This window comes from Hydractinia symbiolongicarpus, chromosome 2 (assembly GCF_029227915.1).
Source record: "Hydractinia symbiolongicarpus strain clone_291-10 chromosome 2, HSymV2.1, whole genome shotgun sequence".
In the NCBI taxonomy this organism is placed as follows: Eukaryota; Metazoa; Cnidaria; class Hydrozoa; order Anthoathecata; family Hydractiniidae; genus Hydractinia; species Hydractinia symbiolongicarpus.
This window is the reverse complement of record NC_079876.1, coordinates 6,276,210-6,417,202: the sequence shown is the minus strand read 5'-3', so window position 1 is coordinate 6,417,202 and position 140,993 is coordinate 6,276,210. Positions and strand designations below refer to the sequence as shown.

General features: G+C 33.4%; 6 protein-coding genes and 3 long non-coding RNA genes across 20 annotated transcripts in view; 3 read left to right on the top strand and 6 right to left on the bottom strand.

Moving 5' to 3' along the window:
• The first annotated feature begins 22,834 nt into the window (after positions 1 to 22,834).
• Positions 22,835 to 37,837, top strand: LOC130628854 (splicing regulatory glutamine/lysine-rich protein 1-like). 4 transcript variants are annotated; one of them, XM_057441901.1, is made up of 18 exons: positions 22,835 to 22,937; positions 23,209 to 23,322; positions 23,520 to 23,602; positions 25,094 to 25,180; positions 25,272 to 25,381; positions 25,878 to 25,893; positions 26,349 to 26,426; positions 27,257 to 27,292; positions 27,929 to 27,961; positions 28,587 to 28,634; positions 28,918 to 28,944; positions 29,474 to 29,521; positions 30,320 to 30,355; positions 30,631 to 30,696; positions 30,878 to 30,964; positions 32,706 to 32,824; positions 36,703 to 36,744; positions 37,602 to 37,837. In XM_057441901.1, exons 1-18 carry the CDS (start codon positions 22,893 to 22,895, stop codon positions 37,685 to 37,687), a joined length of 1,161 nt encoding a protein of 386 aa, XP_057297884.1. In that variant the 5' UTR covers positions 22,835 to 22,892; the 3' UTR covers positions 37,688 to 37,837. The 4 variants fall into 4 exon arrangements, with proteins under 4 accessions (XP_057297884.1, XP_057297869.1, XP_057297893.1 ...); XM_057441886.1 differs by having other exon boundaries at positions 26,301 to 26,426; XM_057441910.1 differs by having other exon boundaries at positions 26,301 to 26,426; positions 36,703 to 36,772.
• Positions 37,838 to 40,097: 2,260 nt separating this feature from the next.
• On the bottom strand, positions 40,098 to 65,336 carry LOC130628738 (uncharacterized). Of its 9 annotated transcripts, none has more exons than XM_057441744.1 (12): positions 62,385 to 63,076; positions 60,380 to 60,508; positions 60,192 to 60,271; positions 52,418 to 59,362; positions 51,322 to 52,225; positions 50,514 to 50,782; positions 47,454 to 50,028; positions 46,774 to 47,040; positions 46,644 to 46,675; positions 41,791 to 42,266; positions 40,780 to 40,840; positions 40,098 to 40,691 (listed from the first exon to the last, which is right to left on the bottom strand). In XM_057441744.1, the coding sequence occupies exons 5-11, from the start codon at positions 52,212 to 52,214 to the stop codon at positions 40,826 to 40,828; spliced, it is 4,527 nt and encodes a 1,508-aa protein (XP_057297727.1). In that variant the 5' UTR covers positions 52,215 to 52,225; positions 52,418 to 59,362; positions 60,192 to 60,271; positions 60,380 to 60,508; positions 62,385 to 63,076; the 3' UTR covers positions 40,098 to 40,691; positions 40,780 to 40,825. The 9 variants fall into 9 exon arrangements, with proteins under 9 accessions (XP_057297727.1, XP_057297735.1, XP_057297718.1 ...); XM_057441752.1 differs by having other exon boundaries at positions 52,418 to 52,509; XM_057441735.1 differs by lacking the exon at positions 52,418 to 59,362.
• Positions 60,469 to 62,799, top strand: LOC130628937 (uncharacterized). The gene is made up of 2 exons (XR_008981880.1): positions 60,469 to 60,625; positions 60,772 to 62,799. It is a non-coding gene; the product is annotated as an uncharacterized LOC130628937 (long non-coding RNA).
• A 2,736-nt stretch (positions 65,337 to 68,072) lies between the features above and the next one.
• On the bottom strand, positions 68,073 to 68,511 carry LOC130628949 (uncharacterized). Its single transcript, XR_008981882.1, has 2 exons — positions 68,434 to 68,511; positions 68,073 to 68,287 (listed from the first exon to the last, which is right to left on the bottom strand). It is a non-coding gene; the product is annotated as an uncharacterized LOC130628949 (long non-coding RNA).
• A 14,881-nt stretch (positions 68,512 to 83,392) lies between these two features.
• On the bottom strand, positions 83,393 to 84,112 carry LOC130628930 (uncharacterized). Its single transcript, XM_057441994.1, has one exon. It carries the CDS (start codon positions 83,812 to 83,814, stop codon positions 83,566 to 83,568), a length of 249 nt encoding a protein of 82 aa, XP_057297977.1. The 5' UTR covers positions 83,815 to 84,112; the 3' UTR covers positions 83,393 to 83,565.
• Positions 84,113 to 89,188: 5,076 nt separating this feature from the next.
• On the bottom strand, positions 89,189 to 90,835 carry LOC130628906 (uncharacterized). The gene is made up of 2 exons (XM_057441963.1): positions 90,135 to 90,835; positions 89,189 to 90,044 (listed from the first exon to the last, which is right to left on the bottom strand). The coding sequence occupies exons 1-2, from the start codon at positions 90,243 to 90,245 to the stop codon at positions 89,535 to 89,537; spliced, it is 621 nt and encodes a 206-aa protein (XP_057297946.1). The 5' UTR covers positions 90,246 to 90,835; the 3' UTR covers positions 89,189 to 89,534.
• Positions 90,836 to 105,338: 14,503 nt separating this feature from the next.
• On the bottom strand, positions 105,339 to 110,412 carry LOC130628944 (uncharacterized). Its single transcript, XR_008981881.1, has 3 exons — positions 107,488 to 110,412; positions 106,048 to 106,484; positions 105,339 to 105,862 (listed from the first exon to the last, which is right to left on the bottom strand). It is a non-coding gene; the product is annotated as an uncharacterized LOC130628944 (long non-coding RNA).
• A 2,378-nt stretch (positions 110,413 to 112,790) lies between these two features.
• LOC130629740 (dual specificity testis-specific protein kinase 1-like) lies at positions 112,791 to 113,964 on the top strand. The gene is made up of 2 exons (XM_057443078.1): positions 112,791 to 113,742; positions 113,891 to 113,964. The coding sequence occupies exons 1-2, from the start codon at positions 112,791 to 112,793 to the stop codon at positions 113,962 to 113,964; spliced, it is 1,026 nt and encodes a 341-aa protein (XP_057299061.1).
• A 24,980-nt stretch (positions 113,965 to 138,944) lies between these two features.
• Positions 138,945 to 140,993, bottom strand: part of LOC130628731 (uncharacterized) — a 19,622-nt gene continuing 17,573 nt past the window's right edge. The window contains exons 9-11 of the mRNA XM_057441723.1: positions 140,163 to 140,641; positions 139,613 to 139,673; positions 138,945 to 139,524 (exon numbers count right to left, since the gene is read on the bottom strand). Coding sequence (XP_057297706.1) covers positions 139,659 to 139,673; positions 140,163 to 140,641 — 494 coding nt within the window. The 3' untranslated portion in view covers positions 138,945 to 139,524; positions 139,613 to 139,658. The remainder of the gene's footprint in view (positions 139,525 to 139,612; positions 139,674 to 140,162; positions 140,642 to 140,993) is intronic.

The window sequence follows — 140,993 nt, the reverse complement described above, 5'->3', positions numbered from 1 at the left end:
GATCAAAATGGAACAACTTGATTTGCTGAAATAAATTTAACGGCTTTCTTTACAAAAATGGTGTCCCCCGACACCGAAAAAAACAACAACAAAAGAACGTCTTTTTCTTTTAAAAAACAATCATTTCCGTATATTATTATAGTAAAAATAGCCTCACTTAATATATTGTATTAAGTGAGGCTACTTTTCAACGTGATTTGTTCGTACTTTGTTCTTGATATAAAAACACAACTTAACTTCATTAGCCCTATTATCTTTGAATTTTCCTCCTATATATTTTGAAGATATTATGACCAGTTGAGGACTGATACCGTCTCTTCTTCATAACTTTTGATAGGCTTTTTCAGTCTTATTACGTCATTTATGAAAAAAGTCATTTATTATTAATATTAATATTATTCCGAATATTTATACAGGATATAGCCACTTCAGTGTGGGTCCTGTGTTCGGAATGTATATAATAAGTATACACCGGAATTACCAACCCAATTTCTCTCACATGGCATGGGTTGAACCGTAGCTGTAGTAAACACACTTGCTAAACATTCCTGCCCTGTGGACCGAACAACGGACCTTGCAATTACGAATCAAACTCCATAACCACAAGCTCACGCGCCATCAATTTTTTTATTTACATTAACAAAGTCTGGAATTAAATTACTTTTCTTTTAAAACAAATCTTAAATTCTGTTTAAAGGTTCTGATAACAGGTATGCTTTTTTCCCTCTTAAATAACTGGAATATAAAGATGCCAAAAAGTTCTTCCACGAATTTTGAATTGTAATTAAAGTCGGAAAAATCAGAATAGAGAGGTGATAAAATTTCCTACATTAACGGCAGAATTTTTCTTGGTGAAATAAAGTTCTGTCGCGAGGTTAATTTCTAAAGTTAATATTGAGGAAATTCATTATATTATCCTGATTAAAATTATTTTACTGAAATTTAAGAGGCATTTTGAAGGAATAGCCAATGTCAAAGATTAAAGAGGTATAGAACCTAAAAATTGGATATATGTGTCAAAGAGATCAGCATAAAAAGTCAGTAAATATCATACCCATGCAAATTAAGAAAAAGAAACACGGTGTAACTGTCAATAATTACTTCCCTGGAATAATTTCAGGAAATAAATACTCCCCCATTACTTATATCCTATGAAAAAAGTACTCCCTCTAGGCAATAAGGACTTTTCTGTTTTTCGACTTGGAGAGTCCTTATTTCCTTGGAAAAAAGGACTCCTGCTGTGATGACTCTTCATAGCTATTTCATTCCATCGAATTTTCAAGCAATTTGAATATTTTTTTATGGTAAACTCTCCTTTATGCGCGTTGTTAGTAATCAAAAATCAAAGTGACGAAATATAAATATGTAAAGGTCCAGTGTCTAAATTAACCAGAATCGTTGAAGATCTGTGTCTAAATCAACCAGAATGGTTTGAGATTCCGTGTCTCCACCAACAAGATGTTAAAAATACCGTGTCTCAACTAACCAGAATCTTTAAAAATCTTGTGTCTCAACCAACCAGAATCGTTGAATATCCAGTGTCTCAACCAGCCAGAACCATTGAAGACCCCGTCTCTCAACCAACCAAAATCGTTGAAGCAGTCGGAATCGTCGGATTTCAAACAACAACAAAAGGCATCGAAGAAACATTTTGATCAGCTTCCAAATAAAATAGTTTTAATGATTTTAGAACTAGCAACAAAAAACCAAGATGTGATCACATATAACGCGTTATTGAATATTGTTAACCATCTGGATTTTGCAAGCGGCCAATACGGACTTTTAGGCATTCTGATTGGCTTAGCGCTCTTGACGACGGGCCGGTATGGATTCGTATTGCCCGTCATCCAAAAATGATACCTTATAATGTAAACAATCTCGAAAAAAATGTTTTAAGAAGCATTGGAAATGATTATATATTAACTCCTACAATACATTTGTCAATAAAAACATTTTCATTGGATAGAAACAACAACAATGGTAAGTTTAGCAGTTAAATTAACCAGTTTCAGCAGCATTTCTTCTCGCTGTTCTTCAACATAGCTAGTTAACTAGCTACATTGCCCATAGAAAAGGATGATCTCATACTCAGTTTTATCAAAACTACTAAATACAGGAAGACGAAATTGTAACAAATACAGTCTCCTCACCCTGTAACGCGACGTAGTAAAAAAATGAACCCAATGTTACGCTGCAGTGTACGAGAAATATTTTCCGAAATAAATCCCAGGGTTTTCAAATTATACCTGGAATCTCAAGTACTTCTACTTCATAGTTTGCTTTGCGCTATCTACTATATCACAACGCGAATTAAATGAACTGATGTTAGCCTAAATCTATTTTATGTCAGACTGTTAGCATATATTTCATAGCAAACAAACCCTGACAAGGTTGTTTCTAGTTATTACTATGATATGTCCTTCCGTAAGACAGGGTGTCAGGGTTTATGCGCTAGACCTTATAGCGCATAAACCCTGTCAAGGTTTTTTATCACTGCAGTATGTTTTCTCGTAAAGCTTTGACGTTAGAACTAGACTTTATAGAACACAAACCCTGTCAAGGTTAATTCTAGGTATTGATAAAGATTATAGGCGTTTGGTATAAATATCTGTCGCACATGTTCAGAAGGATCTTTTCGTTACCAACATGACTTTCAACAACCTGAGAGATGTTACCTTTTCCTGAAGTGCTACACAGACAAGGATATTTTTATTTAATCCGAAGAAATTAACCTACAGAGTTTATATTCCTGCCAAGCATCGCTGCACAATATCTTTAATATGAGTTTTTTTTTGTTATTCTTTTTTGTTCCTATAATAGCTAAGGTATGTTTTTCTCCATATTTATATGGCTAGAACGTTTTGTTTATAATCTTAGCTAATCAAAACGTGTAAAACATTGGACTGAGAAGAGCACTTTTTAGTCAATTTTGTGGCAGATTTAGCTATATGTGTCTTCAGGTCTCTACTTTTTTGGCTAGTTTATTTCTGGCGTTTATTTTGGTAAACTAAATTCATCATTTTTTTTTTAGATGTTTTTGATTAGAAGAGAGATAGGTATCCTTTGTACTTATAACTACTGTCCACAAATTTAGCACATTTTGTTACCAACAAGTTGTAAAATGTTGACATTCTAATTAGGCATCAAGCTAAAAAAATTCGTTGAGTTTTTTTAAATCTTCTATACAGTGTTAAGCACATTATTTGTTTTGTTAGCTTGGCGGATTATAGTACGTAAAACTCGTTCCAGTAACAAAAGATTCTGAAGCTATCGCGTTGAACACGCCAGCCTTGTTTCTCTATATTTAACGCTCTGACATAATAAGAAAATTGGCTAGGTCCGCCCCTGCCGTTCATTCGGTTTCTTGGTTACTCAGCCAATATAAAAGTCGTTGAAGCCCATGTTATTTTTGGCTAGCTAGCTAGCTAGTTGAAAGTTTGCTTCAATATTCGCTGTAATTAAATTTTAGTTGAACATTTAACTTTTTATATTCTTCTGTGAGTGTCGAACATCTTATTGTTTTGTTTACAAAGATTTACTTCATAGGAAATTTTGAATTCTAAATAAAATATTTGTTTTTAGACAGGATTGTTTCGAATTTCGACCTCGAGTATTAACGAAAGTAGTACTAGTGGATTATATTATTCTAAGAACATTAAACCAAAATTCTTATTTTTTATTTATCTAACTAAAACGGTTAACTAATACAATAATAACCTATTACCTCGTGCTGTACCGAAAATATCGCCCTCAGTCATTGCATCGAAGTCGCAAGCTCGGTCGGCACTTAGGCCTCCGACGGTATTTTGCAAAGGAAAGGTCTATTTTGTCATCCAGGCCACGCGTGTCTACTATTCGCTTCACGCAAGCTTACATGTAAATAGCTAGCTAGAAAGCCGAGCCCAGTATTGTGCATTTTTTAAATGTAGAATAGCATATACACAATAATGCATTGCACACGCACTGCATGCAAGTAGTATAGAAGAATCGCGCATCGCTCTTAATAATTGACTTGGTAGCATTGTTGTACAAATTCTATGTTCAATTTAGCATTATCAGTTGTGATATTTAAATACCGCAATACCGTAATGATCCAAATAAGCGGCTTGAGCACTTATTTAAGTTTTGACAGGGGCGCTGAACCAAGGGGTGTGCTTAAGAACTATTCTAAGCATTGTATAAATTAAGAACGACATAATAGTTTTGATTTCTACTGTTCTTTGAAAAATATGTACAAAAGATGTAAAGAAAATTTGCGATTTATGCTCTATAGAAATGTTCACGACATAAGATGCATGTTTTTTTTATTCCCAATAAAATAGAGAAATGTTTTCTAATAAGCACCTAGTTCCTCAAGGCAGTCTTTGATTAAGTGCCCCCTTTATATGGACTTAATTAAAGAAGGTGCTTAATTGCAGGGCGCTTATTGAACAGTAAGGAAATTAACTGGACGCTTATTCAAGGAAGTGCTTAAAAAACGTTGAGCGCTTATTTAAATCATTACGGAATACACAAGGCGGATTCCACGATAGCAAATTATAATTGTTGAATCTTTCTTACTGGGATATAAAATTTTTCTGTGGATCAGCCTATTTTCGACTTTTTGTGGGGATTAATTCTCTCAAATTATCCTAAGTTAAGCGCAATCATAAAGAAATGTGACGATAGAAGTAATTGGATTTAATCAGTTTTCAGCAAACAATCATGGGGGAAACAAGAATTTGTGAGAATGAACGTAACGAAAATCGGAATATTAATGATGTGGATGAAAACGAAAGTCATGAAAACGAAGATTAGGCGCTATCATACTGCGAAATGTGTGGAAAAAGATGCAAGTCTGCCCGCGGGGTCCTGCAGCATCTACGTTTCCGTAAATCAAGCGAGGTGCATGAATACGAAGTTAGTCAACTTCCACCACAAGCTCCAAGCAACTCGTTGGCGAAATGGAGACTTTCTAAAGCTACTTGCTGAGGCAGCGGCTATAGAGTCAAGAATGTCTAGCAAAAATACAAAAAGCGACATCAACACTATATCTCGGAGGTTTGAAGATTTAATGCAGAAAGGTAACGTGAATGGAGCGATTAAACTGACAACGAACAACATGCCACTAAATAATCAGACTATCGATCTGCTACGGATGAAGCAACCCATAGCAAAAGAGGCTGGCGAAGACGCGATAATGCAAGGACAACGAAAACGGTCGAGCCGGTTATCTATGGCGTGATAGATGAAGCCATGGTTTTAAAAGCTGCACTATTGACGAAAGGTGGTGCAGAACCTTCTGGTATGGACGCCGATTGCTGGAGAAAGATCCTCACATCCAAAATATATGGTAAAGTTGGAAAAGATCTTCGAACTGCATTTGCAAATGTAGTCAAGAAGATGCGCATTGAAGAAATTGATGATGGTACATTGGAAGCTTTGCTAGCTTCAAGACTTGTCTTGTCAAGTCTAAGGCCATTTGGAGTTGGAGAAGTTTTGAGGCGAGTTGCAGGGGAAATTGTTATGAGTGTTGTTAAACAAGATGTTGTTGCTGCATCATCTAAATCTCAAATGCGTGGACAAAAAGCAGGTAGCGAAGCAGCAATCCACGCAATGAAAGTGATGTTTGAAGATGATAACTCAGATGCAGTTTTACTTGTAGATGCAGCGAATACTTTTAACAGCTTGAATAGATCGGTATTACTACACAACATTGGAATTATCTGTCCTGAGATATCGACTTTTGTAAAATATTGCTACACGCGACCACCACGACTCTTCGTCATTGGAGGTGCTGAATTGCATATCTAAAGAAGGTAAAAAACAAGGCGACCCTGTTGGTATGGCGATATATGCAATAGGAATTACACCCCATTCTCTATTCTCCGATGTATCTCATTGGTACAGATCATAACAAAACAATGGCTTTTGCTGATGACCTCACCCCATCCGGCAATCTTGAGTCAATATGAAAATGGTGGCACAATCTGACGCGAATCGGTCCCAGTTTCGGATACTTCCTACAACCATTAAAATCTTGGCTGATCGTGAAATCAAGCAAACTTGAACAAGCCAGAAAGCAGTTCGAAGGTACATGCATTTAAAATACAGTTGAGGGTGAAAGACACATGGGTGCTGTAATAGGAAGCGTTGAATACAAAGAGACGTATGTAAAAGCTATGGTGACCAAATGGGTCAGGGAGATCAATCTACTGTCAGACATAGCAGTAACGCAACCGCAAGCTGCATACCACGCAGATGGCTACAAGAACAAATTTACATACTTTCTAAGAACGATCTTTGGAATAGAAGAGTTCCTGACACCTGTCGATGAAGTTATTCGCACACAAGTTTATCCTTGCGGTAACTGGTGGTCACATCGTTAACAATAATGAAAGGAAACTTTTAGCACTCCCCACGAGGCTTGGTGGATTGGGAATTGATGTGTTTTGTAAAAATGCAACGATCGAGTATTAGAACTCGAGAAAATGACAGCCTCGCTGAGAAATCAAATTCTCCTGGTGAACAATGAAGAAGGTGACAAATCCAAGCAACAAATTCAATCAGAACAACGCAGACGCTTTCAAGAAGATCTTGAAACATTGCGAGCTGAGATGACAGACGAGGAGAAACAAATCAATGAATCTAATATGCGAACGGGAGTCTCAAATTGGTTGACAACGCTTCCACAACAAGATTTTCAACATAACTGCAGACCTTCTCAAGGAAGTATGTAAAGATGTATGAGTAGAGCTGAGTCTTCTTGAAATCAATGGCGAAAGGTTCCAACAACGCATGGCAAACGACGGAAATGAATCAAGAGTGGATGTGAGTGCACGCAGTTTCTGGATTCCTGACCAAAGAGTATATTTAGGCAGAAGGGTATTCAATGCCTACGCTCAGAGCTACAGGGATATGGAAATAAGCAGAACATTCCAGAAAAACGAAACGGTAAATAAGAAGTATTCGCGACAAATGGTGCGATGGGTGATGAGTGCAAAGCCTTCTTTAAACGTTTAGTCGATATAATTGCTGAAAAAAGGTCCATTCAAATATCTTTAGCAACGAATGTTATAAGAACCAAGATATGCTTCTCGTTGGTACGGTCGACAATTCGATGTGCTCGGGGTTCTAGATCGACGCTAGATAGGGATATTAATCTCAATGACTTTGCGTTGGGGAATAGAGCGTCCATTTACAATTGCATCCAAATGTACTATTAAATCAGTTATATGTCGTTTCGTATTGTAATGTCACCCTTTCAATGTTCAAAGTGTTATCTTTCCACGTATAATGTCTTTAGTCATTTGTGTTTTATATTGTAAATTCTAGGTTGGTTTATGTTAATAAATCTGACTTTCATCTTTAAAAAAAATCATAAAGAAATCTTGAAACCAGTAACTGATTTCACGAAGTTTTTTTCCCCAAAAATCTCAAAAAAATTGAACAGAATATGTCCAAAAGATTTCGAAAAAAAAAGCAAAACAGAACAGGGTTTCTATGCATGTATATGGATACTGACAGTCAGGAAAAATTAAAAATTAAGCTATTCCGTTTTCAAATAAGCTGAGTTAATCACAGTGATGTTAAACCAAATCGATATTTAGATAAACGTCACGATCGAAGCCCGTCCCCACGCCACGTCGAAATAACGATATTTGATCCTTCTCTTTAACTATGAAAACTGTTCTAATTAAGCCACTAGCTAGCGTACTCAAACAAAATAGTCGTATTTAACGTTTTCCCTGACTGTCTGATCAAAATAATAGCTAGCTAGCTAGCTAGCATAAGAGCTAACACCAGCTCTAACCCAAAGGTTAAAACTAAATGTTGGCAAAAAAGATTATGGCAACACGTACTGTAAGAAGGTGTAGCTGTATATGGGAGTAGACAGTACGGTTTTACTGAAGAAGCAAATCAACGTTTTAGCTTATGGCTGTAGTTAATGCAATCACATAAAAGTTTGAAATCGCGATCTTGATTATATTATAACATATGGAAGCCACCTGTATGTAAATCTCCATCACGAGTCCAATTTCCTTGATATGGATGAACTTCCAACAAATATTATGCTTGAAAGTGAACGCGTTGAAATGAGTAGGCTAATTTGAATCATTTTTTTTAGGAAATATGCCGAATATACTAACAAAACTTCATACAGCTTAGAAATAAATTCCGAGAAAGGGACAATATATATTTTACCGTGATTTTCTTATAAGATTTGTACAAAAATCTACAAAGTCCTTTACACAGGCAATGAATATATAAATATATGATTATGATGAATGTGTTTTAACTAAAAACAACGTTTTTAGCTAACATATATTTATTATAAAAAAAACATGTTTAGGGCGGGCAGATCTAAAAGCGTCGGTTTGCATTTCAGAGTAAATTTTGCAATTTGTGCGTAATTCCTCTTACCATATCATATTGTAAAATACCTTAAAGATTATCTATTTTTCATTGGGCGCTAACCTTTAGGCGATAAGACCTATTGATTTATTTTTTCCACAGCCTCCTTATTCGCCATGCTAGAGTCACGTGGCGGGCATTACGAGGGATTTCACGAAGCTAATTGGACGACGAACTCGTCCACGAAACAAAAGATTATAGTTATTGTTATTGATCATTTCACTGGAGCAAAAATTCTCTACAATTTTCTCGCGTAAAGAGAAAGCTAATGCTGTTGTGCTTTCCTGATATAAAGTTAAGGACTTCATTTTTACCTGTTTTTATTGAAGTATGGCCGTTAATTAAGATGAAGAAATAAGTTGTTGCTGCCGTGCCATCTATACATGACTTAAAAGGAGGCTATCTTTAAAAAAACGTTGTAGAGTTCCTTATAGTTAGTTAGAATTCAGAAAGTTTATGCAGAGAAGTTTTTCATTGCAGCGAAAGAAACGAACAAGCAAACAAACAAACAAACAAACGGGGCTTTATTAAATATCTTATTCAGAATATCAGAGTTTGGCTTTATTCTTCACTAATTTTTCTTTCTCCTTTGACACACAATGTTCTAGTTATTTCTATGAATATTTACTACCCCACTTGCCATCCCCCTAATACAGAATTTATATGGACATACAATCGAGGAAACTGGATACAGCTAATTAATTTCTCCAATAATATCCAGATCGGTATCCTAGCGACACATTATTCTGTTCTTGACCGGAATGCGTACACTGAAATGTTTCTTTGATAAGTATGATGTTAACCAGACCGCGGTTTCTTGTTTGTTTTGCCTTTGCTTGGAAAAATTCGCTTCACCGTAACATTTCCTACTTCCCAGCCACAAAATGTTGTGCTGTAAACTTTAAACTAATTAGAATGCAATGTTTAGTGTTTATTCTTAAAAATCAATTCACTACTTTTAGGAATTGAAAATAATTGTCTTGTTTTTAATACCCATGAGAGCGCTGAAATACAGTAACTTAAATTCGCCAAACGTTTTTTGTTTCTCGTAACAATCAAAAAGATATTTCGCTGCTAATTTCCTACCAAATTGGGTTTCTCGGTCAAGATATGGCTCAAAAGGATGTTGTCCCTTTATATACACCTTAACAACGCCCACATTGTGCTCATTGCTTCATTGTAATCCATGGTTTGCTGTGAGGTAGATTTGAATTTTAGGTGTCTGCTCTCACATTTATCTGCCTCTAAGCTTTCGTTTGAGAGAACATGAATTTGGTATCTGCGAAAAAAGCTTAGTTAACTAGTCTAAACTACACCAGAACTTACTTTTAAATTATTAATAATTTGTGCTAAAAATATGATTCGAATAAATCGAGCAACCACGAGATAGTAAAAAAATTAATGGCAATATTTGAACAAAATTTCTTCTATCGACAAATAATGAAAAGTATGGGTCAATATGGGAAATATACATTATTAATAACAAGTGAGAGGTTTCGTATCACTTTTCTTGACAGTGTGTGTAACAGGCAAAGTTGGTTTGACGATTTTATGAAAATGCGTTAGATTTATTATGTGGGTCAGTAAATAATATGTTGTTGTTACATATTCTTGTATAACAAAGAAAAACACACTGGTTGTTTTTTCTTATAACAAGAAATGGCTTACACAAAGGGGTGGGTTATCTAATGTTGTTGGAGTTTCTGCTATCTTAATTAACTGCAGTCGCGGCTTATATGAAATGAGGTTCATATGACGGAAATACGGTATGCATTTTTTCATACGAAACAGAATATTATTGTTTTCCTTTGTTTAAGCTGTGTGTTAGAATTGAAAATTCCTTAAACAAATGTTCACTGCCATCTGATAGCTGTTAAAAATTGAAAAGAATTTACTTCAGTAAAGGTAAAATAATTAACTTTTACTAGTGTTATTTTAAAAGAGTTAGCTTATTTTCAACATCTTTGCACCCAAATTGGACTACATTTAGATTTAGAAAATTTTATTTACTTTTATTAGAGCGTTCTAATGATTTAATCGATTATTTGCATTATCGCATCTCATTTTTAAGCACCCGTTTCTGTTGACTGTGATTTATAGACATCGGTAACAGTTGCGTACTGTGATACGATGGCTTTCGCTTACAGCGGCATGTCTGTATCTCTGGATACAACTGATACCGATTCCCATCGCTTTAGAGTTGAACCAAGTTTACCGAAGAAGCTTCATTCCGGAAACTATACATCCAGGAAAAGTAAAGTAAAAAAAGACGACAGCCAACCCATTCCCAACGAGCGTGTTCAGTTTTATTTTCCACATTTATCTGCCTTAATTATTCGCTTTATCTTCACAAATACAGAATAGCTCGATGCTAGCTAGCTAGTTAGACTATAATTCTTTAAGAAGTTTTTACCACAGGCTTTCCACAGGCTTCTCAACAACACCAGGGTTAAGGGTTCCCTTAATTGAAAACTGAAAATTTATTTAATTTTCTTTAATCGTGTTTTTCTCATAAAAGCATTTGGAAGCTAATACAGTTCCATGTGGTGTGATGTCCACTCCTTTTTTATGCTTGTTTTCACTTAAGTCGCAGTTTTATACAAAACTTTTACTTGTGGTTTACATCTAAAGCGTTTATCAAGCGCATTTCTTTAATTGTGCGACTGCATCTAACGGAGATTCTTTTCTTGCTTCACATTGGATGAAAACAAATGCTACAGAGGTCGCCTGGTGCTGACCAATCAGAAATCCTGATCTGGAGGGAGGGAGGGAGGAGTAGAGGAGGTAGGTCATAAGGATAAGGACAGAAAGACTATAACTACTATTTGAGATGGTGTAGTGGTAGCGCATTCGAGTTGTAATCATAAAGTTTCATTTAGGTTCGAGTCCCCACTGCGGTGCTCTTTGAATGCGGTGTTGTCAGGCCATTTGGTGCCATCTACTGACCGCTAACCAGTTTGTGTGTCAGGCATGCAAGTTAGAGCAATGCTATACCTATCTCTGGCGGTAATGTAACATAGTAACAGTCGGAGGGGAGGAAGAGCTAACCGCTAGAATAGAATCCCCAAGCACAATAAAACTTACAGATACTTACTTACTAAATAGGAGGATGAAAACTTAAATAGCCTTATCTCAGATCTTAAGATGGATGGAATTTTCAGTAAGAAGGTGAACAAGAAACTAACAGTGCAATTCATCTGGGAAAGACACATCTCCGAAGAAAAAATTTAAAAAAAAAACTTGATGAATACCACCGCCTAGTTAAGTTAATCTGGAGTTATTTAATAATTCTATTCTACAGTTTTGGTCGAAAAGATGGCTTTAGTGGTATGATTTTAATCTCTAAAAACACAAAATCTGAGTGGATAGAATATATTTTTGAGTTAACCCAAAGCCTTGTTGCATTTTCCGCCATGGCGCAAAACTCTTGTAAGTTTTTGTTAGTGCGTGCGCACTTAAACAAATTAGAGATTTTTACCAAATGCGCAGTCATTAACAATGCGCAATAGCGAAAACCCAGTGAAATGGAAACGAGCCTAAAGTTACAATGATCTTGTTCAATGTCGACTTTGCTGTGAACTGGACAATGCGTGAGCTACGTGACCGGAAAACAATAAACATAATGGGACGAATTGCAATGCCTATTGTCAGGATCAAAACAGTCATTGGAATATGTGTTATATTATGTATTTCATATAAAGATAGGATCTTATATAAGTGACATAACTCAGGCGCACTAGGCATCACATAACAGCCATCTTTAATGCTAATTTGAACGAACCTGTGCCTTGTGGTTCGCAGGTATAGCCAATATAGTAATATAAATGGTAGGCGAGCTGTAGCTGTACCGCGATACTACAGTTATTATAGTGCGCTTGTTAGAAAGACACTGTTAAGAAGTTTTGAATACCATAAGGCGTCCATCACAAAATTATTCTCGGAAGTGTTTGGTAGCATCCATAATGTTTGTTTCAACCTACGGAAACAACAGTAATTCGTGCCTTTTTTTAAACTGATGTTTGCACACCATGGGGAGTGGGTTTTAAATGCGGATAGTAGTAGAAAACCGCTTCGTAGTTTTTCATATTAGAAACAAAAAATGTTGTACTGAAAGAGAACTACTTTGTTCATCACTAACATACTGCCTGGCCGTGAGCGGGATTCGATCCGCGGTCGCCATAACCGGGAGCCGCAGGCGAGCCAACTACACTACATGCGGCAATATGTTAGTGATGAACTCAGATAGTTTATCCGGATGGTGTGTATACATAGGTGAATATTTATCATAGCATATCCGTATTTCATTGTTGTATTTTTAAAAAGCGTTTTTTGGGGATTTTTTAGCCTAAAATATTTTGCGAAATAGACATGAATTTCAACATTTTAACATTCATCACCAAAACACTTGACGTGCATTTGTGCTATTTCATCCAATCGTATCTTTACAACAATTCCATTTCTATCGTTTTTACAGAAGTTTGGTAAGTTTCTACTTTAAAAATGTCAAGTAACGGAAGCGTAAACAATTTCTTTGGACTGGAATATTTGGCATACTCTTTTCCAATTTGTTCCTGCTAAGTGCTTTGTGACTTAATAGTCCTTTTTATCTAATTTTTCTCTTTGCCGTTTTAGACCAAATTTGTTAGCCATTCCCTTCTTATGTGTTGCAATCATTCTAAAATGTGTTCTTTTTTCTTGAAGTCTACTATATCAATTAAGTTGGCATTGTATTGGTTCTTTGGTCGCTGCAATAACGTCCCATGCTTCATTTTTCGGTCGATCTTGTTATTCAGCTTTTTTAGCCAATCTAGCGAAGTTTAATTCACGATTTTTGCGAAACAATTGAGCTTCGCGAGCGAAGCAAAATTGTGAAGTACTTTTGCTACACGCGAGCTATACCAAGAGAATTATCGAGATTCTCAAAATTTCGATAGAACAAAAATCATATAAAATCAGGGTAAAGAAATAAGAATGATATTTTTCACGAAAAAGTAGGTTATTTTTTTGTCTACTAGAACAAATCAGTTTGGACCGAACAGCTCTATTAAAAGTTAGCTAAAAATGACAATAAATAGGCTTTGTACCCCCCTGCCCCCGTCTTTCGTACACCACCCCCCGTGATTTCCCGGTTTTCCGTTTGCCGGGAGCGAAAGAACGGGAAGTACACTCAAGCAATCAGAAAACGGCTATCGGCTAATTTGACTTATCGTGTATTTTACAGACCTAAAACAAATACATAGTTTATACTAAGTCCTGATAAAAATTGGCTTATCTGGCATGCTATTTCTCTTATTACTTCGAGTTGGAAAGCTTGTACCTTTTCTTTGAAGGCACACTATATTAATTTGAACGTTTATAATGCGCAAAAACGTGTTTTATTTATGGGTTCATTAAAAAGAAGACTTCAAAGTACCAAATTATCAGCTTGAATTGGCATGTTTGTGGTATCCTTTTCATGCAGCAGAAGAAAAGTGAGCTGCGAAGGTATGGATGATTTGAAAGTTACTTTTACGTTTTTTTCTTGTTTTGATGTAGCTAGCTAACTGAATTACTTTGTGGTGCCTGTGACCACCTTGGAAAATGCTGTCATCCTTCAATGGAATCATTACTTAGCTAGCTACCTCTAGCTGCAGTGAGAAGAAGAAATTTCAATCCATAAAGTATTAACAAAACTCTTTCTTTTTAAATTTTATGATACAATTTTTAAATATTTCCTAAAGCTCAAGTTGCTTCTTTCTTTTCTTGTATCGTGGAAATAACTTTAGGTCACCAATCCAAAACTAACAGGGGAAAGTATACACGATAAGCCACCAATGGTTCAAAAAACTATAAAAATTAAAATAAACTTACTATGTGGTAGCGAAGTTCTTAAAAGAACTGTTTTTGATGATTAGATAAGATTTAATTTATAAATTATATATAAACTTTATTAACTCCTTTCTCTTCAAGCGCCTTCTTGCAACTGTCGTCCGCATGATGGTATATTACAAGACATTGCATTTCGGGAATGCTCCGGGCGACTTTGGAGGGCAACCGCCACTTGTATTTGCAAAGTCGCCCGAACTCGCCCTTGTATATGCGTGCGTTTGCGGCTTATCAGCACCCTCTTAAATATACCTCTTTATTCTTTAAGGTATTTGGTCATTTGTGGTTAAAAACTTTGTACTGTTGTTGCTACTAGCATCTTTTTACTGATATATGTTCTAAATCTGAAATATTTTATCAAACGGTGCCTTTACCTGGACGTTCTACTTTGTTTACCTACTCTCGCATGTTGTTAAATTCTTCAACACTCGAACCTTGCAATAATTTTTTCAAGAAGAAAGCTATGTACGACGTGTGAAGTCACGAATGACCAAGTGAACTTTTGTTCGATAATGGTGGTGACCGTTAATGTAATTATTGTTTTTGGGAGATTAAGTTTAGACATATAAAAATATTTAAAAAAAAAAAAAACATTTAGGGCTTCATCATTTTCTTTACAACCCTATGTTTTTGCATTGTGTTTCATGAGCTTACAATAATGTGGTATAGTTAAGTTATGATACGTAAAAACTACTCTTGAATGACCCTTTAACCCTATTCGGTCCGGGGTTTTTCGAACATACTATGACCGGAGGGGGCGGATTCCGCCCCCTTAATAAGTCTCCATAGGGTTGTTCAAATTGAATCAAACTTGGTACACTTATAGTACGTCATAAAAGGAACAAAATGGCGCCAAGAAAAATTTGCTTGCGTCAGCACATTTTCTGTGACGTCATCAAAAGCTTGAAAATTGTTAAAATGTCACTATCTGCTTAAAATATAATTACTTTTGTTCTAGTGCGAATTTTTACATTCTGTTTGAAGTTTCTGAAAGCTAAATAAAAGTTATTTAACATATCTTCCGGTTTTTACATGGATCGGATGAAAAATTGCCAAAAATTGCCCGAAAATCCGTTTTTTCCGATTTTCGGGTAAAATCTGACAAAATCGGGAAATCGGATTAGTCACGTGTTCAAATTCTTTAAAATGATTTTTCTTGATGAAACAAAGTTGTGTTGCAAGTTTCAAGTTCTAAGAATAATTCTAACAGGAGTTATTATATTTTCCCCATTATAAGGATTTCATAGAGATTTTTAGGGGTAGTTTCGAGTAATGGCCAATATCAAAGCCTCTGAAAAGTATGGGACCTAAAAAATTAGCATGCAGGTGTCTAATAGATAAATGTTGAAACTCAGTAAGTATCATAGCCATATAACAAAGCAATCAGGAGTTATTAAAAGAAAACCGTCAGGGGGGCGGAATCCGCCCCCCCCCCCCCCCCCCGGACCGAATAGGGTTAAGAAACCACATAATAGACCTTAATCAAAGTTCTTGTTTTTCGTAACGTTTGTGTTCAGTATGGTAGATTAGTATGCGTGTCAATTGGCCAAAAAAGCCATAAGTATGAGGGCAAGCTTGGGCAACTTTTTAAATACAATTTGTACTTTCCAAATGAAAAACAGTGCTTTCAATTCTGTTGTCTTGGCCACAAAAAGTAGTGATCTATATTTTATGTGGTTATTCATTAATTGCAATAAATTTACCCTGTCAATTTTTTCCAGGAGGGACAACATAGACGGTTATAGACTGTTAAAAAGCTTCCATTTGAGCTACAGAAACCTTTTAAATTTCTGTTCAATAAGCAACAACCGTTACGTGGGATTGAGCCCACATGAATATGAAGTGAATGCCCTACCGACTGAGCTACCAATCCCCAAAAGAGGAGAACCCTCAAAGTAAACAGAGTTGTGTGACTTTATTAATTATATCAAGCATATTGTATCTAGTAAACATACTTTTTGAGCACTCTGTCCCAGAAAATGATATATATATTTGTAGTTTAAAAATGTAACTCTAAATATCGTTCTCAAAGGCACTGGATTTTAATGTATTTAAAGACTTTGCTATATATATAATATAATATACTATATAAAAATGTTTTCTGTTTATTTTTAGATTGCGTACAATGAAAGCCAGAGATGTTATCTTTCGATACGTGAGATAAAAAGAAGAAAGTGAAATCTCACTCCGCGTTGTTATAGTTTTTCCGTCAAAAATTTGAAGCTGTCTTATAAATCTTCATAAAGTTAATAAATTGTTTTCGTTCCTGTAGATTGTTTGTTTTTGTTTATTGTTTCCCGTGAGTTTTCGAAATTCATTGCAGCAGATTCTGTGGCTTCAAGAAAGCGGTTTTCATAACTAATGCCGTTATTTTTGCGTGAAAAAGAACCCACAAGCTGCTATCGTTAACGCCAAAGTCTCTACTATTATTAGCGTTCCGAGTATTATTTTCCAGTTGAAGGAGTGTACCTTACGACGAGCATCCCCTTAATTCGTGACATTTTCGCACATTACGAATTGCACAACTCGATATATTGCATTTCTTTCGAAATAAGGGTTTTAACTTTATAAAAGTATAACTTTGCATGGATTTTTGGCGCTAAAAGCTTCATCAATGTTGGATCTACGTCGGCCAACACTGACAATGTTTTGATTATTATCAATATTTAATTATATAATTGTGTGGAAAGAGGTTTTACGAAATTTCTCCGTAATCGATTTTCTTTAGTTTCGCCCGTTCTAAACTTCTCGTACTTTCTGAAAAGTAATATTCCGCATATATATATTTATATTGTATTTTTGCCAGAAAATCACTACTTTTGCGCTACGAGTTGTTGTTGTTCCGCGTTGAGTTTATTTTACAACCTCGTACCCAGGGTTTTTTACGTCTATGACATTCAGTGTTGGTGTATTCTCAGATGTCAGCTGCAGTAAGGTGTTAGCACGTTGCCGTATTATATCAAAGAGAAACAAAAAGCACTAGGGACCAACCTCAACCCCAGGACATGTTGTCTCTTTTTGCATATCGGACGGCGAAACGAACATGGCCCTGGTGGATGCTGGTCAAAAATCTTTGATTTTTGCAGATTTTTAATTAATGCACTCGTGTCTCGTTTATCCAGCATTTTTTACTTCTTATCGTGATCGTTAAAAATGGAAATTTTTAGTGAGGACTGCACTGTGAAGACTAAGTAGTTGTCGAGGTGGCTCTAAAGTACATATTGTTGGTTTAAAGCAAGTATATGTTTTTGAATATTGCCTGACAACAACACAAATCATATATTTTATCGCTTTGTTAAAGGTAGTTTTGCCTATGTATTTGGAAAATTAATTATTTTTCATTTAATTGCTGATCTCTTTCCAGTTAAAAATAAAAAGAATATTGTCTTGGCCATCACCTCTAAGCTTCCTTTGTAAATGATCGGGTAATATAATTAATGGAATTGTTTTTTCTGCTGCTCTATTAAACTTGGAACATGGGAAGTTTGAAGCAGATGAGAGCTTGCTTGGAAGTGGTGATGCAGTGGAAGGAACTCAAACGGAAATATTAAGATTTTATTTGACCATCCAGAGTCCTCTTTACCTATCCCAGTTAACTCCGTTAACGTTAAGTTGAAAACAGAGGTGATACGCTATGAAACTTCGTAGAGAATTGCAGCTCATCCGCGTGTTCTCCCCGGAGAATGGTAGCTACAGAAATCGTTAATAGCACTTAGATAGATAACATATTTTACATGGACACACCTGTTACATTGGACACATGCTCGACAAAACTTAGACTGTAAATAATGAATTTGGTACATCATACAAAAAAGGTATATACAAATCGCATTTATATAATGGTAAAACTTCGATCTTATTTCCCCCAGGTTGCAGCTATTCGAAATTTCTGTATTTCCAATCCTTCCAATATTGACGTATATATACAAACATGGTAAGGCTGCATCTCACAAGAACACAGTTGTATAAAATGAGATCATTGGAACAATGTGTATATTCTTGGGGTAGGAAGCCGTTGGTCTCCGATGGGGTACAAGTTAGACATTTCACGGTCAAACCTTCACAGTAGCAACCTTAATTAAACAGAATTTACAAGCAAAACGGCGTTGAAATGTTGCAAAAGGACAAAAATTAAGCAGTATATATCTAAAACATATTGCGTAATGCTTCGCAACCTTTTTTTAATTTCTAGTAAAAAACAGCCTAAATACACTATTTTGATTTAAAAAAAGATGGCGGATGGTTAGGCTATGATGTCCTAATTACGCTATCATAGACGAAATAAGCTATTTGGACAATCTCGCCCAGGACCTTGTTCTAGTCGATTAAAAACGATTTTGGTTGGTGGGCACGTTTACATGTAACTTTTATATCCGCCATGCAAATTCTATGAAATTTGAGCTAAGCAAGATGACTAAGCCAGCAAGTAGTACAGGAAAATGATGGCGCGATTGACAAAGATTGCGAAGATATAGTCGATTAAATTTTCCATCTCCTTAGACTATTCTCTCCAAGTTAAGCTATTAAAAATCTCCTAATTTATCTACTACCTTATTTATGAGAAATAATCTAATTTGCAGTTGTCCCTAACGTCTAATGCAGGTGGAAATGATAGTGTTTTGGTATCCTTAGATATTTTTGAGGATGACACTTTGAATATATTATTGAAGTTTTAAACGAAGATGAACATTTAAATGAATTCTCAAACGATCTATGTGAAGACGTAAGTAATTTTTTGTTTTTTTTGTGCTGTTTTGATAGAAAAAGTAAGACTAACAAGCTAGGCTGCTGGGGGGAGGGAGGGAAAGCCTTTTGTATGTCACAGATATGACCACATTATTATCATTTAGGATCGAACTTGGCAACTTTTCCTGTATGTATGTGACAAAGTGTGCAAAAGTAAAGGTGGATTAAAACTTCCTTAAGAAGCACAATAATAATGAGTTTGAGGCTAAAAAGGAAGATGAACAAAAGGACGAACTAGTTGACGAAGAATTTATACCTAAACTTTTAAGAAAGGCATTGGAAAATGTAGTAACTAGTACAATGATTTCTCAGAAATTATTTCAAAAGAATTTCAAGCATATGAAGAGTATAGTTTTGACAGAGCTATCTCACAAAAAACAGTACATCAACTTCTCCAACATAAAAGTGGCCATAACAAATCATCATAAAAATTCTATTCTTCATACTATACAAATATTGTTACACATGCTATAAATCTATGCTCCTGAAACAAAAAAACAATGTTCTGTGGACGACATTTGTATACTGTCACTAAATAGTTATTTAGAAATACATATTTATTTTTGATGTTAATAAACATAAGTTATGATATGTTTTTGCTACTTCCTTGTCTTCTAGAAATGACAGTTCTAGGACGGAGATATTTTAAACAGGGCCTGTTCTGTCGACCTCAAGATTCTACACAGACTGTCTCTGTTAAAGATTGAATTTGTAATGTATTATACTTATTTTTTGTAGAGAAAAAGATAGAAGCGAAAAAGTCGACAAAGAATCAAGTGACGAATCATGACAAAAGTTAAAGAAAAAAAAATTCATGAATACTTTACACGAACTCGTCTTCTGTGTGTGGAATATAAACGTAGTTCTTTCATTGTATCGCGATATTTAAAATAATTTACATAAAAGAAAGTTCGTGAATACTTTACACGAACTCGTGTTCTGTGTGTGAAATATAAACGTAGTTCTTGTATTTTATCGTGATATTTCAAATAATTTACACAAAAGAAAATTCGTGAATACTTTACACGAACTCGTGTTCTGTGTGTGAAATATCAACGTAGTTCTTACATTGTATCTGGATATTTCAAAGAATTTACAGAAAAGAAAGTTCGTGTCTACTTTACACGAACTCGTGTTCTGTGTGTGAAATATCAACGTAGTTCTTACATTGTATCGTGATATTTCAAATAATTTACACAAAAGAAAGTTTGTGAATACTTCACATGAAATCGTGTTCTTTGCATGGAATATAAAAGTTATTTTTGCACTGACGTTGCAAAGATTTAAAACGAATATGGTACCAAATTTTGTTAACATAAACTCATAAACTCCAAATAACTAACCATAAATGCACAATAACTGTTCATTAGGAGAATGTGAATGTTGTAAACTTTGAAGTAATCCGGAAGTATTCAAAAGAGCACAATCGCGTCTCCTACCCTTCTTAGGTCCATACAAACTCGCAATTTAACCGTTTGGTGCAACAACGCTTTAAAATTTAAAAGAATAAACCTGTTTATTGCCATTGTATATAGCTTGTTGACGTCATTTGGGTCGACATATTGGACGGATAGTTCCGTCAACAAATAATTCCCAGCAGAATGTTACTCCTGAACAGCATCAGGATACTCTCCTAACTTTATTAGAGCTAACTAAGTTTGACTGAGATCGTGCAATTTGTACTTAAAATGCTGATAAATCAAATTAACACGAAGGAAGGAATCATACTTAGTTCTAAAACGGATCTCCCAAATCGATGGAACATGTTGCCATACCCACATGGATTAGCCGTTTTCTATATATCATGCGGTTGTTTTGTTTTGTTTGAAGATGAGATTGTAACAGGTACTGGAGATGTGCAATAATTTATTTTGCTACTTCCCTCACGGAAAAGTCCTCCAAAGAGTAGAAAATGTATAGCAATGCCCACACGGACAGAGTTTTTGTTGTTTACACAGTTTAACTCAGGAAGCGTTTTTGATTCAGAAAGCGTTGATCATCACGACATGTCCTGTGGTCGAGGATGGAATTTACGCAAACAGGCTAAGGTTCCGGCAAGCAAAATTAATGCGCAGATCATAATAGAAGTCCGTAAATTCCCGTTTATAATAAGGGAAGCCTTAGGTGCAACGTAAAAGACGAGTGCGTATTGAAATTTGCGCAGAATCTGTGCTGAAATTTGCGCAGGACTCCATTTACTTTTTGACATCTTTGATCAAAATCCGATCCGATGAAAAGTGTTCATCTTTTATTATACTCCTCTTGAAAAAGTATCTACTCTGTCAACAACCTCGTCTTCAGGGGTTCTTGACTTTTTGAGATGTAGCCCAAGCGCTAGCGGCTTTGACTTATCAGGTAACAAATTCTGGAGACGGGGATGGTTCACGCAGCTCGTTGATTCTTACCTGTTGGGAGACTGAAAAGAAAGATTGCTTTCTGGCACAACTTCTATTTGTCTTAGACATTAATTTTATAATTATTTACCAAAATGTTTTATGAGTTTTGCTGCAACATGTTCATGGGGTTTCTTTTACCATCTAGGAGATGTCGTCAAACTGGATTTAATGCCACAAAGAAAATTACCACATAATGGCGGCTTTTGACGAGTATCATGTAAACACAAAAAAATATGTCTTTATATTTGCTTTATTATTTCGAATTTTACTTAATAAATGTTAAATTGCTATTCTTCAGTATAATCAGGATAAGATGAACGTTTTAAAATGGGAAGAAGTTTTAAAAAAAGGGGAGAAGTACTGGAAATTAAGAACAGGTACGCAAGTGTGAATGTTTAATATATTATACAATATTTATTAACAGTTCTTTTATACATTAAATAATATTATTAAAAAAAAATAAAAATAATTTTTACAATATAAAAATATTTATATAAAAATATTTATATAAAAATATATATAATTTATTTCTTATTAATATTATTTTAACCATTCTAAATAATTGTGTCAATTCTTTCATTTTTTTCTCGACTGCTTGTGTATATTATGGAAGAGCGAGACAAATAATTATTTTCAAAATACCCACTATACGTGGGTATTCTGTCGTCACGTGAACAGCCAGGGCCTTCAAAATATAAAAGGCCTAACAAGACTTGGGGACGAGGTTGAGAAAGTATATCAGTTGATGTTTGTAATAAGATTCACTCTACATTGCACCATGTGCATGTTTGAGACAGTTTAAAAAACACGTGACCTTTGACATGTGTCGCTTCCTGAATGAAATAAAAACGAAAATATTTTATTTGAAATGATCTCTACACGATTTTAAAATTAAATTTGAAAATAATTTTTACAAAAAAAAAATGTTTCAATTTTGTTCCAATTCGTTTCAAAAAGTTTTAAATCGCTTCGTTAAATTAAAAATCATTTCGTAATCGCTTTTAGTGCAACACATGTATATTACACAATTCTTGAAGAAGTTAATTATTATTTGATAATTGATATATTCAATATCTTTATTCTTTATCACAAAGCTAACAAAACCACATCATATAGGAAGCAAAAACATCACAGTAACTTTGTTTAAAAAAAATATCAAAACAGGATCCTGGGAAGTTAAATCATCAACGTAGCTCATTTTAACACCATCAAAATATAATTGTACAAAGCAAAAACAGAGGGAATCATACAAAGTCTAAGTCAAACAAACAATTGGTTTCAAAACTATCAATACGTCTAACTTGTTTAAAATCAAACGTTGTATTGAAAAAATATTTAAATTTATTGATATCCCACCTTCCCCATCATAACCCCCCCCTGCCTTATATTTAACCACTGCTTGTTTTATGAATAATCTTTGTTTTTTTAGAGGAAATTCCAGAGGAGGTTGAATGTCAGCATTTACTCAACACAACAAACGCATATGCCCAAATGACAGCAAATGGGTACTTATCACAAGCCTTCCCTGTTGAAGATGTAATACCATTTTTATGTTTTTTTTATGATAAAAACAGGGTATTTATTTACAACTTTAACAAAACAGACAATGGCAGACTTCTTGAAGATTTTGGCATATGTGCATCAAATAGGTTAGGTACTAAATTGGCACATGTGGTATTGATAGCACATCTTACTTGACTTATATGTCTGTGGGTAGGTGTGTAGATGCTTCGATTTTTACAAATTTTGTATTGATTCTTAATATTGCAGTTTTGTTAACCCAAATGTTTTTTTTGGGATAATTTAGGTACCCACAAATATACCAGGTTTGCCTCCACCACCGGTGATAACATGCACCACAGATCCAATGGAGTTGGAAGAAATTAAAAGGACAATATTTGTAGAAAACATTCACGACTCGGTATGTCTGCAATGTTGCTTTAATTTCATATATGTTTGCTGATACATGCAGCACTTTTGATTGGCTTTTTAAAGAAAGATTTTTAGCGCTTTTCCTAACTTTGATTCATTATCAACTATTTGGTTTTTGCTGGAAATTCCTTATTTGTGGTATAAAGCGAATGTTATTTTTGTTCACTTGTTGATCTCTTTTTCTAGATTACCTCTGAACAGTTAATGGCATTCTTTTCTGGAGTTGGTGAAGTTAAATATATGCGACTTTGTAAATCTGAAGAACAAAAGTAAGTTGATTCGAAGTTAAATTTTTCATAAAACTTACAGTACTGTAAAAAAGTTTGTTAACATCATGGTTCGTATTTTTACCGCGCTGCACACGAACCACGAAAGTCCACAGTGCATATTTTTTTACTAATCATGGACTCCACGAACGTTACATCGTGGCTTACACGATTAAAGATTAAACTTTACATTGTGGCGTCCACAATAGATTTGTTGTATTGTTACAACAACAAAGAATAAATTACTTAACAATTAAATAAATTTAAAACCAGCAGCGATAAAAATGTTTAACATTTTTTTTATTTGTTGGTAGATGTAGTTATATTAGATTTTGATCCTTCGTCAATTGAGCGACGACAAAAAGTTGTTTTAAAATTATGAAAACAGGATTGTAGAAAGCGAAAAGATCGTTGTAGATCGTTTAGATCGTAGAAAGCCAGACTATTGCCTCAGGTCATTTAAAAATCGTGAAAACGGGATGATAAGACGCTAAAAGATCGCTATAGATCTATAGGATATAGATTTATAGGAAAACGGCATTGTAGAAAGCAAAAATATTGCTGTAGATTGTTTAAAATTCATGAAAAAGCACAAACAAAAAGGTCACTGTAGAACGTTTAAATATCATGGAAACAGCATTGTAGAAAGCGAAAAGATCGTTGCACATCGTTTAGAAACAGTAAAAACGGGATCGCAGAAAGAGAAAAGATCGCCATAGATTGTGTAACAATCATAAAAACGGGATAGTAGAAATATATCAAGCAAGAGCAAAAAACATGCTTCGTTGAACGGGATAAAAGCTGAAATAAACAAATTAACTGTCATAACATATTTTTTTGAAAGAAACAATTAAATTATAATTGCTATACAATAACAAAAAATCATGGATCTCTCGAAAATGATCATGGGACACACGATCCTTTGTGAAGATAATGATATTAGCATGGGAGCCACGATGCAATGTTGGAATTTTTGGTAATCGTGGAGACCACAATGGCATTGTGGTTCGCATGCACCACAATCGTTACACGAACACAATGTTAACAAACCTTATGACAGTACTGTATGTTGTTTTTGCCTTTCTGTCAACCAAAAATTTGTTTAATGCATATTAATTTTCTGACAAACAAATTGTTTAGGAAGTCATTTTCTGTAGAAATCAGGAATACTGAAATAAGTGAGATAAACAAGTTTTCCCAAAATTTTACTTATGTTAAAGACATTATGGTTTTAAGAATTTTCAGAAAATTTTGTTCGATTTTGATTAGTGTTTAAGATTTTATGGCCCTATTTTGGGGCCATCTACTTTAATTTCATATGGATTCTGAACTCTGTTAAGTCCAATTGTGTACCAGTTTTTCTTCAACTTATGCAAAATTCAAGGTACAAAAACCATCTTTTATACTGAGTGGCTGACTGAAAAGAAAACTGCTTTTAAGTATTGATTGAAGTCTGTAACAGTTGTGTAAAAAATTGTTATTAATTCTTTTTAGATATGCCTTCATTGAATTTTCCATGGTTGAATCTGTACCTACTGCTCTGCAGTATAATGGAGTTTTATTTGGAAATCGTTCTCTTAAGTATAATAATTATTATTGTTTTTATACCTTTATCTATCTAGTCTAAAATTTAACCTCTTGCAATAAAATTCATGCAATGGTTTATTTTTAGAGTAACTCATGCGAAGAGCCCAGTTGTGAAGCCCGAGAGTGAACGGATTGCAACAGGTAGATCTACAATAAGAACTATGCGTGATGTTGTAAAACGCCCCACTTTCGACCGTAAGTTGTTTTTTGTAGTTTCTTTCTTATTAACAATAATTTGTTTTCTTTAGAAGAACTTTAGTTCCTAATGAGGAATGTAAGGCTCAAGTTGTGCTATAAATAATCTGTAATCCTTGTATTTTCTAATTATATGTACCGTAAAAACATTTTTTTGAATTACTCAACTCGAGTACAACAATATGTATTATTTGCTGTTAGATCGACCATTACTGAGATGTAGGTTAAGATATCTCAGGCATTGAATCGTACAGCACTCCATCGATGATGTAATTTTGTTGGAAATATATAACATACATATTTTATTTTATTTCTAACATATCACAGAAATACTAAAACAGGAATTTTCATGTTTACATTTTGTTGCAGTACCAATTAGGTATGATGAAAATTAGCCAGCTATAATCCCAAACAATTGTGCGTACTATTATTTACAAAACCGAAATAAATGATGAAATGAAAGTTTTCACTGAGAAATATTTACTACTTTTTTTAGGTGAAACAAGATCAAGGTATGATATTTTAAAGTTATTTTTCAATCTTTTCCTATCACTTTTTCCCAAATGCATTTTTTCTTATTTGTGTTAATTTAAATTGGGGAACTGAGGACGAAGATTCGATCCTAAAGATTTGACATGAGTACTTGGAATAAGACAAGTTGTAATGTGTTATATTAATTTATAATCGATTGCTATTACTATCATTCTAAAAGAGACTGTAAAAATAGAATTGATTGTATATGAATCTTGTTGTAAAATAAGATAAGTAAAAACATTTTTGCCTATAAATGTGATTCTGTAGTTCATTGTTTTTGCCATATTGTTTAAGATACAAAAACTTTGTCATCTCAACCTCACTTCCTCAACTTTTTCTTTCTTTTTTAATAAGATTTTTGGGGACAGTTTTTTCATAATTTTAGTTTATTTGATGTTAAGTCGATTCCAAACGACTCCACTGGTAATTATAGATCGCCTACAAGAAGACGCAGTCGATCCCGAACCCGACGATCCAGATCTCGGTCCCGTTCTAGACGTCGCAAGTCAAGGTACTTGACCTGTCTGGATCAGATGTATTTAGGATCAGTTTCAAAATGTTTCTACACATTGCATTATTCATATTGTTTGATTATATTTATTTATTTTGAAGATATATAGAACAAATTAGATCAACAAGCAGTTTTAACTACAATTTTTAATAGATTTGCAAAATGTGAATAAATATCCCCGTGAAAACAGGAATTGTGTAAATTTCTTTTCTTTCTTATACCATTGCTTTAGGATAAATGTAATGACAGTTTTTTTTATTTTCCACTCTACTTTTTGAATTAACTGTATGAAGTTCATTGCTTAAAATACCGTGACTGCTGAGAATTTAAAATGACAGGTCAAGTCAATTTTGGGGGAATCAAAAAAAAGTCTGAGAAGCAATGTGGAAATCTTTAATTAAATTTTGAAACTACTTAAACATATGAAATTTAACCATTGGCGAGGAAAACAGCATAATAATTAAGTAAAAATTGACGTGTTTTTCACAATTTAATTTGCCCACAAGTGATATATGAAACTTTTTTTTGAAGCTTGTTGTAAATGTTAATTGTTTATTCGCTTTGAGTTTTAGCGGTTATACACTTTACGCTTTGCCATATAGCTACACTCTTGTTGAACTATGTGTTATTTTTGTTGCGTGAATTTTAGGAGCGTCTTTATTTTTCCTCGTGGAAGGCACAATAAGCTGCCAGTGAATTTTACCGTTCCTTTTTTGTATCTTGATAGTCAAATGCTAAATTTCGGCAGTCATTGACCGTTGACAGTCCGTTATTTTAAGCGCTTGTAGTTGTTAAGAATTTATGGTGTCCAATGTTTTGATATTTTTTAGGTCTAGATCTCCAAAGCGTAGAAGGTCCCGTACTAGGTATTAAGTCTATCATTTTTCTATTGATGTATATTAGTTTAGTAAATTGAGATACATTCTTAGGCCATGATTCATTTCTGCATAAATTAGTCCCCACTTCAACAATTTTATGATCTTTATTAAATGGACTATATGACCATGCAGTCTTATTGCAGTATGTTCTGCCTCTTGTGACAGATCTTTACCTGTGGCACGAATAATTTTTGAAGCTATAAAATGGTATGATTGCAGAAATGTAGAATGTAATTGGCTAAAAATAAGTTGCCCTAAGTCCCTGTGTATTAACGAAGCTAGGGCACTATGTTTTTTATTTGTTTATATATATATTTAAATATATGTTTTCAATTAGTCCCGATCTGTTGTGCCTTTAAATTATTTTTTACTTACCTTTACTTACATACTCCAAGCTAATATTTTATTTTTGATCTTTAATTAAAGCAAACGTGACCATTTTCATGTTTCTAGACATGATCACCTGAATGAAAAATAATATAATACATGACTTTGAATAGAAAAGCACGTTATACAGTGTAAAAGTTCTAAATCCCTATTAATGCAGTTTTCAAGTTGTTATTCGGTTTTTGTGCTCCTGCTGTTGTTTGAACAATTCAAAATTTGTTTTTTATTAATTTTTAGATCTCCAGTGCGGCGAAGAAGAAGCTATTCAAGGTAGTATATACTATTGTTTATATATTAACAAACTTAAATCTAAAGAGAGGGAGATTTTTTTTAACCCTAACTTTTTGCCAAGATAATGCAACTTTCTGTGTTGTCAATGAACAAAATTTAATAATACTTAATAATTATATTTTTTTAAAACACTTCACACAACCACATTTTATTAGGTGAGTTTTTGTATCTTGTTCTTTTTATCATTTAGTTCAGCTTTGGACAAAACAAAAACAGGGTATTATAATAATTCCTCTATTACGTGTCCCTGTGTTGTACGAGTACCTTTTAAATCTATTGTTTTTTGTGAAAATCTTAATAGAAAATGAGTTTTTATTTACCTTTGTGGATAAAAAACTTGGGTGGTAATTAGAATCATTGGACCAAATAGTTCTCTTAATAGAAACTGCGACAGTAACTGTTAAGAACTTATTTATTGTTGTATCATGTGCAACAAACCAGCTTATATTAGCTGTTATTTATGATTGAAGGTACCAAAAGCCAGATTGATTGAACAAGGACTTTTATTTTATGTCTAAAATGTTAAAAATCAACACATCGGTAAATGTAATTTTACATTTGTTGTGTAAGCATCTAATTTTGGATATTGTTTATTATTTCACAGATCACCAAGACGCAGTAGTAGACGAAGTCGCAGTCCATCTCGTTCAAGGTATTTAAATTTTGTTGTAGTTGTTTTTCCTGTCACTTAAATATCTGAATTGCTCAACTGACTTCTAGACTTCTTATAAAAGATATGATAAAAGATTTAAGTAAAAAATGAAATAAAAATGCATATCCATATAGTTTCCCAACCAAATGTTGTTTTCCATTGTGGAAATTTAATTTCGATGTAAGTTTCTGTATTTTTAAACCAACTTAATGTTATTTTACTTTTTTGAATGGACGTAATTACAACCATTGGTGAATTGTTGCATTGTGTTTTTATCATTTAGTGCGGCTTTGGACAAAACAAAGGCTGGGTATTATGATAATTCATCTATTATGTTTTCCTCTGGTTGTATACCATTCTCTGTCTAATTAACCTAACTTAAAGGAGTTTGGGGGAGTGTTAGCCTGCAAGCACAATAGGGCCAATGCTTACAATAAAAAGGAAAATGTCATATATTCAAAAATTTTCCTATTATTCAAATCTGATCATGGTCATTAATAATATTTCCAGAAATTTTTGTAATTATTCACATAATAATGCTTGGTGTTATATTTTTGGTTTAATTTTCTTTATCCTGACTTAGCAAAGGGTGTTTTTATGAATGATATTTATTGCTCAGAGTGTGGCGATTGAGTGACACAAAACATTAATCAACTTTAAAGTCATTTATCAAAACTTAAATTACATCAGTTCATCTGATTTAAAAATATTGGTTCTAGCATTGAATTAATATGGCACTAACTATATTAAATTTAACATAGTTACCAGGTATTTGCAAATCTAAAATTGCTAGTAAAGAAATATCTTAGCATCAGATTCATGATATCCCTTCTTTATAGATCTCCCAGACGAAGCAGTAGACGAAGTCGAAGTAGATCTTGCTCAAGGTATTTACGTTCTTTTAAATCTTCCGTGCTTGAAATTACAGTTTTTTAACTTCCAGTGGTTTGATCTTTTTTGTTTGTTTTTGTACACTTTTGGTTGTTTCACACCACACACTGCAGCACGTTTTGAATGAATTCATACTTCCTCTAAAAATTCACGCTGTGCCATAATGAATGCAAACTCACACTTTTCAGTTTCTTCAATATGTTTGTGGCTGATTAATTTGCTTAGTAATTTTTTGTTCACTTCATTTTGAGTTACCTTTACCAGTCTTTTAATATATGACAGCCACGTGAAATAGAATTTTAGGGAAAGCAAGTTTGTACTTTCCATATTTGTGTCTGATCAGTTTCCTCCATTATTTTTTGTTCACTTCTTTTTAAGTTACCTTAAACAGACTTAAAATATGGAAGCTACGTGGAACAGAATTTTTAGCAAAGCAATTTTATACTTTTTACATTTTGTGGCTGATCAGTTTCCTTAACAATTCTTTGTTCACTTCACTTCCACACCCTCCAAAACCTTCAGTAAAACCTGTTTAAATCTTCCAGCTTTGGTGTTAATCAATTCCCTCGATCAATTATAATCTCATATAACAAAACTTTGGCAAATTACCGAGCTATAAATTGCCCCATACTATTCAAATTAGTTGTTAACAGCTAATTAACATCTTCTATAAGGTAGGGTTAGAATCAATAGGTTTAGTACACAAAATTAAAGATCTGCAATGAATAATGTGTATCTACAAAATAATTTTATAAAAAGAGACAAAATTGTAACTCGGGTATTTGTTATTTCAGGTCTCCAAAACGTCGAAAATCAAGATCTCGTTCCAGGTAAGTTATAAGTTAGATTTTTGTTCTAGAAGCCGCTTATATTTCTTTCACATCACATTCACAAAAATAAATACATGCAGTATTTATTTTTATTACACCAATGTTTCCTAAAATCGTTCAAACAAAAATATATCTAACATTGGTTAATTTATTTACTGGTGTCAGGTATAATGCCCTTAATAAGGTATTTAACTTATGTAGGACAGTGTTTACTTCTACCCAATAATTTCTGTTGATAATGAAAATAAATAAATTTATAAATAACTGCTATTTAGAGATCGACGCAAAAAACGAAAGTCTGTTTCCAAATCTTCATCGCGGTCTCCTAGAAGACGATCCAGGTATGAAAACACTTTTATTTCTCACGAATGAAGTGTTTTTGATTGGGAAGCCCTGCATGGAGAACTGCATCTATAACAGATGTCAAATCTTTACTTTTTGTAAATTTACTTCACAAAAAGAACTGCTTGAAAAAGAGATTTTAAACTTCTTTTGAACTTCATTTTTATTAAATTCATTTAGAAAAAAATCAAAATCAAGATCTCGTTCTCCTGCAAGAAGAAAATCCCGGAAATCAACTTCCAAGTCTCCTGATAGATCATCCTCCAAGTATGTATATGATCACTGACTTGTTATTTGTCACTTGAATACAAGTTGTTGTCAGAATTTGTTTAAATTACGATTTCTTCATTATCTAATAAAGAAATACTGTATGTTGGCAATATCACAGATACTTGTGTTCCATTTTTCCCAAATAGACTAGAAATGTAATTTGCGAAATTCCTATCTTGAAAATATGATAGTTCTTGCGTGCTTGTGTATTGGATTCTTTGTTACCTTGGTTGTTTCTTTATCTATTTTTAGTTTTGTGAATTCTGAAATGGCTAAGTTATACAAATTGTATAATTAAGATCTTCCTCTTCTTGTTTTTTTTGGACTTTTACAATTGGACAAAAAAATTTAAATTGGTCAAACTTCATTACCCAATTGTAGATAAATGTTGATTCTACATGGTTGCTTTAATGATTTCAAGAGAATAAAGTAACATAAATAAGTTAGATAGCGATTCTGCAGCATCAGCTTCAAAGTATTGTGGATTCGCCTGTTCAACCTTATTAAATATTATTCGTATTTTTTAATTAAATTAATAAAAATGTTTTGCCAGGACTGATTTCTGTTCTAAAGAGGATAAAAACATGGCAAAAAGTGCGCACCTGACTGGAAATAAAGTTGAACAAAGCAAAAACAGACTGAAACGTTAAAGAATTGTTGTATTTCCTCAATTTAAAGTTGAGTTTACTGCCGTTTGCTACGAGATGTTTGGAAGCAGATTCGATTAAAAAAGAACAAATGTTTGTTAAAATAATCAACTCAAAGTTTTTATTTAAGATTTTTTTTTTATATAATCCAAATCCTGAAGTCAATGTTGTTTTCGTGGCTGTCAAAATTCGATGGCTACTTATTTGGATCTAGATACTAAAAATATAATTTTAACAATAGATATCTAAATTATTTTGTAGTTGACACTCAAGTTAACAATTAAAATATTGACGTTTTCCTTAATCTGACTTTTACAGCGGACAGTTATAGCTAGCTAGCTATTTACAGAGATATGCAAAAAAATCACAAGTAAAAAGTTACCCTAAAATAAATTGTCACGCTACCTATCCAAACTGAATATTGTTTGTAGTAGCCATCTGCTATTGAATTTTTTAGAATTTATTACTTTAAGAGGATTTGGTGTGGATTTATTAGGTGAAATGGAAAATGATGTAACAATCTTTTTATAATATGCTATGAATATTCTCACTTACTATTCACTTATATTATAGTTATATATCATTATAAAACGTATTTTTTCTATTTTTATGTTTTTATTCCATACATTTGCAACATTTGATACCTATATTCTGCAAAAATATTAAACTCAAAATTATTTGTGCATCGTTTTTTTTTTAAATAATGGAAATGTAATGGTAACAAACATGTGTCAGATATAATAAAAAAGTAGCTAGGAAAAGTTGTTTGCAGGCTGGTCACTTAGTTTTCCTCAATACCAACTTAAAAGAATGCATCAGGGTGAATAATTTTTTTTTATGTTATAAGCTAAAGTTACTCATTCACAAACAAAAAGCACTGGTATTTCGTAGCACGTTTTCAAAAGCATTGACGAGTGCTTACGTTTTGGTGTGTTTAAAAGTAGAAGTATTTGATGCTGCTTTTACAATGCCGGATCAGATGTTTAAAATTATTGTTTAGTTTGTGCATGCAGTATTTTTTACCATTGATAATCCTCTCAACCTATATAACATGATTCATTTTTTTTAAAGTCAGCAATGCATTTCCTTAGGAAAAAGAAGAAAGAGAAAGATCGAGAAAGAGAGAAAAAGGAAGGGAAAAGCAAGAAAAAAGAGGAAGGAGATGTCAAAGAAAAAAATAAAGACAAGGAAGCAGAGGCTGATGACCAAGGTAATGCAGAATTTGATAAATATTCTCATTTTGAGACTACACGTTCTTTGGAAATGTGTAACATCTTGGAATTACTTGACTATTTACTTGTTGTATTAATTCACAGCTTACCCACTAGCTTAAATAGCCCCACAGTCAAAGACCATGGACAGTCAATCAGAGTGAATGCATACTTGGGCATTAGGCGCTTTTTGACACTAAGTTAACGCGGTGTTTCTTCAGATTGAGCGGTTAATTAAGCACTGGGTGCTTAATCGGTCATTGTGGTATGCTGGAAGTAAATACAATCAAACTTGTACTAAGAATCAATAAAGAATCAAAATGGCTATTTTTGTCATATTTTTTATTTTTGTATTCTTGAAAAGCTTATAGAGCTTGTAACTCCTACAACAGATAAAAAATGGGAAAATAAATGGGACCTTTTTTCAAAAAATTTAAATCTTGATATCTCAAAAGCATTGTTACCTGGTATACCTTAGTATGTTTGGGGATTAAAAGTAAACGAAGTTATAAATAAAATATTAAACATGCTTAACCCTCAACGACTGGTGTCCTTGAGGCAGAGCGTTCACCATAAAATGGTGGATTTGTGGTTGCTTTTGCCTCCAGTGCGGAAGATTGTGGGTTCAATCGATGATAAAGTCATGTCAGGGGCTATAAAAGTGTAATTCGATCCTTTCTGCTAACGTTCCGCCAATGAAAAAAACAAATTCACTTTTATTATAAAATGTTCTTTTTTAAACCTTAAATACGTGTTTTTAAAGCGTATTTATCTCGAAAATTCTTACACTGTATGTTTTGCAACTCATATTTGCATAAGAATATCAGTATTCCTTTGATGTTTCTTTATTTCATGAAGTAAAGAGGAACAGTACCAAAAAATTTAGATGTCAAGTTCACGTTGTTTCATGAAACTTGAAGTAACTAAACATGTCTCCACTTTGAACTAAGAAATTATGTTCAAAAATTAATTATGTTATTTCGCATTAGTCACCATTGAAAACGAAGCTTAACCCTATTCGGTCCGGGGTTTTCGAACATATTATGACCGGGTGGGATTCCCTCTTCCCCTCCCCCTCAATAACCTTTCATAGGATTGTCTAAATTGAATAAAACTTGGCACACTTATAGTATGTCAAAAGGAACAAAATGGCAGCAATAAATTTTTGCTTGCATTAGCACTTTTTCTGTGACGTAATCAAAAGCTTGAAATTTGTTCAAAATACCACTATCTGCTTAAAATTCAATTACTTTAGTTCTAGAGCGAATTTTTACATTCAGTTTGAAGTTTCTGAAAGCTAAATGAAAGTTATCTAACATATTTTCGGGTTTCTACATAGATCGTATGAAAAATTGCCAAATATATCCCGGCAATCCGTTTTTTCCGATTTTCGGGTAAAAATTTAAAATTTTACCCGAAAAAATCGATAAATCGGATTAACTACGTGACTAAAACATGCAAAATGTTTCTTCTTGATAAAACAAAGTTGTGTTGTAAGTTTCAAGTTCTAAACAAAATCCTAACAAGAGTTATTATATTTTCCCAATTAAAAGGGTTTCAAAGAGATTTTTAGGGGTAGTTTCGAGTAATAGCCAATATCAAAGCCTCTGAAAAATATGGGACCTAAACATTTTGCATGCTGGTGTCTAATGCTTTACACGGCACTTGTACTGCTTTAAAAGAAAATGAGCAATTTTTCGTTACTTTTTTCCTTAATTTTTATTCTTATCATTTTGTTACTTTTATTATTATTATTTTGAGTCCGAAAATGTAACGAGTCCGTCCTCAACTTTAATATACTTTTTATATAAAAAATTATTTTTTCAAATTAGTCGATTGCCACGCTCGCAAATTAAGAGGAAGTATCTCTTGAAATAAAACGGCTAAAACACCTTTCCTGAATTTTATAATCTATATAATAATACGCCAGTTCTGTCTGTCTGTCTGTCTGTCTGTGACTTTTGCAAAGTGGATAAAATTTCTTTAATAAAACCTATAAAACATCGTCTATAAATTTGTTCTGTAAATTAGCAAACTTTGACGTTAGAGCAATATTGACGCCAAAGGAAAGTATATTAAGATTAGTGAAGCCACTGCATTGCACTTTTAAATTTAAGGCTAAATTGGAAACGAGTGGAAATAACTGACGTCATCTCCTGCGTAGGTAACTAGGGACCACTTTGGGTAAGTTTCCCAAACTTAGGTCCCCGAATCCGTTTCGGAATGGACGGGTTGATGACGTCGCCAAAAAACCTTCAAACCCTAATATCTCTGCAACCGTTTGTCAAAAATACGCGATCCTATACATTTTCTTGATCAGCGTTTCAAGACGTATATAATAAAAGCAGCAGGTATACAAATTTTTTAAAAAAAATTTTTGGGGGTTTGACTGGCCATTGTTGACGTCAGCAAAATTTTAAAACCGTTATATCTCATTAACCGCTTATCAAAAAGACATGATCATATACATTTTCTTAGTCAGCGTTTATACCTCTGCACAGTACAGGCAACGAATAAACTAAATTTCGCCAAAAATTTTTGTAATTTCACTGCTGACGTCAGCAAAAAATCTAAAACAACCTATTTTTCCATTGTCCTTCTGCCTAAGTGGATTTTTCCACGGGCCTTATCGACTAGTAATCAATAAACAGCTTGTTTTTTTTCATGACATGCTCTTTAATACCAAGCTAATAAACGGTGTATAGCTTTATGTACTATTTTGTACATTTTTGACCGATGAAAGCTAGCTAGCTTTATCTTATATTCTGATATAAGGAAAAAAGAAAAGGCGTAGCTAGTCTCTTATAATAATACAGAGACTGTCTCTGTTTGTAACAGGCAAAGTGGATGTCTTTATTTTCCTTTGATGTTGCCGAAAAACTTATGTCTAATATGTTAAATTTTCTGACGTTACGGCGCGACGTCAATAACACTACTTTAACGTCAATATCCTATATTAAATTAATGAAGCCATTACAGTGCACCTAAAAACTCTCCTTATATCTCATTAACTGCTCATATCAAAAGCACATGATCATATACCTTTTCTTGATCAGCGCTTTAATCTGTACACGATAGATGCAACGTGAAAACAAAACTTCTAAATTATTAATGGTAGGTTGCTGACGTCATCAAAATTTTTATCCTGCCTCAGTGGATTTTTCCACGGGCCTTATCGACTAGTTTGTAATAATTATGACGTTATTCAAAATTTTATAATAGTTTTATGCTTTTCAAATAAGGATATTCAGATAGAATATCAATTTACCATGACAAAATTTGCATGCAGGTGTCTAATAGATAAATATTGAAACTCAATAAGTATTCTAGCCATGCAACATAACATTAAAGAGTTATTAAAAAAAAACCCGGACCGAATAGGGTTAAACAAGCAGCTATTGTGCTTAAATGTTTTTCATAGCTCAAATTAGAGCTTTAAAAGCAAAATAGCACATTTAGCATTATTAGAAACTGAAAAGGCTATCCTGGGTAAATAATAACTGTGCTTTAAAATGAAATTGTTCTCATACAACAGACAAGAAAAGTAAAAACCTTTTTGGTACAAATTCGGAACTAGACCTTATTACTGTAGAGATTGTGAAGGTTGTGATTTTTCTGTTTGTTCTTCTGAGCCTTGAGAGTCGTTAAGTCGAAATACTATTCGATAACAAATTTATCTTACATAGTTTTATTTTACATCAATTTGGGTAATGCGTGTTTCATATATCCTGGGTACCTTAACACGTGCATAGTAAATGCTTTCCATTTCAAATGGCGCGTATTAATGTGCAGGATAGATTGTAATCATATATAGAGATGAAAATCGCTAATTTGTTTTTGTAGGAAGTAATATGTTGTTGTTTTTGTTGTTATTTAGAGCTAAACAGCCTACTCACAAAAATCTACACGTTTGAAGAAGGTATTACGAATTTATTCATCTAGAATTTGTGAGTTTGTATAACCCCCACAAAATGTTTTTTTAATTCTGGAAAATACCTAAGAAAGTACTGGTTCACACAAAAAGTTATTTCCAAGTCGCCATTTAGGAGTTTTTTTTCTTTCTCAAGTAAATCTATTTTCTTTCTTTAACATAATATTTCGAAATGTATCTAGACCAACTTTAACCAAAGCTTTGGGTATTTTCCACCTAAGGCTAGGTAACTTCTGTAACAGATTTACCAAAGCTATGAGTGTATACCATTTTAAAAGAATAACAGATTTACCAAAGCTATGAGTATATACCATTTTAAGAGAATAAACTTTTGCAACTTTTTTATCCTGCAATATATTGAAATCAGATACTAACTGGTTTGTGGAAACATAATCACAACAAATAGAATTTCACAGCACACAAAGAACTGTGTAATTGTGTCATCACGCAAAACCGTTTTGTCTTTATTCGCTTAAACAAATGACGTTTTGGGTAAAGGTTAACTTTGAACGATGTTTGTATTCCTATAGTACCCGATGTTGTGTATATAAAGTAAGCTAGGTGACAGCACCAGCTGCAATTTATCTATACTCGTGAAACAAAAAAACAATGTTCTGTGGACGACATTTGTATACTGTCACTAAATAGTTAATTAGAAACACATATTTATTTTTGATATTAATAAACATAAGTTATGATATGTTTTTGCTACTTCCTTGTCTTCTAGAAATGACAGTTCTAGGGCAGAGATATTTTAAACAGGGTCTGTTCTGTCGACCTCAAAATTCTAAACAGACTCTCTGGTAAAGATTGACTTTGTAATCTATTTTACTTATTTTTGGTAGAGAAAAAGAGCGAAGCGAAAAAGTCGAAAGATAAAGAATCAAGTGACGAATCATCACAAAAGTTAAAGAAAAAAGAAAGTTCGTGAATACTTTACACGAACTCGTGTACTGTGTGTAAAATATAAACGAAGTTCTTACATTGTATCGTGATATTTCAAATAATTTACACAAAAGAAAGTTCGTGAATACTTTACACGAACTCGTGTTCTGTGTGTAAAATATAAACGTAGTTCTTACATTGTATCGTTATATTTCAAAAAATTTCCACAAAAGAAAGTTTGTGAATACTTTACACGAACTCGTGTTCTGTGTGTAAAATATAAACGTAGTTCTTTCATTGTATCGTGATATTTCAAATAATTTACACAATAGAAAGTTCGTGAATACTTTACACGAACTCTTGTTCTGTGTGTAAAATATAAACGTAGTTCTTACATTGTATCGTTATATTTCAAAAAATTCCCACGAAAGAAAGTTTGTGAATACTTTACACGAACTCGTGTTCTGTGTGTAAAATATAAACGTAGTTGTTACATTGTATCGTGATATTTCAAATAATTTACACAATAGAAAGTTCGTGAATACTTTACACGAACTCGTGTTCTGTGTGTAAAATATAAACGTAGTTCTTACATTGTATCGTGATATTTCAAAGAATTTACACAAAAGAAAGTTTGTGAATACTTTACATGAAATCGTGTTCTTTGCATGGAATATAAAAGTTATTTTTGCACTGACGTTGCAAAGATTTTAAACGAATATGGTACAAAATTTTCTTAACATAAACTCATAAACTCCAGAGAACTTTGAGAATTCTGAATTCATCATGAAGAAGTGCACAAAGTGAATTCATTTTTCCAGCAGCACTCAAGCCTATCTTCAACTTTTTCTAAAAATGCAAGTAATTCACAATGTCACCAAATATACATTCCACAGATATTCTCACTTTGCTCATGGCCTCATTTAACGGTCTTTGATTAGTAGTATATTCGCATCCTTAAAGGGCCATAAGTATTTGTGGACGAATGAGGTATGCAGGATAACCATAAATGCACAATAACTGTTTATGAGGAGAATGTGAATGTTGTAAACTTTGAAGTAATCCGGAAGTATTCAAAAGAGCACAATCGCGTCTTCTACCCTCCGTAGGTCCATACAAACTCGCAATTTAACCGTTTAGTCCAACAACGCTTTAAAATTTAAAAGAATAGATCTGTTTATTGCCATTATATATAGCTTGTTGACACCTTTTGGTTCGACATATTGGACGGATAGTTCCAACAACAAATAATCCCCAGCAGAATTTTACTCATGACCAGCATCAGCATACTCTCTGAGCTTTATTAAAGCTAACCAATTTTGAGTCAAGTCGCGCAATTTGTACTGAAAATGCTGATAAATCAAATTTACACGAAGTTTGAAATCATACTTAGTTCTAGAACGGATCTCCCAAATCGATGGATCATGTCACCATACCCACATGGATAAGCGGTTTTATATATATATCATACGGTTGTTTTGTTTTGTTTGAAGATGAGATTGTAACAGGTACTGGAGATGAGAAATAACTTATTTTGCTACTTCCCTCTCGGAAAAGTCCGCAAAAGTGTAGAAAATCTATAGTAATGCCCACATGGACAGAGTTTTTGTTGTTTACACAGTTTAACTCAGCAAGCGTTTTTGATTCAGAAAGCGTTGATCATCACGACATGTCCTGTGATTGAGGATGGAATTCACGCAAACGGGCTAAGGTTCCAGCAAGCAAAATTAATGCGCAGATCATAATAGAAGTCCGTAAATTCCTGTATTATAATAAGGGAAGCCCTAGGTGCAACGTAAAAGACGAGTGCGTATTGAAATTTGCGCAGAATCTGTGCTGAAATTTGCGCAGGACTCCATTTACTATGATTAAAATTTACCACAGGCTTTTTGACAGCGTTGATCAAAACATCCGATGAAAAGTGTTCATCTTTTATTATACTCGTTTTGAAAAAGTATCTACTCTGTCAACAACCTCGTCTCCAGGGGTTCTTGACTTTTTGAGATGTAGCCCGAGCGCTAGCGGCTTTGACTTATCAGGTAACAAATTCTGGGGACGGTTCACGCAGCTCGTTGATTCTGACCTGTTGGGAGACTGAAAAGAAAGAATGCTTTTTGGCATTACTTCTATTTGTCTTAGACATTAATTTTATAATTATTCCCAAAATGTTTTATGAGTTTTGCGGCAACATATTCATGGGCTTTCTTTTACCATCTAGGAGATGACGTCAAACTGGGTTTCATCCTACAAAAAAAATTACCACATAATGGCGGCTTTTGACGAGTATCATGTAAACACAAGAAAATGTGTCTTTATATTTGCTTTATTATTTCGAATTTTACTTAATAAATGTTAATTTGCCGTTCTTCAGTATAATCAGGATAAGAGGAACTTTTTTAAAATGGGAAGAAGTTTTAAAAAAAGGGGAGAAGTACTGGAAATTAAAAACAGGTACGCAAGTGTGAATGTTTAATATATTATACAATATTTATTAACAGTTCTTTTATACATTAAAAAATATTATTATAAATAAATAAAAATAATTTTTACAATATAAAAATATTTATATAAAAATATTTATATAAAAATATTTATATAAAAATATATATAATTTTTTTCTTATTAATATTATTTTAACCATTCTAAATAATTGTGTCAGTTCTTTCATTTTTTTCTTGACTGCTTGTGTATATTTTGGAAGAGCGAGACAAATAATTATTTTCAAAATACCCACTATACGTGGGTATTCTGTCGTCACGTGACCAGCCAGGGCCTTCAAAATATAAAGGCCTAACAAGACTTGGGGACGAGGTTGAGAAAGTATATCAGTTGACGTTTGTAATAAATAAGATTCACTCTACATTGCACCATGCGGCAAGTTTGAGACAGTTTAAAAAAACACGTGACCTTTGACATGTGTCGCTTCCTGAATGAAATATAAACGAAACAAGGCTTGATAAAAATCGAACAGAAAAATGTTTCAGTACGTTTTACTACAAATAAATTTATTACAATATAAAATAAAACTAAAAAATTGACTCGTTCCTCATCTAAAAAATAAATAAATTTCATGAAAGAAAGTTAAAAATAGAAAAAACAAAAGATAAATATATCCAATTGTATAAAGTATCGTCTCACCTCACAAACTGATTGTTGTTTTTCAAAACAAAATCATTTGAAATATTTACTTCGTCCTGTCCTAAAAGATAAATAGATGTGTTATTTTAAAGTATAGCTACTTAAGTATTAGAACAGCCATCGTCATGGGCATGTCTTCTAAATGAGAGAAAATCTGTCAATTTGTTCATAAAATCCATTTATAACGCGAAATTTGTACAATCGCTATGCAAAAAATAAAATAATTTCGGATTACGAAAAAAAAGTTTAACATCGTGGCATTCTTATTTTTGAATGTTTTAAATATATTTTATTTTATATATTTTCAGATCTATAATATTCAATTCATGCTAACAATAATAACATTCAATTTCAGAAGATGCAAAATAAAAAACAGTCTGGGTACGAAATTGTATTTTTACTTCTTCTGTTTCTCTTATAAAATTTATCATTTTTAATTTCGTTATAATATATACTTATCTCTTCTCATTATTTTTACATACATAAAAATTAATGCTGTCAGAATTGTTAACAGCTATAATAATTCACTTTTTTTTATTAAAAATACTTTCTACTTTGGATTGTCACAATAATCTACTTGACAACCTCAACATTTTATTCTTAAGTATTTTATTCATTTTATCCAATTTGTTATAAAAAAATATTTTTGACATTCAACATTTTATTCTTAAGTTTCTTAAATTTAGATTCATTATATCCTTCAATTTGTTAATTAGTTTACTCCACTCAAATAAAAATCATCCATCCTTTTATTATTGCGAATCATTTCATTCGTTTTTTAACTTTCATTTATCATCATTATTATCAAATTAAAAGAAATAAAAAATTCATTCTTCTTTCTAATTTATTAACTTTTAATATCTTATACCACGCACCAAAATTTAAAAAAATAAAAACATTCCATACCTAAATATTTATTTAAACATTTATTTAATCCTTATTATTTTTAAATTAAAATAAAATACAAATTTATTCTTCTTTCTAATTTATTAAATCAACTTAATAACTTACTTCGTATTCTTTTATTTTTCGTCTTATTATTTTCCGGTTTTGTTCATTCATCCATCCAACAACATCATAAGCTGTTCTTCCATCTTCATCTTCGATCGTCACATCAATATTTTCATAACGCAACAAAACATCAACACATGAGATGTGACCATTATTTACAGCACAATATAATGGTGTGTGGTTGTAAACATTTCCACGGTTGATGTTTGTTACATCATGTCGACATAACATATCTAATATTGTGTGACGATCATATGATGCAGCGAAATGATAACTGTTTTGCCATCTATCTTCCGCCCAAACATCACTCCCATATGAGATGAGTATTTCCACCATTGATGTATTGTTGGTGTTATATACTGTCCACATCAATGGTGTGTATTCATCTTCATCTCTCATGTGAACGATGTTTGGATGAATGGATAGTAATTTTTTCAGTTTCTCGATATCGTTAGATTTAATAATTTCCACGATATCTAAAAATAAAATAGTAAATGAATAAAAATTATAAATTTATAAATTAATGAAATATGATAACGAAAAACTTATGACATCATTAAATACTTTTTTTTATTGTAAAACATTTTATAATGTATTAAACATAAAAAAAAAGTAATTGTGAAAACACAGAAACAAAAAGTATAGTAATAATTTATTTTTATTTAAGTTAATATTAATATGTTGACGTCATCATGTAAAGGATAATTTGCATCAGGAGAAAATTATTCTACTTGTATGAACCACGGAAATGTTTCAGTTAATGTCGAGACTATAAAATTTTTCGCCTGTTAAAATAATTTCACATGACATTTTTAATAAAAATCTCGGAAGTATATATAGCTATTCCTACAATTATTACGATAACATAATGCGTTTTTATAAACCAACCTAGTCTAACACTTTCGTCCCCAGGGATTTTTTATCTATTTCTTATGCGGGAAAATAACAAAAAGATAAATCTGGGCTAGATCTGAAAACGAGGCTGGATAGTCTGCTTATTTCATGAATCTTTAATTAGCTTTTTAAAACAAAGGAAGAATTTTACCAAATATTAGTATTTTCTAATCTAGCACTCTTGTCCCTAGGGATTTTTTTTATCTATATGGCATGTGGGAAGACGGCGATGAATCCCTAAAACCGAGGCTGGCTAGTATGCTTATTCCATGACTTTATTTAGTTTCTTACAAACAAAGAAAAAACTTCACTAAATATTAATATTGAACAAATAACGCTTTTTCAGATTGTATGGAGAAAATTGCAGGATCAAGACAGAGCATAATCTCAAGCACGCAAAAAGAGTTTGTTAGTTTTTTCAGTTTAAATTCTAAAAAAAAATTAAAATTACACAGCTCTTAGTAAATAATCCGTTACTTGTAAACGGGTGTCTTATGAAAAAAAATGTAAATAAGAACCAGCTACTGCTTTTATCAAAATTAAATTTTCTCTCACCTCACACGACCAGATTTTATCAACATTATTTGCTGAATGAAACATATTCGTTTTGGTTGAGTATGATATAGTGATAAAAATAGAACAAATTGTACTCAATATATTCGATTTCGTCTGCACGAATATTTCAAAGATGTTTCTCCGACACGCGATCGGCTTTTTATAAGAACAAGTTCTAAAGAACACGAGACTTAGGTACACAGCTCTTAGTAAATACTCCATTAATTGTAAACGGGTTTCTCATGAATAAAAATAATGTATAATAAAAACTAGCTACCGCTTTTATCAAAATTAAATTTTCTCTAACCTCACACGATCAGATTTTATCATCATTATTTGCTGAATGAAACATATTCGTTTTGGTTGAGTATGATATAGTGATAAAAATAGAACTACTGTACTCAATATATTCGATTTCGTCTGCACGAATATTTCAAAGATGTTTCTCTGACACGCGATCGGTTAAAAACTGTGCGGGTTTCTTTATAAGAACAAAAAAGAGCACGAGCCTTAGATATTGCAAAAATTCAAACTCAACAGCTTTAGGAAAAAAATATTGTTAAAACAAAAAACCAACCGAGTCTAAATTTTACGATGAAATGACTTTTGATTTGCTTATGATTGTTTTTTTCCCGCCGGATGGTTTGTATTAGCAATAATTTTTAAAAAAATGTGGGAAACTTGAAAACGAGGTTATTCATTACTATATTGTAACTAACTTGAAAAAACAGGCTTTCCCTTTGCAAATTTCTAATGTAATTTTTATAAAAATCAAATCACATAGAAACGAGGCTGTAGTCGTTATAAGAGTTTTGCTGTTAATAGTACGCCATGCGAGTTACAGTGAGAAATCGCATCATATAACATTGACCAACTTTGTACAAGGTGATCAACTTCAGGAAAGACACTTTGTATGGAACAGTAAAGTGGTACGAGGCATCTTGCTTGAAAAGTATTCAGCAAAATTTAAGTATGGCCGAGAGCCACGTGTTCCAAAACGAAAGGTAAATGTAAATAGTGTTTCCGAACTTGGTGCAAAATTCGGTATGTTAAGCCAGCTTTAGAGTTTGTGTTGGAGTAAAATTGAATCTATGATGTATATTTACAAAATATGCGCTTTAAATATCAAAATCAACTGCCTAACACTAACTCAGACTCACACGCTACACTATAAATTTGGGGAGTTTGTTCGTTCTAGTCAGAACAAGGAAAGAAAAAATCAGTCTAAATTTTACGACGAAATGATTTGATTTGCTTATGATTGTTTGTTTTCTCTCACCGGGTGGTTACTATTAGCAATATTTTTCAAATGTGGGTAACTTGAAAACAAGGCTTTTCATTACTAACTTGAATAACAGGCTTTTCCCTCTGCAAAGTCCATATAACATAGAAACGAGGCTGTAGTCGTTATAAGAGTTTTACTGTACATAGTGCGCCAAGCGACTTACAGGGAGGATTCGCATCATACAACATTGTCCAACTTTGCACAAAGTGATCAACTTTCAAATTATTATGCGAAATTTAAGTATGACCGAGAGCTAGCTACGGGTTCAAAAAGAAAAGGCAAAAGGGAATAGTTTTTTTAAACTTGGTGTGAAATTTGGTAAGTCAGCAAGCTTTAGTGTTGTATTGGAGTAAACTTGAAGCTTGAAGGTACATTTACAATATATACGCTTATATTCGTTACAGCCTGAAATGTTCCTTATTATAACATGTACCGGTAAAAGTAGTTTTTATTTTGTTATTCATTTCAAAGATTCATAAAAACATTTGCGATTGATTCTGCTAAAATTTCTTTTTGCCAAATGTATTTCTCTCGGGAGTAGAGAGAAAATTGGTGTTTTAGTCTTGCCGATGTTCTTATTTTGTTTTCTTTTCCTCAGCCTCATTGTTTGTATTGCTAAACGAGTTCGCCAACTAAATATATCTGAGCATGCAAAGTTTTGTTTGTTTTGATTTTGCTTTGAAAAATTCTCTTCCCCGAAAAGTAGAAATATTTTATAAAATATCTTTTAACCAATAAGAAAACTGTTTATTTAGAATTCAAAATAACTATCCGGTTTTTAATACCAGAAAAAGTGCTTACACTCAGAATGTTAAATTGGTCACATGTTTTTTTTGTTTCCCGTGAAAATCAAATAGATATTTCGCTGGTAATTAGCCGCCGAATTCGCTATTCCCAATTCGCTTCGTAAAAATATCCCTTTTGCAGGTAAATGTAGGTCTCAAAAGGACGTTCTCACTTTGCATACACTTGTTGAGCAGTTTATCTTTGCTTCTTTAACTATGCCCAGCAAAGTACGATATAGCCATAAATAATGCGTGGTTTGAATTTAAATTTAAGGGAATTGCTCTGACATTTGTTTGCGTCTAAACTTTCGTTTGAGAAAATGCTAAACAAATGATTTGAATAAATCGAGCAACCACGAGATAGTAATAAAATTAATGGCAATATTTGAACAAAATTTTTTCTATTGACAAAGCTTGAAAACTTTATTAATACCAAGTGAGAAGTTTTGTATCACTTTTATTGACAGCGTGCGTAACAAACAACGTTGATTTGTAAATTTTTACGAACATGCGTACAATTTATTATGTAAACTACATGATAAGCTTTTTATTTTGTTGTCACGTATTCATATATAGCAAGAAAAACACACTGATTGATTATTTTTCTTTACTTAAAAGTATTATCACTTATTTGTTTAGTCATCGTCATAAAATATAAATAACATCATGACAGAAACAAGCGAGTTTAGTTTGGTCTATGACACCACAGCAACATCAGCGCACTACATTTTAGCGGAACTATTTTTGCCTTTGATGTTTTGTTACTCCAAAGCCTCCTTTTAGGATATATATTACCAATGTGCAGAGTAGCTTTATTTTCACTTGATAACACTTAGTTTCTCTTAATTAATGTCATATGACCGAGAAACAAAACATTGTCGAAATTTTACAAAAGGAAAACAAAAACGTCTAATAACCTCTTACGTTTTTAGTAAAGATCTGTTTTAAAATCAACACTAGATGAAAAAAAATTCTTAAAAGGTTCTAGGACTAAATTCGTTTCAGACAATAGTGTCATTAAATTGACTTTGCGTGTCCCATGGTATAAGTACAGTAATAAATTAAGTGTGTAATAAATAATTAGAATAATTTGTTTGTTGTAATATGGGTAACGAAGAAAGCAAATATTTAACTATTCCGCATTCTTTTTGTAACAGGTAAATAACAACATGAACAACAAAATTTTTTAATAAATGTTAATTTTTTTAAATCAAACAATTAGTCAACACTTATTTTGTCACGCTAATTTTTTTATGCCTATTTTGTGACAAAGAGTGTTGTGGTGATTTTCTTGCTTAAAATTATGCTGATAAAACGATAACTATTTCTCTTACCTCCAAATTGGACACCCTTGACGTTTGGAAGTCTAAAAAAATTGAGCACATGTTAATATTCCTCAAGCCTGACATACTTTTTAACACATGGCTATAAAATGTTTTGAATAGGACTTGAATATAATCTTACTCGTGACGATAAGACACAATGCTGTCATCAGATACACCAAGATGATTTTTAGCAACAACACAAAACTTGCACGTTTCACCAAATACCATGTCATCAACGATGTATTGATTGCAAGAAATGTCAGTTGCTAAGTTATTCCAGGTTGAATTTTTACTTTCTTGTCTTCTAACGGTGTATTTATTAGCGTCCTTTTGCCATCTCAATATGCATGATTTACGTGACAAATATGAGCAAATTATATTGCTCACTTTTCCAGGAGGATAAAGGCTAAAATTATTAATATTTCATTTATATCATATTATTTAACAAAACTAATGACTTTACTTAATAAAATAAATTATAAGATGATCAAAATTTTGTCTAATAATTTTTTTTTATTTTCATGCTTAGCAGCAGGTTAACATTTTTAACATCAGAAAACTCTTACAATGTTTTTATTAAGTACAGAATAGGCCCTGACACATATGTCGTGATTTTTTTGCCTCTCTAGAACAAATTTCACAAAAGAAAGGAGAGAGGATTGGGAATCATCACACTTTGGTCATCTCGTGGGGGGTTTTTTATTTTAATATAACACAACCCTTACCATCCAATTCTTTAATATGAATCACTGAATTTAAATTTTTTTAAGAACTATTCAAAAGAGAATTTGTTCTCTATTGTTTAAAAATTTTACTTACTTTTTCCTAACGATCTCATGCGCATTTAGGCGTTCATCCGTCACCTGAAAACCAATATGTTCCAAATCTTTTATCATTTCTTTGAATTTCCAATATTGTGGTTTTATGTTAAAAACTATTTTATTGTTACTTTCCATAGACTTTGTGAACGGTATTTCTGTATCTTCATCGTTTGAGACTTCTACATTGTATTCAACCAGATGTTCAGTTAACAGTTTACTGATGATATGACCAGTTGATGATTTTACTGTATCCGATTGGTAGACGTTGGACGCTGAAACAAGGACCAGTTTTTGTGTCGCTCTGGACATTGCTTCTAACGTCAAATGTTTTAACTTGCAATCATTGCTTTCAATTATACAGATGCATTCGGCTGCTTCAACTCCACGACTTCCCTCAATAGTAGTGAGCATGTTATAATTTTGACTCTGCAAGAGATTTTTAACTACGATATCATCACAATTTAAAACTTTCCAGTCAGTGTACTTGTCGTAGTGAAAAAAATCAATCTTTAATAGTCTTAGTAATCTATGAAAAATAGCTTTTTGAGGTATTGTGTTATAGATGAACAAACGTTTAGTGGCACGATGCAAACATACATCTTGTAAAACAAGTGCTAACATTGGTATAAACTCTTTGTCTGTTGCTGGAGTATTTGCCGGATGTATCAATAACGGTTTTGTTCCTTCAATATTATGACCGATTGAATGAGCTGTATTAAATTTCAATGAAGTGTCAATTCTAACATTACCCGAAAGATCCCCATCTTGTATGGAAGCTGCAATGACATCAATATCAACCGGTGTTTCAAATACTTCTTCTTCTCCTTTTATTATCGGCGTGACATTGCTACTGGTAGTTTGTCCTTGTTGTTGTTGTTGTGGTGGTGGTGGTGGTGGTGGTGGTTGCTGCTGCTGCTGCTGCTGCTGCTGCTGTTGTTGTCGCCGTTGTGGCTCTTGCCGCTGTTGTGGTTGTTTTTTCCAAATTTTGGAAAAGAAATTCAGTATTTTTTCGATATTTGTTTTGGTGGACATTCCACCTTTTGATTCCTGATCGGGAAGCTTCATTGTTACCTTGTCTTGTTCTACTTCATTTTCAAATGCCTTTAAAAACTGAAAGATTATCCGGGTTGTTCTCATTGCTCTGTTAAGTTTTAATACTTTCATTCCTGTTTCTTCATACTTGTACTTGTCATGTATTGTGACTCTTTGGTGTGAAATTAATGTTCTATGTTTCTCAATGGATTGTGGGAAAAAAATGATGAAGGAGTTATTTAATTTGTCTTCAGTTTCCAGATAGTGTTTAAGCAAAGATGATTCTTCCTTGTTAAAGAACTCTCCATTTAATTCATCAATTATTAGATGCAGGTTTTGGTCAACATGTTTCTTAACCAATGACTCTAATAGCTGGTATGGTGTTGGCACTTCATTCATTTTCAAATCCTTAGCTAACTCGACAGTATCCTTTACAACAACTTCGACAGCGGCTTTGTAATTAAATCTTTTAGTAAGATTGACAATATCCCGTTTCAGCAATGTGTTGCCGTCCCAAATAACATAGTATATGATCGATCTATTCTCAGAGCGCTCGTAAGCTATTTCCAAATGTGCTAAAGCTAGCACTGTCTTACCACTGCCTAGAGGACCGATTATAATTTTTTTTAAAGAGTTGTTGTATAAATGACGGAGTTGCTGTGGAGAAAGTATTAACGAGCTTATTTGTTCGTGGACGTTGTTACTGAGTGAAGGAACAGAATAGAGTGCTTTTCTTGTAGCCATAAAACACATGACTTTACCAACTATGTTGATATACCGTTCCTTGTTGTCCTGAACATTATTTTGTACTTGTGAGCTTTGCAAAATATTTGAAAAGAACTTCGTCATATTTTTGTCCTCAGCCAAAGTTGTTTTGGAGAGTAAGTTGCAGTCAACACAAAGGTGGATATTTTCGATATCTGCAAAATGTGGTGCAGCTACAACATTTACCATTGTCAGGTGACCATTTTTAAAATATTTTTTAGTGATGATAGATAGCTCCTTCAAGTCTTCTTCGCCTGCTTTGACTTCATCTTGTATTCTTACTGCGTCGGTTGTTTCTGTATATCTAATGTTGACGATATAATTTGGCAACACAAGTAGAATTCTTTTGTTATCAGTAATTGTGCTTTCCAAACTCAAAGAAAATTCTTTATCCAGTTTTAGAAATCGAATATGTTCCTTCGTGCTATAATGAGTAAATATTGTAAACATATGATGTTGTAATTCGATTATAACATCCTTTATCTTTTGTGCGAATAAGGAATGTGTGACGTTTGGCATTGGGGGTGGAATTTGGAGTGGTTCTTCCATGCATTCACCATTGACGGTGAAATAACGCTGGATGTAATCTCTTTCAAATGCTTCGTACTCCTCAGGTTCCATTGTTTGCAGGCTACCACCACATATAAATTCAATATTTGTTTCTTCTCTTTCTGCTCCTACAATGCATTTTATCTGTTCAGATATTCTTCCACTGTTGTGGGTTCTAACATCAAAATAGCTGGTTGTACACATATGTGCTCGGACCAGTGCAATATCTAATTAAAAAAATTATTTTACTTTGCAACATTTCTACTTAAACAATTTTAATCTAAAGTGCTGTACAAAACAACGCGCTAGAGACGTTAAATTTTCTGTGTAGAATACTAAACGTTATTTTTCAAGAATCTTTGCAATAATTTTTATATATTTTTGCGTTCGCATAGCCAAAGTAAAACTTTTGTCGAGGTAAGTGGCTTGCATCGTTGAAATGATTGCTATTCTAACAAAATCTTGACATTGTTTTTTTATGGTTCGAATAATATTTTAAGTAAACCCTTAAGATTAAATTTGTTCTACTTGTAAATATAGCTTTCCCAACTTGTTTTACTTTTGCTCTGCCCTCATGCACATCTACATTAGTTAGTAATGCATTTTTTTGTTCTGCTTTGTTCTTATTGTTCCAACTCCTTATTCATTTTTTCCGTAAAAAAGAGCACTGTGAAATCTTTCTGGATAGAATACATTATCTAAATTTACTCACCTTTAATTGGAATCAATTGAGTTTTACTTTCACTGTCAACTAACGTAACTGATAACCCATTAATAAATTCGGCAATGTGATTGTAAATAATCAGGATTAGTTTCCCTTCTTCTTCTTCCACAATGTAATCGTTGTCGACATGAAGTTCTATTGATTGTATCGCAAAATTTTCAGTAATGATGACTTGTACACTTTTCATAGACCACTGCGAGCAGCCATCTTCAAATTGTATTAGAAAATCTCCCCGGAAATTTTTTAATAGTATATAGCTAAAATAAACATTAAAATATAAATTAGAATAATAAGTAACTGTATGAAATATTGTCCTAAAAACGATAAAATCTTATTTTTTGAAAGAAAGGTATCTTCTTTCTAGGCCGTTTTAAATGACAAGTTTTTGAACGACACGATGACAACAAAGGACTTTACTGTTCCCATTCCGTCTTTCAATCTTTCATAATCGTTTTGAATGTTCCTAACTCCGTTTTGGGTTTTTTTACATCAACTTGAATATATATAAGTCCATTCTTTAAGTTATTTAGATTTTACTTAATGTTGTCTTTGTTTTTATTTACTTTACATTTTAGTATTTATTTCAATCAGTGCTGTCATGATTTCAATCTGCTGTAGTCTTATCGCTTATGACTCTCCTATGCATTGAAATCATTACAGAAAAGTGATTTAGTTACACCAAGATAAAGTGGAATTTAATTGAATGGTAACTTATTTACTTTACCATATTTGCCTTTTATGTTAAGTTGACAGAATCAATTTAATGATAGAACAATATAGAAAAAGAATTACACACCTGGGTTGTTCTTTTATAGTTTCTTCCAACTGAGAACTCTTCTGATCACATGATGATGAAGAAATAGTTTGCTTTACTATTTCCACTTCGGCTGCTAATCGATTATAATTCTCTTTATTCTCTTTAATACCACCTTTGTTTTGCTGAATATTGTCTTTATTTGCTTTGATGTCATCTTGATTTTGTTTAATACCAACTTCTTTTTGCTGAATACTGTCTTTATTTGCTTTGATGTCACCTTGATTTTGTTTAATACCATCTTCGTTTTGCTGAATACTGTCTTTATTATTGTTAACATTGAAATCTAAAATTTCAGTATCTGCTTTGATAATTTTGATCTTAAATAAGTCTAAGTCATTCAAGCAACCAGATTTCAAATCTTTAATTTTTGTTATGTCGTATCCGAGTCTTCTTAATATACCTTCTATGGCATTCCATAGCTGATTATATTGTGCTGAACTCATTGCTCTTCCATGCATAACATTATTGCGCTCATTTCTGATTCGAATGATGTCAGCACCGACACTGAAATCATTTGGTTGCAGTTTTCTGGTCCTCCATCCACCAATTGGTGCTTGTATACCGTGACAACAATTAATTAGAACGTCACATAAAATAGTGATGTCAAACAATCCCGAATCTGTTTCCTTATCTTGTGGAAAAACGATTTCCAGCTGATCTCTTTTCAAATGGTTTAAATGTTTCTTATATTGTTTTAATGACAGATATAATTGTTTCTTATCTCTTGGCATGTTGCCACGGGCAGGATCATGTAAAATTTCACGTAAGTGGTCACAACATTCATTGAGAAGCGTGACCAATTTAATTTGATATTCATTGTTAGTGATCAATGCGTGGTGAGAAGATCCTGTTGGAGGTACTGCCGTTGCCATGACTATAATATCTATAAGATAATTTCAATTTCTATTCAAGAAATATCAATAGAAGTTATAATTTTCATACTGTTTATCAACAAAATTACTAGAAATTCATGGAAATTCGCCTATCGCAACAAAGTCGATAGAGATACATTGCATTTGTTATTTTGTGTCCTGTAGCAACATTAGATCAATTAATTAAAAGAACAACAACACACCCGCGTTGACGTTCTTTCTTCAAAAATGCTCTTAACAGAACGTTTCTTCTGTTTCTACATATAATGTTTATTAGTGCGTTTGTTCGTTGTTTCTACGAAAAAAATCATAGTTTTAATACTACTCACTTAGTTATTCAGTATATAGGTTGTAATACACCGATAAACAATTTGCAAAATGGCTATTTTTAATTTTACCGTATTGCTTTATTTGTTTGTGAGATCTGAAATGTGAGATCACATTTTTTTACTTTCTCTTACAATAATATTAAAAAAGGGAGACTATTTAACGAATTCTTTACAATTTAAGACTTCACAGCTCCTAATTTGTTTTTAAGATATAATTTTGCGGGTTAAAGTTTTGTATAACTGATTTTTGATTGGTTTGAAAAAACAAAAGATAAGATTGGAATTTGAAGTACGTTTTCGAATTTTGCTCCACTCTACCCCTCTTTACTTCTTCAGTCTGAATGGAAACACTCCAGCTTGTGCTTTAACACCCATGTGTTACCACAGTCTATTTACGCAACGCTATCAGTAAGGAAAACAGCCCAAGGCTTTTAAAAATATACATAAACTTAAATTTCGACATGGTGCGAGTATAATAAGACATTTGGCTATCAAGCAGGCCAGTCAACTGATCATGCAATCATTCAGTTAAGTCAAGAAATATTTCAAACCTTATTGATCTCAGCACAGCATTCGATACAGTTAGTCATAAAATTCTATTATTATGGCATCATAATCATTATCATCATCATTCTCGGCTTAACGTCTGTTTTCCATGCTAGCATGGGTTGGACGGGGTATATTAATGACCCTCTTCCAATCTCATCTAGACTGTGTTAGATCTAAACTCAACTTCCTCTCTATCAAGTCTGTCCTTATAACCTCCTGCCAAGTCTTTCTCGGTCTGCCTCTGGGCTTTGCCCCAGGAACTATCAAGTCTCTACACTTTCTTACCCAATTATCCTCCTCCATTCTTTCCAAGTGCCCCAGCCAATTTAATCTTCTTATCTAGATAACATCTTTAAATACATGATTAATATATTTGGTGTTATATTGAATCGCCGGTGGTTCTTGGATTTTTCCACGGAATGCCAACAAGTGTAATTAACAACAGCCATATTCTGCGTGCATGTCGCAAAAAACATATCGTGTTACGGGCACACAAAGTAACGTGTAACTTAAAGACGGGACACCTCGTGTGTTTTTTATGGGTTAACGACTAGTCTATATTAGGATACTCACTGTGTCAAATGGTAGCTGCAAATGGTGACGGGAATATTTTCGTGGATATTCCTGGCAGATGAATTCTTGTGAATTTTTTCACGGGATAACGACTAGTTTGTAGTAATAAACACACTTCGAGAGAACTAATTTACTTATTTAATCCTTTATCATAATATGGTGACAGTGTATAAGAAGAATGGGTTGTTTTCATTTTCTTTTGAAGCCGCTAAAACCGTTATGTCTAATTTGTTAACTTTATCGACGTTACGTCAAGACGTTAAAGCCTTTTAGACTGCCGTCAATCCGTTATAAAATTAGCGAAGCCATTGCATTGCACTTTTGAGTGTGAGGCTAAAAAAGGGAAATCTTTTAGACGCAACTGGCATCAGCTGCTCCACCCTAGGTAACTGGGGATTACCTACATTCAAAACTTGATTAATTAACCAGCGCTGTTATCGACAAAAAGCAGACATCTCTGTTCACTTTCCCTTTTTTATCACTTCCAACACAAAATTTGATGAAAATTCAAAAGGTGTCTAATAAAAATTCGAAAAATAAATAAAACTACAATAATACTATTTAATAGTTATTATACTGTTCGCATTTCGTGTTTCCGCAACACGACTTTTTTTCTCGCGTGCAAGCAGACAAATAGAATACGGCTTTTATTAAAGAGATCAAAGAATGTTGACATAAATGTCTGTGGTCTGGTGAGTACTCTTTACAGATGACGCATGTGATTAAAATAAACCTTCGCAAGTAAACCACATAAATATTTGTGATAAAAAAAACTTATAGACAGTTAACCTGAAATAGCTGACTGGTAAATGATAAAAATGATCATAAAGCAAAATAAATTCAAAACTAGACTTATTTAACCCTATTCGGTCCGGGGTTTTTCGAACATACTATGACCGGGGGGGGGGTTGGCGGATTCCGCCCCCCCTCAATAACTTTTCATAAGATTGTTCAAATTGAATCAAACTTGGCACACTTATAGTACGTCATAAAAGGAACAAAATGGTGGCAAAAAATGTTTGCTTGCGTCAGCACATTTTCTGTGACGTCATCAGAGGCTTGAAAATTGTTAAAAATGCCACTATCTGCTTAAAAAATAATTACTTTTGTTCTAGAGCGAATTTTTACATTCTGTTTGAAGTTTCTGAAAGCTAAATAAAATTCTTTTAACATATCTTCCGGTTTTTACATGGATCTAATAAAAAATTGCCAAAAATTGCCCGACAATCCATTTTTTCCGGATTTTCGGGTAAAATCCGACAAAATCGGGAAATCGGAATAGTCACGTGTTAAAATTATTCAAAATGATTCTTCTTGATGAAACAAAGCTTGCAAGTTTCAAGTTCTAAGGATTATCCTAACAGGAGTTATTATATTTTCCCCATTATAAGGATTTCATAGAGATTTTAGGGGTAGTTTCGAGTAATGGCCAATATCAAAGCCTCTGAAAGGTATGGGACCTAATAATTTAGCATGCAGGTGTCTAATAGATAAATGGTGAAACTCAGTAAGTATCATAGCCATATAAGAAAGCAATCAGGAGTTATTAAAAAAACCGTCACCCCCCCACCAGACCGAATAGGGTTAAACCGAAGTTGCGCAAAATTTTTCAAAAAGGTTTTTACGCGTTATAAAGGTACTGCCCGGTAAAAAATCAAAACTTGATATTAGTTACATGGAAAAGTAAAGAAAAAAGTATTTAAATACAACCAAAATTGTCTTTTATAAAGGTGGGTTTCCATTAGAGCGAATCTTCCTATAGCTCTAAAATTACACAAAATTTTAGTGCGACAGGAGTTCTACGCTCTAAATGAGTTTCAAATTATTATTCATATTATTATTTGTGCGAAATTTTCTTATGTGAACACACGCATTTCAAGATGGCAGACAGTTCAGAAAAAAGAAGAAGCTGTGGCCTTAATAGTAAAAAAAAGAGACGAAGAAAATCGCCATTTTCTCGTGTTCGTCAAATTTATAGAGAAAGAGAATTGAAAGGAGTGCATAATCAACTGATTTAAGAAGTGAAATTGCACAATGAGGGCAATAGTTGTCATCTTGGCCAAACTTGGTGATTTTGTTGTAGGGTCATTCTTGTTATTTAAATAATTTCAACCGCCGCCTCCGAATAAGAATCAATATCCTCCTCATCCTCCGGAGCCGTTATATTTGATTTTGTGTCTCTAATTTGAATACTTATCAAGCCAAGACAAAAAAGAGTATTCCTTTAAAATTTGACACACGATTCAACGTCAGCCAAACCTGATCCCAATGCAAATTTCCTTCTTAGGTTATTCCTTTCCTTGCTGTATCTTTTTTAAGTTGTCCCATCTTTGAAAAGCTTAACCTTAAAACAGTTGAATTTAAAAAACATTTTTTCTAATTAAGTAATAGAAGAAGCTGAATACGCTCAAGGTTTAACAGCGCAAAAATATAGCGCATTGAACTGACGAAAAAGGATAAACTTTACCCTTTTCGCATCCTAATTCATCCTCAACTTTCCTCCAAGCAATTGCCACTCGATCTTTTTTCTCGATACTCTTTTGCAACTTTTGTCGTATAGACATAATAAAATTTCGAACAGCCACTGCTAAGTACTCATCTTCCCTTTAAGTTGCACCTATTTGTTTTTCCCATTTAATAAAAACTTGTTTTACAACACTGCTCGCTTCATAACACAAACTATTTCTTGTGCTCAACACGTGTAAGCATGTGCTGAAGTTACACTTCAATAGAATCTATTTAATTTCTTTAAAAGGACATTCGATATTTCGTTGAAGTTGCACTTTCGGGCGAAAACTCAGAGCGATAAATATTAAAACTTTGTGATAATTGTCGCTCTAACTATCGCACTGAAATTGGGCGATAAGAGCAAAAAAATTGTCGCTCTGGAATTTCCACCAGTGCGAAAAAAAATCAATGGGTCAAAAAAAGCCAGAGCGATAAGAGAACTCGCACTGATGGAAATCCAGCTTAAGTTTAAACTGAATTTGTTTACTTGACTATGCCATTCTCAATCCTAATCTTTACTGAACTTCGAAAGCGGAAAAGGACTGGGTAAAACATTAATATGCGCAATTTATGCAATGACGTATTCATTGATTTACCCCGTGTAGAGATTGGCGCATGCAGTTAGAGAAATAACGAAAAAATGTTAATGATATTTCCAATAGAATTTTTTTACAATTATCAATCATGTTCACAAACAGAAATGTAAACATAATTGAATTTCAGTTTGAGCCAGAACGACTCAATAACAAACAAAAAATTCCCTCTTATAATGACAATGAAGCAGACACACCAGATCAGTGAGTGGTGCCTATGTGCAAAAGTGCGAAAGGATGCCTATAGCTGTTGACTGTTTATGCTGTAACGAGGTGGACACTATAAATTACTTCCAGCTACGCTACCTGTAAAATTTGACCTCACATTTTTCTTTTGGTTGTATTATAAATGAGCGCCTGGGTATAAGGTTTCTGTTGTGTTTTTGATAAGAAATGTATAACAGAGCACGAAGATTTCAACGCTGTTGTGATTTTAAACAACACTTTGTGGACAGCGATAGTCGCTATTCACAATCAGGAAAGCCGTAGACTTAAAAAAAGGACGAAGTTTCTAACAAATAGGTCGCTAGCACTCTTGCTTCCAATCTTTTTTGAAGATGATATTTTTAGATCTTATCGATATGCGGCATACCGCCAATTTTATTGGTTTGTTCATAACCACTTGGGAAAAGGTGTTCGTCGGGTGATACAATCTTGTGTCGTGTCTAGGATACGTAGAGAATATCCAGGTCCGAATGGGGGTGTATACTGGCTTCAAAGAAAGTGAATAAATACCTGAAATTGATTTTTCTCACACAAATTAAGTTGACGACGAGAATATTTGATTTTAAATTAAAAATAACAGAAGAGGCGTGCGATCGTACGCGCATGCCTTGGCACACGCATAAAACACGTGCGATGGCAACCTTCGAAATAATTTTTGGAGACTCGTCAGACAAAATGCTTGCCACATTTCCAGTTTGTTCGGAGATGTCCTTAGCTCGTTTAGAACGTTCATCGGACAAAACTTCGATAGATTTCCGTCTTGGTCAAACACTTTTTATCCATTAGCAAGCCTATTCATAGCCAACCTGACCATCCTAGCTAATTCACCGACTCCTGACTTAGTTAAAAGAACTACGTAGACATGAATCTCTTTTGCCTGACCCCTTCGTCGTTGGTAACCAGGTCTTACACAAGAAATCCTGCCATGCGGTTCTTAACTAATGCGGAGGTGAACGCCGACGAAGCACGGATGAATCAAGTCTGCAAAACTGCACTTACAGGCGGAACAGACATTTTATCATGGATTTAATTGTAGATAATTTCTTCATTTGACAAAACAATTGGAATCCATAGCAAGTCCGAATTTACCGGATTTTTTTCTTCATGCCCCAAGTGTTATTTAAACAATATAAATTGGCAAATGTGAAATGTTGCTACGGCTATTTTTTTAATCAAAAACAACACATCTACTTTGCTTGTTACAGACAGACTAGAACTAGCGTAGTAATGTACTAATTTTTAAACCCGTGGAAGAAACCACGTGCAGAAATTTTTTTTAATTTGTTGTTTCTTATCATAAAACGTTTGTTAATTCAATGAAATAGATTTAAACAAAATAGGCAACGTGAATATGTCCCAACATAAATTTGTGACAAAGTATTTACATTCATTGTAGTTACACAACCCGCCAGTAAGATTAAATTGGCAGACAATGAAATTCCTAGCAAGTGAAATGACTTTAATTTTGTAACGTGATTTGTTCTAACCAATCAAGAATGTAAATGGAAGTTTTTGGGGGATGTTTTTTATAGTCGCTTTTGTAGAAGAAATATTCTTACATACAAAAATAACATGCAATTATATATTATTAATGATTATATCTAATTACAAATAAGGTCGTTCTGCATAGACATAATTACAAACTTAAATCTATGGAATATATAGCTTTATCCACGACTAATCTATATTATTAATACCCGTCTACGTCTGTCTGTTACGCAAGTAGCAAGACACACGCAATGCGGTGTAAAAAGGGCAAACAAATCCGTGGACTAGCTTTAAATAGTCTCTTCACCGAAGAAGGTTTCAGTAAACAATAAAAAGTGATGTCAAAAAGATACAAGATGCCCTGGGAACGAGGTTGCTCCTAGTCAGGAGGTTAGGAAGTCGAACTGGCTTAACTTACATAAAGGCCGAAATGCACGATTGTATTTTAATGTCTTTTATTTATTTCCATTTTAACATTTGACGTCAATAAATCAATACACGTCCATTTTTATTTAATTACTCTCATTCTCCTATCGCTATCACTTTCGTCTACCTCAGATGATATGTCCAAAGTTCATATCGCTCTACTTTTGTAAACAACAAAATCCATGGTTTTAATTAAATCCATGGTTATAATTATCTTCTTTACTGTAATGCTCTGGATAAACGCTCGCTACGTTTACTTAAATTCTTTCTCAATTTATTGTTTTGTCCTTTCAGTATTTTCTTTTAATAAACGCTCATCTAATAAGACCACCACCTTTTTCTTTAAATAGCTGTTTCAAACTCGTCCCAGCAACTTTTGTCTGTTCGTTAAAAAAAAGACACAAAAAGCGCTGGGGACGAGTTTGGGGCTGTTTAATAATGATATTCATGAAGCCCACTTTAAACATAAGGAAGAAATAAGATATGATAAATGCTGCACTAACTTTTAATATAATGTAATGATAGAGATAAATTAAAATTGTAAAATTTTATCAAAAGTTTCTTTCTTAAACCTTCATCTCCAGTTCTAAATTGGACGCCCCTAAAGATACACAGCCGAGCGTTTTTAAAGCATTGTAGTATATGTATTAAATTCCTTTATATTAGTACTAAAAGTATTAGTACTAAAAACGTCAACGAAGAAGAGTTTTTGTTACAAAAGTGTATTTTGGAATGCAAATATTTTCAAGTATTTATTTATTTAATTACACACAACTTGTCATGAGAAGAACATGAGTCATCATTATTTACTTTTTTACACTCTCTTGCCAAGTTCTATACTTCACCAAAGTTTTTGTCATCAACTCCACTTTTATTGCTCATTTAAGGTTACATTTCTAATTTTTTTTGCAAGCTATATTTTTAGTAGCCATCACCGTCAACCTCGTTGAAACATGTTTATAGGAAACTCACATATGAGTCTCTGTATTAAAAAAATTAAGAACATTTGCTACTAGATCGCTGTGATTAATTTTAAAATAAAAGGTTAAGAAAAACCTGAGTCAGACTGACAATTCTTACATCAACATTCTATCTGTTTTATGGATGACAAAAATGCAAGTGAACAAACTTAATGCAAGAAAGCAAAATGAAAAGACAAGGAAATAAGGAAACCAAAAAAACACAACATGAAAAACAGACAACAGCAGTAAAAAATCGAAAATATCACTTCAATAATATTTCAAAAAAAAAATTACTAAAAAAGATGAAGAAGTGACTAAACTCACCAGTGTAACAGATTTCTTTTATATATATATGTAATTATATGTCCTGTCCTGATATTCTTTCAACGTTAAATGCTGTTCGGCTGAAAAAAACAAAAAAGAAACTTTGAAGAAACAAGGAGACTTAACATCGAAATTATCAGTCAATAAGATTTTATCAAAATAGATGGAGAACAACTGACTAAACTCACCCGTGAAACAGATTTTTTATATAAATATTTGTATATAAATATATATTTATCTTTTGTTAAAAAACGTGCTGACGTTAAAAGCTGTTGAACTTTCTTCGCTGAAATCTAAAAGTTTATGACAAACCAACCCTAAAATATATTATGTTGTCTTATTGGTAATCGTCATGCAACATTGATTACATATATAATTATTCTTTTGTTCAACATAAAACAAATTATTTATATAGTCATGGTGTAATATAAAAGGTATTGTAATTATAATAACCAATCATATTTCTTTTCGTGTTTACGTAAGCGTTTTTTTTCTCTAAACGACGTAAATCTAATCACATGACTACTAAGTTGCTTAGAACTTTCACAAGAAAATCTTTCTCATGCTATTCTTTAACTAGAACACAACAGACTTTAACTGCGTCCTACAGGACTGAACTATGATCTGAGCGACGCGTCTGTTTACGTGAATGTCTCGGGGCGAGAAACACGGCGAAAGGTGTTTGTATGCTCGTAAACAGGAAAATATACCAGCAGGTAGCAGTCACTGATGCTTACTGCCCTTGTTCTGCTAATAATCCATGGGAGTAGCTCATTTTGACCCAGTTGTAAATAAAAGAAGTGCTGCAATGAACAGTTCTGGTAAGTTAATAAATAAGGTAGCATTTGCTTATTTGTATAAAATCTCGCTAGTATTAGTAGAGAACGATCTCGTATGTCGTTTGCAAATAGCAAAAGAAAACGATGTAGTAATGTTACGCACACATTTGGCAGTCAAGTATGTCCGATGGGTGTCATGGGACTATACTCGTCTATGTGTACAAGTGAAAACATGACTAAAAGTAATTGATTGTAGCATATGTTGTCATTATATAGTAGACATTAATCACTGAGCATGGCAGTAAACATAGATGTGTCAAAGCGGTAGGTTAGAGTAAAAGCAATACCAAGATTCTTTTCAGGAATATATAGACTGCGGGTAGGTGACGCCGGTTTTTACCTCAAAGGTGCACTTAAATACCGTTCTATTGACTAAACAAGGGCTTAATTTCTTTTTTGCGAGGTTAGTAAAATATTCGCAAAAGAAAATGTACGATGGAACTGCTTTTTCATTTTCTTGACGAGAAAAAACGGAGATAGTCGTGTTACTATTCTTTTCCGTTTGTTTATTAATTTTCCAAATTTAGAGTTTTAAACTCCAGCTAAACAATAATTCATCAATTCCGTTATGTTTATACCTTTTTCCAATTGTTGTTTCAAAACTGATTGCTAATTCAATTGATTGCTAAAGCAACAAACTTTGTGGATTGTATTTACAAGAAAAGGAACAAAAGTGGTTGCTATGTTGATATTGAAAACAAAATTAGATACATACAAATAAATAATTTTGTTGATGTCTATGTTAGAGTGACTATGGTTAGAGATAGTCAAGCTGTTATTACGACTCCACAAAAAGAATTAACGAAAATTATGAAACCGGAGATTTAGTACTACAAATTAAATTATTCTTGTGTTCACGGTGGAAGAAAACTACAAACGAAAGACGGCAGACCATTTGGAACCATGCCACAAGTCAGTCCGACCTTCATCGTCACAGAGAATACTACGAGAAGAGTGCGCACCCATGCTAGCTAAATAAAACCAGAACATGGGAGAGGTTAGGTGCTGTGAAATTAACTTTTTAGACGAATGTTCCTATAAACAATTATCATACCGACGAGTGTGCTTGGGATGGGTCGTTAGCTTAATTATTTGTTTTATATAATATTTTTAACTCTTTTTACTCTCGTCTACCTGACCACATGATATGTTTAAAGTTCATATCGCTTTACTTACGTAAAAGCCCATAATGGCTGTAATTGAATATGTTTTGTTTTTAGTTTCGTGTATTAGACCACGATATTGTCTATGCGTAAAATCATCTAGCGTAAACACACTCCTTCGTATAATTCAAAAATAATTTTTATCTTTTTTAGTACACACCTATTTTGCATTTATCTGTCAGAAAACTTACCTTATTGTTTTCATTGAACGCTCGCTTCTATTATTTAGGCTTCTTTACGATTGAATCCAAGTCCCCAATCTCTGTAATTAAAAAAAACAATCTATCACTATTACTTTTTTTCGGTTACCCTGACAACTTATCGCTATAACTTTCGTCTACTTGACCATATAATGACGTATATTCATTATACGCATTGTGATCAAATGTTTATTTGATCACAATGACACCAGCCATTTAAACATTTACGGTTTCAAGCTTTTTTAATTTTCTGATACATGGGATAAAAAATAATATTAAATAATATACGTTAATGATATAATACAAATTTTCAATTTTCAATAGAAGTACGTGCTCTTTCTTCGTATATGCTAAGAAAGGAGAAGTTTGTAATGCAAATATGTTCAAGTGTTTATTTATTTAGTTACACATCTTGTCATAACCATTGTCATAAGATGACAATGAGTCATCATTTTTTAAATTTTCACACTATCTTACACAACGTTTTTGTCATCAACTAATTTTTTTTGGAACGTATGTGAAAATACAGTACCAGTTTTTAACTCTGCTCCCCTCCATAACTTTTAATATTCTTTTCCAAGTGCGACTAAACTTGATACAAAATGGATGCACTGGTACCTGCTTTAAATTTAATTCCTTTAATTTTTAATGATAGGCAAACTCATTATTTAAAATATTTTTTCTTTTTTAATTTTTGAAGAAAATCCGAAAAAATCGGGAAGTCGGGTTAATAAATACAAAACAAAATTAATCCCCTTGACGAAATATAGTTGTGTTAAGAGTTTAATGTTTTTAAGATAAGAATTTCTTTTAAATATAAGGGGTATTTTTGAGTAATAGTCAATACATACCACTCTGAGAGGGTTAAAAAGGATTTTTGGTACTCTGTTTTTGCTAAGCAATAAATAGGGCGACTTTTTGTTTGAAATTTATATCTATTCAGGTGTTTATTTGTTTAATTGCACACAGCTTATCATAAGATGGCATGAGTCAGTTCTTGTACTTTCTGTATCGATTTCTCTTATCAAAATCTATACTTGACCGAACTTTCGCTATTTTATTGAAACTTGCCATTTCATTTTCCAATATCCTATAATTACAGTTTCTATAAACCGTCATGACAACAACAATGACAATAAGTTTGTACTTTTATTTTATTTTCAACGTCAACTTAGACCAAACAGACTAAGCATAAACAAAATAGAACAAAATTCAATACAAATAAAAGAAGTTGTCTGAAATGTAAACATATATAAGTGTTGATTTGCTTTCTTACGTAACATTTGTCACGAGATAATGACAACGCAGTTATTGTACTTTGTACCTAGTACTCTTCTCACGAACTAAGTTTGAAATTTGTATGGGCGAATATTTTTCATAACGTTATTTTACAATTCTGCATAATGGAAATGCTTTAATATTTCATTGTTCAGTTCAAAAAGGTATATGTACTAGTTATCGCACAGTGGCGAGAAAAGTATCGGCAATATTTTTTGAGTGTTTTTATGTTCTTGTTACATATTTCATGAGCCTTTAGGCGAGTGAAATATACGAGAACTAAAAAATGAAAAAAATATCAGCTGATACTTTTTGAGGGCATGTGCGATAACTTGTTTATCATGTACTCGGTCTTATATGATGTTAATTTCACATAGTCGGTTGCACACTGCTTAATTATGTTCGCGATATTAACAAGCATTGTTATGGGGTCACTAAAATCACTGCAAGATAATTTATTTAATTTGTATTCATGAATTTATTTGTTCATGTCACGCTGAATGGAAATAAAAACTATTAATTTTTAAAAGAATAAATTATTATTGTTAAGCCAAATAACACAGAACTCCATCGTCGTGCTATAATATTATTCTTTTAAGTTGACTATAATAGTTGAATATAATTCAATTTTTTTTTTTTCATAGCCGGTGGGGAGCGCGTGATCTATGATTAATGACTATTTAATGACTATTGAAACAAAACAAAATTTGCGAATCATAAAATGAATATTTGTGAAAATAAATTCACCGATTCACCGACCGTTTTCGTTTTTAAGAACATAATAGGCTTTTCCTACGAATTTTCAACCAATCAAGGAAAAAATATAAGCTTTTTGCACGCTAAATCAGCCAATGAAAGGAAGAATATAAGCTTTTTGCACTCTATATAAGTAAAAACTGCACTCTTTTCTCGGTTGAAAAACAAAATACAGCATATATTTCGTGCAGATTAGCCAATTAAGTTGCGAGAAAAGCTTAAATTATATGATAAGAGACGGTTAGAGTAAGTTCTCCGTCAAAATGTTGAATCATATCAAAATAATGAACTTTTGTTTCGCAGTAAAACCAGCTATGATCCAATTTTAGTAAAATTGAAAGTTTGTTTCACCGGTGTAGTACGATGAGATGCTCTCTTTGTTATAAAATACTTTTTTTGCTAGCTTTAAATACGTAAGAAATATAATATACTTTTTTACTATTTAAACGTTTTACCTATGCCAAACAATGTTTTGTTTCTTAACAGGTTCCAGATAGTGATAGTCTACAAAACTCTTGAAACAATTTTAAAATCATTGTCGCTGCTTAATTAGCTTTATTAACCGTATTCTTGTATACTTTTACAAAAACCTGAGAATACACAAACTGGACATCCCTGCAAAACAATGCTATAAATCGAAAGATGAAAATAATTCACTTTCTCTATTGCTTTGGGAGTTTTAAAACACAGGAAAATCGATTAAACTTTCTTGTTGGATATCCATAGCTCAAAAAATTATTTAAGACCTCAGATGTTCTTAAGTTTTTACTAAAGACAAAAAAACAAATAAACGAAGAGAAAAAGAAAGAAAAATAAAAATAATAAATTGGTAAACTTGCCTTATGACTTGTCTTTTATTTCAAAAATCTCTATGGCTTTCCTCACTAAAAGGTGAAGTTTTTTTCTAACCATTGACCAAGCCCGTCTAATTTTATTGATTGTCACGAGTTCTATGATTGGTTTCATAAAGAGCCATCTCTTTGTTCACAATGTTATAAAAACATTCCCTTTGTAACGTAACACAATACCTATTGTGAATGTGATAACCAATCAAATCCATTTTCATATTTACGGTATCCGTATATTATTGTAAACAGAGATCACATGATTACAGCATTTTTTAGCTCTGCTATGATTAAGATTACCATGGTACATTATCTGTTATCATATCTTTTGTTAACTTACCTTATCGATAAATAAGGGTGGTTAAAAAGTGACTACATGTTTGCTAGGCAACCAATGTTTTTGCCGTTTCTTATTTGGCATTTCTTATTTTCTGCCCAATTTTTTTGCCCCTTTTTCAATTCAGTATTTACATGTGAAACCATGACAGCAATAAAAAAACCATAAAAAACAGATTAGTATCAGTCTCTGTGCTAACTAACGTGACCAGTGAGTGTAGCTGAGCAGAGGGAAATGGAAGCAGAAAATATGTTTAAATGAAAGAAAAAGAAAAATTAATTATTAATATTGACGGATTTATAGACAGACTTCATTGTCCTCTTCTTTCAACTTCTTATAGAGGAAAAAGACTTTTTAAATCATTGGAAATTCATTTTCAAAATTCTGTTCTGTTTTTAAAAACCTGAATCGTCATTCATATTTTTATTCATATAATTTAACGCAACAAGACCGAAACAAACGTCACAATTGTAAACACAACATATATGTTTACATTCCATGTATTTTGAAATGGTCTTAGCTGTCAAATTTAGACAAACATTTAAAATGTGTCTAATCTCAATAAATCTAGGAAACCAGCGCATAAAAGATCCGTTTTTTAAGTTGTACAAAGTTAAACACTTTGAAAAGCTTTATTAGCCAGAATCACACTGAAATTAGTATGGAAAAATATGCTGCCTTCAAGTCACCGTCCCTTAGCTTTAATTGGAAGTCTCATTAAAATCAAGTTGTTATTAGAAACAGTGACGCATTTAGTTGTCATTCAATATGAACACTCAAACTTCTAAATACATCTGTCGGATTGTTTAAAAATACATGATAGGGTGTTTATTTTGTAAAATTCCCTGCAATAATAACCTAAGAATCTGAAAGTAAAAGTTTCAAAAGCCTCTTCAACTTTTGTCTTGTTTAATCCTGTTCTCTCTTGTTTAATCCTGTTTTGTCTTGTGTAACACTTTTTTGTCTTGTTTAACCCTGACTGGTGCATTAAGATATATAGGAGAGACAGAGATCTTTTTGTTTGTCTCTTAATAATATATGTTTTGCAAATGTTATGATTTCGGTGTTTCGATTTACTTTCAAAACTTGAGTAAACTTCTTTCCAGTTACTTTATTCAAAAATTTCGAAGATATAAACTTTAAATACCTTTTTGCGTGAACAAAATCTTAAGAACTTGTCTTAGAACCAAATATAAATGAACTAACCAGACCCGAAATTAATTTAAGAAAAAAAGCGATACCTAAAATGTAGACATGATTATTCTGGTCGATTAATAATTTTCTAATGACGTCATTGCAAAAGTGCCGACGTAACCTTAACTTTAACTGCATTTCCTCTTTTCTACAAACTGTTAATAAGATTTGCGAAAAATCCAACAACTGATAGCAACTATATTTTTTTTCATTGGGATGCAAAACATAACGGTGTGTTAATCAAGGCAAAGCTGTTTAGCTATAATTTTCGGGTTGTCACAAAAAAACAGTAGTTGTACAAGACACATTATCTTATATGTGAGAACCAATTATGTAGGAACATTAGGTTTAAATCTTGCCAAAAATAGGGACCGATTAAAAGGGTACGAAACAGCTCAAGTAAGATCTCCGTCATTAATGTCACTCTCCATCCTTTCACATACTTAATATAATTGTATAATCACCAGGCCAAGGTTGAGCTACAAGAAATTATTTTTTAAGAAAAAAGCAATCTAACTTAGGTCGAAGAACTTTAGAGTTTTAATAGGAAAATTGACTTAAAGACACCGTAATGGTTCAAAAACATATTCGGATAGTATTATTTCATAAGTTCTTTTTTTACAAAACTATTTAATTACTAAAATATAAGATATAAAAGCAAATTAAATTGTCTATAATAAGTTCATAACAAACAAAGGTCTGCATTTTGAAAATATAAAGGGTCAAACAAAAATCACAATCTCAACCTCAAAAGAATCAAATTCACAATACCTTCCAATGTATAACAATAATGTTAAATTTTAATGACATCATTTAGAAATGCAGTATCAACATGGCACAATAAGTTTTGTTGAACGCTGGTAGTGCCGTCGAATATGGACTTCTTTTTTCATAATATGTCCCCTGGTGGGGTGATAGTAGACTGCCGTTGACTAGAAAATTCTTAGTGCATTATTTGCGACATGACTAGCGTGCAGGGCTTTTTTTGACTGTTGTAAAAAAAACTTCGAATAGGCTTCACTGCCTGACAACTGGGGGTTTGGGGGCGTTGTGAGCCCCAAACGAATTCAGTGCGGCGCCCTGGAAGCCAACGGCCTTTAACGCCCTTAAACGGCTGAAATAGCTTAAAATCATCTCTCAGACTCATCTTTGCTAAGTAGGTGTAAGGTGGGTTTTTTAGCTGACAAGGATTATATTTTGGAATGTTTTTTGTACAACTTGAGTAATTTAATTCTTTTTTTTAAAAAATGTGATGTCATACGTTATTACTTTTAGGGAATTTATATACGGCGACATTTAAACAACAGATAATAATATACAAGATTTATATTTTTATCAAGACTGCTACACTTTTAATCGTTGTTCATGATATCTAACATTTTAAGTCTTTTTGGATATTTTATTGCCAGCATATCGATTACGTCATTTAAATTTATTTTCATCCCGTTTTGGATATTTAGCAACACATAGCCATTAAATCGATTCTGAACAAAAGTTTTAAAATTATAATTAAATGTACTTAATGTGGTGTTTCACAATTAAAACAGATAACTCAATAAATTAAGATACGCGACAAGATTAAAAATGTCGCATTCTCCTTACTACGCAATGTTATATTGTAGAAACATACCTGGGTCATCGAGCTTCTTAAATATGTTTTTACTCGTCGTAGCGTTGATATAGATCTTTCACAAGAACATGTCGTTACTGGCACTTCGGCAAGAATATGTAAAATCTTGAAGATATTTGGGTAAAACATAAAAATATGTGCAGCTAATGCATTATTAATTATTTCTAAGAAATAAAGCTGAATGTTTACTTCCAATGTTTAGAACTTTCTCTTTTAAAAACACAAGCAATAAATTACTTCTTAGCTACCTCTTAAAGGCGCGTAATCACCCTTATCGAAAAAAAATTAACATATACATTTTATTTATTTATTTCAAAGTTCAGACGGAGTTATGGCTTTCCTGAAAATTTGAGGATGTAAAAGGTATTAGAAATCGAAATAATGGTACTTCAATATCTTAGTTTTATTGTTGTTTTTTCCAGCCGCCATATTTAACGATCTTGTTGATCTCTTATTCTTGTCTAATAAGCGGGCCGTCACAAAATATTCGTGTGAAACCGTAGGTAACCAAACGGCCTTAACTTTAAATGAGCTCTGAGATGGAGTTCGATAAAATCACAATATGGTAGGCTCCGAGTCACAATGCTGTTCTTTTTGGCTTGTTTTGTCTTTGCAAAAAGTAGAAAGAAATTTTAATTCTGTTTAAAAAAGTGGCCGCGCGTAAAAACATAAGTATCACTTTCTCCACTCAGATTTAATTTTCTTCTATTCTATTCGTCATTGTTTTTGGAGACCAGACAAAACAAGAAGAAGAAAGACCACAAGCTCCACCTAAAATTTTTGAAATTCAGTAACCCCCCCAAAAATAACAAAAACAAAAACAAAACAACAACAACAACAAAAAAAAACAACGGGGTATAAGAAAGTCACTTAGTGAGAAAAAGCAAAATAAAGAAAAATAATATACGATCTTAATTGTTCGAAAAAGGAAATAGCTTTAGTTAAAAAACCATATTACTAGAAAAAAGAAAAAATGCAGCCTATCATTCATGGTTGAAAGTCGCGCGATGGAACGTTTATGGTCTTAAACGGCATTTAGTTAACAAAAAATTAACATTTTGATGTCACTATCATGTTCAGCATACTTTTTTGTTAACTTTGCCAAATTTTGTCGAAAATAAAGTAATTTTAATTTTTGGTCCAATTTTGGCCTAAAATAACAATTAGGTGACAAAAATCAAAATTATGATGTCACTATTATGTTCAGCATAATTTTTTTGTTAACTGTGCCAAATTTTGTCGAAAACAAATACCAAATTTGGCCGATGACTTTTAAGTACTTAGAGAGTTTAGGTATGAAGTTTAAATTTGTGACGTTGCAATTGACCATTTGGTTAGTTAGTTACGAGTTGGAAACACATCCTCGCAGGCGAGATAGTAAAAAGAAAAAAAAGTAAAAATAGTTACCAAGATGAGATTCGAACACACGACTACTCCCGTGTCGGTGCTCAGAGAGGCAAAAATTTCTATTCTTGCAGGACACATTTGCGTTTTAATACAAGCTCACGAGCTTGTAACAAGACGTATGATATATGCAAACAACCTCGCGAATAAAGTTTACAACAAGAAGCCCTACGGCGTAAAGATTTCCGCCATTAGCAATAATCTGAAAAAGTACGGAACTTTAAAGAGGACTGAGAAGAATAGGGAAACAAAATCATTGAATATTCTAAAATTTTAAATTTAAATTTTTGATTATTATTGTAACTGTAAATCATGGCTAACTTAACTTACATAAACTTCATTTCTTTATAAAAACAATTTAAAAAAAAATAATAAACCTGAAAATTGATGAACAATAAAAACAAAATAAGAACAACGGCAAGGCTGATAATTTATGTATTTTCTCTTTTTCTCTGAAAAACAACTTGGAAAATATCTTTAAAGGTGGCAGGAATTTTTTTTTTACATAATCAGTTACGAAAGGCTATTTTCATCAGACTACATATTCTTTTTTCTTTTGCAACACACTTGTCACGATTTTATAGCTATAATACATTATTTTTCACCAAAAATATTCAGTCTCAACAATTCCTCTTTAAATTAAAAATCGTGAATAATTAATCAGTTCTGCTGAATATAGCTTTAGTCCACGTGCTTGCAAAATTGTACAGAAGGAAATGACGTAATTATAAAGGGAAACGTTAATGACATCCAAGATGGCGCATTATAAGACGAACTTCATTATGCTGCACTGCACAAGCGTTATCTTTCGATAGCATATAAAATTTAAAATAAAGTATTGTTCATTGGATAATAAAACAAGTTGTTGCACTGTTAGGATTCTTATTGGCTTAAAAGTCATTTTAGCCTCGCTAAACGTCCAGCCTAGCCGCGCTGTCTCTATCTATCTCTCTATCTCCTCAGCTGATTTTAAAGATTCCGCCTTCGCTGGCGGATATCAAAAGATATAGGAAGTCGACCCGCTTTATCAATTTCCGCCACACTCATAAGCTCTTGTGAGGTTTCCGTTTTTCCTAGGTCCGTCTGTTGGAGATACAGAAGTGGGTACGCAGGTTCCTCGTGCTTGCTTTTGTTGCTCCTAATACGGTCATTCAAACCGCGATTTTAAGGAAAAAAAGTGTGAGCATGTGCCAAAAAATTTTTTTAAAAAAAAGCGCCTGCGGCATAACATTATGACGTCATCGATATTGACCTCACTTCCTAAAGAAGGATGACCATAGACTACTATTTCGCCTTTGGTTTCTACCCGGGGCAGCCTAAACAGACGGCAAGGTGCACAAAACCCCGGATGGCTAGCTCACAATTTACCAGTACAGGAACATTCTGACGCAAAGTTTTGCCTAAAGCGTTCTATCGTATAAGTTAGTAGCTGCCACTTTTTTTTACTACTAAAATTTTGAGCTTTTCTACACCATACATTTCACTTTCGTTTTCACAAAAAAAATGGTCGACAACTATTAGAAATGTAAAATAGACGCAAATAAACAAAGAACAACGATATTATACTTCAAAATTAAATTTTAAAAGGAAAATAATAATTCATCTGATCTGTAACCTTAGCTACCTCTAACGTTGGTCTTGATTAGTTTTTAGAAACCTGCTAAAACTAAACGTAAATGTGAGAAAGCTAGCTTCACTCAGACTCAGTGGACCCCAATGGAAATAATCCACTAACAATAGGTTTTTGTTATTTTCTGGGCTAGAAACACTTTAAATATTTATCATTATTGTTGTTGTTGTTGTTAGACTAGCAACTGATTGCAAATGAAAAAAAATTGTACAGTTATATATATGTTAACCCTATCCGGTCCGGGGGGGGGGGCGGATTCCGCCCCCCCTGACGCTTTTTTTTTAATAACTCCTGATTGCTTTGTTATATGGCTATGATACTTACTGAGTTTCAACATTTATCTATTAGACACCTGCATGCTAAATTTTTAGGTCCCATACCATATAGAGGCTTTGATATTGGCCATTACTCGAAACTACCCCCAAAAATCTCTATGAAATCCTTATAATGGGGAAAATATAATAACTCCTGTTAGGATTATCCTTAGAACTTGAAACTTGCAACACAACTTTGTTTCGTCAAGAAGAATCATTTTGAATAATTTTGACACGTGACTAATCCGATTTCCCGATTTTGTCGGATTTTACCCGAAAATCGGGAAAAAACGGATTTTCGGTCAATTTTTGGCAATTTTTTATTTGATCCATGTAAAAACCGGAGGATATGTTAAAAACATTTTATTTAGCTTTTAGAAACTTCAAACAGAATGTAAAAATTCGCTCTAGAACAAAAGTAATTATATTTTAAGCAGATAGTGGCATTTTTAACAATTTTCAAGGTTCTGATGACGTCACAGAAAATGTGCTGACGCAAGCAAAAATTTATTGCCGCCATTTTGTTCCTTTTATGACGTACTATAAGTGTGCCAAGTTTGATTCAATTTGAACAATCCTATGAAAAGTTATTGGGGGATGGGGGGGCGGGCGGAATCCGCCCCCCCGGTCATAGTATGTTCGAAAAACCCCGGACCGAATTGGGTTAAACGAAAAAGATAACAATTTACACATTTTTAGACATTTCAGCCTAGACCAATTCCTAATCGTGAGATTTTTTACCACGAAAGTCAATTTGAATTATATAAAAATACTTTACAAATTAGGCTATTACAAGTATTTTTTATTTCAATTTATAATCTGTATTTAACGAATATATTCTTATTTCAAACACATCCAACAAAAAGTGGTAATCACGCAAATCAGCAAGCTCTTCAGTTTCATCATTGTTCCATCTTTTTTTTGACCGCTTTTGTCAACAAATCTTCACATGCAAATCACGTTTGAATGACGCTTGAAATTGTGAATTGTTGGGTCAAAATTAGTTTAATGAAATCGTGCCAACATGTTTTGTATCATAGAACAATTTGGGGCTGGTTCCCTAAAATGTGAAAAAACAGAAAGTACAATAAAAGCTACCAGAATCACCCAGAACCACCCAAAACCACAAAGACGCATGCGTGTCCAATGTGTGGCAATCGATTTCAATCTTTTATAATTCAAAAATTTAACGGACCAGCCATCAACGTTCAATGGACCCAGGGTACAAACCTCGTACAGCCGACTTTCCGAAAAACGAAAAGTTTCTTTTTCAAGTCTCAATTATAAAATGTAATTTTTTGTACGAAAAAGTTTCATAATTCCCAACTTCTTACTAAATATAAGGTCTTCTACCTAACAGGAGTCTTTCCCTTTAAAGTCTATGGAATACACGTTCGATATCGGTTTAAGAGACAAAAAATTTAAAGAACGCCTACTCTGCGAAAACGACATCACATTTGAAAAAGTACTATCCAACTGCAGAGCTAGTGCGGTATCAAAGTTGCAAACTAAGTCTATTCTCACAACAAGCCTGACTCAACTCAATCGTCATCAACTGCTAATTCTGATATCAATCAGATGATCCATCGTCAAAAAAGCAAAGAAGTCATGAAATGCAAATCTTGTATTCTTAGGATTAAAAATGGCTTCCTTGATAACACATGATATTCTATCTAAGTTTTTATTTCCTGTAAATTCATCAGCAACATCATGAGGAAATATTGATTCAAAAAGTCCTCTTTCAATACAAGGAAAGTTCTCCATAATTTTTTTATCAACATTATGTGAAGCATAAAAGTTTGAATGTAAACGCAGCTCAATCGAATCGACAGCTCGAAGTAGATAGCAAAGGCTCTAGAATTATATAAACAATTGCCGTTTCCAGTAGATCTAAATAATAATGTTGTTTCTATTATCTATAGGCGATACTTAGCTACAAAGTTTTCTGCAAAAACATAATGTTAAAATGAAAAAATAAAACAAAAAAATAAACTATAATAACTAAGTCTCGCTGTATATATTATTGATTACACCATAGTTAATAGAAACAACACTGGTTCGGAAGACCGGCAAACTTCACAGAATTTTTAAACGATGTTTATATGTACGTCACGTGACAACTGAATAGCCTAAATAGGCTATGAAAGCCAAATTAGGCAAAATTTATCTCCTAACTATACGATGGTTCCTATGGCTCACTTCTCTTCCAAATCAAAAACACTTCTCTTCTATATAACGAAACATTTCTCTTCTGTATTTTGACACTTCTCTTCGGTACTTTGACACTTCCCTTCTGCACTTACACTTCTCTGCATGTGGCTCTTTACAACTTGAATTCTAAAATCTGGTCCGCAATTTTACATCATTGGTCCGTAGTTTTAACCTTTTGTGAGGTTTATTACATGGGACCAGTCCCCTCGCCATGTGACATATTTTTTTTAACCGTCGTCAAGCAAGCATGAACATGAAGTCTGTAGTACGTGAAATTGTTAAAGAGGAGCTTGAAAATCTAATGTCCTGCTCGTCCCTGACAGCAACTACGATAAAACCATCAGCCACAAGGTCTTCGTTGTCTTGTGTAACTAACACAAGTCATGCTAGCAGTAGTGATAGAACATCAACATCTGTTAGCACCAAGCAAAGGTGCTACTGCTCCCCGCGGAAGGACTGATTCATTGTACTTTGTTCCAGAAATATACGGTTGAGAGTTTTTTAAAAAAACTTTAGATCTTAATGAGCTAGAAGAGTTTAGCGAACTATCTGTACCAGATCAGATACAGATACAGCTCATGAAGTTGTTGATTATTATATTGCCTTGATTTGTGCAGTAGAAAGATATATGTAATACAACACCTGTAACAATGTAAAATGCTTGGATTTTAGAAATATATATATCTTGTTTTTTGAAAACCACGAGTTCTTTTCCCAGCAAACATCACAATGTTTATTGCTACAAAAAAAATATCTTGGTTTTTGTAAATCACAATCAATATTTATTCCCGGACAAAGTGAGGTCAATTGTAAGCCGCAAAACGTTCTAGTTTCGCCGAATCGCAATTATAAAAGTTCAAAGTTAGTGGAAAGTAGATAAAAAAAAACAATCTCGTATTAGGCTTCTGGGACCGTATAAGAATATAGCTTGAAATTTCGCAAAGTTTTTCCTGCGAAAAATCTTATTTTAAACGCGCAGGGCCCGGGGTGTGCCATTTATTCATAAACAAGATCTGGATAAATTCATATATTAGGGACCAGATTCAGTCTGGGAAATTTTCAAGCTTATGGAAGAGAATTTTTTCGCACTTGGAAGAGAAGTGTTTCGAACGGAAGTGAACTTTGGGTATCAAAGTAGAGAAGTTTTTTATACAGAAGAGAAGTGTTCTTGTACAGAAGAGAAGTGTTGTTATACAGAAGAGAAGTGTTTTGACTAAGAAAAGAAGTGTTTTTATTGAGAAGAGAAGTGAGCCATAGGGGCCATCGTATAACTAGGCTATCGGCAGTAACTTTTCTTATTACAGCCTTTTGGTTAGTGGTCGCACCGATTTCTAAGGTTAATAATGATCTAACAAACCTCCTAGGATGTAGAAGTATTATTTTCGTAAATGTTATGGTGCGTATTGAAGATAGTGCTTTTAGTTTATCCCGATGCGCACAACGTTTTTTTCCGGCGTGTTTTTGCGAAGCAATTGAGCTTTGAGAGCAAAGCGAAATTGTGGAGCACGTTTGCTACCCCGGGAAGCACTTCATGAAAGGATCAATTTAGTCTGTGAATATGTCCTATCCGACATTGTCGCATTCTTCCCAAGACGACAACGGCATCCGACACACGACGTTAAGCAATTTATCAACATCGTAATGTTGTTAATACATAATACTGCCTGGTATACATACTACTGTCTAGCATAATATCTTTGCAATATACAGTAATACGGTGTAGTACGTAATAATATCCCGTATTTTACACTGTATTACTTTGTAGTATATTCAGAAATACACTATAATACCTTGTAGTATTCAGTAATACACTGTAATACCTGGTAGTACACTGTAATACACTGTAATACCTTTTAGTATTCCGTAATACACTGTAGTACCTTGTAGTATTTAGTAAAACACTGTAATACCTTGTAGTACACTGTAATACTTTGTAGTATTCGGTAATATGCTGTAATACTTTGTAGTATTCAGTAATACACTGTAATACCTTGTAGTATTCAGTAATACACTGTAATAACTTGTAGTATTCGGTAATACACTGTAATACCTTGTAGTACACTGTAATACCTTGTAGTAATCGGTAATATGCTGTAATACTTTGTAGTATTCAGTAATACACTGTAATACCTTGTAGTATTCAGTAATACACTGTAATATCTTGTAGTATTCAGTAATACACTGTAATACCTTGTAGTATTTAGTACTATACTGCAATACCTTGTAGCATTTAGTAATACACTGTAATACCTTGTAGTATTCAGTAATACACTGTAATACCTTGTAGTATTCGGTAATACACTGTAATACCTTGTAGTATTCAGTAATACACTGTAATACTTTGTAGTATTCAGTATTATACTGTAATACTTTGTAGCTTTCAGTAATACACTGTAATACCTGGTAGTTTTAAGTAATACACTGTAATACTATGTAGTGTTCAGTAATACACTGTAATACTTTGTAGTACACTGTAATACACTGTATTACTTTGTAGTACACTGTAATACCTTGTGGTATTTGGTAATACACTGTAGTACCTTGTAGTATTCAGTAATACACTGTAATACCTTGTAGTATTCGGTAATATGCTGTAATACTTTGTAGTATTCAGTAATACACTGTAATATGTTGTAGTATTCAGTAATACACTGTAATACTATGTAGTATTTAGTAAGACACTGTAATGCTTTATAGTATTCGGGAATACACTGTAATACCTTGTAGTTCACTGTAATACCTTGTAGTATTCGGTAATATGCTGTAATACGTTGTAGTATTCAGTAATACACTGTAATACCTTGTAGTATTCATTAATACACTGTAATATGTTGTAGTATTCAGTAATACACTGTAATACCTTGTAGTATTCGGTAATACACTGTAATACCTTGTAGTATTCAGTAATACACTGTAATACTTTGTAGTATTCAGTATTATACTGTAATACTTTGTAGCTTTCAGTAATACACTGTAATACCTTGTAGTATTAAGTAATACACTGTAATACTATGTGGTGTTCAGTAATACACTGAATACTTTGTAGTACACTGTAATACACTGTATTACTTTGTAGTACACTGTAATACCTTGTGGTATTTGGTAATACACTGTAGTACCTTGTAGTATTCAGTAATACACTGTAATACCTTGTAGTATTCGGTAATATGCTGTAATACGTTGTAGTATTCAGTAATACACTGTAACACCTTGTAGTATTCATTAATACACGATAATACTTTGTAGTATTCAGTATTATACTGTAACACCTTGTAGTATTCAGTAATACACTGTAATACCTTGTATTATTCGGTAATACACTGTAATACTTTGTAGTATTCAGTAATACACTTTAATACTTTGTAGTATTCAGTAATACACTGTAATATGTTGTAGTATTCAGTAATACACTGTAATACTATGTAGTATTCAGTAAGACACTGTAATGCTTTATAGTATTCGGGAATACACTGTAATACCTTGTAGTTCACTGTAATACCTTGTAGTATTCGGTAATATGCTGTAATACGTTGTAGTATTCAGTAATACACTGTAACACCTTGTAGTATTCATTAATACACGATAATACTTTGTAGTATTCAGTATTATACTGTAATACCTTGTAGTATTCAGTAATACACTGTAATACCTTGTATTATTCGGTAATACACTGTAATACTTTGTAGTATTCAGTAATACACTTTAATACTTTGTAGTATTCAGTAATATACTGTAATACTAAGTTAGTCACAGTATTAACCTGTCCTTTTGAAAAGATTCTGATAAATATTTAAAGATTAATCGGATCACCTTTTTCACCATTCTTGTCCCCAGAGCTCTCGAAGCTAGCTCTGAACCTGTCTTGGCACGTGGTGACAAATACCCCACCATATGTGGGGTGTTTTCCTTGATTGGATTACCTCGATGAAAATTTTAACATTTTCTACTATTTTTATTTTCAAACAAATTTTTTGCTGCCGCAATTTTTAGTTCTTACATAAAGAACTTTTAATGCAAATGAAATGATTATAAATTTATTCTCAGGAATAAACTTTTGCGAGATTGCTTCACAATTTCCAACATAAGTAGGACTCGAAGTACTTGAAACTTGCAAAAGCTTATGCTCCTAAAGTTGGATGAAATATAGTTAATTAACAACATTTATAAATACACGTTTTTTCACCGCGTCTTATTCCACGAGATATAAGTATATATGTAAGATATATGTATATGATCATGTGGTTTTGGTGAGCGCTTAATCAGATTTTGGGGTTTAAATATTTTGCTGAAGTCAGCAATGGGCCGTCAAAACCGAAAAAAATATTTTTAAGAAATATGTATACCTGTTGCCTTCATCGTATAGATCTTGAAACGCTGATCCTGAAAATGTATAGGACCATGTATTTTTGACAAACGCTTGCAGAGATATTAGGGTTTAAAGGGTTTTGATGACGTCATCAACCCATTCATTCCAAAACGGATTTGGGGACCCAGGTTTGGGAAACTTACCCAAATTGGTCCTAAGTGGTCCCTAGTTACCCAAACGATGAAAATCATTGACGTTACCACCTCGTTTCCAAGTTATTTGAGCTCAAAGTTTTAAGTTTTTTTTGTTTTGTTTTTTTGTTTTAATCATGTATAATTTTCTTATTCATCAACCTGTCTACAACAAAAAACACAAAAGTACATAGACGTTATATGTGGAAAGATAACAAAGAAACATATAAAAGTAAACATTGCACGCAACTTGGTAATGATTTAACAGTTCAACTTATTCACAAACCAATCTGCTTTCAAACGGCACAATGTTTACGTCTGTGTCGCGAACTAGCGATGCTTCAGACTTTACTCCTCTCGATCTACGAATACAAAGTAGCTTTCATCTTAGCACATTGAAACTTTATCCAGTTCTCAGCCAATTTTTCGTGATACTCACTGATTCATTTCGCTTTTCAGCAATCGAACAAGACAGTTTGCTGTAAAACGTAGCACATTCTCGAGACACCCTTCCAAAATACGTGCAGATTAGGGGAGTGAATGATCCTTGATCAACAGTATTGAGTCTTGCATTATAAGATCTTATTTTAGTTGACTCATTGGTTTTGTAGCATGCTTTCAGATCACGGTTCAGGTGCATTTTGGCCGTTGGGTTAAAAACTTTCATATCAAAAAAAGCCATTTGCTCTCTGATCTAAAATCCTCTAGCAGCTACGTCTACTCGTGTCTCGTCAGTAGTTATGGTTGATGAAGAAAACTGTTCACCAGCGATTTCCTGTAATACGGGCTCTATTCTCACGTCCTTAAAACATTCCTGAAGTAGTTCGGCAGTGAAGTCTCGGATTTTGTTGTGTCGTAATGTTATGAGACAACCTTTTGGACAGAATAGCGCGTGTTTAATTGTAAGAGAAACACCACAAACACATCTGGATGGTAATCGCCTTAGCAGGATGCAGTATCATATGAATAAACTGTCCCAAAATGATTGTTTATCCAAAACGAATCCATGTTCTCTAATTGGCAAGGCATTCAACCAACTCGAAGCACCAGTTCCCAAAGAAGCCTCGAGCGCTCTTACTTTTAGTTTAGTTTAGTTAGTCAAAGACTTTTTTATTGATGTTAACGTCATTTCACAAGTCTTCCTCTTTATGTTTTAATTTCATTTTTTCGCTTCTTTAATACGTCCTCTATTAATTCGTCATTAATATCGTCTTGACATTTCACTTTTTCAACCATTTTACTTGTCAGGAGGCTAGAATTGCTGTACTCAGTGACGCAACGTTTGGACGGATCAAATATTGCTAATCATCCATATTTAACTGGAAGAGAGGGTAATAATCTCTCCCAGTCGTTGCAAACATATCCATTCAATATCCATGTACGAAGACAGCGTAAGCAGCATGCGGATAAGCTTCTCCAATTTTAGACAACGTTTCCACTTCTAAAATCCGGTTTTTCACTCTCTCTTCCACATATTTACGTTTGAAAGCTTCACTACCAACAGAAAATGGAAACTACTTAAAAAAAAGCTTTACTGCCAACTAAAGTTTTAAGTGCACTGTAATGGCTTCATTAATTTTATATAGGATACTAGTCTATAAAAGCCCGTGGAGAAATCCACTTAGGCAAAAGGTCAATAAAAAGAGAGTTATCAGGGATTAAAAATTTTGCTGACGTCAGCAAAAACCCGTCAAAACCTTAAAAATTTTTTTAGGAATTTGTATACCTGTTGCCTTCATCGTATAGATCTTGAAACGCTGATCAAGAAAATGTATAGGACCATGCGTCTTTGACAAATGGTTGCAGGGATATTAGGGTTTTTTGATGACGTCATCAACCCGCCTATTCCGAAACGGATTTGGGGACCTATGTTGGGGAAAATTACCCAAATTGGTCTTAGGTGGTCGCTAGTTACCCACGCAGTGAAAAATCATTGACGTCACGACCTTGTTTCCAAGTTATTTTCCTCAAATTTTAAGTGCCATGTAATGGCTTCATTAATTTAATATAGGATATTGACGTTAAACTAGTGTTATTGACGTCGCGCCGTAACGTCATAAAGTTTAACATTTAAGACATAATTTTTTCGGCGACTTCAAAGAAAATTTCGGCGATATTAAAGGAAAATGAGGATATCCACTATGACCGTCACATACACTTTTTATTATTATAAGAGATTCATATTAAAGTAGTATTATTGACGTCGCGCCGTAACGTCAGAAAATTAAGGTTCTCAGACAACTTTTTCGACGACATCAAAGGAAAATGAACACATCCACTTTGCCTGTTACAGACTGACACACACACACACACACACACACACACACACACACACACACACACAAACCGAATTAAGTGAGGACACTTCCTGAGAACAACTAAACGAGGACATATATGAAATTTTAATAATTTCAGAACTAGTTGCATTCTCAATCCAATTTTTCAGAATATTGGAGAAATAATGATAGCGATTCGCTAAAAGCATATCACACTCATTTAATACAAACTTGAAAATTACGTGAGTACCGAGTGTAACACTAATGGCTTGCTGAGAGTTGCATTGTGAGGAGCACTAGGAAAAATGCAATGTGTGTGAACAAATTTTTTCGTATTCTAACAAAAAAGACCTATACAATAAAAAGTTAAAATATTATTTTGTATATTATAAAGGTCTATTAAATTAACAAAATTGCTAACAAAAGCTAGAGGACGTGTCAAAATGCAGTCGTGAAGGTGAAACACTATAAATATGAAGGAACCTACGTTCTGGACGAAAATATGTTTTTAATCAATACCTAGACAGTTTGTCGAATGATTTTGCAATTAGAGTATTTCAAAACAAATTTCAAGAGATATCGGGGAAAATGTACTAAAAATTCATGGTTATTTTCCGGGAACTAAGTAGGCAACTTATCTCACAATAAATGGTAACACCAAATGATTTCTATCGTATGAAATAAAACAGTCATAGTCTTTTTGTCCATAAGGAAAACATGGTGTGATTTTTTAGGAAATATAATTTTGTTATATATGGGTATCTGCAGACACAACCATGTTTCCAATAATTCTAATGGATCCATGGCTTAAACCTAAGGTGATTAAGATTAAATCATTAAATCATTAAGAATGTTCTTTACATGAGTAGTCGTTTTTTTCATCAAGTTCCTATAGCTTATTATCGGCTGTGTGTTTAGAGGAACAAAATTGAACGATTATACAAATGTCCAAAATCACATCTTTTAAGTTATTTTAAAAGCGGTAATTTTCGCTGAAAGAAATTTTCGCGAATTTTCGTTGAATTTGCGAAAATAAATTCTCGCGAAATATTTGATCACGAAAATTAATTGTCGCAAAAGAAATCTGACTAAATTCTCTCAAACTGATGACGAAATATATACAGAACCCACATTTGTATGTAAAATATGTCTTCCGGCATTATAAAATCTCCGAAAAAACTTTTTCAAAACACCGTTTTGCGAAAATTAATTCCCGTCTCACTACTTCTTTTAAGGTATTTATTACTTTAGAAGTGCTGGGCACACTGCTAAACCCCCATTGGATCGATAATAAATCGAAAAAATAAATAAATTAACCTATTATGATAAAACAAAACTTCAACAGAATGGAGAAAAATAAGACTTGACGAATAACGCGATATGGATAAATTTTTGGAAACACAGTGAGCTCGCGAGTTTCTGAAGACAATAAAAACTTTAGAAAAAAATTCAAAACAAAACCTAAGATTATAATAAAGCAATCTTACCATGTCAAGGCCTCAGCATATCGACTTTTCAAATACTACTTTCTCCTACCTTAAGGATGAAATAATTGGGACGAGAGACTTACTCGGATTCTCAAAAATAATTTGCGATGTGGCAGTTCTATTTTATTCAAAATTTGTGTGGACTTTTGGATTGACCAGCGTCGAAATGCATCACTAAATATCAGCATAAGATCGAAGTAATTTGTTTTTTTGAATTTAACCCTGACTCTCAATCAATATCTGGAGAAACTATATTTTCTTTATCCGAGAGTTAGAGATGTTCTTATTATATACAAAAAAAATTGATATCTTTCCATGTACTGTTTTTAAAAATCGAGCCACTCTTCAACATGCAATCTTCACATGCTTGTTTCCCAGGAGTTTTTCCAAGATTCAAAAACGTTTTCATGTGTTTTTGTATTTGTTCTTGTTGTTCTTTATTAAATTTTCTTCGACCCGTCTTTTTTTCTGTGCCCTTGGTTCGAATACTATCGAATACTATAAAACAAATTCACTACAATGTTAGTGCTCAGGAACAGGTTTACATTTAAACAACCACAAGATAAGAATTCATTTTTTCTAAATTTTACCCTGATTCTTAAAATTATATCTTTGGACAAATACTTCACCTTGGTAGTTTGAAAGCAAGACTTCAAAGCGATCAATATGACAAAAAAAATCCACTGATGCACTATCACGGATTCCCTCAAATCCATTTCATAAAATGGTACTAAGACACAGCAGTAGTTTATCCCGCACTATAACTATGCGCGTTGAGAAAATATCAGTTAATGTCCAATACGCCACCTAAATTGATCACTACCCACACGCGAATTAGAAACTGCATAAAGTGCCTTCAGGAGCAAACGTGATGTCCAGACATCTACAGTAAATTGATTTTTTTTTTTCATTCTAATGACATACCATTTTTAGTGGTGATTGCAGCTTCGTCTTGTTCCTCTTCTTCTTCTTCTTCTTCTCCGTTCACTTCTTCTTTACTATCCTCGTCGTCTTGCACTAATTCATTGTCATCGATTTCTAAAAAATTGTGGTATGAAGAGAATACTTTCATATGTACAATAAAGAATGCAGAATGCTTTTTGTGCTTTTTTTTAATGTTAGAAAGTTATGGAAGTGAACGTCAACATCTGTTATATATTATTAATACAGGTCGGTCTATGTAGTTGGCTATCATACATTGTTACCCTACAATCCTGGAAGAGATAAAGGATCGAAAACTTACCCAAATCGATCTCAACGTCTTTTAAACTCTTGCCAGCAAAATCAGTTAATTTTCCTTGGTCCATAAGTCCTTATGGACCAAGGAAATTAACTGATTTTCCGCATTTCGCCAACTGCAAGGTATCTTCTGGCAATCTATAATACTCTCGATGAACTTTAATGTCATGCCCCATGTAAGAAGCCAGCATTTCCAGTTCCCGTTCTTCCAAGTCGGTGGTCGGTACACTAAATACATAAGGATTTTCTTCAGAAATACCCACTTCACCTCTTGTTTTGTTAAGCAGTGCAATTGCCTTTTCATTCGATTTTGTCAATATCATAGGGACCTTTCGTCCACGTTTTCCTCTCAACTCCACACGTTTCAAACTCTGGCATAACTTTATTTCGAATGCTGTCAAAGATGATTTAATATCTTCATGCGGCAAACAGTTAGGCGCTTCTATGTAATCTTTCAATTTAAAAAAAAGAAAGCATTGAGGTGTATCAATATACTAATACGCCTTGTGTGTGTGCGCACGGTGAGGCCAAGGACAAAAAATTACGGGTCACTTTCTTATGGCTCATGCATTGTGTCCCGAAAGCGTGGCGTTACGCTAAAATTTACAAGTTAAAAAAACGCAAGTCAGGGGGTTACTATTTAATCTTACCTCTGGTTTACAATGTGCCGTACCCCACGGAAACAAGTTGTTTATCAACTGAAAAAGGAAGCCGAAAGGAAGAAGGTTGTCTCTTTTTTGAAGTAATCCTGAAAAAAGTTATTTCAAACAAGGCATGCCAATGCTTACTCGTCTTAAGGTTAGCTTAAACATCATTTTTGTGTGGGAGACCGAGGTTGCTTCCTTTTATAGAAAATATATCGAATTCGACTATGAATGTAATTCGAATCTGAAATAAAAAAAAAAACTGTTGTTGTCGAACGAAGTTGGTGTTGATAGTTAGATATATTTCTAACGTAGGATGATTTAACATCACAAAGAGAACTGATTGGAAATGTATCAGTCAATTATACATTTTCTATTCGTTCTCTTTGGGATGAAGCAAAGTTTAGTATTCGAAGTAAAAAACTGATTGCAGTTTTATTGAGAGAACGCTAGCAAACTAGCTACCTACTGAGAAGCGAAAGTAAAGCAGGTGTGTTGTTTAGATTATTTAGTAAAGAAATGAATTTGGGTGTATAACGATTTTTAGCCGTTTCTTTCAGAACTAAATTTTCCCTTAAATATTAAGTTTCTTGTTGTGTCTTGAGCCTGAAAATATTTTCTTTAAGCCCTTATTTTGCAAAATATACTCTGAAAAATGGGTCAGAAGTTTAGAATATCCTAAGAATATGTCTAAGCTTAATTGTTTGTTTTAAATATAAACATTTGTATGACGCACAAAATTGATTAACTTATAGCAGGATTTCTTTATTAAGGCATTATATATTTTTTTTAATATTTGGTATCCTTTCTTTCTCTGGTGTACTTCTGGAATGGCAAAGCAAGTATATAGTTTTATTGTATTCTGCTTTTACGTACATTTTCAATTTTTTTTTTGTTCCACATTTATCAACATAGAATAATTCAGATTGTGAGCAACCTCGCTCCCAGAGCTTTCTCTTTTTGCCATCCCGTTATAAAAGAGACGAAGAGCCGGGTCGAGGCTGAAATGTACGAGTTAGTTTTGAAAATTTAAATTACTGTGCTGTATGTTTTTGTTTGGTATGCCTTACATCGGTTTAATGAAAGATTCAGTGGATTCTTCCACGGGAATTCTGCAAGTAATTTTAGTAGATCTAGATTTTAAATGTCACATATATACTGCAGTTGTTGGACATATTTTCAATTTTTTTGGTCATTTATATGATAATGCAGATTGTAAGATTCGCACTGTTGTATTGTTTGACTTTTGATGGACGTGCATCTATTACATCGATTAAATGAGAAATACAGCGGATTTTTCCACGGGAAACAGCTAGTGTAGCATTATTATTAACAAGATCATCAATAATCTCATAATAGCGAGGACATTGCATAAGGAATGGGGAGTGAAACACTAAGAATAAAACTTGCCTAAAGCGAGGACAAGTGCACAATAATTCCCCTAAAAGTAAGGACATTTCAATAAACCAATGAAAAGTGAAAACAAGGTCCTCTGCAAACTTCAAACCACGAGAGGTCCAAGGTCAAAAGACACTATAATATGCTATTATCTCAATTTAAGATAACACAATCAACCCAGGACGGCTTAATCAATAATTCCATAATGACGAGGTCATTGCATGAGGAATGGGAAGTACGACCAAGAATAAAATTTGACGGGTAACGAAAATAATACCCCTTAAAGTGAGGACATTTCAATGAACCAATGAAAAGTGAAAACACGGTCCTCCTCAACATATACAAACCAAACCACAAGATTTCCTATTCATTAGGCAAATATTTTTTTCATTTGTGATGGCCAAACATACTCAAATCGTTACGCAAAACAACTTAAAAGAAATTATTTAAGCACCCATTTTGACTCCTTTAATGTACTCTTAATGACTCCCTAAAGGACGTCCCCACAGGCACCGTAAAAAAAACCTTTCTAAGTTTCATTTGACTCTTCTAAATTTATAAGTGAATTGAAAGTTTCACAGTAATGCAGGGTTTCCCCTAACCCACTAAACCACAGCTATGGTTTTGTACTTGCACGCATAATCAGAATCAATGCTGGAGCTCAAAATATATCTTACCAATAGGAAATATTGAATATTATGCTTGAAATGGTACACATAGCAGGAATTGGAATTGTCCTCTTTAACATCTTTTTTTTTCAATACACCCCGATATTCAAGTATGAACTGTCCTTGAAGAATCTTCTCTTTTGCAACAACACCATAACCTAAAATATATAATCAATGGTTTGCAACAAAGCAGTTCGATATTTTTTTTAAAAAAAAGTCTCTAACGCTCTAAAAAACATTGTTAACCCTATTTGGTCCGGGGTTTTTCGAACATACTATGACCGGGGGGGGGGGGGGCGGATTCCGCCCCCCCCTCAATAACTTTTCATAGGGTTGTTCAAATTGAATCAAACTTGGCACACTTATAGTACGTCATAAAAGGAACAAAATGGCGCCAAAAAAAATTTGCTTGCGTCAGCACATTTTCTGTGACGTCATCAAAAGCTTGAAAATTGTTAAAAATGCCACTATCTGCTTAAAATATAATTACTTTTGTTCTATAGCGAATTTTTACATTCTGTTTGAAGTTTCTGAAAGCTAAATAAAAGTTATTTAACATATCTTCCGGTTTTTACATGGATCGGATGAAAAATTGCCAAAAATTGCCTGAAAATCCGTTTTTTTCCGATTTTCGGGTAAAATCTGACAAAATCGGGAAATCGGATTAGTCACGTGTTCAAATTATTCAAAATGATTCTTCTTGATGAAACAAAGTTGTGTTGCAAGTTTCAAGTTCTAAGGATAATCCTAACAGGAGTTATTATATTTTCGCCATTATAAGGATTTCATAGAGATTTTTAGGGGTAGTTTCGAGTAATGGCCAATATCAAAGCCTCTGAAAGGTATGGGACCTAAAAAATTAGCATGCAGGTGTCTAATAGATAATTGTTGAAACTCAGTAAGTATCATAGCCATATAACAAAGCAATCAGGAGTTATTAAAAAAAACCGTCAGGGGGGCGGAATCCTCCCCCCCCCCCCGGACCGAATAGGGTTAATACAAAGACTATGTACAAGACATAAACAGTACAGTCCAGATGTACGCGTACGCGTACGCTCAACTTGCAAAAATAATTGCTTTCATTCAAAAACACAATAGGATAGCGAGTTCCTTTTAAATCACGCACAAATAATTGCTTCGTGTTAAAAACAAAAGCATAGCAAGAAACATTGTTTATAACCAATACTCTGCATGGGAAAAAATTAAACGCGAAGGCCATTAAATTTTTATTTTTTTTCACAACAAAACTAGTCAGATGAGGTAACCGTTAGCCACTTTTTAAATAATCATGAACTACGGTCGCTGTTCTAATCGTTACGCAGTTCTTTTGTTTTATTCATGCAAAATTAGTTTCCTGTAACATATTCACCAAATATGAGGACCATATGGAAGCGCTATCATGCACTTTTTCACATAAAACAATGCGTAATGATTAGATCGAAAAAACTCTAATCATTACGCATTTTTTTATATTTTTTACGCAGGTGCGTAATGATTATAACACCCTGCGCAATTAATAAAATAGTTTGTTACGCACCTAAGATCTAATGGTTACGCACGCTATTTACGTAGCGGTGTAGTCTGGATTAGTCTATTTGTGCCTTTTTTATCTTTTTGAATATTAGAACTACAACCGTCAATAATTTCAAAGAGGTGCAATGGAAATAACTAATAAAATATAACAGGGAATTGAAACAATACAACGTGTAGTGTGGCGAAAATGACCTTGAAACTTCGGCTTTTATTTTAAACAGGGAAAATACCGGCAGTTATACAACAACTACATTTCATTTAAATTTCTCTCCCATTTGCATCTTTCCGAAACATGCATTGCGTCTCTGTTCTTTTTTTTTATCCTTTCGAATAATTCTCGAACTTGAGGATACTGTGGGAACTCCCATTTGTCACCACCCAAAAAAAGTTGCAGTTAACGGCCCACAGATAACATTTTGGACAGCGAAGGTGTCGATATCTTCCCCTACAGCTGTTCCGAACTCGCTTGTTTTTTTTATTTCCCGAAGGATGTTGTCAGCTGTCCCCAACTTTTTTTGCAGACATTCTATCTCTAATCCTGCAGCAACACCGTTTTCATCATACAAAAATCGCGTGAGGGCTTTTCCTATGTACAAACTAGGACCTCTCTTGGTGTCGTAAATGCATGCGTACCATTTACCAACCACATCGCATTCTTTTGTTGGCGAATTTAAAAACTTCCACGTTTTTTCCATTGACAACAGTGTATCTGTTGATTCATCCTGGACAACGTCCTCTTCGCTTTCCTCTCTTTCTCCTTCCTCTTCTTCCTCTTCTTCATCTTCTTCTTCGCTCGAGGTAATCTCATCGGTATCGCTGTCGTCTTCCTTGTTTATTGTAATTTTCTGCTTTCCCTTTTTGCTCGCAATTGCAATTTGTTGTTTCTTCCTTTCTCTTTCTTCTTTTCTTAGCAACGCCTTTCCTTCCCTTTCTTCTCTCTCTCGGGCTTTTCGTTCAAGCTCTTCTAGCAGCTCTTTCTGCGTAATAACCTACAACATGGACAATCAATTAGTTATTTTTAATGTGAAATGCAAAATCATTAATGTACTTATTCTTAAATAATATTTTACCTTTCCGCGAAGATCTAACTTTTGTCTTCTTTTCTTAGGCTGATCTACTGAACCTTTTACTTTATCGAGGAACAGCTCTTCAAATACCTCAGTCGATTTTGGGGTGGACTGGTTAATTGGTGACAACTTCCAACCATTTGGAATCCAGCAGAAGCCTGTAGGTGCTGTATATGGATATGGTCCAAGCCGCTTTAACAAGATATTTATCTCATTAGTTTCATCACGACTTCCGCCTGGCAGAGATGATTGAGTTATATTTACATTAGGGGTGGTTGTAGGTGTGGTATTAGATATTGATAAAGGAGATTCTGCTTGGTTTTGCAATTCGGGCAGTGGTAATGATGTCGAGACTTGATTTTGCGCAAGACCCGCAGCTTCATCGATTTGTCCGAAAGTACAAAAATGTTCAGTTAAGATGATTATTCAACAGGTTTAGCCATTTTTATCAGTCACAAAAGAAAATAACGTACCCGTCTGACAATTTAGACCAGTCAAGAGCTTTACCACTTTGTTTCCACGTATAATATTTCGCTAACAATCTTGGGTCCAAGCGTTCCTTTGGATACATGGTTTTGTCAATTGGCCATATTCCAGTACTCCTAAATCCATTGATAACGCTTTCTTTTTTCATGCCATCTTTCCAAATGGAACAGAGTTCATTGACAAACTCAGACTTTGTCAATTGGCTTTTAGCACCATGTGTTGTCACGCGTAAATGGAGGCGCTTCTCTCAAGCACGTTTTAAGGGTCCAAAACATGCAACATCTAGGGGTTGCATGACATCCGTAACATGTGGAGGGAATTTCATTATAATTATATCGTCTTCCAATGCTTTTTTAATGACAGATATGCTGATATGGGTAAGGTGCCCATCAAACACCAGTAACAATGGTCTTTCTGTTACGTCCTCAGTGAATTTGGCGAACCACGTGGAAAAAACTTCCGTGTCCATCCAACCGTTTTCAGACTTGGCGTAAAACGTGTTGGGTAGAGCCTTGTCCCCGTACCACGTACTTTGCATATTTTTTCCAGTGATTATAATAAGAGGGTCAAGTGCCACTCCAGCTGCATTACAAACACCGAGTACAGTGATGTTTTCTCTCCCAGCGCCATACCGTAATTTAAGGGCACGCTGTCCCTTCACAGAGACAACTTTCCCTTTTGATGGATCAGTTGGGAAAGAACTTTCGTCACAGTTCCAGATCCGTTGTGCATCCAGATTAGGGTATTTCTCGAACATCTAAAAATATCATTTTACTATACATCATGCACGGTCAAATTATAAACGCTGTTTCCTATAAAAGCGTATCGTCAATGACGCATATATTACCTGTTCCAATTGATCGTAGAAATCAAAAATTATAAATGGATTGGATGTGTTTGCTTTACGGGCAGTACTAATCATCTCAGCCTTCTTGTGACTCAGTCCGTTTCTTTTCATAAAGCTCTTTATCCACACCAAACCAGGCCTTCCATTTTTAAACTGGAGTGAAATCGTCCCTGTGCCTTTGATGTATTCGGCAACAAGATCCTAAATAATAAATTAAATGATGATACAAATATAAATAGTGACAGAATTTCCAACATTCAGTTTTAAACCCTTACAAAAACAGCTATTAGCTTACCAAAATTTCATCCAACGTAGGACTAAAACCAAGGTTACATACAACACCAATGCACTTAGCTAGCCGGGCCTCCGTTTCTGCATCGAAAACACATTTCCGACCAGACTTTCCTAATTTGGCTCCTTCCTGGCCTTTTTTTAAACGAAATCGCAGCGTAGATTCGTTGATACCATGACGTTTTGCTATGCCTCTGACTGATGCATTCAGCATAGAATCGAACTCTTGAAGCGCTTCCTGGAGGTGCTCTTCTGTCCACGCGTCCACAACTTTCTTCGCAACTTTTCTGCTACCCTGCTTTTTTCTTCGACCACTCTTTGATACACGTTTTTTTGTTTTCATTGTTAAGCCGTCTAGACAAACTATAAACACGATAAAACACAGTATACATTCCCAAAAATACTCACTGTGGTCTCTCATCCAAGAATGTGGTAAAACAAGTGTTTAGAAATTAAAAACAAACATAGCAAAACAAAATTCTACCTTCTCCCAGTACGAATTGATCTGCAAAAGAGTTTGTTACTAGAATCTTGTCTTGTTGAACTATTGACCAATTGGCGCCAAAGACCTTCACAAAATACCATATAAGGAATGTTTACCCCTTCCTGGCAATTATAACAAGGCATAAAGTTCTTAACTAAAGACGTTAAACAAGATTTCTAGTAGTCTCTCTAACTTTGCTTTGTGCGTAATGATAATATTATGCCCAATGATTTCTTGATTTAATCATTGCGCATCGTTCTTTTGCCCCGGGCGTGATTTTTACATAAAAAGGCCTCCGAGAATCAATGGACGAGGTTCGGGTCTGTAATTTAACACAGTTTTTTACCAGTGGACCGTGCTAACAAAAATGGTAGAGGAAAGTTAGTGAAGTGATTCGGAAAGTTGATATTGGACTTTTTTGGAGTGGTGTTGGAAACATCAAGATTTCTCTGGAAGAGTCGTTGTATGGAATAATTTAATTGGTTAATATAGCGGAGGAATCATTTCAGTTAGTTTTTTCATTCTTTAATTTTATTTTAAACCTTGTTTTAGTTGCGAAATTAACAAACTTAAAAATGCGTAATGAATATAAATGCGTAACGATTACCTCATAAGTAAAACGATTTTAATCTCAATATATTTTAAAAACACAATCTCTTTTAAAAAACAAATCCAATAGTCTAAATATTTAAAAAAGAAACTAATGCTGCCATTTTTTAAAACTTTTAGTAATATTTCTTTATCATCAAAGCTTATTTTTTAACATGCAAAACTTTTAAAAGTTCTTCTGATAAAAAGCAAAGTTTAACAACGCAAACGGGAAAATCCTACGTTCGGGACCTTTCCCTTCACGATAAGATTTCGAAAACAATTTAAATTTCAATACTAAAGAAAGAAAAATCTAACTTTTGACGGTCTTGATAACTTTTGACGCGATTAAAATGTGGAAACGCTCGTTGTGGGGAAATTTTGTTCTGGTAAGAATAAAAAGATACTAAGTCAATACTGCATGCATTGCAAAATGTAATAAATATATTGATCATGTATTTAAAGTTTTACCAATCGTCGTACAGCGGGAGAAAAAGCGTCTGAACATTAAATCATTTTTAAATCTTTATGTATTTTATAGTTTTTTGAATGGTTTTATTTTGAAAATACTTTTCATAGCCTGTTTATTCTTGTAGTTTTTTTTATATAAATACTAAATTGCATAACTTTAAACAATAGATTCACGCACAACAAATAAAGCGTGATGAAATTACATGAAAAATAACAAAATTCTCTTATGAGATTTACAAAGGGTGCGCTAGCCTTTTGTATATAACAAAAAAGATATTTGTTAAAACATTGTCTTGGTTTTTCTAGCGTGCAAAACCTATACCAACAAAGTAGATTTATTTTTACAGAAACATTTCAAGTTATTTATTTCCATTAAAAAAATAAATTTTTAGAAAACTCTTGACGTTGTAGACTGAACAATCTTGCAAGATATATAACTTTCTTAAAATAAGACTTTAGTTTTTACAACAAAATATTATTAAATTTTATATATATATAACATAATTATTTTTATCTCTTGAAAGCTTTAAGCAATGCTTGCAACCAACAATGCTTCTCGCTGTCTATTTAGTTTCCATGCAAATCTTTTATTTAATAAAACTATCAAACAGTGGCTCGCCGCGTCACATTGGTTAGAGTTGATAACATTTACAATTATGCTATCGGGAATAATTATGTTCACACTATTTAACAATAGTTACGCGCAGTTATAATAAGACATTTTTTCTTCAAGAATCTTTTATTTATTAGGCGCAAGTTATGACTTACAAGACTCGCAAGATAATTAATAAGAATAAAAGATAAACAACTCCCTCCTCCGAGAAAAAGGTGTGAAACTTGAGTGTACGCATACAATTACATATGGACTGTACTGTAGCAAAAAAAATCTACATAAAGGAGAGGGTCTACTTATTATATAAATGCTGCTTGCTACTAACAGGTGGAAAACAGTTACGAGAATGCTTTTTCGCTAATATACAAATTTCAACTGTAATAATTATAATATTTCGGCTACCTAGCTATAGAAACCAAAAGGGATATTTGTTTGATTTTGAATTAACCTAGCTAACATACATCCAATAGTTGTGATTCAGCTGGCTCCAAGCAACAGATTTATACAAACCTTCTTCAAACACCCTTTACTCGGTTTCCCAATTACCTCGTCAACAAGAACCCATTAGGTTCTCTTTTAAAAAATCTTTTTGCGTGCAGTTCTTAACAAACGTACTCTAACCTATACTTTACATGAATATTTTAACATAAATAATTTTTTCTGATAATCAAGGTTCCAAAATTAAAGAAAATTGATAGGTAGTTAGCGAGTGCCTTGTTGGCTCTTCCTTGTTTTGTTTTGTTTTTCTAGGGTTTAAATTCACGATTTATTATTTCTTTCTGAGTGTGTAATGTGTATATTTACTAGCAAATTAAAACTTTAAGTAATCCTCTAAAATGCCTCCAGAATTGGCGTATATATGGTTGTAAAAGGAGGCCACATCCGTCTTTTTTTTTAGTATGCTACTAGCTACTAAAGTTAATTTTGTTTTAGGCGGCTATAGCGGAAAAAGAAGTGAGTAATTTACCTCTGCTGAAATTCCTTTTTCTTAAAAAATTATGAGAATGTGATAATTTTGAAAGAAAATATATATTGACTAAAATACTTCAGTTGTGTAAGGTCCCTAGTATATCTCGCAGTCGTAGAGAAAACCATGAAGTTGTAATAATAGTCCGTGTTAACTGGGATATTTGAAATTATTACCCGGTAAAAGGGCGGCATCAATATTTCCAAAAATCGCCCAATGTCATTGGTTAGAACTTACGTCATAGCGGACAATATTCCATGGTATTGCCCGCTACCATAGCAACCATATTTAAAATTTAAATATGGTAGCATTAAATGTAAATAAACACGAAAAACGGTAAACAAAAAAGCGAAACAGAAGTAAAACTTACTTTTATCTTTTAAAGAATTTTATGTTGTAGCTACACAATGAAACCTGTAATGTTTACACGATATTCGATTTAAAAAAAATATATTTTTACTTCGAATGTACGTTCCATATGGGAATAGTTTCTATAAAGACATGATTTCTACATCTTGCTTATAATGTTATACTTTTGTCGCTAATAATCCATATAATAACTGTTTATTTCGGGCAATACCTTCGAATATTGAATGGTTGCTATTGTCGCGTACTGCCTTCGCAAGCTTGGGCAATACTTTGACGTCGGTCAATATTCTCCGGTATTGCCCTCATAAACAGTTATTATAGGGTTAATGACGTAGTTATATGGATTATTAAAACTTTAAACACGGTTGCTATTGCCCGCTATGCCGTAAGTTGTAACCAATGACATGCCGCCCTTTTACCTGGGTAATAAAACTATATATGAAACTTTCCTGTCATTTGTAGTTATATTTGGATGTTCAGTGTGATATTTAAGATGATTTAAGTTTGTTTTTTTTGTCCTCAGTGATCATACACTTTCCCCCGCAACTAGCTTGACTTTCGTGTAAGTCACTAGTCGAAAACCAACAACCGTTGCAAAGAGGCTACTTTAAACACTCGACGACAGCATGTTGAATAAACAGTGGTACTCTGTAATTTGACAAATTATTAGTATTATCCCTATTGTTTTTGTTTGATTTTTTATATTTTCAAATATCTATACGCCAATAAGATGAACACTACTGTGTTACCTAAATTAGACCAAAGCTAAGTTGTTTATTTTTGAGCTTTTAAGATTATCTTTAATTTTGTAAACTTTGGGACGACAGTATTTCTAATTGGGAATTTTTAACATCGATCTGCGTGTGGCGTGGTGGAATGCAGAGGCAAGGGGGGTTGCGGGATTCCTTCAATTTCGTATCCTGATACTATAATATGCACCAATCATTGCTCCCCATGTTAGGATATATATAACTTGCCTCAGAGGTCCTGCAGTGTTTAATACTGGCTCTAATATTCCTTGACAGTGTTCTTGTTAGTCGAAATATCGACGTTTTTTTCGTGCATTCTTATCACCCTAATTTTTTAAAAAATGTTGCAGATAAAACATTTTAAATGAAACAAAAAAATACCAATACACCAATTTATAACAAAACAATTACATTTCCCGTTGTAAAAACCGGCGTATAAAAAAATTCCGACGAAATAGTTAGAAAATTTTTAGGCGATGTTTTATAGAACTGGGGTGTTGCACTAACTAATCGTTCATAATCTACACTTTGTGCTAAAGATGCATGAAGTATAAACTAGTATATAAATAACTAGCTGTATTACACTTACGTTTAGAAAGCGTTATACTATTTGACAGCCTGAGCGCTAATGAGAGGGTGGAAGGGAAGCGGAAAAGAAAATGAGTTAAAAGACGTGCTGAATTACCTCCTTTCTTTTACTGCGTAATATTAAAATAGCAAGTGGTAACAAAATATGAAATGTCGTGCATCTTTGTTTTGTTTAATAACTTTTTGTGTATATATATTACGTTAATTATGCTGAACTTTATTAAGTGCACAATTTTTCAAGGCTGTTATTGGTCGAAAAGTAAAAAAAACATATATAAAATCACTACTTTGTCCAGAAAGTGTTTAAAATTTAGAACGATATCTTTTTTATTTGTACTTACTTTTGTTTTGGTAGTGTTGAGTGCTTTGTTTTCTTTCTATTTTGCTTATTTACATAGGTTTATTACTTTTTTATTCTACTAAACATTTTTTACAATTAATTGGCAGAAATATTTCATAGTCCTAAAGGTTCTGGACTGATATGTAGCTCTGCTAACATTGCTTAAAAGCACAATGTATATATGTTAGAAATCAGATTATATTTGTATCAGTTATTTTTCTGTTTATGTCTTTCTCTATGAAGTATTAACGAAAGTTCAAGAGACTGGAGAAAGTGATTTGATATAATGAATGCTGGAGTTATCAACAGGATTGTTAACAGGCTCCAGAATAATCTGAGGCGTTTTGTACGTTGAATGACTTGGAACTGGGTCAATTTTAGCAAAAAATGGGAATATAAAAATATCTTTTTCTCTCCGTACTTTCAGAAATGTTGACAACATGTATGAGCTGGTCCTACCTCCACCATGTTTTATAACCAGAAACGCCGCCCAAGATTGTAGGTTTGGCATAGACATGACTATTGATTGAGCGTTGTTCAAGTCAGTTCAGCCAGTTTTAATATCAATTCTCTAGTTAACTGACGTCAAAGATTAAATCTTTTTAAAACAAAATTAAGCCTGCAAAGGAATAGCGGCCGAGTGGCTTATTTCAATGCTAAGAAAGCAGAAAGGTTTAAAGCCAGTCAACTTTCAAGAACAAAAAATTTTGAAACAAAATAATTAGCAGATATCTAATCAAATTTCAGTATTTTTATTGCTCCTTTTCGATTTGTTTGATTTTAAGTGGAAATCCACCTTAACGGAAATGGTTTTTATATTCTTACGTGGTTAAGTTTTTCTGTGATTGGCTAATATGCACGAAATATACTACGGAAAAACGAGTGTAATTTGCACCTATTTTTCAATGCCATACTCCAAAAAGGTTACACTTTATAATTTGCTGAATAACGAGCAAAATGACAATTTGTAGAGAAATTCATTCCAAAATTTTTTACTCAAATAAAACATTATTTTATAAAACAGACATAAATGTTCGCAGTAATGAGAAACAAAGGTCAAACTTTTTTTTTTTATTTTCTTCACTTAAAATGAAGTATGATGTGACATGACAGACATGTTATTATTATTTATTTTTACTCTAATGTTGACTAGAAGCAATTTAAAATTTCAATGGTTATGATGTCATAGTTGCGTTAGGCTATACTCATAGTTAGTATGTAGGTCAGATTAAACAAAATTCAGTAAACCTAACAGATTATTGGAAACTTTGATATGTTACCCTGAGGCATATTTATACATAATAAATTGATAACATACATGTGAAAATAGAAACCTCTGTTCTCCTATAAAGAGCCTGTGAGACTACTATACTGAGATTCTTTAGTTCACAAAGAAACACATCAAAAGAGACCTACGTTTATCAAGATCTACGTTTGGATTCAGGATCTTTTTAAGACCATTCGCGCTTTTGTTCTCCCATTTTAGTAACTCATTTTTAGGGGATTACCGTAACGTAGCCCTGTAATCCATCATCAACCCCGCGCACACGATCCCCGAAATGTAAAGAAATGTCATGAACCGTAATGATTAAATATTTAGATTGAAACATTTAATAACTTATGAAATATTTATAGCCATTATTTTGCTAAAGGCTGACTTTCTTTTAGGGCTCATTTTGAGAGCGCGCTACAATGAAATTGATTCATCATCATCATCATCATTCTCGGCTTAACGTCCGTTTTCCATGCTAGCATGGGTTGGACGGGGTATATTAATGACCCTCTTCCAATCTGATCTAGACTGTGTTAGATCTAAACTCAACTTCCTCTCTATCAAGTCTGTCCTTATAACCTCCTACCAAGTCTTTCTCGGTCTGCCTCTGGGCTTTGCCCCAGGAACTATCAAGTCTCTACACTTTCTTACCCAATTATCCTCCTCCATTCTTTCCAAGTGCCCCAGCCAATTCAATCTTCTTATCTGGATAACATCTTTAATTCTACGGAGACTTAGCCTGCTTCTTAGCTCATCTGAACTCTTTCTGTCTCTCAGACTGGCCTTACACATCCACCTAACCATTCTCATATCATTCCTTTCTAAACGGTCAAGATCTTCCTGCTTTACTGCCCATGTCTCACTACCGTACAACATAACACTTCTTACACAGGCCTCATACAACCTACCTTTTACCTCAATTGACAGGACTCTGCTAGTCAATAAAGGAAGTAACTCTCTAAACTTTTTTCAAGCAGAACCTATCCTGCAAGTAACACTTCTTCCAACACCCCCTTCACTGCCCAACATATCACCTAAGTAACAGAAGTTCTTGACTATCTCTAACGAGCCACTGTTGTACATCATTAAAGCTGGAAATACTTCATTCTCTATAATCTCACCTTTGCAACGCTTGCATACAAACTGTATGCCAGCTCTTAACCTTCCACTAATACTACTGCACTTCTTATGTACCCAATGCTTGCAAGTCTGACAAAAAATTGAGTTACTACCAACCCCTTTCCTGCAAACTCCACAAGGCCACTTTCCAACTACAAGGTCACACTTGGCTGCAATGCTACTTACCATGACTTTAGACTTTGCTGTGTTTACCTTCAGCCCTTTCTCTTCTAGTCCTTTCTTCCAGTTCTCAAACTTTTCAACTAATTCTTCCATCAACTCTGCTATGAGAACCAAATCATCTGCATACAATAACTCCCATGGACAACCTGTTCTGAACTCCATCGACAGCGCTTCTAAGACTAGAATAAACAACAAAGGACTAAGTACAGAACCCTGATGTACACCAACATTTACACTAAATTCATCACTAAGTGAATCGTTAATCCTGACACGACTTCTAGCATTGCTGTACATAGACTGAACCATCGTAACTAGCCACTCATCCACACCTAATTTTCTCATAGCCCACCAAATAACTTTACGTGGCACTCTATCAAAAGCTTTCTCTAAATCTACAAAGGCATAATAGAGATTCTTTCTCTTTCCTAAATACTTTTCCTGAAGCTGTCTGAGTAAGAATATTGCATCTGTAGTGCCACGCCCTGGAACAAAACCAAATTGCCTCTTATCTATATCAATTCTTTCTCTAAGTAACTTATCAATCACTCTTTCAATAACTTTCATTACTTGATCAACCAACTTCAAACCTCTATAGTTACCCCTTTCTAATGCATCACCCTTGCCCTTGAAACAATTCACTATTACACTCGACTACCACTCACTCGGAATAGCACCATCCTTTATAATCTGGTTAGCAAGACTTGTAATAAGCTCAACTCCAATATATCCAGATGCTTTTACCATCTCTGCAACAATACCTGATACTCCCGCAGCCTTGCCAATCTTCATTTTCCTAATAGCCTCCACTACCCATTCTGTCTTGATCTGCATGGCTGGCCCTTCTACGACATCATCATCAGACAAATTATCCTCGTCCCAATCAAACTCAGTGTTAAGCAACCTCTGTGATTCTTCCAAGCTACCCTTTTCTCCTCCTCTGTGCTAGCCAAAACACCTTCATCATTACGTATACACTTCTCACCTACAATATCTTGATTAGTCTTCTTCATTTGCTTTGCTATCTTGAATACCTCATTGCGCTGGTCTTCCCTTCTTAACACATCTGCAAATCTGTTTCTCTCTGCTTCTGATTTTGCCTTATACACTGCTGTACGAGCCCGACGATTAGCTTCTAAGTAAATATTTTTACTACCACCTGACTTCCACTCTTTCCAAAGTTTCCTCTTTTCCTTTATACACTGGTCAACCTCATTATTCCACCACCAGGTCTGTCTATGTCTAGCTGGTCCTTTCGTCCACCCACAGGTATCATCAGAAGCTTCTAGAAGACAATTCTTCAAGGTAGTCCAAGTACTTTCAACATTGTCACTATCACATTGACTATTGTAGGCTAACTGCTGAACTTTTGCACTAAATTGTCTTGCTACAATCTCTTCCTTCAGCTTCCAGACTTTTCGACGAGGCCTGTACTTTCTCTTGGCTTCTCTGACACTCTTCAAGATAATATCACAAACCAGCAACCTATGCTGGGAAACACACTCTTCCCCCAATATAACTTTCACGTCCTTCACCACTTTCTTGTCTGACTTTCTAACCAAAAAGTAATCTATCTGTGTCTTACAACCACCTGACTCATATGTTATCAGCCTACTCTGTCTCTTACTGAATGATGTGTTGCAAACGACCATGTCCGTTGCCATTCCAAACTCAAGCAATCTCTCCCCTTCCTTATTTCTGCTCCCAAATCCATAGCCTCCATGCACACCTCTATAACCTTCAGATGACTTCCCAACATGACCATTAAAGTCGCCGCCCACCATGACAAGTTCAGTGTCTCCAAACTTTGATGTGACTGCTATTAACTCATCATAAAACTTATCTTTATCTTCCTCACTGAGTCCACACTGTGGAGCATAAACTGACAGAAAAGTGACAATCCTATTACCTATCAAAAACTTTATCACTATAATACGACTATTAACACGCATAACATCTATTACTTTTTCTACCCACTTCTCTGCAACGAATATGCCAACTCCTCCATATCCATCACTATTACCAATCCAAAAAAGCTTATACCTTGCCCTCCTACCTTCCACAAATCTCACTGAAGCTCCTCTCCACCTAACGTCCTGAACACAACACATATCAACAGATCTACGTTCTAACATTTCAACTACTTCACCTGCTCTACCTCTCAGAGTACCAACATTTACACTAGCCATCCTCAACCTAGTGTTATCTACCTTGTGATGTGATAGCTGGGTAACGGTCTGACGATGCTCACATCTGACATCTGTCCTACCGTGCGCGACACCTTCACTCCTTAGAGTTCCAGCCCCGTTTACGCAGTTTGTCTGATTAACTATTCTTACGGCCATTAATAAAGAGTTTTGGCATTGTTTTACAGCTGGATGCCCTTCCTAGCGCCAACCGTTCACAGACCGGACTGGGTGTGTTTTAAAGTGACACCATCACTATGTGGCATTTCATGGGACTTCCACAATCGCCCCTTTAAACTAAGGTATGGTGGATTACCCTTAGTAAATAATTAACGTTAGCGTCAGAAAAATTTTACACAATCAGAAAAACCTCTTCAAAATTTGTTATTGTTAACCTGACATATCCAACTTCCAGAATAACCAGGAAGGAGATCTGGGAATAAAAAAGAAAAGTTATTTTTTCTAAAAATACTAAATTAGAGTTTTTAACTCTAAATTTAAGTTTCTAATTTTAATACTTTTTTAATTGCGATAGCGCGATGGTTTCGGCTTAGCTCTACGGCATTCAAAAGTCACCATAATACAGTTATTTTAAGATAACAAGTGCTATCTTAAGATAACTCTATCAATGTAATTTTGGAATGCGTGGATATTCACATTAATGTCCTAATTGTAAGATAACTAGAGTTATTATAAGATAACATATCAATGTAATAATTATATCTTTATGTTTTTAAAGTTCGTTACGTTAATATCCCTGAAGAAAGTACTTTTTTTTCTAATAAAAGTTTCTGAAAACAATGAAAGTCCAGTCTTTCTTCGCGCATATGTGTAAATGAACGTTGCTTAGGGTGCCGGTACGTAAAGTAGCTCGCAAAACAACAGTCTACATGAATTTCCGGCCGTATTGACATTTATTTTGATACGTCATTTGTATTGTCCTTGTGGCGTCGCGTATGTGCTCTGCTGTAGAGACGCTCTGCGGTGGAGAACAAGATGCATTTTGTTAGTTTTGTGTTGTGATGTAATGTCCAGTGTTAATTATGTAAAGAGAATAATTGTAAATTTGGTACTATTTTTAGTAAATTTTCTGCACATCTTGCACATCTTGTTTCTGTGCATTCAGTCTTCAACATGTAATGACAGAGTCGAACAAACATTTTTTGTAATAAATTCGCTGTTGAGTGAAATTTTTCTTTCATACATCACAGGAGATGTCCTGTATCTCAGCATCTGTTTTATTTGTTTTCTCTCACATGTAGTTGGCTTGGCTTACGCCACTATATTTCTAGTAAGTGTTTATTTCTTATTATATTTTATGTCATCTTACATGTGTAATTTGTTGCTTAAATTTTGTCTTGTAATTTTATTGTTTATCGAGTAAAAATAGTTAACTCAGTTAGGGTTAAGCACCTACACTAGCCGATAAGACCCGTAGAAAAATATACTTAGTGAATACACAAAAAAAATTTTTTTTAGAATTTGTTTCCCCGTCGCCTTTATTGAGTAGAGCTTAACCCTATTCGGTCCGGGGGGGGCGGAATCCGCCCCCCCCTGACGGTTTTTTTAATAACTCCTGATTTCTTTCTTATATGGCTATGATACTTGCTGAGTTTCAACATTTATCTATTAGAGACCTGCACGCTAAATTTGTGGGTCCCATTCCTTTCAGAAGCTTTGATATTGGCCATTACTCGAAACTACCCCTACCCCTATCCCTGCACGAAATGGCAACTATAGGCTTTTTTTTTCTCCAATTAGCATACAATCCAAAAAATTAGGGATCAGCATTTAATTTTAAATATCTATTTTAAACACTTTGAAACTTTGCAGGAAAAGTCTGCTTTTACAGTCTCAATTTTCTTCGCAAACCAGTCAATCAATTTTTGCTGTCCATAAAACTTACACACAACTGGTATTTCCAGACCATATCCACCTCCACGATTAACTCTCTTTCCACAAACTTAAGCTGTAATCGAACTGTTCCGGACTTTCAAGAACATGAAACATATTTTTTATTTGTTTTGTGGCATGTGTCCCACAATGCTTTCGTTTTGTAAAGAATCAGTTCTTATTATTGCTATTGCATTTCCGTCCACCTCGTTAGATGGCTCATGCCTGAATTGTAACAGCTTCCTGTACTAGTACTCATTCCAATCCTTTTCGATGAGTATGGGTATGTTGACCTCAATGTCTATGTTGAAGTGCAGTGATTAGTGCAGATATACGTTATGCTAAACTCTGTTGAGTTGTTATAGAAAGAAGTTTTCTTCAAGTGCAATTCAAATAAAATTGAGTTATTTATAAGACATTGAATGCCAGTTGGATCACTTAAACCATGTCACACATCATGGCGGAGCGCTTTATTCAAATGTACTGTACCCTCTACCTGATTATATATTTTAAAATCTCGCAAGTAGCGGTGAAAAAAGCACGAAATAACTACACCATATTAAAACCTTTTCCAGCAGGATTAGCCACCTAACATTTTCCATTTTGCAAAAACACGATGGCTCAAGACACATAAAAACTAGTCCGTTAATTATAAACCCAACATACATTTTAAAAATCAGGAAACATTTTTTTGTTTTTTTTAAGAAAAAAATACAGAATTTATGTCAATATTTCTTTGTGTATCAAAGCTACATTGGCCAAACATGCGTTTCCTACTGATCACAGTGTTTATATTACGTGAATTATGTTAAGCATGGGTAAAATTCATGGTATTGTTGTTTAAAAAAAAATTGTCAAATTAAGTCCACTTGAGATATTTGAAGTAAGTCTGTCTACAAAAAACAGTTATTCACATTAATTAATCAGCTCAAAATATATCTGCAAACTAATGACAGACGATGTGACATCCACAAAAAAATAGGCCACATGGAATTTAATTCATGTGAAACATAATTCAGTGGTTCTATATTGTTATCCATTACCATCTTAGCTTTAGCTGATTAACTGTACAGAGTCAAGCATGGTATTCCAATATTCCCGCATATACTTAATAAAAATCATACTATATATCACAAAACTTTGTTAAAATTTAATTGGAATGGAGTTCTCTAATAGTCTGGATGTAATACAATTTTGTCAATGAATGTGTAGTCTACGAAGTCTGTTTATTTCTATTTGTCTTTTTGTGACTATGTCAACAGAATTGAAAACATTGCTTGGATTTTTATAAACCAATAAGGAAAAAAGAATCAACAAGCATGTGCAGTTAGTGAGTGACATACATCGCTACTTTTTGGCCACAATGGACCAGTGTCAGTGTTGCAAGTGTTTAATTGTGCGTCAAAACCAATACATATGTGTTCAGGCTGAAAATATAATCAACAAATCACCAAGCTCAAAAAATACTGTCAATTAAGAAACTTTATGAAATTTCTGAAACTTGTACTTGGAAAGAGCAATTGGCTTTTAAAAATTCTGGACCTATTTGTATTTATGAAAACGGCACACAGTTATAACCAATGGTATAAAGGCACTAGTACTAGTGGAACAAATACTCCACATAAATTTTTTTCTTTTTAATTCAGCCTAAAAAACAGCAAAAATGCATATAAAAAAATTTGATCAATTAAGAACAACGAGTTTCCATTCATTACTATCTGCATGCATAAATAGATGGGTTTTTTTATTTATATATTTCCAGCATTAAAAAATAATTATTTGAGGAAACTTCTTAAATGTTTCCATTCATTACTAATGTTTTTATATTTCTTATTTTTGCAAGATTAAAAAATAATTATTTGAGGAAACTTCTTAAATGTTTCCATTCATTACTATTTGTACATATATAAATGTTTTTACATCACAGATTCAGTTGATTCGGTGGATTGGCCCATTGTTAAGCATTCACGAAAAAGCTTCTGTTCCTAAAGCAATTCATACATCACAGATTCGGTTATTTCGGTAAATTGAGCCATTGGTAAACATTCAGGAAAAGGATCCTGCTTCTAAAAGGTATCCGTACATAATAGATTTGATTGTTTCGGTGAGCTAGGTCGTTGATAAAAGTTTAGGAAAATGGTCCTGTTTCTAGAAGCAATCCATACATAGCAGGTTTAGTTGTTTTGATAAATGGGGCTTTCATAACATGCATTCTCTCGTTTCGATTAATTTTGGCCGGAAATGAATTGTGTCTAAGGTATCATCACATATACGAACTCTACTTGTTTTGTTTCGATGAAATAAGCCCTGAATACTTTTGTATATAGCGATTATCTCTTGGTTGAACGAAACCTTTTTTTGTTTCACAACATTAAAACTTGTTAACATATACTGAAATAAAGTTTAGGCAAACATTTATCACGTCGTCTTCGTTAAGGATTAATCTGTTATGCTTTCGAATATAGAAGAATCCGTTTTTTGTGAAACAATTGTTAATATATATTGAACGATCGTAGTTTGTAGTTGTAGTTTCTTGATGAAATCTAGTGGTGTTTGTGTATTTCACAGACTGAAAGTTATGAAATATACTTTCAGGTTTATGGAATGGTTTTATGATGGTTCTCATAATGTATATGAATGTACTGACAGTAACTCAAATTTTCTTTGTAGTTTCCTCAAATAATTATTTTTTTCAAAAAATATGCTCATGCACTACTAAAGTCAAAACCATTAGCATCCGTGGCATCACAGAATGTTTCACAAGAAGATTACTACTTCTTTATGTATTGCTTTTAGTTAATATAGAAAGTTTTTTATGTGATTATTTCAAAACAAATATGATTAAGCTTGAGGCCGTCTTTTTTAATATATTACATAGCATGCCCGGAATTATATTTTGAAACATTCACTTTCCGTTTGATATCCCATTGTGATTGATTTCAATTTATTTCCACAAATGAATATATATAATACAGTGTCACGTATCAGGTGAGCTAGTTATACGTATACTATACGCCTTGTATTATTATAAGAAGCAAATAAGTACTTGTTAAAAAATATATATTCTACAAATAGTTGAAATAGTATACAGCTAATAGTTTTTCTTTTCTTGATTGAAGTAGAATGAAATGAATGCGGGCTAAAAGACTTTGGAACAAACTCAATTTCTTTATTCCCTTTGTAGTTCAGAAACATACTTTAATGACTTGACGCAAGTTAATAACATAAATTGATTACAAACAATAGAACATGTTGCGTGGAGTGAGTGGGAAGGAGAAGGAGAAAACGAAAGAGGAAAAATCCCGTTTAAACAAACTTTCGGATACGATACGAAATCTTAAAAATATGTAATCCCGGAAAAAAGTTATGGTGGTTCAAATAATAAATACGGACGATAAAAGCTACATTATGCCGGAATACTGTCTGAGCCGAGCAAGGAAAAATCGCTTGCACTGTCACTTTTTTGTCGCTCAAATAATCTTCATTGTCTATGGTAGATATGTTTTGATCGATGGAAATAAAACCCTGGCAATAAATTCCTGACACCCTCCCAACAGTTCCCTTTCCGCGAAGTCTATGCTTCTCTTCAGGACTAACCTTTTCGCCATTGGTAAGCACTGAAATATAAAAAAAAATGTCATAGCGAAGCATTTGAGAAACCATATCTAATCCTAAGTTTTAAAAGTGCAACAGCTGTTGTCAAGATATCCAATCAGAAGCACACAATAAAGAAGAATCCTGTACATTTGACAAAACTAAAATAATAAATATAAACTAACACAAAAAGAAGTATTCACCATACCTCATTTGCATAAAAGTCGGAGCTATTGACCATTTTTCAATTATTCCATAATATAAAGAAATTTCTAGCAAGTAGCTAGACATATCTTTTTGAGTATGCTCTAATTCAATCAGAACAACTCTTTTAAATTTCATCGACAATCCTTTAAAAAATACGATGTAGTATATATTGGGAGAAAATTTTGTGTAACAACATTTTCGTTGTTGCCACTATTTTTTAAGCCCTACAGTACCTCTATCCGAATGTTTTCACAATAAGTGTAAAATCGTGATATACGAAGTGTCAAGAAATTTAACAACAATTCTACTTACCATCAATTTCGGTATTTTCCATCCATGGGATGACACTTCATGAAGTCTACCCATAGTTGAGAACTGTTTTGTGATGGCGGCATTGTAGCCAATAAATCCAATGCTAATTGATGTGTTCCTTCAAATCTGAAAAAGTAGAAAAAAAAAGCATGATGACACAACATGTATCAACAAAAAACGTATTGGAGTTTGTTTCACTATCCAAAATTCAAAACAACAAACAAAATGTTTTTGAATATCAAGCCAAAAAAATCTGCAAATGATTTGACGTATGTTTTAAGATAATAATATATAGTATGTTACAGCCTATACAAAAATTGACCTTATAATTGTTTGTATTTTGATAACGATTGAGTATTGTGTGCTTGCAATGCTATAAACGAAACGTGCAGAGGACACGATTTCCTCTCACACATGATGCCAACTAAAAAATCTTTATATATACATATATACAGAATTTTTTCAAATTTAAATGTTTGAAAAAAGACTTTAAGAAATGCTGCCCAATAGTGTAATGGTAGAACACCTGTTGAATCTTATGTGTGTGGGTGCATGTCTAAAAAATACACAATTTTAAACTTAATTCGTGCTCTCACATAAAATATCCTTAATTTCAAGGCCCGTTTTATACATGTAAGATCACAGGAGGTTCGGGTTCAAATCCCGATTGGGCATATTTTGGAAGAAATTTGTTGCAGCTGAATTATTCTTGATGGAAAATCCCAACATGAGATTAACAACCACTTAGTTAGAATACCTTCTGTTAAATTTGAATAATGTGTTTTACTATATATTTCTGTCGTTAGTATTCACCATACCTCATTTGCATAAAAGTTGGAGCTATTGACCATTTTTCAATTATTCCATAATATAAAGAAATTTCTAGCAAGTAGCTAGACATATCTTTTTGAGTATGCTCTAATTCAATCAGAACAACTCTTTTAAATTTCATCGACAATCCTTTAAAAAATACGATGTAGTATATATTGGGAGAAAATTTTGTGTAACAACATTTTCGTTGTTGCCACTATTTTTTAAGCCCTACAGTACCTCTATCCGAATGTTTTCACAATAAGTGTAAAATCGTGATATACGAAGTGTCAAGAAATTTAACAACAATTCTACTTACCATCAATTCCGGTATTTTCCATCCATGGGATGACACTTCATGAAGTCTACCCATAGTTGAGAACTGTTTTGTGATGGCGGCATTGTAGCCAAAAAATCCAATGCTAATTGATGTGTTCCTTCAAATCTGAAAAAGTAGAAAAAAAAGCATGATGACACAACATGTATCAACAAAAAACGTATTGGAGTTTGTTTCACTATCCAAAATTCAAAACAACAAACAAAATGTTTTTGAATATCAAGCCAAGAAAATCTGCAAATGATTTGACGTATATTTTAAGATAATAATATATAGTATGTTACCTAATTCTAATAACCATATCCTAATACTGTATACATTTAGAAATAAAAACACATTGAGCAAAATATTTCAGCATCAAGCATTCCTTGTAATGTTTAAAAACTTTAAAAATTGTAAAATTTAAACCCTCTACTTCAATTTTATACATAAACAGTATTGGCTCGCAAGCTTTACTACCATACAATATAATTTTCAACATTTAAAATTTTTATCAGAGTCTTCACAGAAATATGTAATTCAATTCTCCTTTCATTATCTGCTGTCGTTGTCCTTTTCGCTAGCTGTTGTTATATTTAAATTTTTCACGGAGGAACTTTCCCATTTTGCTAGTAGGATAATTCTTCGTTGAGATCCACTCTAGAGAAGATATATCCAGAGGATAGAATATATCTTACCTACTTTGATCATAGAAACTTTGCAAGATTGAATTGAATTGAAGAAGAATTTCGAAAAATGAAATCAAATTTCATGAGATAAATTTTCGCCATGGCACCATTGTGTGATTGTTTCATGAAAAGTACATACACATTTTCAATGTGTTTATTGAAATTTCAACACGTTCTTGTTTCAATTATTCCTTTTGAAATTTACTATATTGGTCAGGAAGGAACCATTTTTAGCTCGAAATATAATTTTTCTGCACTTCACTCACAAGCTACCTAGATATACAACCACCTTCAATCTACATTCGCTCGACGTTCATTTTTTTAAATCATGGAACAATGTTCAGCAACCTTTCACAACAAACTATCTCATGCTGATTACTCAAGTCTCAAATGATCTTCCGTTATAGAAAACTTCATAGACTGTTATTAACAATTGATATTTTATACTCTTAGCATTATACTTTGTGTTTAGTACTCTACTGTGAGTTCCTGTGTTATGATAGCTATCCTTTTTAAGCAATTTAGTTTTGTGCAGTTGACTATACCATGGCAAACAACTCTGTTTGTGAGTGACCACAGTAAAATATACAGTATGTATTGGTGGCCCCTTAACTTACCGCTGGAGGCAAAAAAGAAGGTGAGATAACTCTTGTACGCGCCTAACTGACTGTCCATCTCCAAATGTTTTCAGTCTTTCTAGCCATAAATTTGGCCAGGAGACACAGCGTTGTCCATTCAAACCACCCTTATAATCATTTTTTCTTTCTCTATCAAAGAAAGCTTAAATAACTAGGCCAGCCATAAATTATAATATGAAATGTTGTGGAAGGTTGAGCTGGGTATCCTGGCTACAGCCTCTGCTGTCTAGTGTAAGTGGCGGCTTCTCAAGTTTGTAGATACCGATGATGGCGTAAATAAATAAATCTTAGTGTTATATTTCCTTAATTAGTAAATATTTCTTGGGTTTAAGGCAATAAATAACAAATTAAATTTGATAAATTTTCTCCCTGATCTTTGTCAGAGCATCTTCAGATCACAACTAAAAACGTCTTTCAACATGCATGTACAAAATGTTAAAAATTCTCTTGATAAAAATAAAATGTATAAAAATCGTTTATTAACAATAAAAGTCGTTAAAATTATAATATGTTTTCCCAAATTTCAGATAATCGTCTTATTTCATCTTTTTTGTTCAATAAATCCGATTTGTGTTGTTTAATCGCTAATGCCTCTTTAAATTTTCTTTTAATAAAATTGTTTTCCCTATAGAGAATTTCTATTTTCTCAAACAAATCGCCAGAGTATGCAAGAAATTTAATGTAAAATTAACACATACGAAAAACAAAGCGCTAAAAAATGTTGTAAAAAGCAACAAAATATTAAAAAACGGAAACCAAGACAATGAATCAGGTGTTGCATATAAAGTAACGTGTGGAGATTGTGGAAAATATTACATAGGAGAAACAGGAAGGAAATTGACACGAATAAAAGAACCACCCGTTTCTGTTAACTGTATGCGATATAGATCGGCAACAGTTGTGCACTGTGACGCGTTGTTTATCGGATACAGCCGTATGTCTGTATCTCTGGAGATAGCTGATAACGCTGGCTATCGGTCTCAGCCTGTTAGGCTAAAAACAAAATGGCGACTGTAGATGCAAGTGATCCAACACGCTTCTTGGAAAGTAATTTTTCAGGTTAATATGGATCTTTATATTTATGATCGAAGATTAACTTAATTTGCGAGTTCCTTATTCTACGACCAAAGCATCAAATTGTTGGCAAATGGCCTAGGTAGTGGTGGTGTGATGTATATATAGCTAGCTAGCTATAGCTAGCTGGCTTCTTTCGGTTCTCCCCTTCGCATTCAAGGGATAGGCTAGCTAGCTACCTAACTACCTAACTACCAATCTACCTTCTCTCAAATGCTTCCAAGAGAGACCTTAAAGAGTATGTGTTTAAAGCTCCCATTTAAGTTAGCTACAGTAATCTGGAATTTTTTCCCACTAGGCAACACTAGGCAATGAAAGGAGCTCTGCCAGTATATGCAGTAGAGTGGCTATCAAAAGCCACAAATTTCTGCAAAGCAAAACAAGCACTGTATCGACTGAGCTTTAGGTAGCTAGCTAAACTATATTATGGATGCCAATCAAATAAAATATAAATCACAGCATTTTCAGCATGAAGGCGGTGCGGTAGGAAGCCAATTTGTTTTCGGGTGAGCCTTTTTTAAGAGGGAGGGGGGAGAAGGGGGGAGGGGAGGGGGTGCGGGGCTGTAGCTTAGCGTCCCTACAAAGCCAACTATTTATATATATCATGTTAAAAACAACTAAAAGCATCTTTCATCCATCTGTTCAAAGCTCCAGTAACAAAAGAAGTTTATCTTATTTAATTCGTTAAGTTGCAATATTTTAGGTTTTCTTTTTATTTGCATTCTCCAGTATGTCACCTTATAAATGTTAGTGTATATATTTAAATTTGGTGAGTAAGTGAATAAAAAACTTTGTCTTATATAATATCTCAAGTAAGTGTAAAAAGAAATTTATTGTTAACCAAAGCAAATATTGAGTCGATTTAAGTCTTTTGTCATGGAACAAAGGTTTTAATACCATATTATAACATCCAAACTGAAATTGCTAAACAAAAGAACAGAATTAATATCGAAGTGTCGTCATAGTAACAAGTTTTATTTGAACAATTTTAAATCTGTTCCTCTGGACAAATAGTTTTATACGTCTTTCTTTTAACTGTTTTTATCAATTGTATTACTCTTTTATGTCTATAACTTGTACATATTCCCACCGGATTTACACAGTTTTTTTTCACTAAATAAATTTTAAATTTGGTGCTTCTTGATTAAAGAACTTTAAAGTATATTTAGGTGTCCTAATCAAGAATTACTGATATTTAACAGCCTATACAAAAATTGACCTTATAATTGTTTGTATTTTGATAACGATTGAGTATTGTGTGCTTGCAATGCTATAAACGAAACGTGCAGAGGACACGATTTCCTCTCACACATGATGCCAACTAAAAAATCTTTATATATACATATATACAGAATTTTTTCAAATTTAAATGTTTGAAAAAAGACTTTAAGAAATGCTGCCCAATAGTGTAATGGTAGAACACCTGTTGAATCTTATGTGTGTGGGTGCATGTCTAAAAAATACACAATTTTAAACTTAATTCGTGCTCTCACATAAAATATCCTTAATTTCAAGGCCCGTTTTATACATGTAAGATCACAGGAAGTTCGGGTTCAAATCCCGATTGGGCATATTTTGGAAGAAATTTGTTGCAGCTGAATTATTCTTGATGGAAAATCTCAACATGAGATTAACAACCCCTTAGTTAGAATACCTTCTGTTAAATTTGAATAATGTGTTTTACTATATATTTCTGTCGTTAAAATTTTTTCTTTGATATTGATGCGAATAAGCACAATCATGTATGGAGTTAACAATATTTAATTATATATATATTAATTATATATTATTTAAATAATTAATAATTAAGTCTAACCATATTTAACCATGTATTAATTATTAAGGTAAGGTAGGGTAAAATAAGAAGCATAATTGAATTGACCTGGCATTACCTGATAAGATAGGTGTTATAAAAATTAAATTATCAAATTAAGAGTTAGTCGACAAGGCTTCATTTATCTATCTTGGGTGGTTTTAATCCTGCTCAAGGATCTTTTTTTTAGACACGTGGAATCAAGTCAGAATGGCTGTAGCTCCCGTACTTAAAGGCAATTCCAAACAAAATCTGGAGGTATTGTAGCACTAGTTATTTGTTTATATATTTTTAGAAAGAATGCTTGCTGTACATCTCTGGGAAAGTTCTTGTCAACAATAAAAGAGCTCTGTTCTTGTGCATTTAAAACAACTATTTTTGCAATACAATATATAATTTGTTCTTTTCAGCGAAAAGCTAAATGTATGTTAAAGACATGCTTGGTAGAAGATTTCTTTCGTCATATCGAAGAGGATTTGACCAAACGCTTTGACTTGGTAAATCTTTAAAGCAACAATTATGTGTTAACGATTTTGTTGAATTTAAAAATGACGTGGCTTAAAGACAAAATTTATCGAGTTTTACACAGTTTTGAAAAGCAAATACTATAGAGAATATTAGTTCAACTTTTTAAGGAGAAAATTCTTTTGTGTATAACTCGGCTGTTACTATTGTTTACCTTCAGGTTGACTTTCATTTAACACTTGGTATGGCAGCATTGAAAAGTACTCTGGTAGGAGATATTTCATTTCCATATTTCCACTTCTATGGCAATTATAATATGCTCATCACTTTGTTTCCAATTTTAACATACATAGGCACCTTCACAAGAGGCCGATTCCTCAACTGAATGTAATTATTTACAAAGTGAAAACGACATAGCCGAAGTACATAATGATTTACACTCTGGAGTACAAACTAATGAGTTGAAAAAGTCTGCAGAATAGATGTTGTTTTTTCTTGCTCAAAAATTTCTTTAATAAACATTAAATTTTCTTTTTCGCTTATTTTACTTAGGATTGTTCTCGTGACTCAAAATAACAACGGCTTACCTTTACCTTTCCTGTGCCCATAGAGAACGAAAAGTTAAAAATGGAATTGAAGAAAGCAAAAGAAGCTGTTGAAAGATACAAGCAGATCGTAGCGAGTCAAAAGAAGACTATACACATTCTGAGAGAGAAAAATGCTTCGATGATGCTGCAATGTGCGGATTTCACAAAGCTAAAGATGTTTGAACAGCTTGGACATTCTCGATCGTCACTAATGGTTGATGCATCGTTGTTTTCATCGTTCTTCCATAATGGCGATCCGTTGTTACAAGAACAAACGCCCACAATTTTGACAAGTGAGGTAATCTCCGGCCTGGCTTCCAATGTCATATTTTCTGGTCATTTCGCAGAAGTGACCCGTGCTGTGTTTGACGAAGGAGATTCTGTAATTTTAAAAAGTTACTTAGCACTTGGTAAAGAGGAAACATCTCTGCGCAACCTAGCTTATGTTAGCCACGAAGCACGACTGCTACAGTTTGTTGGGAATCATCCCAATATTGTACAGGTCTTTGGTATTGTACACGCCAAAGGAAAATTTCATTCTGTGCTTAGCTATGAAGGGGATAGCAGCATAAAAATTTTGCTGAAGCGGAAGGTAATATTTCCCACAGAAGACATAATAAAACAAATTATTATTGGGCTAGCTAAAGCACTCTCTTTTTTATTTGATAAAGGAGTGTTACACAACAACATAATTCCTGAAAATGTCATGGTAAAAGGTAGTGACTTCACTCCGGTCATTATCGGGTTTTCATTCGCATGTCGAGCGTCTTGTGCGAAATCTAACGTTAAAGACGTTTTAAAAAAATTAACCGACCATCATCACGTGGCACCAGAATTGTATAGGGGAAGCGGCGTGTCATACATGACCGATATTTACGCGTTTGGATTTACTATTGCGACAATTATGGAATTAAAACCTCTGAATTTCAAAGATGCGCTACTTGAAGCTCGCATTGAACGTTTCGTTTTTAAATGCATGGATAATCATTGTGGTTTGCGTCCCCCCACATAATTTTCTAGAAAGGTTGAGAGGGTTTTGTATTGTTAGGCATGCATACATGTATTATAATTTGCTCGAGTTAAGAATAGTTTATAGCATCTCAATTGCCTTGGAGTACAGTGTTTTGACTATTTTTTCAGTAAGTCACGTGAATGGATTTTCAGGGGAGTTCATTGCACGGTCAGCATCTTGCGAAAGGTTTCGATTTCAATAGATAAACCAAATTAGTTATATTTTATGTAAAAGTATTGTAAAGTAAAACAGAAAAAAATTATGTGTGTAATTTTGCATGTGCAATTTAGCATTAAATTATAATTTCCCTTACCATCTCAAGTCCCCTGTACAATTATATTACCCAGGCGATTACATTGACTCAGGGCCGTAACTGACACTAATTTTTTGTTGTTGTTGTTGAAAGGGAGAAACGGATGTAAATCTTAAGATTTTACCCTTTAAATTGGTAAAAACGCATCCTCTGCGTTTTCCTTCATATTAACCATGATTTACAAATATTTTAAGAGGGCTGTGGCCCCCGGCCTCCTAGGCCACTACGATCCTGCGGCCCGATTAGTTTTATTTTTATCGTTCACTACTTGAGCAGAAAGCAATATAAGAAACTAGCGAAGGCGCAAATAAATTTGTTGTTTTAAAATAACGCTTTACTTTTTGTTCAAAAAATATCTTTTTATATCCGCCGAATTTACATTCTCCTCCGGCTCCCACGTTGGTACCTCATAACCAATCCACTTTATCAGGTATTCAGTAATATTTTGATGTCCACTTTCTCTTTCTCTATCCTTCAGGATGTAATCGACAAAGCCTTTATCAACACTGGCTTGGGACATTACTTCTTGAAGGGTTATGCCAAGCTCTCTTGAATTCGGGACTTTATCGGTCAGCTCAAGCATTTGACAATTGTCGTCAAGCTGACTCATTTTTTTATGACTTCCTTTTTTTCTTTTCTTAACATTTGAGGGAACAGGATCTGTCAAAATTTCAGTCACCGCAGCTTCCATATTTTCATTGACAACCTCACTATTTTCTACGACTGCGTCGGTAGGAGGTTGGAGACTAACCTGATGACCCTGGTGGGATTGGTTTTTTCGCTGAATAACTATGGCAAAATAAGGTTTTATTTCTTCAAGGAAAGAAACTTTGAGTTTCGCGACTTTTGGCATTTTTACTGGGAAAGTTTAGCAAATTTTTGCCAATCTGTAAAAATGTTGGCAACAATTTGCTAAACTTTCCCAGTAAAAATGCCAAAAACCGCGAAACCGCAAAGTTTCTTTTCTTGAAGAAATATTATTTTCATAAATCTTTTTAAATGACAAATATAAACAAACGACTTAGACTGCGGTAAATTAGTTTTGGCACTTGACCTGACCATAAGGGAATTAATTTTTAGGGAATTCATTCTCGCAAAAATATTAGGACTTGCTAACTTCGCGAAAATCATTTTTATTTTCGAAACATTTTCCCGCAAAAATAATTCCCTTAAGGTATGATATGATGTAAAAAAAAGAACTGTTTTTCTGTAATGGATAAGAAAAGATGTTTATACCTAAAAATTTTATATGTTCCATGTTATCCAATAATATGGATAGTTCCAATTTCGTACAGTTTGACGGTTTCTTAAAAATGAAACCCGGTGGTATTCCGAGAACTTTTACTTCGCCTTCAGTTATCTTTCGGTACGGTACACGCGTCCATTTCCCACATGATGCTAAATCTATCTAAATATTTGTATGAACATCATAAATATCGCAGAAAGCCTCGTATACCAGCGCCAAATTTAGGGCATGTAGCGTTTTTTTGATATCTTATATCAAATATTTGGATAATCCTCATATCAAAAAACGCTATTAGCTCTGATGCATGAAAGTGCAAAAATACTTACATATCTTTTTGTTAAGCGCTTCAGTAACTTTGTCTCCATCACTTTTTGAAGCTTTGGCACTGTTCTCAGAAACACCTAAAATTATAAATAGCAGAATAATTGCTAAAGCTAACATTTTTATTCACGTTGTTTGGAGGAAAGCATATTTTTGTCGGAAACTTCAAACCTGCAGCGAAACATGAAAACTCCCACTCGATATCATGATGCTGTTCTACAAAGTCTACACCTCGTTGGCTGCCGTACACAGAAGTGTGACCTCTATTCCTCTTGCAATCAACATCAATAACCAATGTTTCTATGTTAAATGACAACATTTCTTTGCACTAGAATAACAAGGTAATTAAGAAAAATGTTTTCAACATTGGGTTACATTACGTTAATAATTGTTAAAGAACCTTTGCTAAAATAAATTTACAGAAATTTCTCTCCTGATAGTCAATATTGTTTACCAGGAATTCAATCTTTCGGCGAGTCTGTTGAATTTTTAGCCGTTGTTGCTCTGCGCTCATGTCTTTGAATTCCGGAAGTTTGAAAGTTGTAGCTTTATCACAGTACGATGACTTTTCAATTTCTGACATTCCACCCCATGCTCGATTGGCGTTTTTTAATGCTAAAGCGCTATCATGGTTAGTACCCAAAATATATCAATTCAAAATTAAACTTATATCTTAACATGTGAAATGAATGTTATTATTTTTTACAAAAACTAGCTCATATTGCCTGTCAGAGAGGAAATATACTCGGATCGAAATATATCAAATCCTCGCATCCGTCGTGCACGGATATTTTCTGTTTTTTCCTGCTTTTTTCTTCTTTTTTGATCAATCCAGTTCTAAATAAAGATAAAGTGTAAAATTATTTTCGTGACTCATTGTCTTTTGGTAAATGGCGATAGAGCGGAAACTGAACCTTGACTTGGATCTCTGTTAGCCCTGTTTGTTCTACCGCTTCCCTCAGTAAAGTCAAAGAACCAATGTTGTCTCTTCCGTAACACGTCATTCCCTTGTCGTACATAGCTTCTAGTATATCAAGTTGCTCCTGCGATTTTTGTGTTCTTTTCGTTACTGTGCTGGAGGCCATATCGTTATACTCAACTAAAATAGGAATAGGTTTTGGCGTGAAAACAGCGTTCGGATTCACGACTAAGGACTTGAACGTAACATAGCAGTAGGCATTGCAAACAACAGATTACTAATGTTTCACTCTAGTATATGATACACTATATCCATCGTTGCTTCTCTTATAGACAGCTTTTGTTTTAAATAGACGAGGACAACTAAACGTCTGGGCATTTTTGTAAAATTTAATTTAAGATAAATTCCTCTGCGGGCTATTCAAAAATTCTTTTGGTTTTGTGAAATCATAAAAGTTTATCAATATTGTATGTTCTTTATGAAAAATGAAAATCTGTTCTGAATATGGGTATAGGCCATAGGCTAACCAGAGTAAAACATTGGCTTGACGCTGATTCACTTCGGCATTGTTTATAAAGTTCGTTCTGTCAGTATTCGAAATGACCGTATCAGAGCCTCCGAGTTAATCGGTATGGGCCATAGGCTAACCAGAGTAAAACATTAGCTTGACGCTGATTCATTTCTACGTCTTTCTTACTGTGACAATTATCGTTTTGCGCTACACAGGCAACAGGTTCGTGAAGAAACAAAGTGGGAAGGAAGTTACGCCAACAATTATATTATATAGTTAAGTAAGGTACACGAATTTTAATATCTAGTCATGAAATTTAAAACAAAAATAAATTATAACTATATGTAAACAAATATCTTAGGTATTAAATACATTTGTTTTGTTTAGAAAAGTCTAAGGAAGATGGTTGTTTCAGGTACAAGTCATGCGCAACACTTTTGGTTATATACTCCTTATTCCCTGCCGTTGTATTTTTATATAATCGAACCACAGCTTCATAAATATATTTACAATATAACTTTTATTCACCATCTGCACTTTCACTTGAATCTGAGTATATTTCACTGTCCTCAGAGTAATACGCGAAATCTATCGTTTCGTCGTCTTCGTACTTCGCACATCATTCGCAACTGGATTTTCAATATGAACGAAACTATTGAACAGAGCTTTATTTCGATTTAAAGTATCGCTCACGCGGCCCATAACTTCACTGATGAGAAACTTTTCGGCAGGCTTGTCGCATGTTTCCAAGTATTTTTTAGTATTTGAAATTGCTCTTGCCAATAATCTATAACGCATGACATTTCATGTTTTACAAGACCAATCTCTTCAGACGCTCGTTGCTGTCTCAAATATAATTGGACGCCATTTCTCTTCACATTTTTTGGAATTATTGACGTTTTCTAAAATAACAAGTATTGCAATATGCACGTGACATTTGCGTAAAACTTACTAATTATACTAAATTATAAAAACATGGAAACAAGAATTACTTAAAAAGTCACGAAATACGGCACACGAGTTAAACACTTGCATGGATTGAAATACTTTGGTAGACAGCTGAGTTCACATCCAATATTTCACTCTATTTGAGGTTAGAATAGCTCTCGTTTAACTCCTTCCGTATGTCATTTAATCCGTCCAGCTGATTCTTTATTTCTCTACACACTTTATTTATTTGGGCGCTGAGACGATTAGCAATTGCAAATCCATCTAAGAGAGAAACCCAAATAGTTTGATTATAGTAAGAGCTATTACGCCGTAATAAACTTAGATTAAGAAGGTTAAGTTTTTTAAAAAGAACCACGTATCAAATTTGAACGATTAACGATGGAAGGTTAAATCAGTAACAAGTCATCAAATCATGGTAATGTGAACTAAGGACAATTGAATAGTTCATTAGTACCTCCATAGCGCTTTTTAATACCAACAACATCATTCGTTCTGATACGCCGTGGTATAGTTGGCATATGGCTTCATCTTGTGAGAATTGCAAGGCGTTTTTATGTTCGAATCGATATTCAGGAGTGCTAACGGTCCAACGTGCAAGAATGTTATGCTTCTTTTCAAGACTTTTGAGAGTGATATCAATCCTAAAAATCGCAGATGTGGTTATTTTTTATTTCTTATATATATGTTATATTACTTCTTATATAATATAACAGGGCAAACTTTAAACCTTGCTGCTTTAGAAATATGACAAGCTCGATCTGATAGCTTTTCACTCATCAGTGACAGGCGCTTTTCTTTCCAAAATTCTTTGAGCTTTCGATAGTAGCACTGAGTCCATTCTCTCGCTTATTCTCGCCTACGCGCGCCCGTTTAAATTACTAAAAATTACCTTTCGCATTTGAAGGCTGTTTTGTTACCGCTTCATCCTCCTTGCTTTTCCACGCATTCAACACGCCTTCTGTGATACTTACTAAGAATATAATTGACAAACAAATTATATATAGGCTTTAAAAAGTACTTTTTCTAATAAAAATTCTCTGCCCTCGATGTTTTAACAAAAAAAGGTTTTTAAATATCTTTCTGCGTTCGCAAGTTTGACGCAGAAGTATTCTTAAAGATAACGATTTAAAATATGCGCATGCGTAAAAAAAAAAAAAACTCAGAGAAAAGAATAGTTTTCTTAGCATTCCCTGTCTTAAGGTTATAGAACATCTTCACTAAGTAACATACCTTGAAGTTTTGAGCATATTGCATCAAGTTCATCACAGCACGACTTCATCGTTTTATTGGCTTTTTCATAAAGATTTACCAATGTATTTCCTAAATTAATAAACCTTTTATAAATACTACATTACTTAATCATGTTTACCTCTTTTGCTTATTCTACCTATGTATACCTATATTGCCCATTTTGATTGATCCAAAATGCATTAAAGCGTCACCCAGTAAATCCATGCGATGAGCGGGGGTCATCTCTTTAGTAATTTTGGAAAACGAGCGCAAGTATGACCAAAGTCTTTCCATTAATTCTCCGTACATGAGACCAAATGACTCTAGTCTTCGAATGGAGTTCTTTATCTAGGTATGCATTACATTGAAGTAACAATATTATGATCTTAAGCACTTAAACAAGTGATAATAATTACCTACCTGGCAATTACCGTTGTAACCATAAGAATGAAACAAGGGTATACTAAAATTGAAATGTTTGTACTTCGTCATGGTTTGTTTTTTCTGTATAAAAATTGTATTATAAAACATTGTTTTATCACTCTTCTGTTAAAGAACCGCTTTCTCATACACTTGATATTTGAAAGTTTTTGTAACTAACCTCTAAGTGTCGCTTTAAAACACATGCTATATCGTATACTATATGCACATCTAATTCTTTTCCATTAGATTCTTGCAAAATCTTATCTAACAGCATAACAGCATAACCCAACCTGAAAAATGTCAAAAACAAAATTTCCCATCATATAAAAATCATGAACATATCTACACAATTTAACCAAAAATAAGTATATGCTTAACCCACCTTTCCCCATGGCACATATTTAAAAATAATTTTGGATATTCATGTCGACACGACATGCCAAACACACTAGTAACACTGAGCTTATTTGTCTTCCGCTTAGAACGGATGTTGTTGCCAGCTTGAAAATTACTGCAATCCTAAAAAATATATCACATATATATATACATATATATATGCACATAATGTCACATACATAAATAACATTTTTGTTGATTAAAGTTAAGTGTTTTTGTACAAATATTTTAAATATATATATTATATACTCACTTTCTTTGTTTCCCCTGATGAATCGTCGTATTTCTCCATAAAATTAACAACTTCAGTATCTGCAACAAACAACTGCTCTGACCGTATTGGCATCTTTTTTGATTTAGAAGAAGATTTTTTCAAGACCAACCCAAAATTGGCATCCATACAATAAAACAAGCTTCCATTTTTCTAGATTTATTCACAATTAGATATATATAAACTATTCTAACAAGATCCTAAAGTTGGTAGTAAAGTTTATAATTGCTACATAAGCTTATTCCTACCTTTGGGCAAGCTGCACATTTCCTAAATTTAGAATAATTCGGACTTACTGTCTTCAAATTAAGTAAGCCATAGCGAAATTGTCTAAATTGGTCAATTGCATCTGTTTTCAAAAAGCGATAAAGACATTTTCTCTAGAAAAATGATTAAAATTACACAAGCTCTAATTATTATAAATGTTCCTCTGACTCACATTTAACTCACACACACAATATTGCAATCGACTAACCAACTGGTGATCAAGAATTCCACTTTTCCAAGAAAGTGCATCACAAAAAGATAATAGTGATATTTTCCCTTCTAATTGCAAAGCTATGAAGGTGAAAAGTAGTTCCATAGATACAGCTGTTAGTGGTTTTGTAGGAGTTGCAGGCCACACATTGTACTGCACAAGAGAATTCAGTTCTTCATCGCATGAACAAAAATACACACAACATTCATGCAAATACCCTAAACGAGAAAATTTATGTTTTAATTTTAATAACATATATATATACTACAAATATGGTTGCTTAGTCTTGTATATATATACAAATTGTTGCAAATATATGTATATATATACTAACCACTTTCACCAATAATTGTCATATTACGAGTATATCTTGACGAACACATTTGTACATGTTTGCTGCACAACGTTCGGGAGTATTTGTACTCTTTTACTTCAAAATGATTCTAAAACCCAATGAAAAGAATCAGTAGATATTTTTTGTTACACACAAAGCCACAAAGTTGCATCCATACCAAAAATATAAACCTATTATATCAGCCCTATAATAAAGTTTTAGTTTTGCATGTAAAAGGCTGAGAGTAAACACTGTGTAATAAATCATAGAAATAACTCACAGTAATTTATTTCATGCAATGAAATGGAATACTGCTATGAAATTCTTTGCAACAACTGCTGCAATAAGTAACATCTGGACCACATGATTGACACCATACATAAGCTGTATTTGAAAATCTACACCACATTTTACACAATTGGATGAAAGCATAAGATGATACTTATTTCCATATGCCAATATAGTATCTTCAGTTTTTAATTTCCATTCTTCAATTTCCTTTTCTTTGGTCTTTTCGTACAGTCCAGTTTTAACAACAGCTTCGCCACTTATTAGAAACTCACAAGCATTGTGAAGTTCTGCATCAAAAATATTGTTGCTAGATGATGAAGGTTGACTTATTGTGATATCATTGTTGGTAGATGGCTGATGTGGTGCACTCTTATAAACTTTTTTAACTCTGCCATTATGCAACCGACTGCTAACTATTCTAGCACCCTTACGTTTGGTTTTTGCAAATGGCATTGTTAATAATGTATATATATTATATTTAACATAGATCGCTAGGAAAAAAAAGGTATGTTTTATTCATAATGTCAGCCAACATCAATTTTTTATACTGCACACTATTAAAAAATATGTTTTTAGCCAAGTTCCCAATCATAATTATACTCTCCTCATGTATAACCTCCTTTGCTTTGAATAAACTTTCACTTTAGGAGCCGGTGACGAAAAACTTTCATAATGATTACGAGGGTGCTGATAAGCCCCAAATGCCCGCATAAGAGAGAGTTTGGGCAACTTTTTGACTAAAATTTATGATTTTCCTAACTACACGTTGTAAGAAATGCGGGAAGTAGTTTCGCTAACTTTAGGATCCACTGATTGTAATTTTTCTTTTTCTTCCTTTTTTTTTACATCATATGCTATTGGTAACATCTAAAAATGCTATTTGACCAGTGTTCCAAAAACCTCTTGTGCATACATAACTCTCGATTCCTGAGAAACATTCGCTGTCCACTCGTTGAATGGCTCACCAGGTAACTGTTGTAGACACGGTTCAATGCGTACATCTGACAAACTTCTTTTAGTTACATCCCCGTGACATTACGGATTTCATTATGTCTAAGCGAAACGAAGCCACATTTTTTGCACGACAAAGCATAATTAATTGTGAACTTGAAATTTGAATCGGAGCCCAGAAGCATAGCTTGGTAATTGTGTATCCTTCGTTCCTTAAAGGTAGTCAGTCGACTAGATACACTGCTTCCTGGTTGATGTCGTTTATTCTGACTTCCTGCGTACTCATTTGAGTAACATGAAATGATCGAGAATGACACTAATCTTAGCAATTTATTTTGTTTGATTGGTTTTCTTTTGTTTTAATTCTGGATCTTCTTCATATTGTCGAGTCTGTTGTTTTATTTGTTTACCAAGATATTCAGTTATTGGTGACAAGTTTTAGAATATTGGTAAGACCACCAAGTTTAATTGGGAGTGACAGCAGTTGTCTCTCTTTTTTTTTACTTTAATACATCCCGTCAGTGCTGGTATTAATTCGAATTCAATAACTACAAGTACTTCTTCCGATAATTAATGTGTGGTATGTTCGCATACAGTACGTTAATTTATGCTTGTAGCCAGCTACTATATGCCCCTTGCGACTCTGTTTTAGCAATTTTACTCAGCATCTTTTATTCATTAATCCAATCTGCTACTTTATCCAAAACATATCCATCTTTGAAGGCTCAATTACATTATTACATTATTACCAATTACATGTTACAAACGGAAGTGTGATAAATTAGTTTCCTCAAAAAATTATTTTTCAACTAAATTTTACTTATTAGATTTGATTTTCACATGGCAACAACTAGTTACTATAGCTCAGCAAAACCTGAATAACTGAACGTATATCCCAAATAAATTCCTTGCTTTCTTTTTTACCTCTTTTCTTGAAACTTTTGTTTGTAATAAATTTTGAATTGATTTGCATTATTGTTTGTTGCTGTATGAAACTAATTACACACCATGTTGTTCTTCCATTTGAACTACCACCTTTTAAAGATGGATTGGATTCGAACCAATAATTTTCATGGTTTTACAACTATAGAAATATTTTTTAAATAACATAACATAGAAATACAAAAGGTCACACATATCAGCATTTATACAAAACTAATTTTGTTACCAGAACAATAATACAATATACACCGTCCAACAGGCGTTAAGCCGAGAATGATGATGTTGATGATGAAAAATTCCTTATCCCACTCTTCCACGAATTATTATCACCAAAGTTATGTTGGGTATTACCTGCATTAGAAATACAAAAAAAAGGTAAAGAAGCAAAAATCAAACCAAACTGCCATTACCACCAAATTGATTAACATAAAAAGCAAAGTATAAATTAGAACAGAAGAATCCCAAAAAGAGTTGTGAACAAAAAAAACATTGTGCATCATCATTAAATTAAAACAACAGAAATTTACCTAGTTTTTAAAATCATTACACTGTAAAACTAATTCCACCACTCAACGATTTTGTTTAATATGAGAAGTGGTAATAAATTGAAATGGGTCATAAAATTTTCCGAAATTTAGTGTTGCTTGTTTAATTTTTCAGCACAAGTCAACAATAAAAAAGGTAGGAAATTAGCTCACTGAAGAGAGGGATATACACTTCAACTTAAGGGTATTTCAACTGACAATATTTCCTGTACATATAATATGTCCCTCCTGAAAGTCAATATACTAAATAAAAATTTGACTATTTATTTGAATAATTATGGTATCAAGTTAACAGTATCTCTACACTGTCTAAACTTAACAAGGATTGTCCAGATTTCAGACATTTCTAGCCTAGTTAACTAAGTTTTCTTGGAGATATTAAAATTGAGCTTCTTATATATTTATTTTCCAGTGCAAACCCGAATTAAAATCAACCAATAAACATAAAGCCAGCAAGACCACATCTAACATTAAAGATTTCTCAATAATGATCACGTGAGCAAAGAACAATAGAATTTTTTGCCTTAAAGTATTCACAAATTTCTTTCATACAAGACAAAAAATATCTTCCGAGCAATTGTATTTCAAGTGGCATGACCGGTATTTTATTTAATAAAGCATGTTAACATCAAAGATAAATGTATCATAAATGTAAAAAATAACTTTTTAAGACAAAGCATTCTTACTACTAAGTGAGCACACAACACTAATCTTCTTGCTTTAAAAAATAAGATTAACTAAAATAATTAGTTAACAAAATCCAATCTAGCTAAGGCTACAAAAAGTTAATTATATGCTTAACTCAGGTATTTTTGAAAAGATGCCATACACTGTCTCTTTTTTTCAACAATAAATGCAAATGCACTAGCTCTTTTGGAACATGTATTCAGTATGAAATTAGCTACCTTTCATGTTGATAGAAAATATATTTTAAAAAAGTATTCTCTTTATATAAAAAATCAACTCTGGCTTACTTTTTACCACATCAGATTTTAAAAACTAACGTTTTTCTCAAAAAAATATTTTTTTAATTTTTTTATAAAATTATTATTCAACAGATAACTAAAAAAAACATATCAATTTAAACTTTTTAATAGCATGGCTTTATTACGTATTATGACGTATAACAGTTAAAAAATTTATTGTTGCCAGAAATTGTATCCTGGAAGAATCAATTTTTATATGAAAATTTTACCAATATTCATAATTTTCCTCAAAAAGTTATTTTTTGGTCTTATAACAGCAGATCACCGAGAATTTACACAACTAAAAATCTTGTGGTAACATTTTTAAAATTAAAAATCTTGATTTTGTAAACATTATATGCACAAATTCTAACAAATTATAAAAAAAATTAAAAGAAATTGGAATGATAATCTTTTTTCAAACATCAATGGACACGCATCTTGCGTACAAAAAAAGAATTGTATGCAGCAAAAGATCGAAATGGAACTGGAGTTTAAAAAAATGTCTTTTAGTAAAAAATAGAATCGTTATGGAGAAAATATAACCTGCCGTGAAAATATAGTCTGCAGCCATGTTGAGGGGCGGATTGACATAGCAAAAAAAAGAGTAGATGATCGCAGTGAATACAACATGGTACAACAAAGCCCTCTCTTTGTCATATATTTACTATAGCTTACTTCTAACGACAAAGCAATGTGTTTCGTTAATATATTTAACACTTTTGAACCACTCCATAAGTGAATAATAAAAAATAAAAAAATGCATGCGCAAATTCACAAATATAGCTTCATGCGTGTTGTTTTTTTCATGGAATTCCTGGTACAATATGCATATGTTGCCAAGATTGAGGCCCTGGACGCCTCCTTAGTTTTGATCTTTAATAGATCCCAATCTTGACGGCCCCATCACCGATTCTCTGCTATCGTAATAACTCCAGTTTAAAATGGTGCCAGGAGTAATTCTTGCAAGTAGATGTTTTTTATCTTCTTTTTTTTCCTCATTTTCTGTGATCGCTTTTACTTTCGATTTTTTGTCGATTTCTTATTTGTTACTTTTTCTGTTTAAAGTGTAAATGACACAGTTTCCCTGTAGTGTGTGTGGAAAACCAGTTAAAAACAACAGACATGCAATTTTAAGCAATTCTTGTGATGAGTGGTCCCACTGTAATTGCAATGAAATCTATACTTCTGAATACCTATTTCATTAAACAAGGCCCAATGATCCTTGGTTATGCCTAAGTTATGTGAATCATGTCATGCCCTTTTCTTATTCCTCAGATATAAATGTTGTAAAAATATGGACAATGTTCCCACTTCCGCAATAACTAAAACAGGTAACCACCAGTCTCTGCAGAACCACCACAGAACAAGCAGCGAATCACCAGTCTCCGTAGAACAACCAGAGAACCAGCAGCAAACCGGCAGTACTATGACAGAACGAGTAGTCTTGGTTGAGAACCACCAGAAAATGTTGATGAGAAAAAACAATAGTTGACGGAATCATCAGAATAGCGATCGCTGTAAATGCACAACACTCCATTCTTTAAAATATAAAAACTGCAAAATTTCGGTAGAATTTACTATCCCGCGCCTTATTTCCGGGAATTTTGAGAATACAGTATACACTATATTTAGTGAAATATTATCCAATTATATCGTTCTGGGATTAAAAAATCAAGACTCATTCTGTTTCCTTGGAATTTACTCTTCAATGCAATAAATAACAAACCAACATTTCAATCTTTTCAATAATTTCAATCAGGAATGCTAATGATTACCATGATAATAACTAACGATAATAGCTAGAACATAGAATTTGGAAGAGTGTGGAGTGTTTACTCGGTAATGCGACGACCATCTTTTTTAACGAGCGTCTAAAATACATATGTTACCCCAACAAAACAACACTTTACTTGCTAATTCAAATCGGAAATTTTTATGAAATGAATAACAAAAGATCGACTTTTTGTATTGTGATTATTTTTTTTACGTAGAATGAAGTTTATAACACTTTGAGAGTAATTTTTAAAATTCACCTGTACGAGGATCGTTAGTTCATGTACGAGGGACACAAAATAGCCAGTGGAAAGTAGGGTGTTCGACTGTTGTGTATTTAATTACCTTCGTTGCGCTCACTTCGACATAGGAGAAGAAGCAGGTCAAAGTTAACATACTCGCACTTCTTAATTATTTCCACGTCCCTTTTGGGCACAGGATGGGTAGGCGGATTAAAGAGAAAAAAGTGCGCAAAGCATCAACATTGCCATTGTAGCAAGACAACAAAGGAAAATGGCAGCTGAAGTTGTGTAAGTAACAGTTGAGAGCAATATTTGTGTTCTTGTGGCCGAAATACAATCAGAGTTTCCTAATTGAGCCCTAAGGGGCCTTTGAAAATTTTTTGGGGCCCCGTTAGTGGGATATCGGCGCTAAAAGGAGGGTCTGAAGTTTGAAAAAAGATTTCGCGAACGATTGAGAAATTTCAAAAATTTGTTTGCGGCCTGAAAATTCTTCGTCGTTCGCGAGCATAATTCCTCATGTCATCAATTCCGATAAATTTTATCTACAAAACACGCCCCTGAGCCTTCTAAGATTTATCCGAATGTATGTATTTCACGGACGGAAATCCGCTAAAAGAGGGGGGGTCTTTTCGCATGTTACGCAGAAGCAAATCGTAGATTCAGCAGTGGCTTTTACTTCTGCTTTTTGCTCATGAGCAATCAGAGCTCTTGCAGTATTGAAGTTTGTACATTTTTTTTTGCATGCAACCCAGAACTAGTTCAGAGATTTTACAAAGGTCCTACTCGCCTCTTTTAACTGGCCTTCGGGCTGTTTTGAGAGGTCCCCTGGCGGTTGTGATAGTTTGTTAATACTTCCTTGTATTTATTCAGTTCAATTTTTGTAAACTTTCCTTCTCAGAAAAGATTATCTGTATCTGTATCCATATCTGTATCTGCAGCCAACGTTTCATGTGATATGTGATCCAACCCACGCCGGGAAAGAAAAATACCCAGAATGCTTTGCGCAACCGTGAAAGATCTATTACGTGTATTACAGTATGTTACTAAGTATTACAGTGTCCAAATACTACAAAATATTACAGTTAGATGTTACTAAGTACTACAGTGTATTACCGAATACTACAAAGTATTACAGTGTATTACTGAATACTACAAGGTATTACAGTGTATTACTGAATACTACAAGGTATTACAGTATACTACTTATTACAGTATATTACTAAATACTACAAGGTATTACAGTGTATTACTGAATACTACAAAGTACTACAGCGTATTACGGAATACTACAAGGTATTACAGTATATTACCGAATACTACAAGGTATTACAGTGTATTACTGAATACTACAAGGCATTGCAGTGTATTACCGAATACTACAAGGCACTACAGTATATTACCGAATACTTCAAGGTATTACAGTGTATTACTGAATACTACAGAGTATTACAGTGTATTACCGAATACTACAAGGTATTACAGTGTATTACTGGATACTACAAGGTATTACAGTGCATTATTGAATACTACAAAGTATTAAAGTGTATTACCGAATACTACAGGGTATTACAGTATATTACCGAATATTACAAGGTATTACAGTATATTACCGAATACTACAAGATTATTACAGTATGTTACTGTATACTACTACAAGGTATTACAGTGCATTACTGGATACTACAAAGTAATACGGCACATTACTAAGTACTACAGTATACAATGCGGCATATAACTAAGTACTACAGTGTATTACTGTATATTACAAAGATGTTACGTTATGCAGTAGTATGTATTAACAACATCACAACGTTGATAATTTGTTTAACGTCGCGTGTCGGATTCAGTTGAGCTGTCGTGAGGGAAGGAATACGACAATGTCGGGTAAAGGTGAGGTTGTGTTGGAGGTTCAAGTATACGACATTATCACAGACTATATGGATCCTTCCATAAAGTGCTTTCCGCTACCCCGCCCCCCCTCCTCCCCCGTTATTTACCGATTTACCGTTTGCCGGAAGCGAAATACTGGGAAGTACACTCAAGCAATCAGAAAACGGCTATCAGTTAATTTGAATTACCGTGTATTTTACAGACCTAACACAAATACATAGCTCATACCAAGTCCTGATAATAATTGGCTTAGTTGGTATGCTTTTTCACTTAATATTTCGAGTTGGAAAGGTTGTACCTTTTTTTTGAAAGCACACTATAAGAAATTTGAACGTTTATAATGGAAAATGCTTTATCCAAAATGCCATTCCGTGGTTTAAAATTTTAAAATTAACTCTTATTTAAAATACTTCGGCATTAAATATGGCTTCCTTTAGACGCACTTATTACCCAGATCCGCCATTTACCCAGATTTTATTGGTAGTTGAGCAGCAGCGTCATTAAACTGCTCCTGCTCCATTGGTAATGACAGATGCATCGTATTCAGGGAACTCTTCAACCACAGACGTCGCATGATTTTCTTCTTTTTGAGAGACAAATGTTGATTATGGATGAAAACTTTTTTTCAGCAGCCAAACCGACTCTTCCCGAAAACGCCGATTTTTTTGGTTTTGGTTTTGGGAGAGGTTGGAATTTCTTACTTAAATATGTTGATCCTATAACTTTTGGTCTTTCCACGACCAAATTGTCTTCCTCCATCCACCGAGTCCATTAAAACGGACTCGGTTTCGACATCATTAATGTCAATAAAATCGTTGCTAACAACTTCATGATCCAAAATAAAAAAAAGGAGATAAAGTGTATCGCGACGATAAAGATTTCCAGGATACATCTGCGACATTGCCACTAATGACGGATAGGATGTGGTTACAGGGCAACAAAGTTTTACGCCAATCCAAGCAAGTACATGACGGATAGTTGTTTTCGTCACCCAAACAAGCCTTGTAGTTATTAGTCGGGACAGAACTTTGTACCAAAAAGGTTTTTTTCCAACAATCACAAAAAAGGAGTTCCGGACCAAAGGATTTGGTGACTCCTTGTTCTTGATATCTTCGAAGAGAATCTTGTGATTTTTCAAATTAATATCCAAAAAATTAAGTTTGTAACACACACAAAGATTTTCTTTTTTAAAGAAAACTACTGCTTTTTGTTTCTCTTGGTCAAAAGATCAATTTTTTTATTGAATTTCCGCGCCCGAAGGCGTAGGAAATTCTTTAAAACCGTCGTTTTTTTCTTTCGGAGCATTTTTTGAGAAAAAATCGACCCTGGGATTTCACGTTGGACCGTCACAGATGTAAACTTCGTACCCAAGCTCCTTAACTACTGGGAAGTCTAGTATTGACGCTTCAGGCCAAAATTGATATTTGTTTTCGACAAAATTTGGCACAGTTAACAAAAAAAGTATGCTGAACATAATGGTGACATATCAATTTTGAGTTTTGTCACTTAAATGTCATTTTAGGCCAAAATTAGTCCAAAAATTAGAACTACTTTATTTTCAACAAAATTTGGAACAGTTAACAAATAAAGTATGCTGAACATGATGGTGACATCAAAATTTTGATTTCTTGTTACCTAAATGTCATTTTAGGCCAAAATTGGTCCAAAAATTAAAACTACTTAATTTTTGACAAATTTTGGCACAATTAACAAAAAAAGTATGGTGAACATGATGGTGACATCAAAATTTCGGTTTTTTGCCACCTTAAATGTCATTTTAGGCCAAAATTGGTCCAAAAATTAAAACTACTTCATTTTTAACAAAAATTGGCAAAGTTAACAAAAAAAGTATGCTGACATAATGGTGACATCGAAATTTTGATTTTTGTCACCTAAATGCCATTTTAGGCCAAAATCGGTCCAAAAATTAAAACTACTTCATTTTTAACAAAAATTGGCAAAGTTAACAAAAAAAGTACGCTGAACACAATGGTGACATTAAAATTTTGATTTTTGTCACCTAAATGTCATTTTAGGCCAAAATTGGTCCAAAAATTAAAACTACTTAATTTTTGACAAATTTTGGCACAATTAACAAAAAAAGTATGGTGAACATGATGGTGACATCAAAATTTCGGTTTTTTGCCACCTTAAATATCATTTTAGGCCAAAATTGGTCCAAAAATTAAAACTACTTCATTTTTAACAAAAATTGGCAAAGTTAACAAAAAAAGTATGCTGACATAATGGTGACATCAAAATTTTGATTTTTGTCACCTAAATGCCATTTTAGGCCAAAATTGGTCCAAAAATTAAAACTACTTCATTTTCAACAAAAATTGGCAAAGTTAACAAAAAAAGTATGCTGAACATAATGGTGACATCAAAATTTTGATTTTTGTCACCTAAATGCCATTTTAGACCAAAATTGGTCCAAAAATTAAAACCACTTCATTTTCGGCTAAATCTGGCACGGTTAACAAATAAAGTATGCTGAAAATGATGATGGTACAAAAGTTTGATTTTTTGTCACCCCTGTATTTTTTGTTAGCAATTTCTTTTAAAATGTGAGTTTAATATGACACGTTTCGTTTTGTTTGCGTTTGTTGTAAGATATAATGTCACTGATGGGCTTTATCTTCAGAGGTTCATGCACCAAACCCCTTCGAATGTTTGGCACAATAACACAACGAATTAGCAGGTTTTCATCAAATATTTTGGTAGCGCGCGGAAATTCTTAGAGCCCCCAGGGCTTCTTGTTATATCTTAAAACTCACCAGCAACTCCGAATGATTTATCTTTTTGATAAACAGAGAGAAATGGTAATGATTTTATCTCGAGATTTCTAACTGCTACATCGACATCTTCCATGGATTCGAATATATATTTCTGTTTTTCTTTACAATCTACAAACTATCCAGTGGAAAAAAATTTTCGATTTTGATTTATTTCTAGCTTTTATTTTTTCTTTATAATATCCAAGAATAATAAAAAAAAACTTAGACAACTTACCATCTAGATTTTCATTATTCGTTTTATTTATTTCGATTATTGAACGATGATTACAGTTCGAAAGGTTTATTTTAGTTGAAAGCTTCAACGGTATACAAAATCTCAAAAACACGTGCGTGTGCCTCCAGGCTTTTTCCGCGAATTCCGCAACAATACGTCTTATTTGAATGACGTAATTCTAATAATAATTTAAATTTAAAACCACGGAATCGCATTTTGGATAAAGCATCTTCCGTTTATAATGCGCAAAAACGTGTTATATTTATGGCTTCAACAAAAAGAAGATTTTAAAGTACCAAATTATCAGCATGAATTGGCATGTTTGTGGTATCCTTTTCATACAGCAGAAGAAAAGTGAGTTGCAAAGGTATGGATGATGTGAAAGTTATTTTTACGTTTTTTCCTTGGTTTGATGTAGCTAGGTAACTAAATTACTTTTTGGTGCCTGTGGCCACCATGAAAAATATTTTTTGTTGTCATCCTTCAATGGAATCATTAGCTAGCTACCTCTAGCTACAGTCAGAAGAAGAAAGTTCAATCCATAAAGTATTAACAAAACTCTTTCTTTTATTATACGATCTTTAAATATTCCCTAAAGCTCAAGTTGCTTCTTTTATTGTTGCATCGAGGAAATAAAAAGTCACCAATCCAAAACTAACAGGGGAAAATATACCTCTTCATTCTTAAAGGTACTTGCTCATTTGTGGTTAAAAACTTTTGTACTGTTGTTGCTACTAGCATATTTTTACTGATATATGTTCTAAATCTGAACTATTTTATCAAACGGTGCCTTTACCTGGACGTTCTACTTTGTTTACCTACTCTCGCATGTTGTTAAATCCTTCAACACTCGAACCTTGCAATAATTTTTTCAAGAAGTGAGCTATGTACGACGTGTGAAGTCACAAATGAGCAAGTGGACTTCAATGGTGGCGACCGTTAATGTAATTATTGTTTCTGGGAGATTAAGTTTGGACATATAAAAATATTTAAAAAGGATAAAAAATATTTAGGGCTTCATCATTTTCTTTACAACCCATTGTGTTTCATGAGCTTACAATAATGTGGTAATGTTAAGTTATGAAACTACTCTTGAATGACCCTTTAAGAAACCACATAATAGACCTTAATCAAATTTCTTGTTTTTCGTAACTTTTGTGTTCAGTATGGTAGATTAGTATGCGTGTCAAATGGCTAAAAAATCCATAAGTATGATGGCAAGCTTGGGCAAATTTTTAAATACAATTTGTACTTTCCAAATGAAAAACAGTGCTTTCAATTCTGTTGTCTTGGCCACAAAAAGTAGTGATCTATATTTTATGTGGTTAGTCATTAATTCCAATAAATTTACCCTGTCAATTTTTTCCAGGAGGGACAACATAGACGGTTATAGAGTGTTAAAAAGCTTCCATTTGAGCTACAGAAACGTTTTAACTTTCTGTTCAATAAGCAACAACTGTTACGTGGGATTGAGCCCATATGAATATGAAGTAAACGCCCTACCGACTGAACTACCAATCCCCAAGAAAGGAGAACCCTCAAAGTACACAGAGTTGCGTGACTTTATTAATTATATCAAGCATATTGTATCTAGTAAACATACTTTTTGAGCACTCTGTCCCAGAAAATGATATATATTTGTAGTTTAGAATTTAACTCTAAATATTGTCCTCAAAGGCACTGGATTTTAATGTATTTAGAGACTTTGCTATATATATAATATAATATACTATATAAAAATGTTTTCTGTTTCTTTTTAGATTGCGTACAATGAGAGCGAGAGATGTTATCTTTCAATACGTGAGATAAAAAGAAGAAAGCGAAATCTCACACCGCGTTGTTATAGTTTTTCTGTCAAAAATTTGAAGCTGTCTTATAAATCTTGATAAAGTTAATAAATTGTTTTCGTTCCTGTAGATTGTTTGTTTTTCTTTATTGTTTCCCGTGAGTTTCATCGCAGCAGATTCCGTGGCTTCAAGAAATCGGTTTTCATAACTAATGCCGTTATTTTTACGTGAAGAAAAACCCACAAGCTGCTATCGTTAACGCGAAAGTCTCTATTATTATTAGCGTTCCGAGTATTATTTTCCAGTTGAAGGAGTGTACCTTACGACGAGCATCCCCTTAATTCGTGACATTTTCGCACACTACGGATTGCACAACTCGATATGTTGCATTTCTTTTAAAATAAGGGTTTTAACTTTATAAAAGTATAACTTTGCATGGATTTTTGGCGCTAAAAGCTTCATCAATGTTGGATCTACGTCGGCCAACACTGACAATATTGTGATTATTATCAATATTTAATTTTATAGTTCTGTGGAAAGAGGTTTTACGAAACTTCTCAGTAATCGTTTTTCTTTAGTTTCGCGTGATCTAAACTTCTCGTACTTTCTGAGAAGAAATATTCCGCATATATATAGTTGTATTGTATTTTTGCCAAAAAGTTGTTGTTGTTCCGCGGTGAGTTTATTTTACAACCTCGTCCCTAGGGTTTTTTACGTCTATGACATTCAGTGTTGGTGTATTTCCAGATATCAGCTGCAGCAAGGTGTTAGAACCTCGCCGTATTATATCAAAGAGAAACAAAAAGCGCTAGGGACCAACCTCGATCCCAGGACATGTTGTCTCTTTTGGCATATCGGACGGCGAAACGAACATGGCCCTGGTGGAGGCTGGTCAAAAATCTTTGATTTTCGCAGATTTTTAATTAATGCACTCGTGTCTCGCTTATCCAGAATTTTTTACTTCTTATCGTGATCGTTAAAAATGGAACTTTTTAGTGAAGACTGCACTGTGAAGACTAAGTAGTTGTGGAGGTGGCTCTAAAGTACATATTGTTGTTTTAAAGCAAGTATATGTTTTTGAATATTGCCTGAAAACAACGCAGATCATATATTTTATCGCTTTGTTAAAGGCAGTTTTGCCTATGTATTTGGAAAATTAATTATTTTTCATTTACTTGCTGATCTCTTTCCAGTTAAGAATAAGAAGAATATTGTTTTGGCCATCACCTCTAAGCTTCCTTTGTAAATGATCGGGTAAAATAATTAATGGAATTGTTTTTCCTGCTGCTCTATTAAACTTGGAGCATGGGAAGTTTGAAGCAGACGAGAGCTTGCTTGGAAGTAGTGATGCAGTGGAAGGAAAGCAACGGAAATGTTAAGATTTTATTTGACCATACAGAATCCTCTTTACCTATCCCAGTTAACTCCGTTAACGTTAAGTTGAAAAGAGAGGTGATACGTTCTGAAACTTCAAAGAGAATTGCAGCTCATCCGCGTGTTCTCTCCGGAGAATGGTAGCTACAGAAATCGTTAATAGCACTTAAATAGATAACATATTTTACATGGACACACCTGTTACATTGGACACATGCTTGACAAAACATAGACTCTAAATAATGAATTTGGTACATCATACAAAAAAGGTATATACAAATGGCATTTATATAATGGTAAAACTTCGATCTTATTTCCCCCAGGTTGCAGCTATTCGAAATTTACGTATTTCCAATCCTTCCAATATTGACGTATATATACAAACATGGTAAAGCTGCATCTCACAAGAACACAGTTGTCCAAAATGAGATCATTGGAACAATATGTATATTCTTGCGGTCGGAAGGAGTTGCTCTCCGATGGGGGTACAAGGTAGACTTTTCACGGTCAAACCTTCACAGTAGCAACCTTAATTAAACACAATTTACAAGTAACACGGCGTTGAAATGTTGCAAAATGACAAAAATTAATCAGTTATATCTAAAACATATTGCGTAATGCTTCGCAACCTTTTTTTAATTTCTAGTAAAAAACAGCCTAAATACACTATTTTGATTTAAAAAAAGATGGCGGATGGTTAGGCTATAATGTCCTAATTACGCTATCATAGACAAAATAAGGTATTTGGACAATCTTGCCCAGGACCTTGTTCTAGTCGATTGAAAACGATTTTGGTTGGTGCGCACGTTTCCAACATGCAAATTCTATGATATTCGAACTAAGCAAAGATGACTAAGTCAGCAAGTAGTACAGGAAAAATGATGGCGCGATCGACAAAGATTGCGAAGATATCGTCGATTAAATTTTCAATCTCCTTAGACTATTCTCTCCAAGTTAAGCTATTAAAAATCTCCTAATTTAGCTACTACCTTATTTATGAGAAATAATCTAATTTGCAGTTCTCCCTAACGTCTAATGCAGGAGGAAATAATAGTATTTTGGTATCCTTAGATATTTTTGAGGATGACACTTTGAATATATTATTGAAGTTTTAAACGAAGATGAATATTTAAATGAATTCGCAAACGATCTATGTGAAGACGTAAGTAATTTTTTGTTTTGTTTGTGCTGTTTTGATAGAAAAAGTAAGACTAACAAGCTAGGCTGCTGGGGGGAGGGAGGGAAAGCCTTTTGTATGTCACAGATATGACCACATTATTATCATTTAGGATCGAACTTGGCAATTTTTCCTGTGAAGTATGTGACAAAGTGTGCAAAAGTAAAGGTGGATTAAAACTTCATTAAGAAGCACAATAATAATGAGTTTGAGGCTAAAAAGAAAGATGAACAAAAGGAAGAACTAGTTGACGAAGAATTTATAACTAAACTTTTAAGAAAGACATTGGAAAATGTAGTAACTAGGACAATGTTTTCTCAGAAATTATTTTAAAAGAATTTCAAGCATATGAAGAGTATGTTTTTGACAGAGCTATCTCACAAAAAATAGTGCATCAACTTCACCAACATAAAATTAGCCATAACATATCATCATAAAAATTCTATTCTTCATACTATACAAATATTGTTACACATGCTATAAATCTATACTCCTGAAACATAAAAAAACAATGTTCTGTGGACGACATTTGTATACTTGTCACTAAATAGTTATTTAGAAATACATATTTATTTTTGATGTTAATAAACATAAGTTATGATATGTTTTTGCTACTTCCTTGTCTTTTAGAAATTACAGTTCTAGGGCAGAGATATTTTAAACAGGGCCTGTTCTGTCGACCTCAAAATTCTAAACAGACTGTCTCTGTTAAAGATTGACTTTGTAATGTATTTTACTTATTTTTTGTAGAGAAAAAGAGCGAAGCGAAAAAGTCAAAAGATCAAGAATCAATTGACGGATCATCACAAGTTCGTGAATACTTTACACGAACTCGTGTTCTCTGTGTGAAATATAAACGTAGTTCTTACATTGTATCGTGATATTTCAAATAATTTACAAAGAAGAAAGTTCGGGAATACTTTACACGAACTCGTGTTCTGTGTGTAAAATATAAACGTAGTTCTTACATTGTATCGCGATATTTCAAAAAATTTACGCAAAAGAAAGTTTGTGAATACTTTACACGAACTCGTGTTCTTTGCATGGAATATAAAAGTTATTTTTGCACTGACGTTGCAAAGATTTTAAACAAATATGGTATAAAATCTTCTTAACATGAACCGATAAACTCCAGAGAACTTTAAGAATTCTGAATTCATCATGAAGAAGTGCACAAAGTGAATTCATTTTTCCAGCAGCACTCAAGCCTATCTTCAACTTTTTCTAAAAATGCGAGTAATTCACAATGTCACCAAATATACATTCCACAGATATTCTCACTTTGCTCATGGCCTCATTTAACGGTCTTTGATTAGTACTATATTCGCATCCATATTATTTGTGGACGAATGAGGTATGCAAGATAACCATAAATGCACAATAACTGTTCATGAGGAGAATGTGAATGTTGTAAACTTTGAAGTAATCCGGAAGTATTCAAAAGAGCACAATCGCGTCTCCTACCTTCCGTAGGTCCATACAAACTCGCAATTTAACCGTTTAGTCCAACAACGCTTTAAAATTTAAAAGAATAGATCTGTTTATTGCCATTGTATATAGCTTGTTGACATCTTTTGGTTTGACATATTGGACGGATAGTTCCATCAAGAAATAATCCCCGGCAGAATTTTACTCATGACCAGCATCAGCATACTCTCTGAGCTTTATTAAAGCTAACCAATTTTGAGTGAGGTCGCGCAATTTGTACTTAAAATGCTGATAAATCAAATTTACACGAAGTTTGAAATCATACGTAGTTCTAGAACGGATCTCCCAAATCGATGGATCATGTCACCATACCCACATGGATAAGCGGTTTTATATATATCATACGGTTGTTTTGTTTTGTTTGAAGATGAGATTGTAACAGGTACTGGAGATGAGCAATAACTTATTTTGCTACTTCCCTCACGGAAAAGTCCGCAAAAGAGTAGAAAATGTATAGCAATGCCCACATGGACAGAGTTTTTGTTGATTACACAGTTTAACTCAGCAAGCGTTTTTGATTCAGAAAGCGTTGATCATCACGACATGTCCTGTGATCGAGGATAGAATTCCCGCAAACGGTCAAAGGTTCCGGCAAGCAAAAATAACGCGCAGATCAAAATAGAAGTCCGTAAATTCCTGTATTATAATAAGGGAAGCCCTAGGTGCAACGTAAAAGACGAGTGCGTATTGAAATTTGCGCAGGATCTATGCTGAGATTTGCGCAGGACTCCATTTACTATGATTAAAATTTACCACAGGCTTTTTGACAGCGTTGATCAAAACATCCGGTGAAAAGTGTTCATCTTATATTATACTCGTTTTGAAAAAGTATCTACTCTGTTCATGGGTCCACGCACAACCACGTTCCCAGGAGTTCTTGCCTTATTGAGATGTAGCCCGAGCGCTAGCGGATTTGACTTATCAGGCAACAAGGATGGGGACGAGGATGGTTCACGCAGCTCGTTGATTCTGACCTGTTGGGAGACTGAAACGAAAGAATGCTTTCTGGCACTACTTCTATTTTACTTAGACATTAATTTTATAATTATTCACAAGAATGTTTTATGAGTTTTGCGGCAACATGTTCATGGGGTTTCTTTTACCATCTAGGAGATGACGTCAATCTGGATTTCATCCCACAAAAAAAATTACCATATAATGGCGGCTTTTGACGAGTATCATGTAAACACAAGAAAATGTGTCTTTATATTTGCTTTATTATTTCGAATTTTACTTAATAAATGTTAATTTGCTGTTCTTCAGTATAATCAGAATAAGATGAACTTTTTTAAAATGGGAAGAAGTTTAAAAAAAAAGGGGAGAAGTACTGGAAATTAAAAACAGGTAAGCAAGTGTGAATGTTTAATATATTATACAATATTTATTAACAGTTCTTTTAAACATTAAATAATATTATTATAAATAAATAAAAATATTTTTTACAATATAAAAATATTTATATAAAAATATTTATATAAAAATATATATAATTTTTTTCTTATTAATATTATTTTAACCATTCTAAATAATTGTGTCAGTTCTTTCATTTTTTTCTCGACTGCTTGTGTATATTTTGGAAGAGCGAGACAAATAATTATTTTCAAAATACCCACTATACGTGGGTATTCTGTCGTCACGTGACCAGCCAGGGCCTTCAAAATATAAAGGCCTAACAAGACTTGGGGACGAGGTTGAGAAAGTATATCAGTTGACGTTTGTAATAAATAAGATTTACTCTACATTGCACCATGCGGCAAGTTTGAGACAGTTTATAAAAACACGTGACCTTTGACATGTGTCGCTTCCTGAATGAAATATAAACGAAACAAGGCTTGATAAAAATCGAACAGAAAAATGTTTCAGTACGTTTTACTACAAATAAATTTATTACAATATAAAATAAAACTAAAAAATGGACTCGTTCCTCATCTAAAAAATAAATAAATTTCATGAAAGAAAGTTAAAAATAGAAATAACAAAAGATAAATATATCCAATTGTATAAAGTATCGTCTCACCTCACAAACTGATTGTTGTTTTTCAAAACAAAATCATTTGAAATATTTACTTCGTCCTGTCCTAAAAGATAAATAGATGTGTTATTTTAAAGTATAGCTACTTAAGTATTAGAACAGCCATCGTCATGGCCATGTCTTCTAAATGAGAGACAATCTGTCAATGTGTTCATAAAATCCTTTTATAACGCGAAATTTGTACAATCGCTGTGCAAAAAACAAAATAATTTCGGATTACGAAAAAAGTTTAACATCGTGGCATTCTTATTTTTTGAATGTTTTAAATATCTTTTATTTTAAATATTTTAACATCTATAATATTCAATTCATGCTAACAATAATAACAATCAATTTCAGAAGATGTAAAATAAAAAACAGTCTGGGTACGAAATTGTATTTTTACTTCTTCTTTTTCTCTTATAAAATTTATTATTTTTAATTTCGTTATAATATATACTTATCTCTTCTCATTATTATTACATACATAAAAATTAATGCTGTCAGAATTATTAACAGCTATAATTATTCACTATTTTTTATTAAAAATACTTACTTCGTATTCTTTTATTTTTCGTCTTATTATTTCCCGGATTTGTTTATTTATCCATCCAACAACATCATAAGCTGTGTTTCCATATTCATCTTCGATCGTCACATCAATATTTTCATGACGCAACAAAACATCAACACATGAGATGTAACCCTTCCTTGCAGCAAGATATAATGGTGTGCGGTTGTTAACATTTCCACGGTTGATGTTTGTTACATCATGTCGACATAACATATCTAATATTGTGTGACGATCTTCTGATGCAGCAAAATGATAACTGTTTTGTTTCAATCTATCTTCCGCCCAAACATCACTCCCATATGAGATGAGTATTTCCACCATTGATGTATTGTTGGTGCAACATACTGTCCACAACAATGGTGTGAACTCATGATCATCTCTCATGTGAACGATGTTTGGATGAATGGATAGTAATTTTTGCAGTTTCTCGATATCGTTAGATTCAATAATTTCCACGATATCTAAAAATAAAATAATAAATGAATAAAAATTATAAATTTATAAATTAATGAAACATGATAACGAAAAACTTATGACATCGTTAAATACTTTTTTATATTGTAAAACATTTTATAATGTATTAAACAAAAAAAAGTAATTGTGAAAACACAGAAACAAAAAGTATAGTAATAATTTATTTTTATTCAAGTTAATATTAATATGTTGACGTCATCATGTATAGGATAATTTGCATCAGGAGAAAATTGTTTTACTTGTATGAACCACGGAAATGTTTCAGTTAAAGTCGAGACCCTAAAATTTTTCGCCTGTTAAAATAATTTCACATGACATTTTTAATAAAAATCTCGGAAG

Bases quoted from the DNA above. Each gene is read 5' to 3' on its own strand.
- LOC130628738 (XM_057441798.1), bottom strand. From the start codon at position 52,214: ATGGCAACGGCAGTACCTCCAACAGGATCTTCTCACCACGCATTGATC. The intron at 47,041-47,453 runs GTAAGTAAAATT...TAATAATTTTAG, and splicing joins CATGAGATCGTTAGGAAAAA to CCTTTATCCTCCTGGAAAAG. The intron at 42,267-46,643 runs GTAAGAGAAATA...TTTTATTTTTAG, and splicing joins CAAGGGTGTCCAATTTGGAG to ATATCGTGGAAATTATTAAA.
- LOC130629740 (XM_057443078.1), top strand. From the start codon at position 112,791: ATGGAATTGAAGAAAGCAAAAGAAGCTGTTGAAAGATACAAGCAGATC. The intron at 113,743-113,890 runs GTTTGCGTCCCC...CTATTTTTTCAG, and splicing joins ATGCATGGATAATCATTGTG to TAAGTCACGTGAATGGATTT.
- LOC130628930 (XM_057441994.1), bottom strand. From the start codon at position 83,814: ATGATATTGACAAAATCGAATGAAAAGGCAATTGCACTGCTTAACAAA.
- LOC130628854 (XM_057441886.1), top strand. From the start codon at position 22,893: ATGACAGCAAATGGGTACTTATCACAAGCCTTCCCTGTTGAAGAT. The intron at 22,938-23,208 runs GTAATACCATTT...GGGATAATTTAG, and splicing joins AAGCCTTCCCTGTTGAAGAT to GTACCCACAAATATACCAGG. The intron at 25,181-25,271 runs GTATAATAATTA...GTTTATTTTTAG, and splicing joins TTTGGAAATCGTTCTCTTAA to AGTAACTCATGCGAAGAGCC.
- LOC130628906 (XM_057441963.1), bottom strand. From the start codon at position 90,245: ATGAAAAGAAACGGACTGAGTCACAAGAAGGCTGAGATGATTAGTACT. The intron at 90,045-90,134 runs GTAATATATGCG...TGATATTTTTAG, and splicing joins TCTACGATCAATTGGAACAG to ATGTTCGAGAAATACCCTAA.